We start from the raw sequence: 136,079 nt of genomic DNA on the forward strand, positions 1-136,079 counted from the left end.
GGATGTGATGAAAAATTTGAAAATTTGGTGGGAACTAAACACACCCCCATAGCGTACTGATCACTACCGAGCAGGCTGCTGGCAGCGGCAGCGGCAGCGGCAGCGGCGGCAGCAGCAGCCACCATGAATGTGCGCTTTCGACTGCCACAGGAAAGCCGCAGCCACCTTGATTGCATGTCTTGGGGTGCGGGAACCCATTTAAGCGCCTGCCGGGACGGACGGTGTGTTTCACGAAAAAGTTGTTGCAGCACGTTTTGATTTTATTTGATAATTATTGTCTAATTATAGAATAATTAATTTTAAAAGATTCGCCTCGTCATTTACAATCAAATTGTGCAATTAGCTATATTTTTCAAGTACATTTAATACTTCATACATGTATCGTAAGATTCGAACTTTTTGCGGAACTAAAAACAGTCGGAGCAAAAGCGCGCAGTTCGTTGCAGTCGGTGCTCAGCAGCAGGCCAGCGTATCGTCATCAAAGAGGTGAATAAGAGCAAGGACAATAAGGTGCTTTAAGTCTCTACCATGTGATTAAGAGACATCTTTTAGAGATATATACTACAATAACCTGTCTTTTAGATTGTTTCTACAATAACCTGTCTTTTAGATTGTTTTTTAGGGTATAGAAACATTAAACTTGTACATACAAAAACAATAAAAACTTATGAAATACATGCACAAGAGATAGGTTGGGCTTCAAAATTGACTCAAATGTTTTGTTTCTCGTGCTGGAGGCGTCTCCTAGGTAAGAGCCCATAACACTCTCTTACCTCATTTCTCTCTCATCCACATAGGATTGTTGCTGACATGAACGGACTAATAAACTTTTATTGTACCTACTCTAAAGAAAAGGCTGAAGAAGAGTGAGGACCCGCCTCCGTTCGTTCAGAAAAAGATAAATGACTCAACAATAGGATTTCTTGCATTGGTCACGCCGAGTTACTCTAGAAGACACGAACCTGAACTCTCCCGTATTCGAACGCGCTTGTTGGCCCGGTTATCCACTGACCCCAGTGATCGAGTACTACTGAGAGCAGCGATGATCAAGTTTGTTATACTGAGGCATTGTTTAGTTCATTTTGCATTTTGCATTTTTGGAAGGAAATCTTTAACATTTAAAGTATTAAATATAGACTAATCACAAAACTAATTACAGATCTCGTCTGTGAACTACGAGACGAATCTAATGAGACTAATTAATCCATCATTAGAGCATGTTACTGTAGCATTACTGTAGTAATTTAATGTCTAATCACATCCTAATTAGACTCATTAGATTCGTCTCGCGATTTACAATCCATTTGTGTAATACGATTTATTTTTCGACTCCATTTAGTACACTATGCAAGCGATTTACAAAAATTTTGCATTTTGCGTTTTGGATCTAAACAGGGCCTGAAGAAACATGAGTTCAGGAAGGCCGAAGTGCTTGAGCCGTCAGGGTGTCGTTAGTGCTCGAAACTGAAACCCAAACTGATCAACCCGTACAAAATGAACTGCTCAGGCAAAAACGCGGTAACTTGTTGACATCCAAAATTGGCAAATACCGAGTTTGCTGGATAATCTGGACGAACCGGTCAGAACGGTCCGTTAAACCGGTCAGACCGGTATGGGTAACATTGCCAAAATGCCAATTGGACTGCACCATTGCGTAGATCTCGTGACGATTGAAATACATATATAGATCGTCCAATTCGGAGTCCGGATGAGGGAGTTATGCCTCCCGGAAAGACCTGCACCCCGGTCTGACCGGTCAGACCGGTCCAGAGCGGTCAGACTGGTCCGGAGACCGGCCAGACCGGTCCGAAACAGCCAATCCGAGTTAGGAGTTATATTTTGACATGGGATTTGTTAGGGTTACGACTCCTAACGGGTACATACCTCCCCACCCTATTTATATGAAGGACCACGGCCGATTGAGGTAATCCCAATCGAATCAACACATTTACCCTTTACTTTTTATCTCCAAACCCTAGTTTTTCCAACCCCTTGCTTTTCTTCGCTTGTCTCTACGGCATTCGAGGGCGTTCTGGGTGGCCTGCCGACTCCAGGACAACCCTAGATCTGCGAGCTCCGACGAGGTCCCTCCTGAGTTCGTGGTTTTAGGTTTTCGCAGCGTCTCTGCCTCAAGCGGTCTGACCGGTCTGAAGAATCGGTCTGACCGGTCTACACAGGACCTCGCTGGTGAGGGTCGTTTGCGATCCGCGTGTGCTAGCGCTTTCGTGTGTTGACCAGAATTGCGTCAACATATTTTGGCGATTCCGCTGGGGACGAAGAAATCTTCATCGGCAGCCATGGCCGATGATATGATAGATGCATCTAAGATCGACCCCGAGGACATCATCGATGTTGAGTACAACGACATACTTGAGGAGCGCCACAAGCAATTCGAGGCCCAGCTCAAGAAGGAGCAAGAGGAGGCCACGGGGAGATTGCTTGCATGTTACGGGAGGACTTGACAAGGCGTGATCAAGAAGGAAGAATTCATCATGCCGACGTTCCCATCTACAGCGACAAGCGAAGTAAGCACTCTGTCTCCTGATTTGGTTGAACAATTTATGTCCATCATAGGAGATAGGATTGTTGATTCATGCGACCGTACAAATGATCTATTGCGCAATCTTGTCGATCAAGTGCGAGGTTTGGGTGAGGGAGAAGTCTTGGATCATAGTTATTCTACTGAGACCCTTAACCCTAGTTCATCGGCAGCATTTGCATTTATATCACAACCGTTAAATAGTATGCCGCCGAATTATTTCGCTGGGCAGTCACCGCCACCACGTTCGGCCCAACCAAACATGGCCGAACTGGTCAGACCGGTCCTACCGACCGGTCAGACCGGTGTGATGGTGGCCAGCCCGACAACACCAACACCGTTTGCATCAATTCATTGTTCGACTGCCCCTATCCGAACGAACGAATTGGCAAATTTTGATTCCTCATATACTATTGTAGCATGCAGTGTGTCGTCTATTTTTCCACGAGGATCGGGTGTCCATCATGGGCCGATTCCGAACGATGTGCATAATGATTTGTTAAGGCGTGCACCCGTTAGTTCTGTACAGACGATGTCACAAATTGATTCTATCACACATTGTCTGACTTCTAACGCACAAGCATCTACAAGTAGAAATTACAAAGATGATCTTGCAGAAGATCTAGCTAATACACAAGTTGCAGCTTTAGGCCAAGAGTGCAGATCTAAATGGGCCAAAGAAACTTATTATTCTCATCAGTCCAATACACATGTTGATTGTGAATCCGATAATTCGGACGATGAGAAAAAGGGAGTTTATGTTGCTGAGTTTGTATGGCCTTCAGAAGCTATACCATATTCTTGTTCATCACTTAAGCCGATTCAAAAGAATCGGCAAGAAAAAGCTCGTTTTACCTTTGATGTTTCTAAGTGTGATCGCATATTTGATGAATTGCATAGAAACGGAAACATCAAATTGTCTCATGTCATACCGCTGCTTGAGGAGTTAAAGCGACGTGCATATTGCAAGTGGCATGATTCTTCTTCTCATGCAACCAATGATTGCAATATTTTCCATCGACAGATACAATCAGCCATTAATGAAGGACGATTGGTTTTGCATGAGATGCAAGTTGGCGAGGCGTCGTTCCCTCTTCACACCATTGATCTGAACAATGCCAAGGTACTCATTCGGCCAGAACAAGCCGAAGGAGCTAAAGGAAAGAATGTGATCATTGGTGAAGAAAGGCCGAAGAATATCAATGACAAGATTCTGGCCAGGGAAGTGGTGCTAGAAAAGACTCCAGATGACAAGGAGTCATTGAAAATTACTTTGAGAGCTTCAAGACCCGGGGGCAAGCTAGTTCCTCGCAGAACTCGAGTCGGCCTGTCATTCAGGTGCGACCGGTCAGACCAGCCTCTTCGATCGGTCAGACCGGTCATCCCTAGGGCCGACCCAAAATATTCAAGCCCAAGCGCTCAGAAGTGGGTACTTGGAATGTGAATGAATCAAAGGTGCAAGGAGGAGTTGTGAAACAGAAGCTCACCTTTGATCAGTTGCTCAACAAGTACACAAAAGCCGTTCCAAAAGATCGGTCGCTAAAAAAGAAACCAAGGTCACCTCTGCATCAAGGCAAACCTGCATATCCTAGAGGAGAATTCAGCAAGCGCAGAGGAGATGTCACCACCTTATTCCCTCATCAGAAGGTGTATCCTACTATGCCATGGGCGCCGTCGGCATCGGATTCTTCTTGCTCAATGTGGGAGCGCGAAGGGATTTGGATGCGATGCTATTCGATGCCGCATCCACTATCTTACAAGAGGGGAGGAAACTTCAGAAGACCTGTGTCTGATAGGTTAGCACGACCGGTGCATGACCAATCGGGATATCACCGATTAGGTCAGAAGCAACAACCTACACCGGTCAGACCGGTTACCACCGACTGGTTAGACTGGTACCACCACGGACCTGGTCAATTTTGTTCTCCAAGACAGGTGTACCATGTCAAGGAGAATAAAAAAGAGGTACAGTCCACTGCTGATTTAGAGAAGATTAAAACCGATGTTGTTGTGCAGATCGGCGATATCAAGGTGGCTGTCAATGAGGCCGGTACAAGACCGATGGTTCTTCATAAATCGGTCGATATTTCTGTCCAGAGGCCGATTGTGGTTGATGATCATGAGGCCAGCAGCGGCAACACTACAACATCGAAATACTTTCAATCAAGGTGGTGTCCATCTGGGTTGACTCGTATTCAAAAGAGGAAGCTGCAGCACCTACGATGTCAAAAAAAGAAAGGACAGGAGGCCGAAAAGATGAAGGCTGCGCAATTTAACAAATGCAGGCCCATCATCCCTTAGAGCAAGGTGTGGCGGGTCAAGTCAGCTGACCAGCCAGCAGGACCGGTCGGACCACTCTTACCGACCGGTCTGACCGGTACAGCCGACCGGTCTGACCGCTCTGATCAACCGGTCAGACCGGTCCAGCCTGTAGTTGAGCAGAAAGCCGAATTAGAAACGCCCGTTTCGGCTCCTTGCAATGAAGAAATACTATTGGCGCCTTCAGTACAAGATGATGAGGAGCTAGTGGATCATGAGGCTACACCAGAAATGCATCAACGTGGAGCTCAACGAGACTTTAGTGCTGGGGGGCAGAAAATCGGCAAATGGTAATTTATCTCATGAAGTTTCTATTCAATAAATCAGTTTGCAAAGGGTTCTTAAGACTTTGATTATGTTTTGAAGTCTTGAACTGGTTTAAAATTTTAATATTAGCAAATAAAGCCAAATTAGAAATTTTTCAATTCGAGCTAGAAAGTTTGCAAACTGTCACTGAGGACAAAGATAGTGATACTTCAAAACAATGAGCATCAGGTCATCATGTTCAAAAGATATTTTCATACTAAAGACCGATGTTCAGTAATGCAAGAAGGCACATCATGAACAAACCGGTCTAAATGCCATTGATACTAATCTGACCGGTTGGGCTGCTACTTCGGCTATTGAGGTTTCCTAACTTATTGAAGCCGAGGTTAGTAGTTAAAAAGCTTGTTGTTGGACTTTTGCATAATTCAAGACATATTGGAAGACAAGGTGAAAACAAATCAGAAAGGTTCAAGAGTAATCCGGCTATCATCCAATCAAGATATTGCGGCGACCGATTGACTTTATAGCAATTCAGTCATGTTATACATCCACGACAACTTACAAGTGTGAGAGTGATTTTAATTGGTGTTTCAAGAGTTCATAGCCGAGGTAATATGTACTCAGGCTTGGTTCACTCACACAAGATGCATTAATGGCATGGAGCAGGAATGAAATAAAGATATTGGGCAGAATCAATTGATATGGCCGATATACAATATCGTCCTTGAAAACAAGACATGATTGGCGCAGGTGCTTCTCATTGTTTCAGTGCAATTTTAGGCTTTGAGAGATGTTTTTTTGGTACGCAAGCTTTACCAAGAAACAGGGGGGCATATGTTGACATCCAAAATTGGCAAATACCGAGTTTGCTGGATAATCTGGGCGAATCGGTCAGACCGACCTGGCTAACATTGTGAAAATGCCAATTGGACTGTACCATTGCGTAGATCTCATCGAGACGATCGAAATGCATATATAGATCGTCCCATTCGGAGTCCGGATGAGGGAGTTATGCCTCCCGGAAGACCTGCACAGTCAGACCGGTCCGAAACAGCCAATCCGAGTTAGGAGTTGTATTTTGACACGAGATTTATTAGGGTTACGACTCTTAACGGATACAGATCTCCCCACCCTATATATATATAAAGGACCATGGCCGATTGGGGTAATCCCAATCGAATCAACACATTTACCCTTTACTCTTTATCTCCAAACTCTAGTTTTTCCAACCCCTTGCTGTTCTTCGCTCGTCTCTACGATGTTCGAGGGTGTTCTGGGTGACCTGCCGACTCCAGGACAACCCTAGATCTGCGAGCTCCGGGGTCCCTCCCGAGTTCGTGGTTTTAGGTTTTCGCGGTGTCTCTGCCTCAAGCGGTCTGACCGGTCTGCACAGGACCTCGCTGGTGAGGGTCGTTTGCGATCCGCGCGTGCTAACGCTTTCGTGTGTTGACCAGAATTGTGTCAACATAACTGTTGGTGATTGGGGGCTCGTAACCTGATTGCTTTTTGTGCTAACCATTTCGCCAAGACGTTAGTTGAGCTGATGGTGGAGCCTGGATGCCGGAGCTCTCCTTCACTTTTTTTAGGGGCAATGGCAGGTGCTCTACCTTTTCATCGAGGATTTGAGAAGTCTGATTTACATCCTCGAACTATTGTAAAGTCCCGAACAACATAGACCATCCAACTGTCGAAACCGGGCAAATTTATATCTTCAGATTGGTTACTGCAGCGCTGGCTGTGAGATGTGGTAGAGTGGTCAGCTGGGAGACGTCGTTCCATACCGTTTTGGAGTAGGAACAATTGGCGACCATGTAGATTCATTCCGCGTCCTGCACAATTGGCAGATTCTCGTTCACTTTGGGCCCCGCCCCGGTAGATGAGAGCATGTCCTCCGGAGTACTAGTATGCCATGAGTCGAGTTCTTTCCTGAACAATGCTTCGGAGTTTGGGCTTTTCTTGGCATGGATTTTGTGGACATCCGTGCGGTTGCCATTGGATCAGAGCAACGACGTGCGGATGTGTAAATTTCAGGGCTGATTCAGGGATGGGTTTCAGCGCAGCGACATTCATGGAAGGGTTTCAGTGCAGTGACATTCCGGAACGAAGATGAAACTCATCGCAACATAAACCACAGATCAGTCAAGTGATAAATTGCAGCTAACGTTAATTTTGATTCCTTACCATGTGCGGACGCAAGAACTTGTATCCTACTGTGCCGTTCGCTTAAAAAAATAAATTTTATATTTTTTTGAGGACACCTTGGAGCAGAACAACGATGTACTTGCGCAAATTTCGGAGGCGATTCAGGGATGCATTGAACAAAATTCCACGGACGTTAGAAGACATGAATATGATTCGAGCGTAACGATCCCGCCGGACCATGACTCGACCCCAGTGTCCAGCAAGGGGAAGCAGGGAGATCACAGGCCAATTCCTTCATGATGCACGAATTTGGTCCAAGTGACCTAGCCTATCGGGCCCATGAAACAACAATGCCCAGGGCAGTTTCAGTGTGAACTAAGAACTAGACAACCTGAACTAAGAACTAGACAACCTGAAGAACATCAGAGAAGAATGCAGCAATTATTTTGAAAGGGTTACTCTGACATTCGTCCTAATCTTCCAGCGCACAAAAAAAAAAGATGATCCTACTGAATACTACTAGTGATCAGATCATAGAACAAGAACCTCCTACTGCAAGGTCAGACAGATTGCAACCCTGAAACCGACATCTAGTGGTTTTAACACGGAGATTTTATTTGTAGGAGGTTCACATTTTGATCCTGTTCTTTCTAGCATTCTTCAAATCATACTTGTGACCAAATTCCAGAGTTGACTCAGGTTCAGGATACATTCAACAAAATTCCACAGACCGGTCAAAAAATATCATAGCGTTGATTTATCCAGGACCGACCATGCGTCAACTCAAGAACTCGGTCCAAGTCCCGCAAGTGGAAGCAAGCAGAGAATCACAGGCCAATTTGTTCCTGATGCTCGAATTTGGGGTCCAACGGACCAAGCCTAATCGGCCTAACAAACAACAATACCAAGGGAATTTTCTATGTGAACCTTACTCTCACAGAAATGGTACTTCAAATGGTGCTCAAGCAAGAACTAGACAACCTGAAGAACATCAGAAAAGAACGGACCAAATTGTTTGATAAGGCCTGTTCTTATATATATTCTTTCGAATCATCCAATTGCATTAAAAAATTCAGACGATCCTCCTGATAAGTAGCGTCCAGATCATATAGTATAATAAACCTCCTACTGCAAGATCAGACAAAGATTGCAACCAAGAATCCGACATTAAACTAGTACTCAAATTGAGGGTGTGTTTAGATTATTTTGCATTTTTATGTTTTTGGAAGAGAATCTTTAATATTTGAAGTATTAAATGTAGACTAATCATAAAATTAATTACAGATCTCGTCTGCAAACCACGAGACAAATCTAATGAGCCTAATTAATCCATCATTAAAGCATGTTTACTGTAGCATTACTGTAGTAATTTAGTGTCTAATCACGTCATAATTATGCTCATTAGATTCGTTTCGCGATTTACAGTCTATTTGTATAATGCGATTTATTTTTTGACTACATTTAATACATCATGCAAGTGATTTACAAAAATTTTGTGTTTTGTGTTTTAGGATCTAGACATGGCCTAAGTAGTTTTCACCTATATACACAGAGATAGACGTTGGCATTATGACCCTGGCATTCCGTACGTTCTTCGATCATCTACCTAAGCAAAATTCAAACGTAAAAAGCTCAAGAACATCCAGACTGCAAGATCAGACAGGCCAATTGCAACCCAGAAGCCAGCATTAGTAGCCCTGATCTGTACACAGCGTCGCAGCGCTAGATGTTGCACGCACAGTCGCCTAGCACCCGACGGGGTACCCCATCACCGCACCAGCGGGAGCCGCCGGCTTCCCCAGGCCCGCTGCGGCGGCAGAGCAGGAAACGCCACTCCCGCTCGGGCCGGCGGCGTCCACGGCCTTCCCGGCCGCCGGCGCCGGTGCCGGAGCCTTCCCCTGGGCCGGCGGCGCGCCGTCGAGCCTCCTGACGGTGATGTTGACGATGCCGTTGCGTCCGCGCACCCCGCAGCGCCCGGAGTCGAACAGGCGGTAGCTGAGGCAGTGCAGGTGCCCCGGCGGGCCGACGGTGAAGTCCTCGACGGGGACGCGCGCCGCCGCCACGGGCTCAGCCGCCGGGCGCCCGCCGCTGGCGCGCGCGCGGCAGATCTCGACGTCCAGCGCGGGCGCCCCCGCGGGGAGCGCCACGCTCACGGCCTCGGCCCAGTACGGGAAGCCGTGGCAGTCGGCGTCGGTGTCGACGCGGGTGGACGCGGAGGACGAGGCGGTGTGGACCACGGCGTAGGCGCCGCGGCACAGCGGGCGGCCCGAGGCCACACGGACGCCCTCCGCGGACACCACGGTCACCTCGAGCGCCATCGCCGGCGTCGGCATTGCTGCCCCGGACCCCTTCCGCGCCATGTGCGCTGCTGCTGCGGGCTAGGTCGGCGGGGAGCGCGTTTGACTCGATCGATGGAAGGACACGGCGGGCGCGTCTGATTATATGGTGGAGGAGAAGGGACGGAGGCTTCGGTGGAGTCGGACACGCTGATTTCTTGCAGCGCGTTCCGGATCGAGTTGCCGCTGCGATGCACGGCGCCGCGCGAGCACGGAACCTTCGGTCCACGCGGCGTCGTTGGTGCGCGCGCGCCAACACGATCGAATGCCCCAAACGGAACGACGAGTGGGATTCCTTCCTGATCGGTCGCAGAATTGCAGCTGCGATGCTCCGATCAATGCACGGTCGCGGAAGCTTCTGCAGCGGCTCGTTTGGTGTAGCATCCTATTCGTCCGTCACACCGTAGTTCGGCAGAATTTATATCGAAGCTATCCAATCAAGTGCGCGCAATTGCCTGGAGCCAGTGGAGCGTGCATGTTTCAGATAGGGAAAGTAATAAAATAAGACCGGTGTATGGCTAGGCACATTTTTTTGAGGTGATATTGCTAGGCATAATGTTTGTCACGCGAGAAAGGTTTGTCACGCGGAGTCTAAAGAAAATGAGGTTTTGCTTACGGGTCCACTACTGAAAAAAAACTCGATGATGCTCAGCCTGGGCAGCCCATAAGACACCTTTTGGCTTTGTACTTGCTTGTCCGATCCAAAGCATACAGCAGCATCCAATACCATGATGCATGATATGATGACAGCAACATCCAGCTACAAGATTCCACAGAGCCCGCACTGGTGTAGAAACCAACATTTAATCTGCAATTATATCTTCGTCTATTTCAAAATTTCTGGACTTGTCTTGTTAGGATAAGCCTTTATATTTATATACAATTTTATTGATACAAAATTGATGTCATTGTTTTCATATTCAAACTTATCAGCATATATATAAATAAAAAAGTGAATGAAGTGATCATAAGTCAAAATCTTTATCTTCATGTGTCGACAACGAGGGGCCTGTGATGCCTGTTGATACAAACTCGTTAATAGTAAAATTGGCACCGGAGACGGATTCTTCTGCAATGGCTCCAACAAGAGGAATAGTATATGGCACCAAATGTCTTATGATCATGTCATTTAGCCCTTGTGTGATAAGTTTTTGTCCTAGAGATTGTAACAAGAGTCTTATAATAAGGTGACGCACCCTTTGGCGGCTCAGGGTTGCCGATCTTTCCTAGGAAGCCATCCCCGAGGGCGTCGAGAATCTTGTGGCCAGTGATATCATTGAGCCTTTGAGTTAATGGAATGCGAGTTTCTTGAAAAAAAAATGCATCGCTCAATATCTTGGAGATCCTCATAGGGGTAGGATTGTGTCACACCCGGTTTATGAAGGAAATTGAATGCATTCTCATATGTGCGCCAGGATCAGTTTACACACATATGATAGACAATAAAGCGAATATCATAACAATGTCAAAATGAAACAGAGTACTAATGACTTTATTACATAACCGAATGTCTTAATCTTAAGCGAATAAATAGCGTCTCAGAGTAACAGCGGAATCTTCAAGCACAGGCAGTCGACTGGGAGACATACGCCTAGAAATCTTCGAAGTCTTCTGAATACTCCGGGCAATTGTGATCTTGGTCTGAATAATGTTATGCAAGGATGAGTACACATATGGTTGGTACACAAAAAGTGGCAGTGAAAACAACTATATAATATATGCAAGGCTGAATCAAGGAATAGCTGACATGGTTTAACTGCGATAAGCACTTTTAATTGATCAAGTTTTATTTAGCAAGCATTAACTACATGTAAGTTTATACCATTAACCCACAAATAAGTATATGAAGTAACCATCATCAACATCATAAATAAAGCATCGATTTAGATCATCTTCAAGTTCAATTATCATGTGAGGGTCCAAGCCGCTCTTGACCGTGAGCACGGCTAATCGGTAAGTTTTAACTCTGCAGAGGTTGTACACTTTTCCTACAATTCGCGTAAGTCCCGAAGAACTTTGAACCCAACCACGCATGTGTTGATCAGACACAATACCATACTTCCGAGGTATGGTTGCATAGGGACGCTACGAGGCCTTTACAAAGATTTCCTAACAAATGACAGCCCACTAAGGTTTCAAGCCAAAGCAGAGCATAACCCTCCCTAATGGTCAGCTCCTTAACAAAGGCCGCTGCCCCAAGAGGACCGGGCTATACCCCATCGATGCATCACCTCTTGGCCTTTCGGTAAGACTGGCACAAGCTAGAGTTTCTAATTAATCAGTCAAGACCAGAGCCATGTAGTATTGTGGTTGTACTATTTTCCTAGTTGGTTCTCCATGTTCCGATTAAAACATATGATCTTGCTTAACAACATTAACCATAGAATATGAAGTAACATGTGTAGCATATGTATCAAGTATCTCTAACCATGATCTATGTATAAGCAACTAGCAATACTACACATCATAAATAAAGTACCCAGGTTGATCAAGGCATGGATAAACAAACTAGGCATATCTTTAATTGGGTTCCCATCATATTATAGACACATGCATGCAATAAAGTAAATGTGAATAAATTGTGAATTATTTGGGACAAAAAGTATGATCAAGGGGCCACTTGCCTTCCTCGAACTGGTGCTGCTGATCAGCGTCTTCAAAGTCTTGCTCTTGTTGACCCTCGAACGGCGCGTCGTCTACGCATCACACGAGCACATGCAACAAATAAGAAACAGTACACCAAATAATATAAACAGCACAAAACGAGGATATAAAACTATTCTACACATTGCAAGGATCGCGTGAGCGCAAGATTCGTCGAAAACGGATTTAAAACGATGAAGTTATGACTAAAACAAGGTTCTAAGGGCTTATTTGTGAAAAATAGAAAGAAACCGAGGGCTAAAATGTAAAGAAAAGGACTATTTTGTAAACATCTCCCTACAGGCTTGGACGGCGGGTTGATTTTAGAAAACCAGAGGGGTTCTTTTGCAAAATTGCCATGCTTGACCGGTAAGGGTGGGTTTGACTTGGGTTTAAGTCTGATCTTGGCCGTAGGATCCTGATCGGACGGTTTTGACGCGATGCGGCAGTGCAAGTGGCGGCGCAGAGTGCCGGCGGCGAGGTTAGGCGGCGGCGGCTCGCTGGCGTAAGCCAAAAATTGGCCGCCCGGAGTTGGTTTGGCTCGGCTTTTGGATGGAGATCACGAGCGCGAGCTCGATTAGGAGGTTTGGGAGGGGCACAGAGGCGGCAGAAGGCGAGCGCGGCAGCGGAGCGGCGGAACAGAGCTCCGGCGAGCTTTTGCATGTGCACGAGGCCGAAGAAGTAAGGGAAAAGGGGTCGGCGAGCTTCTCTACCTCGACGCGAAGATCCTGGAAGGCCTGAAGTCGTCGAGGAAGCAGCGGAACGGCAGCGTGGTGCGGAGCTCCGTGCTCCCCAACAATGGTGGCGGCACGAGCTAGGGTTTGCGAAGGAGGCAGCTGCGGCTTCGGATAGGGGTTCAAGGGGGGCAAGGCGACACTATTTATAGGGGCGGCACGGGCCCTCGGCGTGCGGGCCCAGGCGTGCGCGAGCTCCGCTCGGACTCGGGGAGCCTGAGTCCCGGTCGGTCCCGAGGTCGGGGACGGACCCGACGGGCGGGGCCCGCCTGACGGTGAGAGAGGTGAGGGGGCGCGCGCGAGATGGGCTGGGCCGGGAAAATGGGCCGCAAGCGCGAGCTGGGCCTGAAGAACGAGTTGGGCTGCGCGGGAGGAAAAGAAGGAAAAAGAGAAAAGGTAGAGTGGGCCGGTCTAGAAACCAGGAAGGAGAAAGAGAAAGACTTTGCCATTTTCTAAAAGAGTCAAACACATTCAAATCAAATTTGAAACCAAAGAACTTAATTTCAATTTGAACTACAAAAAAATAAAATGATGCAAAGCAGCATGAATGCTCACAACCTATTTTTCTTTATATTTATTTTATGGCTAACTAAATTATTTAATTCTCGATGAATGCTCTAAACATGCTAGATAAATAAATAAAACCTTATCGGCCTATAACAAAACCGGTTAAATTCATTGGGGTTCCTAATCTGAAAATTAGGGTGTTACAGATTGCTGACGTGTATTTATAGGAGTGAGTGTGCGTGCATGTACGTGGTCTTCTGCATTTGTACCATGTTCCATAAAAAACTTATCTTGATGTCGTCCTATGAAAAGTATAATCCTGTTTTTGGAAAAAAAATATCCACAAAGAGTGCAATTTAGAGATTGGATCTCAACTACCTACCAAATTAAGTGGTCAGATTTGAATTGCATAACGAGATGTGGCAAAAAAAAAGAGTATGAGATTCTTTTCATGCCACCACTATTCTATCTAAAAAATATAGAATTGTATTTTTCATAGGACGAAGGAGGCATGCCTTATCAAAAATTAGAGGGGATACCTTTCACACTCTAACCTGGTTAGCACACATACTCCTCTCTTACTAAAATGTACACGGTATATTATTAAAAAAATGTACACGGTAACATTTAGTTTAGTCGTATGATGTATCCATCTTATTAAAAAATTTAGTGCAATCTTAAGTAACTTATTAATTGATAGAACAAGTAAAAAAAATCAAACATCATGTCTTTAAGTCAATGGTGGCGCTCCGATTAACTTCATATTTTGAACGACGCGATGAACTTCGTGTGAAAAGACTGAGGGCTGTTTGGTTTCCTCAGCTTTTTTTAAACATCTCTCACATCAAAAGGAATCTTTCATTTAGGAGTATCAGATAATATACGATTTGTTATGGTGGTGCTACAGTAACCATCCATTCATTATGGATTAGTATATCTCATTAGATTCGTCTCATAGTTTAGTCGCAGAGTTCTGCAGTTAGTTTTATATTTAGACTTTATTTAATACTTCTAAATATTAAGATTCCTTTTGATATGTCATACTAACCTCCGTTTCAAAATAATTGACAACTTTGACATTTACTATTTACAATTTGACCAATAATATTTCTTTAATAATAAAACTACGTCAAGAGAAGCAAGCATCATTAGATTTGTGACAGAAAGTACTATATCGATGTAATACACTTCTATCTATACGTGCAAATATTCCTATAAAAGACGCACAGTCAAACTTTGAATATCTAAGTCAAAGTTGTCAGTTATTTTGAAACGGAAGTTTGTAGTCTAAAGTTTAGCTCTTGGAACCAAACAACCCTTGACTTCATATTATGCCCAACTCATCCACGTGGATATCGGGCTGGGCAAATTTAACCGAGAACCAAGGACTGAACCAAACTAACCGAGAACTGGAACCGAAAGAACCAAAACCGAGAATTTCGGTTCTCCGTTCGGTTCCCAATTCTCAGGAACCGAAGTTTTTGGTTCGTTTCGATTCCTGGACTCGATTAACCGAGGAACCGAGCCCAGATGTAATTTACCCCACGAAGCCCAATTGAATCAAGCCGGCGACCCATCCAAAATTCTAACCCTAAACCCAACTCTTCAGCCCCCACCGCCCCCTGGATCCACACTCCCGCCGCCCCCTCCCTAAGCTCCCCACCCCGCCATGGCGCTGCCCCTGCCGACCTGCCCTCCTCTCCAGTCTCCACCTCGCGCGCCCCTACCCCGACCCCGCCCCCGCCCGCACCCGAGGTCCAGCGTCCCAGCTCCCGCCGGCCGCCGCATTGCCCGACACCGATCTCCTGCAAGCCTCTAGCCGCCACCCCAGGCCCCGTCCGCCTCTACCTGACCACGCTCGGCGCTCGCCGACCCCGCCATGCGAGGAGGCGAACCGCCGCGGCGGCGCATCCACAGGCCCTGAATCAACGGCACGTCGGCGCATCCAAGGGCCAAGGCCATGGCGAGCGCGTGCGCGGTGGAGGCCAGTGCATGCGTTGCTCGGTGGTGGCGCCTTCCGCCCTGGGCGAGAGCAACGGCGAGGCGAACGGTGGCGCCGGATGGGATCTAGTTTTTTTATTTGGATTTTATGAACCTGTGGTATGAACCTGTGGTGAGATGGATCGGTTCTTTCGGATATAACCAGAACCGAACCGAAATCGAATTTCTTCGGTTCCCACTCTTGAAAAGAACAGATCGGTTCCTATTTTTTGAGAACCGAACTTAGGCAGAAATCGAAGAACTGAACCGATCGGTTTGGTTAGAATCGAATGCCCAGGCGTACGTGGATGGACCCAGACTTCAATTCAATACCTCCAAGATTGACTTTGACCTATCAGTTGGAGATTGACTTCAACTTTCAAGACCATTCTTTTAGCTCTATAACCACGCCTTGTACAGGGCGGGGGACAGTCACCCAAAATTGAGCGAAATTTGTTGACAATTTCAACGAGGACTTGATGGATCCAGAGGTGTTTAGTTGGTGGAAAATTTTGATGAAATTTTTTTGCAAAGAGAATTACCATTTAGTAGTGGTAAATGCGAAGTAATTATAAAACTAATAACAGATCTCGCCTAGAAATTGCGAGACGAATCTAACAAGGATAATTAATCTATAATTAGCAAATAATTACTGTAGCACCACTGTTGCAAATCATGAATCAAGTAGATTCATTAAATTCGTCTCACTATTTACGGTCCATCCGTGTAATAGATTATTTTTTCCATCTACATTTAATATTTCATGCATATAAAATTCTTTTGATGTGATGCATGAAAATTTTGGATGGGGAAGGCTTGATGGCCATGCAAATGCCACCGTTCGATACTCCGATGGCATTCAAGAAAAAAAAAGGGCAACAAGACAACAAGGAACAACTGAGAAAAGGCCAAATCATTTCGCCTGACCCTAGAACGATTGGGCGAGGCGTCCCGATCTAATCCCCCGCAGCATTCACGCCCTCATCGCTTCAAGAAATCAGAACAAAGCGCGCGCGCCTTCTAGTTGGCAATGACGTCCGCATGTTCACCGGCGGGGCCTCTCTGAATAGACTCATATCCTTATCTGACCGGTATGGTTTGGCATCGACAGACATGTCGTTTGACTTGTACCACAAATCTGGTGATCACGCGGTTCCGGGAACACCCAGGCAAACCCACCAAAACGAGGGACGAACAGTTGAAATGAGCATGGATCATATCATCTGATCATCGAAACAACATCCAGGAAATGCTCTTCTCATTTCCGCGATCATCAGGCACAAATACAGCAGGCCACCCGCACCCTGACTCCCTGAAAGTTCATGGATTCTGAGTTTCTGACCGCTGATTTTATACACAAAAAGCATCCGGGAAATGGAGTACAGATTACTACAACAAAGGGAGAGGAGTTTCCCGATTCCCCAACTAGCAGAGTATAAATAAAAGCACAAAAAGGACCTAGTATTATTGTGTCTCTAAAATGACAATTAGTTGCCCATATATAATAGGGCAATTGATTAATCGGTGGTGCTAGAAGCTTCTACATGCTGGGGCGGGCCCACTCACCTGGAGTTGGACCCGTCTTGGTCGGACCCGGCGCCCTGGTCCGGCCCGTTGCAGGGCCGCATCGAGTGGTACACGGGCGTGGGCCGGTATATGGGCCACGGGTGCTGGTCCGGCGACGCCTCCTTGCTGCTGCCTGACGGAAGCTGATGCGGATCCGACGCCTCCGTCTTCACCTCCGCGCCGGAGCCGCCGTGGTCTGCCGCCGGCTCCTCGCCGGTGTCGTCGTCCTCCCGCGTCCGCTTCTGCCCGATGGAGACGCCGAACAGCCTCGCGGCCTGGTCGGGGTCCGCGTCGGCGACGAGGCCCGCGGCCGCGGTGGCCAGGCCCGGGCACGAGGGCATTAGATCGAGGATCGCCGGGGGGAGGGGCGGCGGCGGCGGCAGGGCCTCCGATGACTCGCCGGAGCAGTTGACGACGGAGGACAGCGCCGCGGAGGCGTCGAGCTGCTGGGAGGAGGCGTACTTGGTCATGAGGACCAGGATGTTGTTGCAGAGCTTCTTCATCTGCGCGAGCTCGCGGGTCAGCCGCGCGTTCTCGCGGCGGAGGCGCTCGTTCTCCTCTCCCGTGTCGCCCGATGCGGACGCGCCCCCGGAGCCGGACGGCACCGCCTGCGGGTGGTCCGAGCCGGAGTTGGAGGAGAGCACCTGCTCGTCGGAGGATAGCGCCGGCGAGCCCGGCAGCGTCACCGGCAGGGCCATGGGGATCGGCGCCGCGGCGACGGTCACCGCCCCGGACGCCGCCGCAGCCGCGGCGGTCGCCAGAGCCGCTGCCGGCGCGGCCGGAGCCGGTGGTACCTTCCGGCGGTGTATGTCGCAGAGCAGGCGCTTCTCCCCACGCCGGAAGCAGTCGTTGGCGAACTCCCATCGGTCGGGCACGATCTTCCTAAATCCCTACGTCACAGCCAAGCAAATCCGAACACATCATCACTCACAAGACATGGCGCTCCGCGGGGAGCCAAAATCCTAGCCCCAACCCAATTGAAGAAACGAGCTAGGCGAGCACACGTATCCTACATAGGTGTTGAGCTGCCGCACGAAGCTGGAGAAGTTGTTGTGCTTGAAGTACTTGGGGAGGAGGTCGCGCGCGAACTCCGCCGGCCGCCACACCACGAACGTGGAGCCGTCCTCGCTCCACGAGATCACGTCGTCCACCGCCGGCTCGTCCACCAGCTGGTACGTCTTGGTCAGGAACGGCGTCGGCAGCGACCTCTGCCCCGCGGCCTCCGCAGCCGGCGGTGGCGCCGGGGCAGGCGCGGGCGCAGGGGGCTCGCTGCCGCCGGCCTCCCCAGTGGCGCCGCCCTGCTCGGCCATCCGCAGCCCAGCCGGATCTGAGCGGGGGAGACCGTAGCTTCCAGATGCGGGAAGGAGCGACCCCTCGCGTTGGGTGGAAGGTACGGAAGAAGAAGCCTTCTGGAAGCTTCGGTTGCGGAATAGGAAATTTTTTAGTATACTCCGACGGGAGGAGCACGGAAATGAGAGGGGGAGGAGAGAGAGAGAGAGAGACGGTGGGAAAGTCAGCAGCTGCACGAGGAGAACCCGAACCCCCCCCCCCCCCCCCCGCTCGTACTGCGACAAAAACCACTCGTACCGAAGGAAAGCTAGCCTGGTGGGTGGGTCCAGGCGCCTAGATATCTCGTTGCGGCGCTGTGCTGGGCCGTCTGATGCGGCTCTGGCGTGGCACCGACGGCCGGGATCGGAGATAGCGCAGCATTATTCTCGGCGCTCGGCGGAGTAGGGGGCGGGAGGGCGAAGCAGGCTAGCAGAGTGGTGGGCCGAGGAAAGTGCGCGAAGGCCGCAAGGTTCCTTGGCTGTTTCACGCCCATTCCTTCTGGAAGCTGCAGGTAGGCGCGGAGGTGGGCCAAGGTGGACGGGACACGTGTCGACCGTCGGGCCACGGATGCTGGATGGGATAAGATTTTTTTTCTTTAGTTTTATTCTTTCGATGTCGTGCACCCAACCATTTCAGAATAGAAGACCTCTGGTAAGGAAACACGGTATCCGTAGGTAGAGAACCGTCAAGTTTTGGTACGAAGTAGGTACTGTATATGAGCACAGTGACTTATATTTTAGAAAAGAAGAATTTATCATGAGTCGCTGAAGGTATTTTGAGATCATGAAAGCTAGCAATAACTCGAATGTAGGAAAGAATGGATGAGTAATTGTGAATTTTTATGTACCTTGTGTAAAACCGAAGGAATCATTTATTAGGATTAAAAAGCTTAGGAGGAGTATTCATTATCTTTTTCTATAAAAGTGCATGATACCGATCCTATTTAGAATTAAACGTTAGGAAACGTCTCATGAGACGGGTGAAGGCAATCCCAACCCACGATGTCATGCATGATGTTTGTGTTGCCACGTAAGCAAGATATGTCAGAAACTAAACTTTGTAACTCATGATGTCTTAATGTGGACCTCTAATAAATTTGTTCTCGAATCAGTGCCAAATGCATGGCAATCATACTACATTCTCCCGACGCAAACATAATCACCGTGTTCGGCTGGTATACAGCCCTCCAGTGCTACAGTATTTCTCTCTCACACCACTCCAGCTCCAGCCACCAGCTACCAGTCAGGTAACTGTATTTTTCTCTCACACCACTCCAGCTCCAGCCTTCAGCTCCAGCCAGTCTAGTGTATAGGACTTCGTGTTTAAATTGAATCTTAGAGCAAGTATTATAAATAGCAGGGAGCTGACTGAATTCGACGTGGGAGTGAGAAAAACTAGGAGAGAGAAGGAAACGGGGGAGTTGCGAGACGCTGATTGACAACGGGAAATACTCTTTTTTAGACTGAGTCCAACAACAAATGCTATTCTCGCGAGGCAAATCCATCTTTGCCTCGCGTGAACAGCACTTTTCGTTTCCTCCTCAAAGTTGTGCCTCCAACAGCCGTTGCATTTGCGTGTTCATCCTCCGCACGCCCACCCGACACCGCGCCACCGCCGCTCTGCCCCCGACGCTGCAGCAACTCCGCCGGAGAGGAGGAAGACCCGGCCTCCCCGCTCGCCGTCGCTCGGGAGGCGGTCCCTGCGCCAGGCCGCCGGGCCTCCCTTGCCCGCCACCGCCGCTCCGCGCAGGCCAAGCGCCGTGCTCGCGCACGCCGTCCGCCGAGCTCGCCGGGCCGCCGCACTCGCCGAGGTCCACCGCGCGCTCGTCGAGGCACCGTCGCGGCGGTGGAGCCCGGCGGAGGAGGCCTCTCCGGCCGCATCCGCGCGGGATTTCACCGCGCGTCCTCGCCGCGCCCCCAGATCCGATGGCTCCACGTTCCATTGCCCCTCGAGCTCCTGCCGCCGCTGCCGGTGCCGCCGGTCCCCCGAGAAGCTGCGGTGGTCGCGGTGGCCGGGGAGGCGGTGAGGCCGACGAGAACGCTGAGGAGCCTGCGCTCGATGGCGGGGCCGGTGTTGCTGATGAGGTGGAGCACGCCCTCCGACAGCAGCCCGCATGGCGCTGAGCTCCCACGCGCGCCCGCCATGGCCGAAGGGAGCCAAAGTGTGCTTGCAACCTGCATATTAGCTCAAAAATACAACTTGCATATTCTAGAAGGTAAATTGTTATTTAGGGACTTTATTGAATATAAGTACGTGTAAGAAATGCAAACTCTCATGATTTTTTGATCAAGTTGACGCCTAGAAATGATCGTTAATGAGCGTCAACAGTCCTGTCGAAGCCTCAGCACCAGATCCCCTTTGTTGAGGTCTCAACATTGGATCCTCTACGCTTGATATCTTCGCAGGGATTGCTGATAACGTGCTGAGTGTAGGAGCGCCACGTCTGGAGCCTCATCCACTTGGTCTAGCGATTCCTCGCAGACTTGCTGGTTTTGCTGCTCCTGGTAGGCCTTGAGCCTTGGCGACCCATATTCCAGATCCGTGGGGAGGACGGCCTCGGCGCCATAGACGAGGAAGAACGGGGTGAAGCCCGTGGCTCTGCTCGGGGTTGTTCTCAGGCTCCAAATAAACGAGGGTAGCTCTGCGAGCCACCTTCGACCAAACTTGTTCAACTTGTTGAAGATCCTTGGCTTGAGGCCTTGCAGGATCATGCCATTGGCACGCTCCACCTGGCCATTTGTCTGTGGGTGTGCCACAGCTAGCCAGTTGTCGTAGAACGCCAAGAATTTCTTGCCCGTGAACTGGGTGCCGTTGTCGGAGATGATCGAGTTCGGAACCGCGAACCTGAAGACTATGTCGGTGAAGAACAGCACAGCCTATTCGGATTTGATCTTGCCGATGAGTCGAGTCTCGATCCATTCGGAGAACTTGTCGATTGCTACCAACAAGTGAGTGAAGCCCCCGGGCGCCTTCTGCAGTGGCCCAACGAGGTCCAGTCCCCATACGGCGAATGACCACGTGATGAGGATGGTCTGCAGAGCGTGGGCCGGGAGGTGTGTCTTCCGGGCGTAGAATTGGCAGCCCTCGCAGGTCCGCACGACATCGGTGGCGTCGGCGACCGCGGTGGGCCAGTAAAAGCCCTGCCGAAACGCGTTGCCCACGAGGGTGCGCGGCACAGCGTGGTGACCTCAGATCCCAGCATGGATGTCCCGGATCAGCTCCTTGCCCTCGGGTGGGGATGCATCATTGCAGAACGCCCGAGGGACTGCGCTTGTACAGTTCATCGTCGATTAAGACAAAGGACTTGGCCCGCCTGGCGACGCGCTGCGCCTGAGCGCGGTCCGAGGGTAGGACCCCCCAGATCATCCAGTCAAGGTACTGGGTGTGCCAGTCTCGCGAAGGTGGGGCCTCGTCGAGCTCCATTGCCTCAGCCTCGTCCACTAAGAAGGTCTCGATGTCAGTGTCCATGGCCTCGGGCCCCTCCGCCGAGGGGTCTTCGGCTGATGGCTCGACGGTCGCAGCCCCCGAGGGTTCGGGTGCTGCTCTGATGGCTTCCGCAGGGTTCCTGAAGTCGACGGATGGCTTGGCGAGGTCGCGGGCGAAGACGTTCGGGGGAACGGTGGTCCGCCCGGATGCGATCTTGGCCAGTTCATCCGCTTCCTCATTGTACTTGAGCGCGATGTGATTGAGCTCGAGCCCGTCGAACTTGTCCTCGAGGCGACGCACTGCATTGCAGTACGCCTCCATCTTCTCGTTGTGGCAGCTGGCTTCCTTCATCACCTGATCGATGTTGAGTTGGGAGTCTCCTCGGACGTCGAGGCGCTTGATGTCGAGCTCGATGGCGATGCGGAGGCCGCTGAGGAGGGCCTCGTACTCCGCCATGTTGTTCGATGCCGGGAAGTGCAAGCGCACCACGTATCACATGTGCTCTCCGAGGGGTGAGACGAATAGCAGGCCCGCGCCCGCACTGGTCTCATCACTGACCCGTTGAAGTACATGAGCCAGCATTCGTCTTGAATCTAAGGAGGGGGCAGCTGAGTGTCGGTCCACTCGGCAATGAAGTTTGCCAAGATCTGAGATTTGACCGCCTTGCGGGGTGCATAGGTGAGAGTCTCTCCCATCAGCTCCACTAACCACTTGGCTATCCTACCTGTGACCTCCCGGTTGTGGACTATCTCTCTGATGGGGAAAGACGAGACCACGGTGACAGGGTGAGCCTCAAAGTAGTGGCGCAGCTTGCGTCGAGCCAAGATCACTACATAAAGCAACTTCTGGATCTGTGAATACCGTGTCTTGGTTTCAGACAGGACTTCACTGATGAAGTACATCGGCCTCTAGACCAGCTGTAAGGATCACCGGGGTGTCCGACCCTAGAGGGGGAGGGGGTGAATAGGGTCGCTAATCGCTTTCTATCCTAGGGCTTAATCTATTTAAACCTAACACGTCCTACACATGCTAGTTATGACTAAGGTTTATCTATACTACTCTCTACTTACCCCTAAAATACTTGCAACCAATTGCCAATTCTAATCAAACTAACTAGGAAAGTAAAGGCACGCAAGATAGAGTAAATGCAGAAAAGTAATACGGTAAGTAAAGAGGTAAGAGAGAGAATATGCAAACTCCCGTGAAGACACCAAGACACACGATTTAACGTGGTTCGGTTAGGACACCAAGTCCCTCCCTACGTCCACGGCCACTTGTCCAACACGAACAAGTGTGATGCTGAGTCTCTCCGCTTGATCACCGTCTTGCGTTCGCCACCAAGACTCCCGGCAAGCAAAGGCTAAGTGACCCCAAGTCACCAAGACAAGGCCACCGCCACCGTCTCTCTCGAAGTGTCACCCACGGCATCGTCTTCACTAATGGAGCTTCTCACCAAGAGGGGTCTCCATCCCCGCACAAAGTGTCGTTGCCTCTCCACACCAAGTCAGAGGGTCACACGACGAGTACACAAGATGCTTTCCGCAGCAAGGCTTTCACTCAAGCTAGTTCTCTCAAGAACTAAGCCTAATCAAGCACTAAGCACTCTCACAAGTGTGCTTAAGCCTATATGATGTACAATGAAGCTCTAAGGTGGTTGGAGGTGTTCTTCAAGTGTAGCAGGCTTCAGCAACTCCAGCACACACAAATGACCCGGCCTTGGGGGTATATATAGGCAGCACAAGCAAATATAGTTGTTGGGCCAGAAAAATACTTAACGCCGGTTAATCCGACGCACCTCCAATAGCCATCGTCGGTTCAACCGGTGATACAAATTGCCCGCCTCAAAAACTAGCCGTTACGTGTACGGGCAATCAACCGATGTTGTGTCGGTTTAACCGGTGAGTGTAGTTGTCCTGTGAACTCTGAAAATCAACTCTCTGGACAACTGCACCGGCGTTCACCAAAACCCTATCGTCGGTTCATCCGGTGTATAAACCTTGCCTCAGCTTCTGGATCCATTGCACCGACGTATTCAACTTCCCTAACGTCGGTTCAACCGGTGAAACCAAAATTCCTGGTGTGCTCCAAGTCAATGCACCGACGTATATGATTTTCTCAGCGTCGGTTTAACCGGTGATACTAAAGTATCTCTGTCTTGATTTCTTTGACTTGGATTTCTCCACGGTCTCTTCAATTCTTGTCCTTTGGGCCGAAGAGCTTTTAGGGCGCTGCCCTGAGACCCGCGAGGGGTGGAACCACCGTAGGTGCGGCCCTTCGGGCCTAGCTACGCCTATCTTCTCTTTGTCATCACTTGAACCTAAAAGCCTGAGAATGGTCATCTTAACAATCATATTAGTCCAAGTGTTGTGTGTGTCATCAATCGCCAAAACATTATATTGAAATATGGCATGAGAGGCCATTTTCGCTACACCGGCAGAGCATGTCCCTCCTCTTGTCGTTCCACAATGATGGCTGCACTGACAACCTGAGTCGTGGCTGCCACATATAGGTAGAGGGGCTCGCCGTCCATTGGTGGTGTTAGGATTGGAACGCTCGTGAGCGACGCCTTGAGTTTGTCGAGGGCCTCTTGGGCCTCGGGTGTCCAGGAGAAACGTTCGGACTTCCTCAGGAGCCGATACAAAGGCAAGCCTTTCTCACCAAGGCATGAGATGAAACGGCTGAGAGCTGCTAGGCAACCCATGACCTTCTGTACCCCCCTTAGGTCTCGGATCGGTCCCATCAGAGTGATGGCCGAGACTTTCTCAGGGTTGGGTTCGATGCCCCGCTGGGAGACGATGAAGCCCAAGAGCATCCCTCGAGGGACTCCGAACACGCACTTCTCGGGGTTGAGTTTTACCCCTTTGGCCCTAAGATAGTCGAACACGATCTTGAGATCGGCTACCAGATCGTCCGCCTTCCTAGATTTTACAGCGATGTCGTCGACATATGCCTCTACACTTCGCCCTATATGATCCTTAAACACGTGGAGCATACATCGCTGGTACGTAGCTCCGGCGTTTCTAAGGCCAAAGGGCATCGTGACGTAGCAGTACATGCCGAAAAGGGTGATAAAAGAAGTCGCGAGCTGGTCGGACTCTTTCATTTTGATTTGATGATAACCGGAATATGCATCAAGAAAGGATAAGAGTTCGCATCTCGCAGTTGAACAACGATTTGATCAATTCGTGGCAAAAGAAAGGGAACTTTAGGACAAGATTAGCTAGCCACTCGGGATGGGATACCTCCTTGATGAATCCGGCCTCCAAAAGCTTGTGCACCTCCTCGCCGATCGCCCATCGCTTGAGCTCGTCGAAGCGCCGCAGGCGTTACTTGACCTGCTTAGAGTTCGGCAGGATATCAAGGGAGTGCTCGGCGACCTCCCTCGGGATGCCAGGCATGTCCGAGGGGCTCCACGCGAAGATGTCAGCGTTGGCGCGGAGAAAGTCGACGAGCACCACTTCCTATTTACTATCGAGGGTAGCACTGATCTTCAGCGCCTTGCCGTCGGGGGTCTTTGGGTCGAGGGTGACGTCCTTGGTACCCTCGGCAGGCTCGAAGTTACCAGCATGCCGCCGCTTGGAGCCTCGGCGTGCTCGACGCACTCGACGTCACACTCGTAGGCGTGTTCGAACGAGGAGCCGATAGTGATGACACCCTTCGGTCCCGGCATCTTCATCTTGAGGTAGGTGTAGTTGGGGATCGCCATGAATTTGGCGAAGCATGGACGCCCAAGGATGGTGTGGTATGCCCCCCGAAACCCCACTACCTCGAAGGTAAGCACCTCCTTGTGGAAGTTGGCCGCCGTGCCAAAGCAGACGGGCAGGTCAATCTGGCCGAGGGGTTGGACTCGCTTCGCCGGCGCAACGCCGTGGAACGGCGACTTGCTGGGGCGGAGCTTGTCCAAGCCGATCCCCATGAGCTCCAAGGTGTGGGCGTACATGATGTTGAGGTTGTCGCCTCCGTCCATGAGCACCTTGGAGAAGCGAGTGTTGCCGATGATGGGATCCACAATGAGTGGATTCTGTCCTAGGTTCGGTACGTAGTCGGGGTGGTCCTCGCGGCCGAAGAAGATGGTGTCCTCTGACCAGTCGAGGTAGTATGGCGTGGCCTTGGTGACGGAGAAGACTTCCCGGCGCTCGCGCTTGCGCTGCCGGGAGGTCATGTTCGCCATCGACCCTCCGAAGATGAAGAAGGTGTTCTCCACCAATGGGAACTCGTCATCGCCACCCTTGTCGCCCGCATCCTTCTTCTTGTCCTCATCGCGATGCGCGCCGCGATTATAGTACTTGCGGAGCATGTCATACTGCTCGAGGGTGTGATTGACCGAGCCCTTGTGGTAAGGACATGGCTTCTTGAGCATGTCGTCGAACAGGCCGCCACCGCCTCGAGGGGGGCCTCGAGGGCCCTTGCGTTCCGGGGAAGCGATGAAGGCCTCGTCGGAGTCCTCCGCTTGCCCCTGTCCGCGCTGGTTTAGTGGGACCGGCTTCTTTCCTTTCTTCCCCCACTTATGTTTCTTGGCGGGGGTCTTGGTCTTGCTGTTGCTGCCCTCCGTGGGCGCATCCTCCTTGTGCTTGCTCGTCTTGCCGTCGAAAATGGCACCAACTGCCTCCTTGCCGGAAGCGAATTTGGTGGCGGCATCGAACAGCTCGTTGGTGCTGGTGGGACGGCTTCGCGCAAGCTCGTGCACCAGGTTCTTGCATGTCGTGCTTTCGAGGAAGGCATTGATAACCTCAACATTGGTGACGCTGGGAAGCTCAGTGCACTGCTTGGAGAAGCGTTGAACGTAGTCGCGCAGGGATTCGTTGGGCTTCTGGCAACACCCTCGGAGATCCCAGGAGTTCCCAGGGCGCACGTAAGTGCCCTGGAAAATGCCCACGACGATCTTGACCAGGTCGGCCCAGTCATGGATTTGATTCGCGGGCAAATGTTCGAGCCACGCCCGTGTGGAGTCGGCGAGGTGAAGAGGAAGGTTGCGGATGATCACAGCGTCGTCCGTCGCACCGCCCAGCTGGCATGCCAGGCAGTAGTCGTTGAGCTAGACTGCGGGGTCGGTCGCTCCCGAGTATTTGACGAGGGTGGTGGGTTGTCGAAAGCGTAGGGGAAAGGGAGCAGTGCGAATCTTCTGGCTGAACACACGGGTGCCCGGGGGCTCTGCTGTCATGCTCGGGATCAATCCGCCCACCCCGTCAGGGGGCATACTTCTTTCCGTTGATGATGTTGCGGGCGTCGCCGTCTTCGGTGTGCCCGCGCGTGTCTTGGAGGCGCTCCTTCGCAGGAGGCCTTTTGATGCGGTTGTGCACTGAGGGTGCTTTCGCATCGTCGGCCGCGGCCGCTTTGCCCTTTCCTCCCGATGAGATGTACACCGAGGCCTCGTGGTCCTGCCGCGCAGTGCCTCCGGCCTTAGCCGAGGCCACCGAACGCATACGAGACGCGGAGCTCTCAGCCTGCTGCACGGCAGTCTGCTCGATGAGCACCCGCGCTTCGTCGCGCAGGTTACGACCCTCGGGCATAGAGGGCTCGGGCATTGCTTGGTGTAGGTAAGCCGCAGCGACGAGCTTTTGGCTGGCCCTTTTCAGGTCCAGCGGTTTGCCGATGTTGTCGTCGTTCAGGATCCACTCTTGGGCGACACGCCCCGCCACTCGGGCACGCGCACTACGTGCGGTGCGCTCTTGCTCAAGCGGTACGTAGAAGTCGGGTCTGCCGATGCTCCTCATCGAGCCTGGTCTCGAGCTCATTGAGTTGCGCCAGCTGTGCCTGTCACGCCGCCGAGCCTGCCGATGCAGCTGGGTTCGCGGCAGGCACCGCCGCTTGGTTTGCTGGTGGGGGCTCCTCGTTGTTTCCATCGTCGCTCGGCGCTTCATCGACCACTCCATCCGCCAGCTCGACCATGAAGCACTCCCGAGTGGGATCGTAGTCCCCCTCGCTAGAGTCTTCGGAGCAGGTGAGGCAGTAGTTTGCCATGAGCTGGAACAACCGGAAAGCGTCGAGGTCACGGACCCCAGAGTAGTCCCACTCCGAGGCCGTGAAGTTGTTCATGAAGAAGTTGATGTCGTCGGCCGTGTCGGGGTAGGAATCGTCAGGTGACGACGCGATGAGGTTGTGGATCGTGATGAGGTGATGACCCGGCAGATCCTTGTACGCGCTCATGTTGGTGCTGATCGAAGAGGCGTAGGTCGTGGCGGCGTTGCGCATCCCGAAGGGGAAGGGCGACGGTGCAGTCGCGCCCTCCTTGGGAAGCACAGAGGCTGCATTTGGTGGTGGTGAAGAAGTGGTGACGTCCTCTGCCGCAACGCTAGGCTGCGACACGCCTGTCTCGACCCACGCGGGGGAGCTGAGGCGAGCCGCTTTGCGCCGCTCCATGCACACCTGCCGCGCGCGCTGGCCCGAGCGCCTTCTACGCTGGGGCGGTGGAGTCGGAGTGTCAGTGTTGGCCTCGGCCGGGAGAAGCTCCATGTCGTATCCATTGCCGGTCGCGACGAAGTCGAGGCTCCCGAACCGAAGCACCGTGCCCGCCGGGAGCGGGCGTGGCTCGTCTGCCATCCAAGGAACAAGAGAGAACGAAGACAAAAAGTCACGTAGTGCGATCCCCTACCTGGTGCGCCAACTGTCGGTGTTCTGACCCGGCGGTACGGCACCAACTAGTGAAGATGTTGTGTGATCCCTCATCCTAGATGGTTGATGCAAGAGATAACACAGGAACGCACGGGTTTATCCTGGTTCTGGCCGCGGGGCCGTACGTCCAGCAAAGGTATGCGAGCGCACTGTACTATCTTGCACCGGGGGTGCCTATATAGGGGGTACAAGCGAGGCAAGAGAGGGAGGGAAGCTCCCATGTCTCTGCTAGATGATTGAGGCAAGTGCCAATATCAGGAGAACGAGCGGGCGAAGCTAAGGAGTTGGTCGTATGAGAGCATGGAGGCGAGAGAGAATGAAGAAGATAGAGCCCGCCTCCCCCTTTTATAGACACAAGGAGGGGCGGTGTACATGTACGGGAGGGGGAAGAAGTCGCCATTTTCTCTCTGAATCGGGGGCGCACAGTGAACAACTACAGTAGAAAGTACACTGTGGGGCCCTGGAGATCATGGCGCCAGGCGTGCGGTTGTCCTGAGCGTCGTCCTTAGCCTTGCGGAGATCGCGTCGGCGTCCTTGCGGCTCCAGCGGGCGTCGTGGTGATTGCTGTGGAGGGTACCGTCCTCCGTGCTCGACGTGGCGGGGCGCCGAGGATCCTGCAGGCGGGGGTCTTGCTCTGGTCAAGGCCCGGGCCACGTTCGAGGGTCGCGCCCATGCCGATTGAGGGTTCCGCAGCAGGAAAAGTACACGGGGTAGTACGGGGAGTTGGCAGCACAGTGGCGGGAGCAGTGCTGGGCACGTTCACACAGGGCGTCGCAGGTTCCCACTGTGGCGCCACAGTGCCGAGAATGGCTGAGCAGTGATCGGAGTTGGCGGATGAGATTCCGGTCACAGCCGCTGTGCGGCGTGGTGGCCTAACGCCGCCTGACTTCCTATTCCGCGGTGGAGTTGTTGGCATTTATTGCTTCTGTCAGGCGGACGGTGAGCCGGTGGATCGCTAACTCCGTCTGCCGAGGGGTAGCCTCGAGCGAGGCGGAGTTGGCCTGCTCTCCCGAGGGTAGGTCCGCTACCCTCGAGTGAAGCGGAGCTGCGGTGCGCTGTCGAGGGTCTCGGCGGGGAAGCCTCGAGCGAAGCGGAGATCGCTCCGCGGGTTCGAGGGGGCCCGTATGGGCCGTATTGTGGAGGTGGGCTGCGTATTGGGTCTTTTTGAGTCCTTTCCTTTCCTTTGGATTGGAAGGAGACTGTAGGCCTTCATGGGTCCGATCGCTCAACACGTGTTTTGCATTTTGAGGGTGTTTTAGTCCCCTGATTAGGGTGCCCCTAATCATGGTACCCGACAAGCTGTTCAGCTTCTTGTGGGATTGTTGGGTTGCAACTACTGCTGCACGTCAGCCTAACCTTTTTATAGCCTAGGCAAACAGTTTGAATGCTATGGGCATCATCTTATATAGAGGGTCGTGAAAACCCTGATATGCCCTTCTATCCCATTTATGGTGTAGGTGGCCTATAAGCGCAGTCAAAGCCCTTTAGGGCTGATGTGACAACAGTTTTTAATTTAGATGAGAGAAAATTATTTAAATAAGGAAAAAAACTGAAATACCTTAAAAAATTTATAAAAAACATGAAATATTTTGGGGCTTGATGAATAAAAAATATAACCCATGAAACAAGTTTTATAGTCTTCAAATGAAATATTCTAGATTGTAACATTTGTTTCACAAGGCTCTGAGTTATTCTTGTGAGGTTTTCGCATGTCCCCTATTTATCTCTAGAATTATTTGTAAATTAAAGGATGATTTGTAAATATAACAGGGGTGAAGCCTTAGGTGTTGGGGTTTCACCCCGGTGATTTTTTTGTAAAATCAGTGGTAAATCACTGTTTTCCATTGTTCCATGTGAAGTTTACCCTGCCGTGCAATGAAGCCGATCCCGGCGGCGTTCTCGGATGGCTTCGCCTCTCACCTCTAAAATATAATATCTTTGTGTAACAAATTAATTATGTGGGCATGTACGTAACTGAGAAGTGAGAACAGATTAAAAAGGACAAAAGGTTTATAGTTTTGTTAGCAGAAGGCATGTAGAAAAGACCGAGGGAGGTTGTCGATGTCTGAAATGGAGGAGATGTTATCATACATTAAGTGTAGCACCGCAAATACTAGAGCCAAAAGCGATGTTTAGGAGCTACCATTTGTTTTCTTAATGCCTTGGCAAATTTTCTATTCATGACGTTTAGCAACAGGCACACACTTAACATAAACACGTCGCCAGACTCAGAAAAATTGCAGGTATATACTCGGTACGGCACTGATTCTCCTAAGCAGTAAGCTGTCAGGGCCAACGGTGTGAAGGATCAAAAGCAAATGCAAGGGAAACTAGTCAGGCGCAGCTTGTGGGACGAGAAAAAGAACAAACCCAACCCCGCGTTCCAACCATCTGAAGTTGCTCGGTAGCCAGCCATATGACATAACATCACACATCAGCGCCGGCCGGCGCGTCACTATCGGTGATAGATCTTCAAGAAGAGAGCCATGGTATGGAACTTTTGTAGACATATTTGAGTGGTCTATTTACTTATTACATCTTCCACTGATAGGTTTCAGACAACTATGGACAATTCAGCCCGGAGTTCCGATGAACTGACTCTACTTCTTTTCGGCACTGCCGCAGTAGCCAAACGGGTTCTTCATAGCCCAGTTCCACTGGTCCCTGCACATCTCATCGATCCCGTACTGGGCTCTGCAACAAGAACAGCAGCTCTCAGCTTGCATGTTTTGACCAAGAAGTTAGAGCACAAGTTATCAATATCGTTAATAAGCATCGAAAAATATGCGGATAAGCTAGATGCTAAGATGCACGTGTCACTGTACACAGCAATTACCTCCATCCAAGCTCCCTTGCAGCCTTCTCAGTGGACGCGTAAACCTCCGTCGCGTCACCCGGCCTCCTGGGGCAGAACTTGGTGGGAATCTCCTGCAGTTTTGCAGCCAGAAACGTCAGTTTCGGGTTCCTTTCTACGGATTAGAGGTGCACGATCCGTGCAGGGATAAACCTTGCCGGACGCCTTCTTGAACGCCGCCACCATCTCGAGAACGGATGTCCCGCGCCCCGTGCCCAGATTGTAGGCCACACAACCTACCAAGAAAAACGTACGTAACCAAGAGACGAACACGAGATACAACTGTGGTCAGGTCTCAAGTGGATGCGGTTGCTGAAAGTGTGCTTCCCAAAATGGTTACCGATGTCAGGAGTGTCGAAGAGCTTGTTCAGCGCAGCGATGTGCCCGTCGGCCAGGTCGACGACGTGTATGTAGTCCCTGATCTGCGAAACATCAACCAACCAATCATAAGAAATGAAATTAGAGCCGAGCCAATTTGTTCCACTCTAGAAATGGTATACAAACAAATGCCGCTGCGATAATCTGTCAGTGTCAGTTACTGTTCTGTGGCGAATTTATTTGCAGGCAAGGATCCGTAGCAAGGGCGGCGCACGCACCGCGGTGCCGTCCCGGGTGGGGTAATCGTGGCCGTAGACGTTGAGCTCGGGCAGCCTGCCGACGGCGACCTGCTGGATGTAGGGCAGCAGGTTGTTCGGGATCCCCTTGGGGTCCTCGCCGATCTCGCCGGAGCTGTGCGCGCCGATGGGGTTGAAGTAGCGCAGCAGGACGATGCTCCACTCCGGGTCCGCGCGGTGGTAGTCCCGCGCCATATCCTCCAGGATAAGCTGCAGCAGATATGCCGTGAGGGGCTGCGGCGGCTTGGCAATCGACGCGCGCGAGCGTCGCGGCCGTTACGCGTCGCTGTCAACGAGAACGCGAGCCACAGCATGGTTGGCGGTTTCGATTCAGCGTGGAGATTTTTACCTTGGTCCTGCCGTAGGGGTTCGCGGCCTGCAGCTTGGCGTCCTCGACGCACGGGATCTCCTCCGGCCAGCCGTACACGGTCGCCGACGACGAGAACACCATCTGCGCGCGCGCGGCTGGGGTCAGAGACCGTGGCGGCGGCGGCGGCGGCGGCGTAATGTGACGCTGGCAGGCGAGAGGCGGACTGGCGGAAGCGAGTGGCACGTACCTTCATGCAGCCGTGCTTCTTCATGGTCTTGTAGAGGTTGATGGTGCCGACGAGGTTGTTGTCGTAGTACATCTCCGGGTGCGCGACGCTCTCCCCCACGGCCTTCAGCCCGGCGAAGTGGACGACGGCGTCGTACCTGGTGGACACGGCACAGCAACGCGTGGGTGGCGGCGGCACGCACTTTTTGCGCTTGGCGAGCGCTCGAAATGAAATGAGGAATTGAGAAGAGGAGAGGCACGCATGCATGCTCTTGGATGGATCGATCGGTGGTCTCGCACCTCTTGGCCGCGAACACCTTCTCCAGGTCGTCGATGCTCCTCAGATCCCCCTGCAAAATCCACGCGGCACGCCGATCGGGGAATGAATCAGGCAGGCGCATATGGTGGCAAGAGGGAAAGCGTCACGATTCACGAACGCGAGGGCAGCTTGCTCGAGCGAAACGGCGGCGGGGGGCGGGCAGCAGTGGGCATACGCACGAGGACGAAGTCAAGGCGGGCGGAGAGCGCGGGGCCGGCGATGAGGCGGACGCGGTCGAGCGCCTCGGGGACGGAGTTGTGGAAGTTGTCGACGACGGTGACGCCGTAGCCCCGCTCTAGGAGGCGCAGCACCGTGTGCGTGCCGATGAACCCCGCGCCGCCCGTCACAAGCACGCTCCTCGCCCGGGCCCCCGCCGCGCCCCCTCCCCCGGCGCCGTTCCCGGCCTCCGCCCCGATCGCCATGGCCTGCGGCCGATCGATCGGCCGATCTGTGCTCTGCGCTCTGTGTGCGCGCGCGGCGGCGCTGCCCGCGTGGCGTGCGGTTCGGCGCTGCACTTTGCTCTGGCGGCGGCGCTTGCCAGCTGGGCCCCGGGCGGGGATATATACCGGGCCCGCCGCCGTTGGGGCGCGTGCCGCCCAGAAAGAGGCCTGCGCAGCGTGACGGGCTCGCGCGCACGTGGACGCGGTGGTGCGTGCGGCGCGGGTCGGATGCCGATCGGGCTCGACCGGTGCGCCCGTTGCTGCGCACCACGGGCACGGCTGACGGCTGGCTCGCTTGCCCGCTGGAGCCCGCTGGCCGAGTCGCGGCTGGTTCTTTTTTTTTCCCCCGTTTCCTGCGAGAAGGGGTCTTCGCGTTCTCCGCCGGTAGCAACGAAGCGAGCCCGACGGCGGCGGCCGCCACGCCTTCGGCTTCGCGTCCGCTGGCGACAGAAGGGTCGGGCCGGCCGTGTCGCCCTCGCCCGGCTCGGCAGGCTTCTCGTAATCTCGTTACCCCCGCGCGCCTATCGGCGTCGCCATCTCACTCATCCCAAACGATGCGGAGGATAAGCGAGAATCCGGCGGCGCGTTTTTTGCTTTTCTTTTTCCCTTTTTCCTTTTTCCGGCAAGCAACCGCCACGCGCGGGGGCGGGGCGCTCTCGTCGTCTTCTACTTGCGAGTCAAGCCGAGTACAGAGGTTGGCACCACCGCACCATACTGCATGAAGCATGATGCTGCACGCAGCTTTCTCTGAAGTTTGAACATCGCTGAGATAAGTAGATAACCTGAGCGGCTCGGCAGAAAAAAAAAGTGCATGAATATTATTTATCCATTCCAAATTGCAGACCATTTTGACAAACCTAGCTATATTACATAGATTTTATTATGCATGTTGATGGTGCTTTGCCAAAATGACGTATATTTTGAAACAAGGGAGCATGTAACAAAACACAAAGCACAAAAGTTATGCCCCTCTTGTCCTCTTGACGTCAGCATCGATCGAATCTGGATTAGAGAAGTTAGCAGCACTAACCGCAGCTGTAGCGCAAAGAATGTGGGCTTGCAACCGGTACGTCTTCTGATCAAATGGACTATTTTGTTCATCTTAAAAGGATTTGGAAAAACAAAACTAATGGAACCCCAGAGCCCCATAAAGCTCGAAGCAGAAGGCAATCCAGCCACGTACCCATGGAGATGCAGAGTAGTGGAGGAAACATCCATGGCGTTAGTATTCGGCATGGCATTCCCTGCTCCTATATATTCTTCTTTTTGCCAAAGGCCTGCTATCGTAGTGGTAGCATCGCTGGAGGCACTCCCCAGAGGTCCTGGGTTCGATCCCCTCGGGGGCGAATTTCAGCTCTGGGGTTAAAAAAACTCCCTCGCTTGTCCCACGTCCAAAGCATTGTGGAGCCCGGCCTAACTCACAAGGCAACGGGTCCTGTGTACGGGTGGGGCAAGGGTTCGGGGGTTTTCTTGGCCTGCTGTGAGAATGTCATTCTACCTCTCAAACAATGCCGTGGGGCGGTCTCACCCCCCACAGGTCAAGTTTTTTTTTATATATTCTTCTTTTTTTGTCTTGCACGCTAGATATAGTTGGATGTTCATGTAACGGACAGGACAGAACGGAGTTGCAACTTGCAAAATGTTATGTGCCTCTTGTCATCAGCGCTCATCAACTTTTAACTTTAAAAGAACCTGCACCGATCCACGCTGTAGCGCACAAAAAATGTTTATTTTAGAGGAAGCGCAAAGAATGCCGGATCGGTCCTGCCACAGGTAGATTTTGATTATCGCATTCCTCTAAGAAAAATCCAAGTATACTTTTCATCTTGAAAATATTCAGAGAGAAAAAAAAAGGAAGCATCAGGGCTCTTGGGGGCCTGGAACAAGAAGCCGGCCATGCAGATGCAGACTGCAGAGGAGTGCAGGAAACAGACACGGCAGGCACACTCTTGTCCAACCTCTCTTCCTTTCTTGCACGGTTGAACTACGGCTAACCTAGAGTTGTAAATTGATGATCCTTAGTTGCGACTCCAATTCTTTTTAGTTTAATTATTTGTATTGAACTGGCTGATCTAGAGGTGTAAATTGATAATCCTTAGTTGCGCCTCCAAACCTTTTTAATTTAAATATTTGTATTACTTTTTCAAAGTGAGATCCTATTTTAAAAAAGTAGTTCAAGTATTTAAACTAAATAGAGTTAGAGATGCACAAAGATCACCGATTTGCACATCTAGACTTTCCTGTGCATAAAGGTGGAAAATGGTGCAAGATGCCAATCGCCCAGTCCCTTACAATAAAATTGAAGTTCCCAAAAGTACACATATCTCATTGTGTGAATAAGCAAGAAGAATGCAGTCCTCCAAATAAAAAACGAAAAGAGATTCTTCCGTCCCTACCTAAAATATTTAAGCAATCCACAATCTTCGATGATAAAAATAAGAAGCTAGATACTACTCCATGCATATGCCACTTTGCACTTTGCAGGGATTGACAAAAATCATTTTGGGCCGATTCAAGCAGTAACAGACGGGTGCTCAGAAGGCCTGTTGTTGATATGCTGCTAGTGAGCACCATAGGCCGCGATCTGAATTCATACAGGACATTAGGCTACAGTATGATTTGGGCTTGGAGGAAAAATGAAGAAGAGTCTGTCCGCTAGGGACCTGCAAAATTTCACACCATCTGCCACTCCAAAAAATTTTCATGCTGAAAATGTTGCGCTAAAAGCCTAAAACACAACCGCCAACACCACGTGCTACGCAGGAAACTGTGATTCCATTCTAAATTTCTAATTGTTTCTTACGAGTAATGCTAGCTTGTACCGGTAACTTTCACCGATCTGAATTACAAGAAAAATATAGAAGTAATGAGGGGGGAAAAGGCATGATCTTCTAGGGAATGACTAATCTTATTCTCAGTCATATGAAATGTACAATGCTCCTCACGTGCTTTTTGGAAGCATACTCCACACTTTCAGAGTACAGCACAAGTCAACCAGATCAACTGACAAGGGGAAGCACACCACAATTGCAGAAAGTAAATTTTCAAACACCATTACTCTGTACTCTGAAACAGTCTAGACAGTGAGGCAGGCCCCGGCACTTTTATCTGGCTCAAATCCATGCCCAGATCTCAGGGCACAATGTCGCCAGCCTTTTTGATCCAGATCAGTGAGAAAATAAAGGAAAAACAGGGGGTAGGTAGAGGGTCTACCGGACCAATGATTAAAGATAGAGCACAAAGAGAAAAGCAGTAGTAAAAAGGGAGGCTACGGATGCAGGTGTTTTCCGAAGGAAACAATGAGCATCTTTGCCCTGTTGTCACAGAGCTTCTTCCACATGCAGAAAAGGTAAGTTTCCGCTGAGACTTGCATCTGGTACAATCTGAACAAGCAGTCATTCAGCAATCATCAGGTATGGACGAAAGATCTACTCATAGTCTCATACAGGATACCTGTTGAAAACAACATTGCCGACAGCTTGACCCTTCGAGTAACTCCAGAAATTGTGGCCTCCCAAAGTCTGGAAACCATCTCTCTTTATTTTAAACATCTTTTCCTGAGACCAGGAAAGAGTCGCAGCAGAAGACAGCAAAATAGATGAAAATCTAGATGATATAATGATTCAGTAATTTATAAAGCAGTTCAATTGGTCATGTGAGGTGTGCACCTAATCAAATTAGGATTAGGGCACATTCTGAAGGTACATATCTATAACGGTTTTATTACAGTGGAGCATATACTATATATCCCACATTATCCACAATTCAGCGCCAATTGAAGGGCAGACAAGTTCATCCTCCCAAGCTGCACTTTGCGGTCATCTTTCACGTTTCCTCTTCATAGGGAGCAAGGTCTTCGGTTTTTCTGATTGCTTGTTCACCGATTCTTCATCTTCAACAAGGCGGAAACCAGGGTGTGACGTCAATTTCTCCACTTCAACTTTTGCCACATCCTTCCTTACTCCAATGTCAGTAATGTATCTGCCAGCACAGTACATCCCAGCTGTGACAGTGGCCATTCCAAGCGGGCCGGCAGCCAAAAGCTTAAATGGAGTGGACAGAAGAGCTGCCAATGGCACACCAATTGCAGAAGAAGCTTGCCCACTAGTCCCAATGCCAGGTTCCTCAACTGGTAGAAGCCCAGTCTTGCAGTAGAGTGCAAAGTCCTCGCAGTTCTTCTCAAACATGTCATAATGTCCAAACCCATTTTGAAGCAAGTACATTGCTCGATGGACAACAACCTCCGGAGGGTCTGATTCGGCAATGGTGCAGGTTCCTCCACGAAGTTTTGCAAGGAAAACTGCAGATGGCACTCCATACTCAAAGCAGTAGAGGGTACCATTGCGGAGGAAACAGTCCAAGCAAGTGAGGACGACGCCACTATTGGGCAGCTGAAATCCACAATCAGGGAATGTTTGGCACTCTGATGGAACTTCTGAGATCAGGCTGGAGGCGGAGTCTGACGAATCTGAACTTTCAATTTCTTTCTTTCTTGTAAAATGGACCACTTTGCTTCCTCCAACATAAATTCCTGAACATGACACAAGAAAATTTCTTGAGAAGCAATGGAAGTGGATTTCAAAACGGACGTTAGTTAATGATATTCAATTGCTTGAGATATTGCCCTGCTGTGAATAACAAGTTGGATTCTCTAAAAAATGAATAACTTGCTGAAACATGAAAAAAAAAACTATTCGTTGACAAACTAATCCAAAATCAGAGAGGATATATGATGCACGAAAAGGAGCCAAGTAGCCTTTTTTTTCTGTAGAGACTGCAGCTTTTTCATACGGGCAGCACAGAACCCAGATATTCTCCTCCCAAGATATAGGCCTGACCAACTGACCGTGAAGAGACACTTTACTAGATAGAACACTAATAAGCACTGATTGATTGTGGAGACACACTGTCCCAACAGCACATTGTGACACTGTGTAGAAGAGTCGTCTATGCTTCCTAGTGAAGATCAATGACATCTGTTTTATGAAAGTAAAGCGATGCAAAGTAAAAGAACAGCGGTAAATAATAAATACAGCCAGAGCCTGGTAAAGGATCAAAGTAAAAGGAGGTTACAGGGGTCTCAGCAGCACCTGAACTAGTGAAAGTGACTGTATATCTCAACAGCTAACATAGGATACTTTGTAGATAACAGTTTACAGTAACTAAACCTAAATTAGTCACTTGTCAGGTAGTACAGTATGGGTCAACCTTACAGTGCTTCCTTCCTGCAAGCAACCTCGAGTTAACTATAAGAAGTCTACTCTTCAGTGCGCTCTAAAGCCAACAAAGAGCACAGATACAGACAGAAATGTTGGTTAGCGGTAGGTGAGCAGCAACAAGTGCCATTTGTTCTACATGGAAAGCAAAGGACAAAGCATGCGGCATCCTAGCCATCTGGAAGGTTTTGTGGACAGGGTATGGGAGCTTCAGCTGAAGCCTCATTTCCATGCCTATCCAGCTGCGGTGAGATGAGATGGAGTAGAAACATGGCATGCCGCATGCCTGTCCCCCAACTTTTCTTAGGGTTGTCCCCACAATTTAAGTACTATCAGTTACAGTCATTCGCTGCCACCAAACTGGTACATGAAATTCTCAAAGATTAAATGGACGAGAGCATGATAATTGGGATGGCTGGCAACTTGGCGTACATCTCGTGCCAAGCAAGCGGTCGTTGCTTGAAGCAGGGGATTTTGCAGAGAATTTCTGCACAGAAAAGCAGAGCGAAACAGAAGAGTTCCCCCTTCCCTTCACACGCAGCCCAGACCCACGATTAGACGTGCCGCCGGAGAAAGCAAGCACAACCGTGACAGAAAACCCACCGGCGGCGAAAAGAAGCCCGCATTGAGCTGGAGCTGGTGGCGTGGCGTAATTCTGGTCAAGGCAACAACTTGCCTGCACGCTGGGCGACTCGATTCGCCGAGCCGGTGGGGGCGATCGGATCTGCGCCACCGGCGGCAATTCGCCACCGGGACGGAGTGAAGCCAGGAAATTTACCGCATCGCCATCGGTGGGGGGTCGAGGGGCGTACCGTGGTGGGAGTAGGCGTAGACGGCCCGCCAGGTGTAGATGTGGTCGCCGGGCCGGATGTCCGACCGCTCGACCCGGTTCGACAGCAGCCCCATCCCCGCCGCCGCCGCCGCCGCCGCGCACTCCGCTCCGCTGGCAACCACGCCGCCACTACAGCCCCTCTACTCTACTGCCCCGTTCATGGCAGAGGGCAAGCGAGTGGTCGCGGGTGGGCGAGGGGGCTCTATATAAGGAAGCCGAGGCCGCAGGGGCCGGGCCGGGGGCGGGGGGCGAGGGCGAGGGCGAGGGCGTCGGCGTGGTGCTTGGGGACACGGTCAGGTAAAGAAAAGAATGTCGCTGTCACGGCGTACAAGGCAGGCACCAGCAGCACCGCATCACCGGGAGCCGATCCGCGTCGCTCCTCGGCCGCTGGGCGGCGGCTGCCTCGTTCGCCCGGCTCCGGCTCGAGGCGAAAACAAAACGACGAAAAAGGAAGGGGGTGGGTGGTGCCGAGAGGTATTTTTCCCGTCCAAATCGCGGTCACATGCGGTGGGTGGTTCGGCGAAAGGGTCTGTTTGCTTGGCGCTAGTTTTTGTAACGTGCTTGTGATATTTTAACTACTAATTACGGTGTTAAACAAAGTCAGTTTATAAAATCAACTACAGAGCCCCTACGCTAGTGACCCTGAAGAATCCAATGAGATCTTTGACCACACGATTTAGAGGATGGTTACTGTAGTATCACTGTAGCAAATTATTGATTAATTTCCGTCATTAGATTCGTCGCGAAAAATTACACACATTCCTAAAAGAATTTTGTAAATAAACTTTATTTAGTACACTATACATACGAGATTCAATTTTCGTAAACACATACGCGCTAGAATTCTTGCCGATCCAAACAGGGTCAAGGTGAGGAGGCGCGGGGGGAATCGCGGAATCGGGATCGGCACGTCGCGGCGGGGGACGACGGCCTCGGATCGTGTGTCGCCGCCGTGGACCGTTGGTTCTTCCTGCCGTGCCCACCCAGTTCGTCTCTGGCAGCGCATCCAAGTTGCTGCTTTGTACCGAGCGCGAGGGCAAATGGGGGCCGTGACCTGTGAGAATTGAGAAGACACGGCGGTGAGGGGTGAGCCGGGTCTTGGTGCAGGTAGGACGGGCATAGAGGACTACAGGACCGGGCACCCACTGCGGTCGCGCACCTAACCGGGGCCGCCGTGGCACGAGCTCCCGGCTCCCGCCGTGCCGGTCCACTGATCAGGGACGGATGCTGACGCGACTGCTCGCATCTGCTACACCTCATTTGCTTGTTCGGTCCCCTAGTCCAAAACGTCACGGATGGCGACGTCTGTCGCCAACAGGCGATGACATTTTCAAGGGAAGGTGTGAGGTGCCGCGGCCAATGATGAGAGCATTGCGGCTCGACGGATGCCGCCCTCACTGACGAGCAACCTGACGTTTTTAGCGGCAGTTTACGATTGAATAAATTCCCTAAATGTCATTGAAAATTTAACTCCTCCTCTGAATGCCATTCGGTGGCATTGAGAGAATTATTTTTGTGTCTATGACATTTAGGAAATGAGTTAAATTTCGATGGCATTGAGAAAATTTGCTCAATACGATTTGACTGCGCATCGCCGTCTCTCGGGATTCCAAGGCAAGAAAAGAAAAATGGTCCCTTATTGTGGGCTGGACCGACATTTGAACTCGTGACGGGCTACCCAAATCTATGGAAACTCTCCATGGCCCGTCAGCCAGCCTCATCCAAAGCGAAACCCAACTAGCGCGCAGACAATGAATGAGCCCACATGACTCGTTTGACAATTGTCAATCAAGGTTCTTAAGCCCACTAAGCAAAACCCCACTTCCCCGTCCCTCCTCCCTCGCTCACGCGCGGCATCACGCCGGCTGGCTGGGCGGCGACTCCTCCCGTTCGCACCTCCTTTCCTTCCACGGCGAGAGCCAAAACTGGCAACGGCATTCCGCGTTCCTATAATAATGCGCCCCTGCTCCGGCCGGCGCCCCCTCCCCCCGATTCCCCGCTCCGCCATACCCTAGCCGTCCCCGACTCCGGTGCGTAGATCCATCGGACACGGCGCTCGCCGGCCCCGAGGGGAGATGGCCTCCTCCCTGAACTCCAACGCAGCGCAGCAGCAGGCCCCCGGGTTCGCCGCGGCGGCGGAGAAGCAGGGCGCCGCAATGGCGGCGCCGCCGTCCCCGCGAGGCGCTCCCGGGTTCGCGGTGGTGCCTCAGGGGGGCGCGCCCGCGTCCCCGCAGGGCCCTCCAGGGTTTTGGGTGGCGCCTCAGCAGAGCGCGCCGGCGCCATCGCAAGTTGCTCACGTGGTGGCGCCGCCGCAGGGCGCGACCGTGATGGCTTCGCAGCAGCAGCATTTCGCCCATGTGATGGTGCCCGGCTCCCAGCAATGTATGCAGATGGCCGTTCAGCCGGCGTCCATGGCCATGATGATGGCCTCGATGTCCCAGCAAGCCCAAGCACAGGCCATGGCTGCACACCAGCCAGCGCAAGGCATGGCGCCATCACAGTCTCTGCCCACGTACCTTCTGTCCATGATGCAGATGCAGCAAGCTCAAGCAGGGCACATGATGGAAACTCCACCTCTGCCGCTTGGCCCTCCGCCATTGGTGCAGCAGCAGCAGCAGCAGCCGCCGCCGCCGCCGCCTTCTTCACATGCCGATCCAACGATGACGGCTCAACCCCCTCTGCCGCTCGGACCCCCACCCGTGATGCTGCAACAACAGCCTGCACAAGGGGCCCCGGTGATGATGGCACAACCGCCTTTGCCATTCAGCTCTCCATCAGTGATGCTGCAGCAAAATCCGCAGGTCAATCAGATGATGATGGGACAGGCACAATTGTCTTCTCTACCATGCAAGCGCCAACGTGTTGACCAATATGGTTCGTGATCAACATTCCAGTTATTCCTGATTATTGTTTTGTTTTGAGTGGTAACAATGCCACTAATAGGTGTGCTACTATAGCATGTGGTTCAAGTTTGTGCACACTAGATGTTTATGTTTATTATGTACATGAGGACTAGAACAGAAGTCATAAGGTACCTAACTTAAAGCCTATGTTTCCTGCTAAAGCTTCTAAATAATCCTGCGAAAATTAGTTGCAAGGAGATTTCTGAGATCTCAGTGCTGCTTTGTCTTGTACCTTCTTAAGCATAGAGATTACCTTAAGCATATCTTTTGGATTTGTTGGAGAAGGTTAGGAGATACGTGTGGGGTAGCACATCTGCATTTTCAGTTCAGATTTAAATTTTAAGGTTCTCATTCTACTAATATTTGGTTGAGAGGAACTTTTTAATGCCTTTTTGATGACCAACAAGATTAAGTCACGAATTTAGATCCAGTGAATATTGTTTATGTATTGCTGGATGGTTTGGCTTAAGGTTTGCACTCTCCTGTTCGCACTTACTTTGTGCGATATTAAAAAAGTACTTATGTGGATCTAGTTGGTTTGGCTTAGGCATTGCACTCCCCTACATTGTTTTGCGCAATTACTTTCTGCAGCTATTGAACATGACAATAAAGTTTGTCCATTTTCCTCTTTGTATTGAGACTGCCAAATTCTTGGGACTTTTTACAACCCCTACACACATCAGCATTATGATCGTTTTCTTGATTATGGTCGGATGTTTTTGTTCTTGGCAAAGACTTTTGTTTCTGTTGCCTTGACCCCCCCCCCCCCCCCCCCCCCCACAAACACACACACACTACTTTCTTTCGGCTTGCCTCTTGAATGGATGCAAGAGAAACAACTCGAGACTAGTGGCAAAGCTTGGGCCGAATCACAGCTGGAGCCAGTGAACCCAATTGGACTGCAGCAGGGAGCAAAACCAGAGAAAAATAACACAGCGGGCTTTAGTTCTAGTGGAGTTTTCTTGGGCCAGGGGGTTGGTCTATTTTGGCCTCAACAATCACTCCTGCTTGAGGCTATCATATTTTATATGGTTATGAATGACTTAATGAAATCTATGCATTGTGGTTTGTGCATGCAGCTAATTTAGTGTCTTGTATAAACTTCTTGTAGGCAACCCTTATGGACAGCATATGACGGGCCATCAGCAGGAAACAATATTCAATGCAGCAATGGGACAATCTTTTGGGCCTAACTTACAACATGAGGTAACATAGGGTATATTTGTTTTTTTTAAATATAAAATCAGAGTAACAGCTCTTTGCTAGATGTTAAAGTGTTGTATCTAAACATTTCCCTGGTCAATTGTTACAGTTTCCTTCTTTTGGTGCATCTATGCCCTCCTCTCTTCCTAAAGATGCAACAAGCACCGTTTATGTTGACGGTCTCCCTACCAACTGTACTAGACGGGAAGTTGCACGTATCCTTGTGTTGATGATTTCTCTTTCTAATATTTTTCTGAGTTTTCATTCTTTTTCCCACTGGTGAACTATACTATACATTCATGTGCTTTCAATCCATGTGTTCTATTCTGTGTTTCATCCTTCATTATTAAGGTGATTGGCCCCATTGACTATTTTTCTTAGATATCTTTCGCCAATATATGGGGTTCCGCGAAGTTCGACTGGTCAACAAAGGGTCTAATAGGCATGCAATATGCTTTGTTGATTTTGCCACTCCTACGCATGCTTTTCTTGCTATGAGAACTCTTCAAGGTGAACATAACACTTTTTGTATATACATTGTTCCATCTTTAGCTGTACCTATGAGAAATCTAACTTAGTACAATTGGAAAAACAGTATAAACTAAGAAAGATCACTCCGTGTTACATGACATGTTGTGTCATGGGCCACATTTAGTGATACTTTTGCAAGTTATTTTTCAACTCAGTGATGCTTGTGAATGGCATTAAGCAGTATTTCTACTTAAGTACTTACTGTATCTACTGTTGTTATCTTTTAGTTCACACACCTTCACTGCTCTTGTTGAGCAATAGTTCCCACTACTACATGTTCTTTATTGCCAGCAGCTCCTAAGACGATGTAGAAAGATTTTCCTTGATTGGTTTGTGCAGTAGAGAGCATTCTTAGCCACTCTAATTTTAGTGCAGTTGGTCATTCTGAATATCTTGCTGCATCTTGCATGTTTATGGTTTGATAGAGCAAGGATCTATCAGTTGTTCATACCTTTTTTTTTTCTTGTTAGCTTTGGGGGCCATATGTATGCAATCTGCACATCGACAAATAAGATATAAAGCAGCGCTTGCTATATCTGACAATTGTTATGTATGCTTGGAGCACAAAGTAAAAAAGAATTGATTAATTAGATTTGATTACATAGTTAGATTCCATAGCTTAAGGACAATCCCAATGGATGGTTTCATATTATTGTTTCCAAGAATGGTTAACAAAATAGCAAAGAAATCATGGTTTAACTCCTTCAAGGTATTATTTCACTTTTTTTATTTCATGGGCTCACATGGGACTTCATTCTGACTCGTCAATAGTTGGAAACTTTTTTGAGGTGATCTCATCTATATGAATCTGCTTCATTTTCTCTCATCTTTACCTCTTTGCCACATTGTAAAAAAATTGATGAGTGGCTTGCAATTAAATGAGAATGAAACAAGTGGCCTAAGAAAATTAGAGTCATTCTTTGTCAAGACATTTATGTACACTGGCTGGTAGCTACTTGTGATACCTGATAGCACTTACACTGTTACACATCAATATTTATGGCGTAATGTTCAAATCTGGTTAATTAATCAGTTTAAGGCTATGACTGCATAATTTACTGTGGGTTTTGCATACATTGCTATAGTTTCTCCTTTTAGCACTTGCATCGTCTACTGTCTGCAAATATGCCAGTTTTGTAGCATGAGGTCAACGCTTGCTGGGGTGCATCTTTGAACCAATTTTCTTATTGCAGGTTATAAGTTCGACGAACAGGATCCTAATTCACGCATTTTGAACCTGCAGTTCTCTCACTCTCCTCGCATGAACTCACATGGTGGGTGCTAGTCACTAAATTGTTCTACACCATCCTGTTATTTTGACCTGGCAAGCAGCAGCCGATCTTGCTTCTGTGAGTCATTAGCATGAAAGAACAACTCGGCTGTGATTCAGGCTTTGCCTTATAACACTCTGACGAGCCTACCTATGTTACAACTGACACCAGTACTTAACTGCTGAAGGTTGTTACTATATGATATACTATAGTTGTGGCGCATTGTAACAGCAAGTATGTTCCAGTGAATTTCAAACTCTCTGAGCACCTGCTAGTATTGATGCTTTGTTTTTCTGATGTTCTTCAGTTGTCCACTGTTTACTTGGTTTCGCCAAGCTAGTAGATTGAGGTTTCCCCATTTTTTGTCAGGAAAATGTGACTAAATTGAATTATCTGGCAGGATGCTAGATGTATTTTGCATGGCTTGGTGGTTCCCGCCAGTTTCCCTAACACACTACAGTAATTAGGGTGATTGCCAGGCTCATTTAGTTGTAAATGAATTCCTGATAGTTGGATGCAGGCGACCCTTTTTTACATAGCCTGCACCTTGTCAGCTTTGTACTTCAGAACATTTTAATCCAACTAGTGCTGAATTGGATGGTGGCAGATGGCACCACTCTTTTACATGGACTGCACATTGTCATGCTTTGTACTTCAGAACATATTTTTACTTTGTTGCAGGATGATGGTAGTTTTCTCAGCTGAGTGTTGAGTTCAGTTTGCTGTCGGTTAAGTATTGGATATTGTATAATTATTAGTAGTGGCAATGCTAAGTTTTTTTTTTAAAGAAACTTCATCGATTCAGTTGTCCTGAACGTATTTTATCACCAAATTCTCCTAATTTACCCATTACATAAACTACAGTTATCCATTTTATATTCAGAAATAATAGTACTAAGTTTTAGATCCCAATGTATTATACGGTGTTAGCGCTTATGACCATGAGAACAAGTTTGGAGGAAGAAATAGAGCATAGGAGGTTAAGAAAATGAAAAAAAAAGGTCTGTTCGCTCCATGAACCCATGGCGCGGATCGCTACTACTCCCATCATCCATCATAACGGGCCATCTCGGCTGTTTGGGGCCGTGGATCCAATTCCGACTTCCGATCGGTCAATGGATCCAATTCCGAGTTTCCGACCTCCAACCGGTCAATCCGCCGCCGGCGCAGCGGCGCCATTGCCTCCGGCCGGTTCCTTTCCGCCTTTGAACGATGCGACCAAGTGACCAACCGCCAGCTGCACTTGCCGTCCACGGGAACTCCAGAAGCGAAGAGTACATGGCCGATGGCTCTACGGACCACACCGGTTGCTGTCGAACGTCGATTGACAGTTTGCTCGCAGGCATCGTCGTCATACAGACGGTTGGCTGGCGCCCATGCGCAGGCCTTTGCTGGGTACACGCGCTTGCTTTGCTGTTGACTGTTGTTGATCAGAACAGAAGAGGGCGTGCAGTCGTCTCCAAGCACGTACCCGGACGACAGTGACCAGGCATGAGGAGCTTTTTTTTTTGTGACTACCAGGCATGAGGAGCTGATGAATCTTCACTCCACACCCACTGCGGCATTGTCCTCGCAGCTATTGTAGAAGCGCTCTGAAGCGTCGCGCTGGGGTACTTAACTCCTGCCTGCAAATCAGTGGACTGTATTTTCCGTAATGCTGAGCTATCACTCGTTCAAGCTGTTCTTGAATTTCCTCTCTTTTTTTCCTTCTTGAAACTACGTTCTTGAAATTCTGAAGCTCCTTTTCCTCATGATGAGGAATACGCCTCCGAGGCAGATGTCGCGGTTGCTTAGCACGCGACGCCAAATAAATCCACGTACAGCACCACATGCCCATGGATGGATGGGTTGCAATCGCCTAATCGGGGGAGTGATAACGTGCGAGCCCTGATGCGTGACGCGATCGCGCACCGCCACCGTGATCCCGACGCGCTCCCGACGCGCTCCGGGAACGAGCGAGCGCGGTGTCTGGACTCTGGAGTTGGACTGGGGCCTGATGATATTTCTTGGCTTCCCCTGCAGGACCACCGCCGGTTGGCCCGGTCCGCCGAACAACGGCCGGGACTCGACAACTCCGATCGCTCGTGGCCGCGTGATCGAATCGCAGCCGCGATATTTTAGCGAGTGCCTGGAGACTCGTCAAGCTCTCGCTGCCATCGCATCTCTCTGAATTCTCTCTGGTCGCGGTCGGGCCGTGCGATGCCAAGGCTGATGGGAATGGGATGAGCTGGTCCTGGTCGATTAAAATCCTCGACCACCGGCTTTCGGGGGAAAAAAAAGATGTAATACTGGCCCAACAGCTGAAGTCTCAGTCGAACGCGACGGATGGAAGGTCAGTTTGTATCGCTACAGATCAAAAGGGAGTAAATTCCTGTATGTCATTGAGAAACGTCCCTGCAGGCCGCCGCGACCTCGATGCCCAGGCTCCGAGCGGGCCGCCGCGCCTCTCGCTCTCCGCCGGTCGCCGCAGCCCTCGACTCCCTGGCTCCCAGCCGGCCGGCCGCCACTGCTCTCGCTCCCCGCCGGCCGCCGCGGCCCTCGGTCTCCACCGGCCGCCGCGGCCCTCGGTCTCCGCTGCCCATCGTGACCCTCGACGCCTGGGCTCCCAGCCAGCCACCGCGGCTCTCACTCCCCGCCGGCCGCCGCGGCCCTCGACGCCCTCGGTCCCCGCAGGCCACCCTTCTGCTCGTCCGACGCCGCGCCGCATGGGATGCAGGGGCGGCCGCGAGAGGAGCAAGGTGGAGGGTCACGGGATGGAAGGGGCACGCGTGTTTTTTTTTATCAGTCTAGTGAGCATCTGAGCGTTGCTTCTGTTTGGAAGGAGGGTAAAAACGTCCAAAAGGAAAAAATTGACGCCGTTAGTATGTGAATTTGGCGGTAATGGCATATAGGGGGCGTGAAATTATAAACGGTGGCATTGAAGGGATAGACTAATTTCTAATGTCACATAAATGATGAGTTATATTTCTCAATGACATATAAGGAATTTACTCATCAAAAGAAAGTACTCCTACAAGACTAGTACACAGCTGCAGGATTCCCGGGCTTGCCTTTCGCCACGAGCAACGCGGTTCTGACCTCTAATGCATGCGCACGCCTTATGGTGTGTTTGACCCTCTGTTTTTTCTTTTTTTTTTTGTTGCAAGAGAAAGGGCAAAGGGTCTGTCATGCACTAACAATGTTCAGAGATAGGGGAGAGTACTTTTCCTCGAGCTGAAAGCAACGTCGCCCATCTACTCGTGCTCCGCGTCGGATCGATGCGTTCCAATCCCTGCAAGAAAGGCTAAAGAAGAAAAGACGGCTACGCATACAGACATCCCTGGCTAAAGCCAGACCGAATAAAAGGATGACCGGGACACCGTGAACACGGCGCAGGATACTGGCTGCCAGTGCCGGCCTGCCCTTTGCGCAGCATCCATCCCGGCCGAAAAAGCGCGACACGCGGGCGGTGGCGGACGGGACACGAGCTGCTGACCAGCAGAACTCACGGTGTGTTTAGTTCGGTAGGTGTAAACGCAAAAAAAATTTGCGTTTCGAATCTTCCCAATTTGAAACACTAAATGAAGTCTATTTATAAAACTTTTTACACAGATAGGTTGTAAATTGCGAGATGAATCTAATGATGCTAATTAATTCATAATTAATCAATAATTAGCGGATGGGTATTGTAGCATTACTATTGCAAATCATGGATTAAGTAGGCTCATTAGATTCGTCTCGCGATTTACAGCCCATCCATGCAAAAAGTTTTATAAATAGACTTCATTTAGTACTTCAAATTAGTAAGATTTTTTTCACTTTAATGTGTTTACGGCTTTTTTGTATTTACTGGGTGTAACTAAACACACCCTCACCGTCAAAAGCGCTGCCCCTGCGCTCTGCCTCTGCTCTCCCACCTCTTGCATGCCACACAAGTAACCGCCAGAGCCTAGCCGACCCAGCTCTCTTCTCGCCGTCTCTTCTCGTGGCCGCGGGCCCGAAGCATGGTCGGTGTCGGTTGCGACAACCAAGAAGCGGAGCTCGATAGATAAGCAGGGTGCGCCAAGAGGACCAGGAGGTGATCGAAGAGATGGTAGCGCGGGGGGACGAGGCGGAGGAGGAGGCGCGGTGGGAGGGGGAGGCGGAGATCGACTACGTGTTCAAGGTGGTGGTGGTGGGGGACTCGGCGGTGGGGAAGACGCAGCTGCTGGCGCGCTTCACGCGGGACGAGTTCGCGCTCGACTCCAAGTCCACCATCGGGGTGGAGTTCCAGGCGCGCACCCTCACGCTCCACCGCAAGCGCGTCAAGGCGCAGATCTGGGATACCGCCGGCCAGGAGAGGTACGTGCACCAGTGCACCACACCTGCTTGCTGCCTTCTTGCTACCTGCCCCCCGTCCGGCATCCGGCGACCATGCTCCGCCGCCTGCTCCGCCGTGTGCGGTGTGCCTCGACCGTCGTCCACCGGTGGGCGGTGGCGACGTGGACACGTCGTCCTCGTGCGCAAGAACAGAGTAGATAGGCATCGTAACCGCGGTGCGTCGTTTGGATTGCACTCTAAGGAATTTTTGGTTCCGGTACGTGTGTGCGCCTGAAGCTTTAGCTTTTGGAGCTTTTCCGAGCTTTTTTTTCCCCACCTGATTAGGCTGTGCCTGTGACAGGTGTACGCTGCCTAACTTCGGAATTCCGTCTAGTAAGTACGTATTTGTTTAACATCTGAAGAGGGATTCGGTAACCTATGGTTTAGTTGCTTCGGAAGGTGGTGAAGTCGTGAAGGGTGATGACATGATGTCAGCTAGTATTTCTCTACAAGAAGCCGGCCGGCAGCTAAAATTATTAAGAAAATGGGATTGCGTTCTTAATCCAGACGCGACGGTGAGCTGATTCTGAAGGAGATGGTGTCTTCTACCTGTCCATCCCTATCCGGAAATTAGGTTTTAAGAGGAACTTTGTGAAAAGATAAGCATGCACATTGGTGGGCGGAGTTCAATAATGCAAGAATTAAAAGCAACCGAAAGCTATGTTTGCAATTTGAGGAGGCCAGGTATTAAGCATGCTACGGAAAGATCTTCAGACCACCAGTAACCATATCAATAGCATCACCGGCCACGCTGAAAGTGATCCCTCGATGGACCGCCATTTCATTTGGAGATAAAGACTACACAGGCCATCGTTTGAATTTCGAAATAGTCTTATCTTACCTTGATTTCGAATTAGGCATTTGCCACCTCAACGTTTCTCCCAACCCTGTCCTCTGTTCAATCTCTTGTAACCAGAGCATGCTCACGAGTCATGAGCATTTTTTTATTTTTATGCGGAAGCAAGAGCGTATGGATTTTTTTGCAGGAATTTAATCAAGTTCCAAATTTTTAGTACTGTGTGCTAAACAGAACAAAAGGAAATTCTTCACAAGTCTGGGCACATGGCAATACGTGTTAAATTGATGATGCGCTGCAGGTACAGGGCGGTGACGAGCGCCTACTACCGCGGCGCGCTGGGCGCCATGGTGGTGTACGACGTGACCCGGCGCGCCACGTTCGAGCACGTCCCGCGGTGGGTGGAGGAGCTCCGCGCGCACGCCGACGGCTCCACCGTCGTGGCGCTCATCGGGAACAAGGCCGACATGCCCGCGGCGCGGCGCGAGGTGGCGGCCGACGAGGCCGCGCGCCTCGCCGAGGAGCAGGGGCTCTTCTTCTCCGAGGCGTCCGCGCTCTCGGGGGACAACGTGGAGCGCGCCTTCCTCACGCTCCTCGAGGAGGTCTTCGCCGTCGTCTCGCGCAGGGCGCTGGAGCTCGACGAGGCACGCCGGATGCGCGGCGACCAGGGCGATGGCGGCGCCGGCGGCGAGGTGCTGTCGCTCAAGGGGACCACGGTGGACCTGGGCTCCATCATGGAGACCAGCGCCATGAAGAGGCCGAGCTCGCAGTGCGCCTGCTCGTGATGGCGTTTTCACTTCAGATGTAGGAGTTATTTCAAAAGTACTGTGTTTTTTTTAAGAGCTTCACATTTCCAAATCACAGATCATTACACTATTGGTCTTTTAGGCATGTTATTACCTTGTAAAGCCTGTAAGTATGAGACGTTCTATCGTATCTGATCAATTGATTTGTTTTCGAAGTTCCCAAGCAAACAGGCAGATTTATGCCATCAAACACTTTTTTTCACAAGTATGTTCACTGGTTTAACCATCACCCTTTATGTTACTTCACTGCAACTTCCAAGCTTCTAAACACATCCAATGAAAACCATGATACAGATTCTCCAATATAGCAAATAAACAAAGCTACTGCACACTTGGCATGAAACTACATCCTATAACCAGACTACTAAGATATTGAAAGAAGATTCAACAAACAAACTAGAAAAACGAGCGACAAATAGAACCCAAAGAAAGTATCTTTCAGCAGCCTTTATCAACTGAAGAAAATAGGTTGACCTCGAGATCCAAAAGGAACTATGCTTCTGCTCACTTTTATTGGTTAAAGCTAATAGTCATCATACTGTCATGCCCAAGCAACATACACCGACACGTTGGGCAACCAAGGCGATATGAGACATCTCAATGGGGAGAAACGATCTGAGATCCTGTGAAGCGCATGATTACAACTCACAACTCCAGCATGTGAACAACAATGTCGTAACAAGAAATAGGTCTCTCTTGCTTATTCTTCTCCTTCAACAGCTGGTAGGCCTTCCTTGAACCATGTGTAAAGCCCTCCTTCCAGATGGTACACATTTTTGTAGCCATTTAGGACCAGCAGGTAAGCCGCTATCAGAGATCTGCCAAGGTCAACCACAACAGAGGATAAGCTCCAACGCAGATATATGCTTTCTCTTGAGAAAATAGCAAAATATTTTGAACGAGTCACTTTCAGAAGAAACAAGATGGATGGTAAAATGAATGGGTGTAACGGCATGGTTATGGACATACTTGATCTTGCTTAAAAGTAAACTCAACAGCCTCCAAATTGAAATTGGTAGTGTGGACCAAGTTGCCCATACTACTTTTCTTTCCTTCAGGATTAAATTACCAAACTACTAAGTCTTGTCTGAAAAGGTAGGATCGCACTAAGAGTATTTGGGATTTAGTTCAATTTTGAAGTAAATATTAATAAGTTGGATACCTGCTAAATCTAAGCAGGCGAAGAAGGTGTGGTGTACCATTGCTTGCAGTCAGTGAAAAAACAAATGCTAAAAGCCCAGCAGCATTACTTCAAAAAAAAAAACAGCAGCTGAAAGCACCGTTAATGAACTACCCATAACTGGGAAACAGATAAATTTGGCTCCTTGGATTCTAAAGCTGAAGCCTATACACTATGACACTTGCCCAAGCACCCCTATGTGCTCATGTGCAAAATGGTATATATAGCTTGTAAATTGTTTGCATGACCTTCAGCTGACCAAATATGTTCACTGCCTTCACATGCATGCTATCGATGCTTGATCCACTCTTACCATGCATTTACGGAGGAAATAATGCTGTGAGTATCCATACGTCAATAGTATTTTCCAATAGCCTCTTAATTTCATTGTCTCTTGGAGAGTAATCAATTTTATTGGGAGGACATACACATGAGAATAATTGATTACACATGCTAAGAAACTGTCAAACTTGCAGTGCTAATTACACAACATACCGAGATTGCTTTCCATCAGGAAAATTTTGTGTAGGCTTTAGTGTCCCTCCTGTAGAACATGCCACAATTATCTTCGCATCTTTACCAATTTTCGTGTCAACACCTGCACAGCATAACATTAGCTGCTGATTTCCATACCATTTACGAGTAATCAAACTGCAGCAACAGCACTTGCTATCATACTTTGTATGAACTCAGGATTCTCTTCTGTTCCAGCAAATATGCCAAAGAACGCAAATGCTGCACGCCTTGCAATATCCCATGCCGTCCATTCCTTTATTAATCTGTATATTTGTACATTGATGGCGCCAGGTGGATGAGCCTGCATAAGAATAAAATGCATAAAATGTATCCACTGCTTCAAATTTATTGATCCTTAGGCAATGAACTTCGAGCTCTATGCCTTGAAGCAGCACGAAGTATACAGGAACAAACTTCACATTGGCAGAACCTATATTCAGTTAGCAGGTAGTACTATCTATCCAGTATGTGACCTCTGATACAAATCAATTTCCCTAAAGATCACATTTTGGCCTAAGAAAATGGTAGAAGTGGCTGTACTATGTGGCAATGCAATGATGTTATAGCCCTAAACCTCAGAGCTGAAATTGTGGCATAAGAACTAGAAATACTGACTACAGGATACCTCTTTAAACTCTGCTTCTGGTCTGACATCAAGAATCACAAAGTTATTCTCCTTTTGAAGGCGCAATGCTTCCTTCACATCAACACTGCGTACCTGCAAAAATAAGCAACACCACCACCAGTATAAATGTGAAGTGCTAAGCATAGAAGACTCACCACGAGCCAACAGTGAACTAACAAATGAATCAACAGATGAACAGAACAAGGTAGATAAGTTCCAATAAATTACAAAACAGCGCCTATTTCATATATAATCTATTTCTTTTAAAACATAGGTTAAGTATTTCATAACAAACTTAAAGATAATAACATGGTAAAGTGATGCAAGTTACCCGCTTTTCTGCTAGGAGTTGCCGCTTAACTTTCCACTCTACTTCAGCTATAAGGAAAACAGGCAAGGTATGGATCAAAGAAAATCATGAAGATCTGGACAACTAACAGTTTGTATCAACCAAAAAAATGTAGAGAATTACCAGGAGTCTTTGCAGGCTTAGTAGCAGCACAGCTTATATGAATCGAGCTCACAGAACATGTCCGGTGGAGTTTTGCAGCCTCTATGGGACGCCAGGAATTGCCAGATGTGAATTCTGAACAGGATGATAACCTTGATGAGCAAGCAAGATTCCGTAAAGAGATGGCTGCCAGCATTGTGGGCATGAGAGAAAGGAGGAAAAACAGCTTTGGAGGACCCGAGAGAATTAAAAGACGGCTTAGCTTCTTCTAAGTCTAGGCTGCATCCCGTTACTGGAAAGAGATTCTTTTTGGAAGCAGAAATGTCCAAAGGACCCAGTGGTTTTGGATCGGCGCATATCTGAACTAGTGGTGGAGGTTGAGCAAGAGGTGAGATTGACAATCTGGATTCTGGGCGTGTGGCTTGCCCTGGCCCCACCACACCAACAATCTAGAAAATACTTACCTCTGCGGTTCTCATCCCTTGATACAATTTCAAACGTTCGGCTAAAAAGATCCAGCCTTCTCTGGATGTGCAGAAAATGGAAGAACAAAAAAAAAAGGCAACAGCAAATCTGCAAAATTCAGCTGTTTATTGGTAGCCATCAGTTCCAAGTTCCATCCTACAAATGGGAAGACTAGGATGCCCAAACAGACTGTTCGCCTGAAATTCAAATGAAGAACTAAAGAAAACTACATCTAAATCCGGAGATGCCGAGGCTCCCTAAGATCGCTTAAACCCTGAATTCAGAACAGAGATAACATCACCAGATAGAAACACCATAACGAGTTTCCTGCAATGCTTTCAGCTCAGCTTTGTTCTGCTCTGCTCACTCACTCCAGTACCCATCATTTTCCTTCTCTTCGTTCTCTTCCTCCTCATCACCCTCCTCGCCGATCTCCATCACTGCCTCCCGGAACCGCTTGACATCATCCAATGCCGCCTTCCGGAACATCCCAATGTCCGCAGCGCCAGCCACCATATGGTAACCCCTGAGCTTGAGCTGCTCGGGCGGGTCATTCTGCATTGCAAACCCACCCAAGTAAGCAGCATTGCCATCCGTGGCGACTGCCACCTTCTTCTTCCTGGCCTCTAGCACCTTCCTCTCGGCCTCCCTCAGCGCCGCCCGCACCTTCCTGTTCCCGGGGTCCCAGAGATAGCCCATGCTGGCCGACAGGTCGAGCGGGCCCATCTGCACGACGTCCACGCCGTCGACGGCGGCGATGGCGTCGACCTCCGCGATCCCGGCGGCGGTCTCGACCTGGCAGATGATGAGCGTGTCATCCTCGCAGCGGGAGAGGTAGGAGTCATCCAGGCCGTAGGCGGAGGCGCGGACGATGGGGTGCGCGGCGCCGCAGACGCCGCGCGGCGGGTAGCGGCAGTGTGAGACGGCCTCGGCGGCGGCGGCGGGGGACTCGACGGCGGGAAGCATGAGGCCCGCGGGGCCGAGGTCGAGCGCCTTCTTGGCCCAGACGGCGCTGGCCTCCGGGAGGCGGAGAACGGCGGGGGTCCGCGCGGCGTCGAGCGCGCGGAGGCAGGCGAGGGCCTCGGGGATCCCGCCCGGCCCGTGCTCCATGTCGACGACGACGTAGTCGTAGCCGGCGAGGGCGGCGAGCTCGGCGAGGGTGGGCGAGAAGGAGAGGAGGAAGAGGCCGTAGAGGGTGTCCCCGGTGGCGAGGCGGGACTTGAGGGAGGGCGCGGGGGAGAGGAGGTCGGATGCGGCGGCCGAGATCGCGGGGGCGGGGCGCCTGCGGCGGGGCAGCGCGGTGGTGATGGGGCGGGAGGGATGATGCGAGGGGTTTGGATGCGCTCTGCGTCTGGGCGTTAGGAGGAGGTGGGAGAGGGAGGCGGATGCGGCGGCCATCGCGAGCGAGGCCGGCCGGCGGCCGGCGGGCGGCGGTGGAGCCCGGTGGTGGGCTTCGGCCTTCGGGGGATCTGCGAGACTGCGACTGCCGAGTGCCGCGTGAGACTGTGAGAGTGTGTCATGTGCTGTCTGTTGTGTGAGACTGAGTCTGGCCCTGTTTAGGGGTTATAAACTGAATCTTTTAGTATTTAGAAGTACTAAATAAATATTAATTATAAAACTAACTGTAGAACTCTGGGGCTAAACTGCGAGACGAATCTAATGAGGTATGTTAATCTACTGATTAGCGAATGGTTACTGTAGCATCACTGTAGCCAATCATCGATTAATTAGGCTCATTAGATTCGTCTCGCGAAAAAAGCACTCAGCTGTCAAAAAATATTTATAAACAGATTTATTTAATACTAATAAAATAGTAAAATTCCTTTTGATGTGATAGGGACTTTTGAAAAAAAAGTTCTGGAGCCAAACAAGGCCTAAGCTCTCCCTCTATAAACTCTGTAAACATAAAAAAAACCGTCACATCGAATGTTTTCATACATATATTGTATGGAGTACTAAATAAAATCTATTTACAATTTTTTTACATCGATAGTCTTTAAATCGTGAGACGAATCTAATAAGCCTATTTAATTCATAATTCATCATCCGCTAATTATTGATTAATCATAAATTAATTAGCATCATTAGATTCGCCTCGCGATTTACAACCCATATATGAAAAAAATTGTAAATAGATTTCATTTAGTACTTCAAATTAGTAAAATTTCAAAAAAAATTGCGCTGGAACTAAATAGGGCCTCTGTTGCTTTGGCTTGACGACGCTAGAGCCCTACGCCCCTACGGCCCGTGGTTAGGTAGAGATTTTGATATTAAATTTGTGAGTCTTTCGAAATATAACATTAGATGTGCGGATTCTTTCTTAACAGACGATTTCGACTCTTTTTCTCAGTTTCGCGAATTTCACTTATGTTTTTCTTTTATTAGGAACTGGAACTACCTGTTCTGCCCCTAACCCTATCATCAGCTGCAATCGATTGGATCTAATCCATCCGTGTTCATCTCTTTCTCACTCGGTCTCTCCTCTCCCTCTTAGTACCTGGCGCAAGAACTGTTGCGGCCCAGGCCGGAGCAGGAGCGCCGCCGCCCGCCGCTGCTCCAGGCTGCGGCAGCGCCGCCGCTCGCCGCTGCTCCGGGGCTGCAGGAGCGCCGCCGGCCGTGTTCCTCGCCAAGCTGCGCGGCGGGACCTGCACCACGGAGGCGACGATGATGGCATCAAGCGCAATGGCCAGGCGGCCTCCGCCGTCGCCGTGCCACTCGCGGCGCTGCTCTCCACCCCGTTCAAGCTAAAGGAGGCTCTCTAGCTGCCGGACGCCAACTTTTAGATGACGCCGCGTCCTGGTGTACTGTCGTTGCTGCGCATGCCAGCCGCGGACAGCAGCAGCTGACGCTGGAGAAGAAGGCCAACAGCAGGCTGCTCCCTCACGAAATGGAAGATTGGATAGTTGCAGTTTTATGATTTGCATTGTGTACTAGTCAATTGCTACACTTGCTCTAGTCTCTGTATCTGATATAGCTCAAGAGTTCAGTAAATGGTTTGTCATGCTGGGTATATAATTTCTCCAGCCTACTGCTACGGGTCGAGAGCAGCACCGCGAGCAGCACGGCGACGGTAGAGGCCGCCTGGCTACTGTGCCTGCCTGTGCCTGTGCCTGATGCTATGTCGTCGCCTCCGTGGTGCGCCGCGGAGCTTGACGAGGAACACGGCCGCCGGCGCTCCCGCAACCTTGGAGCAGCAGCGGGCGGTGGCGCTGCTGCAGCCGGGAGCAGCAGCGGGCGGCGGCGCTCCCTCTCCGGCCTGGGGCCGCGGCAGTTCTTGCGCCAGGCACTGAGTGAGAGAAGAGAGACCGAGAGAGAAAAAGATGAACACGCATGGATTGGATCCAATTGATTGTAGTTGATGGGTCAGGGGCAGAATGGGTAATTCAAGTACCTAATAAAAGGAAAACATAAGAGAAATTCACGAAATTGAAAAAAAGAGCCGAAATCCTATGTTTAGAAAGAATTCGCATGTCTAGTGTTATATTTCGAAAGGTTTGCGAATTTAATGGCAAATCGTGTGAGGCGTGCGTATCTGATGTCAAATATCGAAATCTCTCGTGATTAGGGGTGGTAAAGTGTTTAAAATCTAACTTAGGTGATTTTATATTATTTCAAATTTACAGGGGTCAAGTGGTCCAAGTTGGATTGCGAAGACACTACTAGAGTTATGATCTTGTCACCTTTAGTTGAGATTGCCGTTTCACCATTTTCGCTTCTTTCGCATGGATGGAAAGCAAGGGATGATTGATGCTTTCTTAGGAGAAGCTCGAAGGAAGAAAAAGAAAAGAAACATAAAGGAGAATTTACTATAATGTAGGTGAGTCCATATGTGCCGATGATCAACAAGGTAATTTGAATGTTGCTCTAAAAAAAGGTAATTTGAATGTTTGGCATATCATTACAAAAAATTGTAGCTGCTACTGAAAGCTGTTTATAAGATGGATCAGCCACTGAGTAAACATTTTCGATGTTAGATTGTGGAGTCCTTCCTGTGTAAGAAATTGTAGGGACAGCTTGTGTTGTTGACGTTGGATCTGTCTGCGTTGGATTGTGACTTGTGAGAGGAAGTATATTTTTGTAATCGGAGCACATCTCTGCAATTTGGTTATGAGACTGCACCGTGGTTGCTCCATTTTTCCAGTTGTTTCAAGTTAAAAATCTGGGACCAAGATAACGCTGAGTCCTTTGGTACTAGCACTTTTAGTAGATCCCTGTGGTTCTAGTCCATTAGAGTTATGTTGGCTTCTTTCCTGACAAGATACCAAAATATGATCCTGCCGTCATTACGAAAAGGATCTGATCAAGAAGGTGCATGCGCGATCGAAGTGAACATTGCGAGGAGATTTTTAGCTCACAGGATAGTTTCTCTGATCAAATGTAGGGTTAGAATTGTGTGCAAAATGGTGTGATGTGTTCAGTCAGCTACAGTGAAATAAACTATTTAATTTTAGAAAATCTATTCGGAAAATCCAGACCGACCATTTGCTCAATCACTAATGCCCCGTTTGGCATGGTCAACTTTTCTAAAACGGTGTGAAGCAGCTTCTCTGGTGAATTTGAAATGGTTTTAAAAAAACATTTGACAAAGCATTTGTTTCCTATTCTCTATGAGCGGATAGAAGAGGTGAAGCTGATGAAGCTTTTTTTTTACTTGTCCTACATAGTGTAAGTCATTTTCAGCCTCACGAGTGCTTCATGCCATTTGCAAAATATCCATTTGGCACATCTACAAATAAATCTCCATTCAAAAATCTGTGCCAAATGGAACCTAATTTATCATCAAGAAACTTTGCCGAGTGGAAAGGGATTAAGCTGGAGATCAGTTGTCTGCAACAGCGATGTGTTGCTGAAATGCTTCATTGGTTTGGGAAGCCGCTTTGGTGAGAATCACCAATACAATGAGTCTTTAACTTGTATGCCTAGATCCTAAGTTTTCTTTATTTTTTTGTCCATGTTCTGTTTGTTGTTAACGGTGGAGGAGTTCTGACAAGTGGGATCGAGGATAAAAAAAGAGGTTAATTGGAGGCATGCCATTACAATTTATCGAGTTCACTGATCTGTCATTACAATTCATCATATTGGAACCGTACCACTGTAATTTTTACAACTCTCCGCAATATGCCACTATGTACCTCTTCAATGTGTTTCTTAAAATTTGTGGACCAGACTACCCTCGGCCTTCTTCTTCCTCTCGTCCCCTCTCTCCCATGGCAGATCCCCCCTCGGGCCACGAGAGCAGAGCATGCTGGCAATGGAGGCCGGAGCGCGCTGCTCTCGCTGCTCGCCTCCTCGTCGTACTCCTGCCATTGGCCCTACTCATGCTCTTGCCCTTCCGGTGCTGCGCGCGCTTGGGGACCGCCGCCACCGCGTCCAACCCCGCGCCGTCCTTATCAGGCGCCACCAGGGAGAAGGGGAAGGCGTTGGGCGCTGTGGTGCTGCGGGTGCCGGCTAGCTCGCCCATGGTCACCACGCATAGGTAGGCATCCGCACGGAGGGAGATGCTGCGGGTGCCGGCCGGCTCGCCCATGGTGGACGGCGTAGGCAGGCGTCAGCGTGGAGGGGAGATAGCCATCTGCCGGGGCGTAGGAGGGCGGACCGGAGCCTTGCGGCGGCGCGTGGCAGAGGGGCACGGGGGGATCTGCCATGGAGAGAGAGGAAGGTGAGAAGGGACGAAAGGAAGAAGAAGGCCGAGGGTATTCTGGTCTATAAATTTTAATAAACATGTTGAAAGGGTACGTAGTGGTATATTTCGGAGAATTATAAAATTGCAGTGGTACGGTTTCAATATGATGAATTGTAATGGTAGATCAGTGAACTCGGAAAATTGTAAATAGTATAGATCTAATTAACCCCAAAAAGGACCACATTGCCCCTCACCCATCCCAATCCTTCCTCCCCCTCACGGCCTCACCCGTTCCTTCTCCCCCCGATTCGGCCCCCTGGCCTTCTTCCTCCTCCGCCCCAAACCCTACTGCGCCGCCGACAGCCGGCGCCGGCCACCGCCGCCGCCGCCGTGCACCGGATCCGGCAACCCGCGCGCCGCGGCCGCAGGGGCAGGGGCAGGCGCGGCCACCGCCGGGCCACCCGCAGAGGCGAGAAGGAAGTCGCACCGCCCGCCGCGCCCAAGCAGCCAGGTGGGTACCTCAGTGATCGCTGCTTGATAATACTCCGGTGAAATTGCCTGTTTGATTCACATCGAAGCGTATAGTTCGGTAGTTTAAGCCCAGATATTTTTTCCCCACATCTGACCATGCTTATAGTAGGTCGAAATGCCACTAAGCTAGGTAGGCGATTTCACTGTTCTAAGTGTATAGGTTATGCTCTTTGCCATGCCCATGAATTAGACATTTGAAGCTTGAAGGTGCTTTGCTGCAGAGGCAGTGTGCAGTGTTTAGCATCATCAGTTAGCCCAGGCTTGTTGAAGGCGATAATGTTTTGTTAGATAATCATGAATGATCGTTGCACTGAGTTGCAAATAAGTTTTCATCGACCTAGTAACATAAGGAACAGTGTTGTCTCGTGTTGCTTTCCAAAGCCATACGTGTGATCCGGCATGATATAAGTAACAATGTTGTATTATGTGCTGCTTTTCTTGCGGGAAATTATGTGAGGTGTTCTTTTAATGCTAATATGAAGAGTGAGCTGAAGGTTCTGTGCATTTCATGCAGTTCGAACGTTGTCCTTTCACCTGCAAAGACTTTTTTTATTGGACATGCAAAGATTCATCACTTATTAGAATGCTCCCATTCCCACCTACTCCCAATAAACAACGCTACTTAAAATCACAGAATACTCTCATGTATGCTTGGGCTGTTTTGTATGATAGGACAGGTAAGTATCAATATATAAAAATGCCCTCCATTTTTAAATATATGATGTTTAGAACGAGCTTATTAGTTTCAAAATGATCTAATAAGACTGTCCTAAACGCCATTGAGATGGAGGGAGTACTGAAATCTCCCTTGCTCTCCCTCTCTGTCCACCACCCCCTCCACGTAAGGGTATGGAGGTCAACAACAAATTTCATAAGGGTATAGAGGTTAAAGACTCAAGAGTCCAGCACCTCCTCCACATAAGGGCAAAATTGTCTTTTCCCAACTCCGTTAGCTACCGTTACAGCTCATTCCGTCCAAAAGGGCACTGGGGTAAAGAAAACTTGGCGCCGGGTCATACAGGTGCGTAGGATTTTTTTTAGGGGTATGGAGGTCAATAGCAATTTACATGAGGGCATACGGGTTTAAGACTCACAAGTGAAGCCCTATTTCCTCCAACGCTATCCCGCTCCCCCAGCCTCTCCGCCCCACCCTCTCTCCCTGCGCCCCTCCCCAGGCCCCACCACCCCTCTCCCTGTGCCGCCTCCATCTCGTGCTCCGGCGGCTCTACCCTCCAGGCCTCCACCCGCCTCTGTCGGACCTCCCCCTGCACCTGCCTCCCCTCCCCTATCCCTGCTGTGCCCCCCCTCTGAATCGGGCCGTCCCTACCGTCGCCCCCTGCAGCGAGGCCATGCCACGCTCATCGGGTCGCACCTGTGAGAAGGAGGCACGAAGGTGGATTGGAGGCTGCTTTCGCCGATCACCTGACACAGTAAAGGAGCCGCACCTCTCCACCAAAGCATCAGTGGCTCCAGGGCACCGCAAGGTAAAAAAAAAACTAATTGCCGCTGTACCGGATCTGCTTTGTGGATGCGATTCTGAGTTCTTGGACTAGAGCATTCAGTTCTTTGTTTCAGTGCTTGGTTCATACAAAGAGAATACTTTTTCAGTGTCGTTGAGAACTAGAGTAGCTTCTTTTTGTGTTAGCACATGGTCTGGACTAATCTGATGAAACAAATTAAATAGGCTATTGCCATAGGATAATGCGTGTTTTGGTGAATTGAGTTAGTGAATGGTTGGCTACTGAATTGCATGTTTTACTGAATATGATATTATTGTAATATAACTATGTATTCAAGATACTAAATAAACATAAGGATTATTAAGTCCTGCACATATTCAGTTAAAAAATGAGATAGCATCAGCCTCAGGGCACTTTAGAAATTTTACCACTCAACTTAGAGAATCGACTCAAAATAATCAAGATTTCCAAACAAATCGAATCAAAATGATCAAGATTGCCAAACACTTTATCTAGACAGCCGATTCTCCAGACAACTGGCTTATCACAAATCTTGCTTTTCAGAAAAGCGAGATCTAGATAAGCGGAAACAAACAGGGCCTTAGACAGACAGATAGGAGTCCCTGCTCGACCGGCCTCCCACTCCCCTCGACACTGCCGGTGCCGGGCCTTTCCGCTCTCCGACGGATCCCACACCAGTATCCCTTGCTCCAACATCGCCGCTCCTACCCGTTGTAGTGGAGTGGAGATCTATCCAGCTGTGTGCTGTTTAATCTTTTTGATTCTGCTCGATTTGATGGATTGTTATCGATTATTCCAATGCTTAATTCATTCTGTTCCATGGTGCTCTTTTTTCGCTGCTTATCCAATCTAATCCATCAATCCATGGACTGATTAGGTTCTTCAGCGCGAGAGGTCAATACATCCTAGGTGTGGGTGCAATTCAGTTTTCAAAAATTTTGTGGTCCAAACTGAGCCCGTTTGAGCAAGTAAATCACGCCACCGGAAAGCATGAGAAGGCGGCCGGGGATCGCTGGCTTGCAGAATGCAGCGGCTACTCGTGTATGGACTTAACATTTGACTTTCTTTTTTTTCCACCCTTTTGGAAGATGAGAATAAAGTGTTGCTGCGAACTTCCAGGACCAATTCCGGCTGGTGGGGGAGAATGTGGCCAAGGTCAGGACCGATGTGATGAAGGAGCAACTTGCGACATTCAGGTCACAGCTCGAGGAATTTGCTCGAAAGCATAAGGTAATTAACTGTTCCTGTACTTTACTTGAATGTCGAAGGAGGAGAAAGAAAACTGTATCACACAAAGTATGCAAACTATATAGATCGTGTTTGCATGTGCTATCTGTTGAACTCTTATGTACATTAAAGCTGTCGATTGGACATTGGAAGAGGGAGGGAGGGACCTAACTATAGTCATACCAAGAAAGATCCACCATATTCGGAACGGAAAATACAGAATTCGGTAACAGGTCATGGGGAAACTCATTCATATTTTTTGTGCAGTCCATTAAGTCCCAGTGTAAGGAGATATGTCAGTGGAAAGAAAATTTAGACATGGCATTATTGAGTCACCATACCACCATAAATTTTAAATGGAAAAGTATATTCTTATTCTCTCTGGTAATGTTATATATACATATTGTGCTAGTGCAGAGCGACATTCGTAAAAATCCGATATTTAGACAGCAGTTCCATGAGATGTGTGCAAAAGTTGGAGTAGATCCGCTGGCATCTAATAAAGGAGTTTGGGCAGAACTTCTAGGGATTGGTGACTTCTACTATGAACTTGGTTGGTATAGTCACTTTAAGCTTTCTTGTGGGTTCTTCTGGTCGTGGAAGTGAAATTTGATATTGCTATCTTTTTGTGTTTACTATCCATTTTCATTCTTGCAGGAGTTCAGATAGTTGACATATGCATTGCAACTAGATCGCATAATGGTGGCCTGATTGACTTGCTAGATCTCCGCAAACTTCTCTGTCAGAAGAGAAAAGCTACTCTTGAATCATTATCTGAAGATGACTGTTTACGTGCTATAAGTAAGCTAAAAGTAAGACTTTAAAGCTTCAGTGATCCATCTATGTTTTATATTTTGAAACTTTGGAATTGGATGTACATTGTTTCTACAAGTTTGGACTTTAGTTAACAGATGATAGTTAATACAAAGGAAGTTGTTGTACGCGGTAAGATTTTTAGCTCATATGGTGCTTCTTTATTGAATTAACAGGTCCTTGGTAGTGGCTTTGAAGTAATTTCTGTTGGGAGGAGAAAGCTTGTGCGGTCAGTTCCTACTGAATTAAATAAAGACCACAGTGGGATACTAGGGCTAGCACAGGTTTGTGCCTTTCAATACTGTAATATTTAACACCACACTACTAGAAGATTTTAAAGTACTAATATGCACTATACTATACTGTATAGGAAAATGCAACATTCCACTGGTAATAACATCATTGGCAATTTGACATGCAGGCTGAAGGCTATGTCACAGTAGAACAAGTTGAAAAGGAATTCTCATGGTCTACTGGACGGGCAATTGATGCCCTTGAAACTTTACTTAAGGTAATACTTGTTTCCTCAGTTTTTCCTCTGACTAGCATTTAGTATGGATCTTTTCATGTGGCAAAAGGTAATTTATAGATCTTTTCAATGCATGCAGTTGACTTATTGATGAATCCTTGCATAATCAATATTGCAGCTTGCTGCTGCCATCCATTTAAATATGTAGTTTCATTAACACATGCCTGGGGGCACTGCTTGGAACAGATTGAATCAAACATTAAATTCCTTGGTACCTACATGCCTATGTGTATTGCTATGAATCAAACATGAAAATCTTTGGTATCTACATGGCAATATGTGTATTTCTGATTTTAAACCTGGAACTGTTACTACTATCAGGAGGGACTTGCTATGATCGACGATGGCCACAGGGATGGCAAGCGTAGATATTGGTTCCCATGCGTCACTGTCAGTTCCGACACAACCAGCGGTGAAGCCAAGTAATAACCTGTACTATGTCAATTTTGCAAACACTGTTTTTTATTCTTTTCCATGTGTCCATTTCTCTGTGAGGTGTGGAACAACCAGAGCAGCTGTGTGTAAGATGGATAGAATAACATCATACTTCTAAATATGAAAAGTGTGAATTCAGGTTTGTTATTGTACAATATTCAGAATTCTGATGGTTCTGGCCTTCTGGGATGGGATGTTGTAGCCAGTTTGCGGCTTCTACTGTTTGATTGCCCAGTTATTAGCAACTTTTATTGAGAGGAGATACCATTATTAGCATTTTCTTTTGAGAGGAGACCATTATTAGCGTAGCAAACATTCTTATACTGAGATGAGAGAACATTATTAGCAACTTATTTTAGAGGAGATCATTCTCAGCTTAGCAACTAAGAGCATCTCCAGCAGTTTGGCAAATCGAGTTGTCATATTTGATTTTTGGTAAAAACGTTAAAAATACTCCTCCAACAGTTTGGCAAAAGACTTGGTAATTTTTGGCAACTTGGGAAAAATCAGCCTCCAGCGCGTAAATATACGCGCGCGGTGCGTAGTTGGCATCGTGGTTTCTAGTCAGGTGGGAGGGTGAAAAAAGAAATAAATAACAGAGAAGGGTTCCTGATTTAAGTTTTCAAGAGGTGGAAGGGACATAAATATAATTTTGTTTCTCTCTCAGGGTTCCTGATGTAAGTTAGATTTGGATTTGGCAAGTGAATTATGCCAAACTGTTGGAGATAAGCTCTTTTTTTACTTGGCATATCTTTTTAGAAGTTGACAAAACACAAGATATGCCAAGTAAAATATGGCAAACTTTTGAAGATGCTCTAAGTAGTACCTAGAATAACAAGTGCACTAGGTTAGGGCCCATTGGTCAATGATGGCTTGTGCGGGCCATTCTATTACCGTTGACCACGAATAGCCCATGGGCCGTCAATCATCGCATTCTGTTCGGCGCGACCCGTTGACTAGCCTTTGCCATTGCCGCCGCCGCCTTAGACGAGCGGTTTTTCGCTTGAAATAACCACGGAAAAGAAAAGAGAAAAAGAAGGATCAGAGGAGGGGAAAATGGCGACGGAGAAGCGCCACCGCCGGCACTCGCCGCCGGCCGCCACGCCCGGTGCCTCGCCCACGTCCTCCTCGAATCCAGAATCCGCCGTATTCCGCTCGCCTTCCCCTCCGCCGGACGTCCTCCCAGACATCGCCTCCCGCCTGACCTCCCTCGAGGACTTCTTCGCCCTGCGCGCCTACCGCGCCCTCCTCCCGCCGTCCCGTGGGGTTCTCGCCTCCCAGTCCCCGCTCCTCCTAGTCGCGCTATTCCCCTCATTCTCCGAGGCGCTCTTTCACCTCTCGCTCCGCCGCCTCCACCGCTTCCGCCACCACCTGCCCCTCTCCCGCCACACCCTCCTCTACGCGCACGGCTACCTCGTCACGGCCACCACCGCGGGGTCCTCCCACTACCCTCCGAGGCTCCTGCTCCTCCACCTCTTCTCCGGGGTGCAGATCCGCCTCCCTAAGGTCCCGGCGCCGTTCACCCGCGTCATCCTCTCCGAGGACCTCGCCGTGGTCCTCTTTCTGCCTGGCAGGCCAACCGTCCAGCACTGCCGCCTGGGGGACACACTCTGGCGCGTGGTCCGCGCCGATGCGCCGGACGTGGTCGACGACATGCTCTTCGTCGATGGCACCCTCTACGCCTTGGTTGGCCTCCGACTTGCCATAGTCGAGCTGTCTGAAAATTCGCTCGAGCTGTCGTATCTTGGAGGGGACTTGGATGACAAGAGCAGGCCAGCGGGAGGGCTGTTCAGGCTTGGACTTGGAGAGTGCGGGGGCGATGTGTTGCTGCTCATCAGTGAGGATCATGAGGGTATGATGGTTTACCGTGTTTTTCGGTGGGTGTCCGATGAGGGAAAGTGGGCTTCAGTCACGAGCTTGGGCGGGAGGACACTGTTTCTTGGTTATGATGGATTTGCATCCTGCCTTGGTCCTGATTACCCAGGAATTCGAGGGGATTGCTTATATGCAGCTGGGCTACGCTTGGGTGAATGGCACGAGTACTCATTGGCTGATGGAACTTGCGATGTTCGATATGGGGTGTGTTTAGTTCCCACAAAATTTCCAAACTTTCCAAACTTTCCATCACATCCCCTATCACATCGAAACATTAAATATAGCAAATGACCCATGCATGGAGTACTAAATGTAGTTAAATAAAAAAACTAATTGCATAGTTTTGATGTACGTTGCGAGACGAATCTTTTGAGCCTAGTTAGGTCATGGTAGGACAATATTTACCACAAATAAACGAAAAGTGCTACAGTGTGCTACATTGACCGATGTGACTTTTTCTCCCACCTTTTCACCCCATCTAAACACAGCCATGCTGAGTATCCAGGTGCACCACCGCTGGATGCTGTCTGCGAGGCCACCAGTTTGGGTCTTCCCTAGCTTGTGTTGATGCTGTCTGCGAATTCTTTACGAGCATGTAGAACATCTGATGCCGACTTGGAATAAATCATGGTATGATGGTTTCTGTAAACTCTGTTGTTGTAGCAATGAGTATTGAAAAATACATTACCAGTTATTTGTTATGTTGATTGACATAGAGAATGCACTCGTTGAATTTAACCATAAGAACAGATAATGTCGGATCATGCCCATAAATAAATGGATGGTTTATCTATGCAATATGCATCTTTTGAGACCTTGGTTTAGCTAATTTTGCTTCTTTCTTGGTACATGTATATTACCATGCACTGCAACAAATAATGAGTACTCTGCTGTGTAAAGAATTATAAATTAAATTTTTCATTACTTGATCTGATAATACTGGTAATTTGATATGTTCACTGCTGGTGAGCATGTCTTCAATCATTTTGTTATCCATAAAATTTCTCTTTGGTAACATGGTATTCCAAACCAATTTTGGACTACTAATATCTTGATATGTTGGGGTATTCCCCCAGGCACAAATGGTTAGATTCATCTTGTTATTGCACCTGGTTTTGGTAGCGATAGATAGTTCAGCAGGTACTATGATAGAAAAGGATGAAGGTCCTAATGCCCTAACCATATTTTCTAGGAAAGGGTAGCAGAAGTTGGAAGTGTAACCATATCACTCCAAGGTTCCACCATTCTTTCAATGAAGGAACAAAATATAGCTGAACCAAACCTGGGAAAAGCAGAAGATTTTTATCTTAGTACCTGCTATTCATTGCATATACCTATTTGCTCAATCATCTATATGAGCATCTGGCTGCATATAAGGACCGTTTGCTTACCTTTTCCATCTAGATTCTTAGACAGTCCTGACTAAACAAATGTTACCGCCACACTGAACTTGACAGCAATTTATTAGTATTGAACTTGCACCTGTTTTTTTCCTCATTTCAAGTATGTTAGAATGTCCAGTTTCCAGTTCATGAAAAAGATCCCTGGAGAGTCAATTGGGAGATTTCGGACCAAAAATGGTGAAGGCTTTAATTTAAGGTATAGTTTATCGATAGATCAAAGATCATATGCTGTTAATGAAACATGGAAACACTATTTTAATCAGGAAGGCCAGGGTAAAAGTTTACACAATTTTCTGATAGTGTGTGGTTAAAAATCTTTCCCATTTTTTTCTGCACAAGAAGAGAGGTGCTTGCTTATTTGATTTTAAATTCCTCATTTGTTGAAGTTTTAAGAATCGGGAAATTTGCATAATTGCATGCTGCGTTTGATAACTAGAGAAGTCAGTATTAGCTTGCAGAAAATCTGTCATATGTACTTTTTGATTTTTGTATTAGGCTGGTAGTTAGTCCCTTCCTTGTTGACTTATAGGCGTGAATAATTCTGCAGCCCTAGATTCTGTTGTTGCTGCAGTTGTTCAGATTTCCTGTCTTTTTGCTTGGAATGTCCTGACCCGCGCATGGACGACGAGCATGGTATTATCTGGCTCGTGTTGGATGTGCATGGTATTATCTGGCTTGTGTTGGATGTAATACTCGGAAACTGAAATTCAGTGCACTTCATCTCTGTTTCATTGCCATGTCAAGCAAGTTTTTGAGAATTTTCATCTCTTGCCATCCTTGGATCGATTTACTCATTTGGAGTCTGCAGAAAAATACACAAATCGGTAATTTTGGTTGCAAAGCTGCTAAACCTGAACAAGTCATGTACATCCCACAAGTTGACCTTGCTCGAATCATTGACTTCAAGGCGTCTGATCTTAACATGCTGGGGGATACAAATGGGTCGATGAATGCCAACCCGGCTAATGCCACACTGTATTTTCTGAAGCGCTTGTGTTGATTGCGATTTGTTCAGAAACTTCAGATGTGCAAATGATTTCTTTGCTACAAGAAGTTGCGCCTCTTGTGTAGCGTAACACTTATTTTTACTATGTAATTCTGCTTGTCGAGTGTATTATACCTTGTTAAGCTGAGCTCTGACACCACCTGAAGGTATATCTACATGTGCCCGATTATTTTCATCCTCGCACAGACTATGCGTCTGTCTTTTTTTTTTTTGAGAGGGACTATGCGTCTGTCTTGAGAGCTTCTGTTTGCTTGCTGTCTCCCTGGCGCATCCATGACCGCGGCCCAGCGGGTTTGCCGTCTGCGAGGCCGGTGTGGGGTCCACGTGCAGCGAGTCAAACTCCACTAGCCGCCCTGCCCCGAGTTCTCTCCCCAGTCGTCCCCACCGTCCTCTTCCAATCCAAAACCATCCTCCGTCCGAGCAAGCGGAAGCGCGGCCCCTGCTAGTGCTAGCACACAAGCACGCTCGCAGTTTGGCGGCGATGCAACGCGCCGCGCTCCTCCGCCCGCTCGTCGGGTCCCCTCTCCTCCCCGTGGGTCCCCTCGCCGCGCGGCGCCGCTGCCGCTTCCGTGGAGGCGTTCGCGTGAGGTCCGCAACCGGGGAGGGCGGGAGCGGGCCCGGTGGTGGAGGTGGAGGCGGAGTCGGCGAGGGAGACGTCGCCGCAGCTTCTTGGCTGAGCTCGGCGGTGGGGGAAAAGGTGGACGAGCTGCTGCGGCGCGAGGAGAACCGGGCCCTGCTCGAGGGCGTCGAGGACGCCGAGCGCCGCGTGGAGCGCGCCCGCGCCGCGCTCGCCGACATCGAGCGCCAGGAGGCCGAAGCGCGCTTGGCCCGCGAGGAGGTCCGCCGCCTTGAGAAGCGGCGCGACGAGGTATGCTGCTATCCACGTCCACTGTGAGTCTGTGACGCGCTTGCTATCCAGCCTGCTCGATGTTTTGCCAGTTCAGCTGTTCGACGTTTTGCCTGCTCTGCGAACAAATCCCATGCCGTGATGGCTCGCTCACAGTAGAGCAACATTTCCGGATCCTGTCATACTGCTGGACAGACCCCACAGCCAAGTGTTGTAGCTCTGGTCATATAGACGCTACTAAAGATATGATTGTATCATTCTCCGCTGAACTGTCCCATCTTGAGTCCATGTGCTCAGCATGTCCTTTGGGCATTTCCGTGTATATTCATAAATTGGATTTTACATCGTCCGGTCTGTTAAATTAATACGATATAAATGATGCCTTACCATGTTTTTTTAGCAAACATATTACCAGCAGCATTTGCCATGCGACCCCATGATATTGAAGGCAGGATGATTATTGGTTGTGATGTCAACTTTATAGAGCATTATTATTGTCTATGATTTCAACTTTAAATGATAATAAAGTTCTACAATCATCGAAATCTTCATGCTGGGAAAGGCATTGATAATTTGTTGCTTGATGCTTGGTCTCTTATTTTTTAATAATTTGCTTACTGTGTTGCATTGAATAAACAAGATTGCAGAGTCCCAGCGGGAATTACTTCAAGCAAGAGAAATGATTGATGAAGCTCAGCGTTCTTTGACTTCTAGTCTTGAGGAAGGAAGCTTTGGAGATGTGCCAAATGGTGATATTGATGAAGATAGCGAGAGACTAGAATCTGTAAAAGCTGCTGCAGTTTCCTCTATAGTTGGTGTTCTGGCTAGTTTGCCCATATCTTTCTATGAAGTTCAAGATCTGCCACAACTATTTCTTCGGTCATCAATTGTTTTCATGAGTTGTGCTTTGTTTGGAGTCACATTCCGGTACGCTGTTAGAAGAGATCTGGATAATATCCAACTAAAAACAGGGGCTCCTGCTGCGTTTGCTTTTGTTAGAGGTAAAACCTGGCAACATGGTTTCTGAAAGCTTTTCCGGGCACATTCTTGAGAATGTTCATTTATTTACTGGAACTAAACTCGCTGCAGGTCTTGCTCTGCTGGAATCTGGTAGAACCATCGAGCTGAGTACCGATAGCTTGATATCAGTTGCTCTTGATGGTGCATTTAGTGTGGTTGAGAACATTTTCATATTTCTGCCTGTTGCTGTTGCACTGGACTATTGTTTTAAGATGAGTTTTTTGAGTCCTTTTCCTAGAAGAAAACAATAGCTTCTGTGAAGAATATGTAATTATAATATTGATTGCTCCGATTGTCATATGTAATACAAATGACATCATAGATTCATCAAGTCTATCAAATAATATTTTTACATAATCTTCTTCCTAATATCTTATGCAACATAGAGTAGCTCACTAACTCATATCTTTCTCGTCAACATGAATTTTACTTCTTGAGTGTCCTGCTCTTTATAATGACTGACATAGATGACATATGCTGGAATGCATCTTTATAATACCTCCTTCACATGGGGTACGATCCAGGGGCGGAGCTTCCTTGTGCCATCAGGGTCGCCGGACCCCGATGAATTTTGCAAAAGTCAGTGTAAAACACTGTTCACTGCTGTATTTGACCTTGTTGTGCTAATAGAGCCGACCCCGGTGACTTGATCGGCTGGCATCGCCCCTGCGATCGCAGTTTTAGATGAAATTCTGTAAATCCTGTGGTTTGTCCTTCATCCAGCCTTCATCCTGGTGTAAAACAAAATTCCTACACCCTGGGATCATCTACTGTCTCTATATTCTGATGTGGTCATGTAGAAAAAGTATTGCATGATATCTATGTTCAGTTTATGTTCTGTCTGCCATCTACATTAATTAATGCTTGATCTAATGTGCTTGTCTGTTAGTACTTTTCCATTCATCTCACAGATCACAATTGCTTTGAAGCAACTCGTTGCTGAAATGTTTGTAATCTGATAAAGTATTTTTCTGGTCTTCCATAAAGTGCCCATCCAGATGGATCAGAGTGATATATCATTGCATCGCATAGGTCCTCAGACAGTCAGCATCGGCAGCATGCACCTAGGGTGCTTATTCTTCAACCATCAATGGTGGTGTACTTGCTGACTTCGTGAAGAAGACACACAGGTGTCATCTCCATGCTTAATACTAGTGGTGGGATAGTGCAGAAAAAATGCCTCATGAAGCATAACCAAAAGAACGTGTGCAATTTCTTTATAGAGTTGGTGCTGCAGTACATCTATTTGGAATGCTGCAATTCAAGACGCATAGCATGCTGAAAATGGGGGGGGGGGGGGGGGGGGGCACTCAGCAATCAGCATATGTGGTAAGACCTGATCCCTTGGGCTGGTTCTTGATTTGGTTTGGTGCTTGTGGTAGGGTTTCCTGTCGTGATTCCTGTGGATGCAAGTTCACCCCTGTGGTGGTGAAGATTGGGAGTAATCACTGTGGATTGTTAATTATTTGATGTGATTTGGTTGCGGATCCTTTAATTGGGTTCTGTATTCTGTACCCCCCCCCCACCCACCACCACCCCCCACCCCACCCCGCCAATTGAAATCGCATTGGAAAAGGGCCTTAGTCAATTGAGTCAAGGTGGTGTGTTGCAAATTTGGGTTTGTAATTTCATCTGCTGTTAGCTCGGTATATATCTACTTTTGTGCTGTGGGTTCTACTTCTCTGTGGAATACTGAAACTCTAGCTTGGACCTTATCTATTCACAAAATTCCAAGTATGGACTTTCTTACCTTGATAAAAATTCTTAGCTTGCTGATATTCAATGTTAATTTAGTGGATGCTGTAATGCATTTTTAAATAACAGATTGCCAAGATCACTATTGAAGGATCACCCATCTGACTGCCATACTCCCTGAAGAATTAGGACTTTCTCACTTTGAAAACCCAGTCCAGGGAGCTGTAGGGTCATGGTAGTTAAGCTTCTGAGCATGCTACTGAAGGAACTAAACGTTCACATTTGTTCTGAACACCACCAAAACTCCACATTTGCTTTATACCGCGCTTCTGATTAATCAGGCTTAATGCCTACATCGGTCACTCTATAGACTCTGTCCTGGAAGATTTTAACAGCATTGGCTACCGATTGAGCACTACTTGTCTTGTGCTATTTTTACCGTAGTGTGTAGCTATTAATTCATTTGGTGGTACTCAAGCAATTAATGTCATCGTGATTACTCAGTTTGGTTTACCTGTGTTATCTGTCATACATCAGCTGTTGGACATTATTGCCAATCTAATCCTGATAGACCTGCGTGTTCCATGCCATGATTATGAGATTACTAGTTTATTGGCTGTTTGCATGGTAACATGCTAACAGTCACCAAACTGGCATGTTTCAGCCAATTATATTTTTCAGATGGTTTGAAGCGATCTCCAGCATGTTTTCCAAACAAGAATAGAGTTGTTTGCTTGGTTGTATGCTGTTTGCTGGGAATTCTCAGAAGCTGGATTGGATGCTGTAGACATGCATGTAGGTGATTGAAAGAGAGATGGTCATGACTACCTATTGATTTTTTTTCGCACACCTATATATACTAGGTGTCTGAAATTGCCGATCGTTTTAGGCGACAATATTCCATGTTGCAGACGTTTTCCAACGTTGTAGATATTGCTCTTTGATGATGTAACTTCATGTTAACGTTGCAGACGACGCTTTCAATTCAAATGTTGGATTCCGCTGTCGCAACCCTTCACCTGAAAATTTGTAAAATTATCTGCATCTGAAATTTAAGCAACTCCCAATGTCCTGTGGTTTTCTTGTTTGTTTCTTATATACTGAATGATCCTGCATGTTATGAAGTTATCACGGTTTATTCAGACTCGCTGACATTTTGTGCTTGGAATACTCTGATATGTTCATAGGTGTGCATTCCAGAAGCTCGACCCTTGCTTGCATCATTGACTTCCAGGCGTTTAAGAGCATGGCTAATAGCTGCGCTCACGGCCGGTTGGGATGCATGTCATGATGGTGGTGGGTTCCGGTGGCTCAGCCAGTAGTAGCGGACGGAGGAGCTCTCAGCCGGCTTGAGCAGGCGGATGACAAGACGCCCACCTCCTCTCTCTGTTCATGTAGACTTTCAGCCGGCTTTCCACCACCTATAATACTTGCTCTAATCTTATCCTGCTGGGTGCAGACGGCGGATCGCTCGAACTGAACGCCGGCACCGCGATTGATCGCCGCCTCGTCTTTGCTGAAGCTCTTCTGTTGATGTCAGATGGTTCAGAAAATTCAGATGAGCAACCGAGTGTTGATAGAAGACGGTAGCAGTGTGGGGTCCAAGATGCAGCGAGTCAATCGCCACTGGTCGGCTCGCCAATATGGAGCCTTCGCCGTCCACTTTCAAATTCCATCCCAAACAACCAAGAGCAAGCGGTCGCCGAGTGCGCAGTGCGCACACACGCACGTCGTGGGCGGCGGCAATGTAACACCCCGAACTCACCCTCACGTTGGGTCCCCCAACATTCCGGCGGATCCCCTCGCTGGTCGCCGCACGCCGCACGCCCCCGCCGCCGAGTCCATGGAACCGTTCGCGTGCGGTGTGCACCCGGGGAGGGCGGCGCATCGGAGATCGCTGCACGCCTCGCCCGCGAGGAGGTCCGCTCCGCCACCTCGAGGAGGGGCGGCGTGAACAGGTATGCCGTCATCCAACGCGATGCGCTTGCTGGCTGCCTCCAGCCTGTTCGGTGGTTTGCCAGCGAGCGATGCCACTGATGTCCGTAACGGCTGGATCGCTCACTGTAGAGCACCCTGGTCTGGTCTGGCCTGCATGTACCCCAGCGTCCAGCCTCCCACACTGATGCACAGACGCCAGGCGTCGCGGCGAGGACGTAGCATGAGCCGGCACCATGTTTTTCTGGTGCGATGGTGTTATACTAAGCTAGTGCGGCCCTTGCATGTTTGGTGGATGCGGCTGTTGCGTTTGAGCTAATGTGGTTAATGTCTTGGAGGAAGTTTAAATAGCCAGACAATAGAATCATGCTCAGGCCAGTTGTATCCACGCATTTGGTTTAGGTCTGTCATGAGCCGAGCCCATCTAATATTGAGAAAAAAGATATCCATGCTAATGCTGGTAGCTCTGGCAATGCATACACCACCAAAGAAATAGTATTAAAAAACAAAAAATCCACGTGGAGGTAGATGTTGTATCCTTCCACTGAACTGTCATCTTGAGTCCATGTGCTTAACATGTGGATGACTTGCACTTGCTATGATTTGAATCACTTGTTTTGGATGGTCTCGCTATGATTTGGATTTCTTCCGTGGGATCTGAAAAGTCTACATATATTCACTTAACAAACTCGTTAGTCCTAGTAATTATGTTATCATTCAATCACTAAAGTCACAATTAATAACTTAATGAGGCCATTTTCCTTACAATTGACATCGCCTGCTTGCTTCGTCATCATATGTCGAGCATATCAAGTTTTAAATTCATTCTGAAAATTTTATTAAAAAGTTTGTTTCAATCGTGTGGTTCGGTCTGGTAAATTAATTTCTCATAAATGGTTGCCTTATCTTGTGAGCAAACATACAGTACCAGTAGCAAACTAATTTTCAGAAATGGTTACCTTATGTTGTGAGCAAACATACAGTACCAGTAGCAAATTAATTTTCAGAAATGGTTACCTTATCTTGTGAGCAAACATACAGTACCAGTAACACTTGTCATCTGGGCCCATGATATTGAAGGAAGAATGATTATTGGTTCTGGCCTCAACTCTATATGGCAATAAAGTTTTGCCATCATCAAAATATCTTCCTGACATGCTGGGAAGTCTCTTATTTTTGAGGTTACAGTGTTGCATTGCATAACAAAAATGAGACTGTATTGCTCCGTCCCACCAGGAATTGATGAAATTAATTGTTCCTTGTCATCTAGTCTTATGGAAGGAAGCCTTGGAGATGTGTCAAGTGGTGTATTCAGAATAAGAAACTAGAAACTGTAAAAGCTAAAGCAGTTTACTCTGCAGTTACTGTTCTTTCATGTTTGCTCATTTTTATGGAGTCCAAAATTTCCACAACTATTTCCTCAGTCATCAGTTATTTTCACTAGTTGTGCTTTGTTTGAAATCACATGCTGATATGCTGTTAGAATAAATCTGGATAGTATAAAACTAAAAACTGGGGCTCCTGCTGTGTTTGCTTTTGATTGATGTGAACTTAAAACTGGGAAATGTGGTTGGGATTTGCCTTTTCTTTCAAAATGAATTTATGTTCCCAAAAAAATTTATCATATTCCTGAGAATATTCATTTATTTACCGGAACTATACTTTCTGGAGGCTTTGCTCTGCTACTGCTAGAATCTGGTAGAACCCTCGAGCTAAGCAATGGTACATTAATATATCTTGCTCTTGATGGTGCAGTTAGTGTGATTGAGAACATTTTCACATTTCTTCCTTCTGCTTCTGCATCGGACTACTGTTTTAAGATGATCCTACCCACAAAAAAGGCTTCTGTGAAGAATATATTGGTTCCTCTGGAGTTACATGAACTACAGGTAGCACCTTAAATTCATCACAACAAACATTTCCCTGCGCACTCATTCATCAAGTTAGCCAAATAACCTTTTTACTTATTATCTGGATTCTACACAGATCTTGTGAGGGATACATAACTTCTAACTTCACTGTGAGCATGAAATTCAATTCCTTTGTGTTTGCCTATACCATTGGTAATCATCCAAATTTTGGAAATTCACCTGGATCAATTTTTTAGAATGTTCATTTCACATGGGTTAAGAAGCAGTTTTTGAAGAAGTGCTGCACAACCTGATACAGTGATTTCCAAGTACTACTTCTCCATTGGTTTTGACGTTTGCTGTGAAGAAAATAGTTTCTGAACTGGGTTGTGACCTGATGCAGTACTATTCTGGTCTTTCATAAATAGCCAATCGGATGCTGGGTGACATATCATTCATAGCAACATGGGTCCTCAGAATGGTTGCTACTGTAGTCCGAAGGATGCAGAACAGATATTTTCACTATTATGAGCCTTGGAAACATGCACCTAGGGTTCTTATTCTTCATCCATCAATGGTGATGGACACACCTGGCCTGTAGAATCTTGCTGGCTTTGTGAAGAAGACACAGGTCTCATCCCCATGCTTAATAGTTGTGGTGGGGATGGTGCTGGAAAGCGCCTTATGAACCATCACCTGAACATGGTTAACTTATCACTATTGCGATCATTTCGTGATTAACAATAATATTTTTTTTCTCATCCCCACTATTTTTTCTTGAATGTTCATCCCCACTGTATTTGCTTAGTTTTTGTAGGAAGCAGTCAGATGAGATCTATCATAACTACATCTTTGACTGCATTATATATTTGTATGTGGGAAGCTATTCGGAGATTAGGGAATTTATAAAAACTACTTGCACGTTTTCTGCTTGTTATTTAAGATCCAAGGCTAATCCCTGAATTTTTGGGAGCTGCTTTACTAATGAGAACTGTTGCCTTTACGAGCCTAAAGACTACAAAATGCATACCACTACTGCTGCCAGCCTTTACTAATGAATCATGTGCAGCTGTAGTCGCCATTATTTGTGCTATTAGATGCCACAGTAGCATGATGTCAAGTGCTAACTTACAGGCTGCTGCCAAGCAGCTACGTATGTCATAAGTGGCTAGTGTATCAAACATACCATATATGAAAAGCAAATGAAATTGTGTGCAGTTTACTGTTGAATGATAGAGTCGGTGCTGCAGTACATCTATTTGAAAGCTGGAAATATGAACATATGTGCACGTGTCAAGTATCTGATGAACTATCAACTTTGATTTAACTCTTGACTATTTATGACTGCTTAATTCTGAATCCGTCAGCTGTTAAAGACTATTCTCAATCTTATCCTGATAGGTTGATAAGCCTGCTCATTCTCTGTCATGATTCTGAGACGACTACTTTGTTTAGTTTGTTAGCAGTTTGCATGGGATAGTCACCAAGTAGGCCTCTAATCCGTTACTTTAATGGGGCCACAACATGCACATGCAGTGTGCCACATTACAGTGGATTACTGAGTCGGCTGGAGGCTTTCTGAATCATTCTTCTCTTGCTATGACTAGTGAATCTCTGTCCTTTTCTGGCTGTGAATAGAATATAGCTGGGAATCTCGCATTTGCTTCCTCAGTGAAAGAATTTACTTGTGTTGAATGAGGCCAAGCCAGTTGCAACCAAAACTCCATTCTTTTGTCTCCTGGACCATTCAATTATGGGGCTAGTATCTTCATATAAAACCATGATATGCCTTTGAGGCTCGTCTAAGCTACCGTCTGCCTTTCTCTTGTGTTTTCAGATTGGTTCCGAAGAGATGGGCCTAAAGGTATTCCGTTTTGCTCATGGTACAGCCTCTGTCAGTGTTTGATGTGTGCTGTCTTTGAAGTTTCTATCCCTTGCACTGACTCATGAGTTTCAAGTCGCTATTCTTGTATTAAGTGCTCATGTTGTTAATGATCTACATGTTCTCGTGACACTGCCAGGTGTTCCATTGGCTGAATCGGAGGATGCATCCTAACACTGAGTACTGCACCATCCATGAGAACAAGGGTGAGCATGTTCCTGGGATACCTTACGTGATCATATATACATTTCTCTGTTCTTATTTTCTAAAATTAATTTTTTGGAATAATGCAGCAGCCATGGAGGATAAGGAAGACTCTGTGCGTCAGAGTGTTGCTGAGAAAGACACTGAAGCTCTGCTGCTCCGTGATGTTCTTCTTAACGGTATACTTGCAATCGGCACACTTGGACATCATGTTGACTCCCTTTGTCCTGAGGCCTGCATTGAAGAAGATGATTTCCTCGTCATGGATGAGGAGGTAGTAGTTGAGGAAGAGAAAAATGAAGAGGAACCCAGGAATGAGAAGGTCAAAGAAGATGCTGCACTGGCAATAGCACTAAGTGAACCAGTAGTTCCTGTTGTTGAGCCTGCCAAGATGCATTCATCGTCGATGAAAGAAGACAATTTCTCATGTTTCGTGACGGAAGAAATCCTAATGCATGAGGTTGAAGATGGGGGTGCCGCTAATATCCAGGAACGACCACTTCTGATGGTAGAGAAGGTGGAGAAAGTAAGAACTACACTTGCTGATTTATTTGCAGCAGAAGCATTCTCATCTAGTGCTCCAGGGGAGAAGAATTGCCAGGATATCGTCATTGTTGCTGGGGCATCCACTTCGAAGCCTGCATTGTGCACTGAAAAGGCGCATAAAAAGAAACCAACGAAGCCAACACCAAAGCCACTGAAAGCCACAAGAAAATTAAGTCGGGTATGGCTTGCTTTCTTCGCTCATGTCTTATGTTTGTTTCAATTATCCGAATTTCCTATAAACATCGACAAGAATCTTTTGTGCTCCGATCAATGGCCAACTTAATCAACATATGATAGCAACTTGAAGTACTACAAACTCATCAGACATGATAACCCTCATATGATTACATCTTAAAGTCATACTCGTTGTCCAAAAAGAACAGAAGCTCATGAGAAGAATATGTTATAGCTTTATAAGTTGTGCCATATGTCCTAAACTGGAAAAGTTACATTGCGCTTCATATTTAGCAATCTCTTGCAACACTGGAAGTGGTCCAAGTTTATTATTTCATACCACATAGCTTCTTTATTCACACCAAGTGTATTTTACTGGATGGCTATCTAAGTATGCCTGATGTGTGTAGCCTATCTTGAGACTGAACCACTAATCTGCAATGCATCTGTTGGCTTTTGGTCGTCTTGTGAAACTAAGTAGGTCATGAGGAAGATGTTGGGGAAGAAAATCCACCCAGAGCAGCTCAATGGGCGTAGCAATGCAGAGGGCCCTCTTACTGCATGATGTACCTAGTCTTGCCGACAAGTTTGCTTCCCTATCTGGTAATATGCTTCCTGGAGTTTTCCTTTCAACCATGCTTTCAATTTCATATATTGGTGAGTCCTAAACAAGGATCAGCTGGCTATCAAATCAGCATGCTAGGTGTTTTGTGGACCATTGTGTACTGTTTCAATTTGTTCTTGGCTCTCGTTTCTTGGTTCCTAACAAAGTTATAATATTTTGGAAAAAGTCTATATTACCCCCTCATCTATGGGGGTGGACTAAATAACCCCCAACCTATAAAACGGTCTATATCACCCCCTGAACTTTCCAAAACCGGTCAAATTACCCCCTAAAACAGTTTTGAAAAATCATAGTAAATCACAGAAAAATCATAAAATAAAAAATTCAATTGTGTTGGACTCCAAATGAGTAGATCTACTAGTGAATATATAATATGGTATGCTTTAGTTTTTTTCTGTGATTTACTATGATTTTTCCAAACTGCTTTAGGGGATAATTTGACCGATTTTGGAAAGTTTAGGGGGTGATATAGACCGTTTCATAGATTGGGGGGTTATGTAGTCCACCCCCATAGGTGAGGGGGTGATCCAGACTTTTTCCTAATATTTTCAGCATTAAATTTTAGAGTACATTGCCAAATCTAGATTTGTCAATCGATCATACAAATAGATATATGTTGAATCACAGCTGCAATTTAGAAACGAACATGCACTATGTGGCGACATTTCACTGGGACAGGAATATGTAAAATTTGTCAGCTCCCTTAAGGTGCATACAAAAGAAATGAAGAGTGCAGAAAAGTCGTTGGCTATATCAAGCTGTTCTTAGTGTCCGTAAAACGAAGTGATAATCTGAAAAGGAAATTTTTTATCACCTACTGCCTCCATTTATTTGGAGCTCACAAGACAGTCTAGCGGCTGCTTTCACCAAATATGACAGCACCCAAGAAAAATGTATCAATGCCTCCATTTATTGGGAGTTCACAGCTCAGTTAACTGATGCTTGCGCCACACACTATGACTCAAAATCTGACATGTCCCCTTGTCCTTTTGTTTTCGTATAAAGTTGTAACACCCTATCTTGATCCATTTCACAATAATTACCCTTTGGTCTCATGATGGCTTTAAAAAAAGGTCAACATAATGTAAATTTGATTGCTTAGGGATCATTGACCGGTTCCAAAAAAAAAAGATTGCTTAGGGATTTGTATCTCTAATCCTATCATGGAACTGCCAGTAGTTGGAGGAATGACACAAGATGAACCCGTACTGAGTAGCTAGAATAGAAAGCATGGGGTCCGACTAGAAGGTATTCCCCTCTGCCATGTCGCAGGGCTTCTTAGAAGCAAAATAAGGGCACGGTATTGTACCATTGCCTGCACCTAGTATTATAGCTGCACAACGACAAGCATGTCCTGGAAAAAGCTAGCAGACAGGCAACTAATCATGTTCATATAGTCTGTCCTGAGACCATTCCTTACTTGAGATATCAACCAAGCCAGTTGATGGATTGAGTCCAACAATGGCAAGGTTCCACTTCTCCCCCTGTATTGTGGGCCAACTCTCCTTGGATCTTTCGCTGCACCGATCTCATGATATATCATTACCGTATAGGCTCTAGAATATGTGGTTTACAATAGGTTCTGCATTTCATTTCAGAAAAAAAAACATTGGGTTAACATTAGATAAATTGCCGTCAAGTAAATGCTTGATTCTAGAGTGCATAGTAGTTTTTACTTTTTCTGAAGGAGAATTACTTGGATCTTATGGCACTCAGACAATAAGGATCATACTTAAGATTTTGCAGTGAATGAATTCGCATTTCACAACAAAGTCGTGATGCTTTTTTCATGGACTTGTGCAACTGATATTTTCTGAGTTAACGGTTGCTGTGTGGCAATTTTAGCTAACAAAAGCATTCTCTGCTGTTGCATTTCGCAGGTTTCATTGGATCCCTACGACTGAGATTCCTTGCCCGAGAGAAGCGTCCATGCATATGTTGACAGTGTTGAAGTACCTTTTTTTTTGTTGCCGTGTTTCGTCGCCGGTGAAGCATGAATAGCATTCTGCTTTCCCTATACATATATTCTCGTCGTGCCTATCTGCATGTAAAAATCAACTGCTGAGGTGTGTATGATCTTGTAAGGTGTCATTCTCCGGCGCGCTGTCGGCGCCGCACTGTCCCGTCGTCGCGGTATGTGTCGTAAAAAAAAAGTTAATAAACCTCCTCTGTTTATCCGTTGGCATGATCACTGGTTCGCCCTGTAACGCATGGAGGCCATGCCGATCTTGTGGCCGTCCGGTCCGCGCTGTGCGCCTGATGACGCTGCCGGCAGCTGCCGCGACACGGCACACGCCCCAGGTACGCCTCCCTCGCCCCGCCCCACGATGGCGCCCCGCGACGGGCGGAAGCGGACGAGCCCGCGGGGCGGCATCGGAGCGGAGCGGCAGACAGCAGGTCGCCGGTTCAACGCTGTCGCGGGGGAACAGTACGTGCCGCGCCCACTGATCCATCAGCATCAGTGCGCTGTCGTCGCGCGACGCGCGCGCCTTGGCGTACGGCCGTCCCAGGCCCCACAATGGGGGGCCTGAATCCGATCTAGCTTTTGGGCAAAGCGGTTTGATGCGATGCGCCGCTGGTGCTTGTGCCCTCCGTCTCCGTCGGTGGCGAGGGGCGACGCTTGCTTTGCGTCAGTGGCTACGGTGCCGTTCCGTCTATCTGTCCAGACTCGCAGAACGGATGAAGCTTGAATTGTTCGCTCCAAATTTCGCCGGGTGCAGTGGCTCTGGAACACGGTCAGACCTATATCTTTATCGTATGCCGAGTAAGGAGTGCACGGCAAACCCCCTCTGCCGCGTGGGCCCCCACGCCTCCTTTACCGTGTGCCTAGGCCTTTGACACATGGTGAAATCAAAATCTTCGCCGTGTGCCTAGCCCTCGACACACGACGAATTATTACCAACGGCATCAGTGCGATGCCGCCGCCGTCAATTGGATGCCGCGCCATCTGCACGTCTTTTTGCCGTCGGGTCTTCGCCATCGGTCACGCTCGGCGACGTTTTCACCATGTGCTAGGCTTATTTCGTCGCATGCTTTGACACACGGCGAACACTCGAAATCCGGTAGTGGTAGTGGTTGGACAGGGCGGAGCCAGGATTTGATCATTGGGGGGCTAAGCAGTTATTTGGGGGGCCAACAGTCTTACCGCAGGCTGCTGCTGGAGTAAATTCCACTTTTGATAATGATGCTAAGGGAGCATTAGGGGGATCAGCCCCCTGCCCGCCCCACCTTGTCTCCGCCCCCTGGGTTTACAGCTCATTATTGTACGTAGCCAGCACCGAACTTGGATCTTGACCCGATCGCGCAGACGATGATCTTGACCCTCGCACGGCACGATCCAACACTGGGCCGTGGCACCAATGCAAGTTTGACGCGTGATGGCTCTCTGTCAGTACATCTACTATAACTTCAAGCATCGGAATCTACAGCGACTTAGTGCTGTCTAGGATAAGATTTCGACACTAGCTAGCTAGTGTTATAGACGCACTTATAGGACCATCCTTCCTCATTCCACTATAATATAATGGCTTGTGCTATCAAGTGAAGAATCATCGGATTGTACTAGCTAATGTGTGAACACTTGCTAAAGATTGGATGGTACAAATGACATGGATATAAGTTTAACTAGATTTCTCACGCGTTGTTGCGGGATTTGAGAGCGTTTTTTAATAAACTATCATAAAAAATATAATAATTCTTTAAATAAAATGCTATAGAGAGCATGTAGTAAAACAAATAAGCACTTCGATCGAGTTTACTAAAAAACAAAAAAGAATAGATTTTTTAGTAAAGAAAAGCTCGTATAAATGGTGTATTTGTAGAGATTACGTTGAAAGCCATACGAGAAATCTCTTGGATGAAAAATAATAGATTTTTGAGTTATTCTTTAGTTAGAGAAGAAATAAACGAATAAGACATGCATTTCATGGATATAAGACGTGCACTAAGTTGATTGGATGGTTACAATAATAATAAAGGTGGTGTGGCTGATTCTTGAAAATAGAGAAATAATAATAAATCCTTATGGATCCCAATAGTGATGCATATGTTGAAGTAGCTGGATGAAGTAATTATATATATTCTAAATATTTTTATTAATGAATAAATTATTATAAATTAATGCTAGTGGATTGCATGATATGTTGCACATGAATAACAAAATGCTACTGTAATGTGTTTTAATTGTATGTGATAGTGCATTGCTGAGGTGGGCAGCTTGTATGTTGAGAGAAATCTCTAGTGGAGACCAACTATATAGGTTTTATGTTTTATAGATTAGGCCGCTAGGGTAGTAGGGGTGGGCACAATTTCCCGAACCCGAACTACCCGAACCCGAACCCAAATTACCCGAACCCGAATTACCCGATCACTATTTCGGGTAGGAACTTGAGAAACTCCTTTAAAACCTAATAGATTATGGTCTAATCCACTCACTTGACCCCAACAACGCAATAAGAAATTTAGTTGTTATATTTATTGATTGCTTGTTTGTTTGATTTGTGCAATAATAGTGATATGTTGATCTTACTTTTGTATTTAATCCCTCTTTTTTACTTATTGCCTAATGGGAGAGACAATGATTTGGCAATTGATCGGGTATTTCGGAAAAACCCGAACCCGTATTGCTTTTTTCGGGTTAATTTCGGGTAGCTTTTTTAGATACCCGAATTTTCCATTACCCGAACGCCCAGGGCTATAGGGTAGTGCTCAACATTGTATTCAACTGTTATACATAGCTTTGCTGGCTTTCAGCTGATTATAAGTAGTTACCACCGAATTTGGTCCGAGTGCTTGGATCTTGATTGGGCCGACGACGAAAGCAGATCTCTGATGGGAGCAAGGAGCATACATGCCTGAATACTTTCATTATTGCGATTGATGTGCTTCAATTCCCTGCATTACCAGTAGAGGCTGCCAATGGTGGGCCTGCCACTAGGGCCACGCCCGGGCCATGGCTCTAGTCGTGGTCCAAAAAATTTGAAGCCCAATCCACAGTACACATAGGGCACACCTCGTTCCACTCGTCCGTGAAAAGCTGGATCTGCCAGGCCAGTGAGAGGCAGTGACCCATCACCCCCCCTCGCACGAATACTAGCAGCTATGCAGCCGAAGCACACGCGTGATGGCTTTCTTTCAAAGGATGTCACTACAACTTTAAGCATTAGATCTTGATTGAGTGCTGTCTGGGATAAGATTTCGACACTAGCTAGTGTTCGCATATAGTACCATGCTTCCACTGTAGTTTCTTTTTCTGAAGATTCTTTCACTGTGATGGTTGTCAAGAGGTGCTATTTTAAGCGTGTGCTGTCAAGTGAAGAATCATCGGATTGCACTCATGTGGGAACATTTACTGAAGATAGAAAAGACATGGATAGAGGCCTATAACTAAGTTTAGACCAGTAGGTAGAGCTGATCATTGTGTCAAATATTTTTACGAGCAAGGCCTTGTATTTGATAATTATTGTCCCGCCATGGGTTAACTAGGCTCAAAAGATTTGTCTCGAAAATTATAGAAAATTATGTAATTAATTATTTTATTTAGCTACATTTAATACTTCATGCATGCGTTCAAAGATTCGATGTATGTGGCACTTTTGACTTATAATCTTTATGAAAATTTAATATCAAAAGTTATATATCCTGTAAATATTTTCTTCATAAATTTATAACAACAACCATGTGATGTCATTCTATATAACTTTTTATATATTGACAGGCCAAGTTAAAAGAAATTCGATCAACTAGAATCCTAAAATTTCCCTTCAAAAAATTCCTAAAATGGACCATGCATGTTTTGAGTGGGAGTATTAGCGCAGCAAGTTTTATAGAGCTTGGTGTGCTGAACTTTTGTAACCCAACCTCTCTACTCAAGCTGGTAATGGTTTGGGTCACAACCGGCTCTGACAGTTTGGTTCTTACTGTGGGTCACTATTGTCCAGTGAGAAATGGTTTACATTGTAAAGTGGTCTGGCTTGGTTTGGTTTTGCTTGGAAAACAGATTGGCTGGTTTGGTCTTGGGCTTCGTCGCACTGCTTCATTTCCTTTTACCTCGCGAAATAAATTGAGTTCTGTGGAAGGCTTGCAGCTAATATGTTGAAGCATTAATTTTAGGCAACACGCAAGTAAGATAGCACAGCATATATGGTTTGATAATGGAGCGGAAACCATAAAAAACAATGGGAACAATGGGTGCAGTTCGGTTTTGGTTTGAAAGCACTGGAAAATTAGTTTGGTTCGGTTTTTGAGGTACGTGGTTTGGTGTGGTGGGGTTTGTTTCGCATTTAGCTTGGTGCGGATTTGGTCTGGATGTCGGGCCATTAGCAGCTTGACTCTCTACAAAGAAAATGGTTTCAACACAATTGTGGTATACACTCTGTTTGTTTGGCTTGTCAGCCAACCAGCCAGCAGTACTGTTCTCTCATATTAAATCAGCACCAACCACCAGCTACCAGCCAATCAGCAGTACTGTTCTCTTATAACAAACCAGCACCAACCACCAGTCACAGCCAAGCGAACACAGCGATAGGCTTCCAAGGGAATAGAGTCAGGGGCTTTTGCAGGATCTGGATGAGTGGTATTGTGGTATTGCGAAGGAGTATACCCGCAATCATACCCTATAGTCCTAGAGATGTGGGCTTCTGTTGACCCGCTAATAACAATTCTTGTGTCCATACTCCATAGTGTGGGTTGTGATCGCTCATGAGCATCGCATCGGCAGAATCTAGCAATTGGTTCTGTTGTGTACGTGCTCGTATGGCAACATCCAGTCATCAACATGCTCCAAACATAGAATTATATGGTGAGAACATGGCGTGACAAAAGGAGGGAAGACTGGTTTCTGATGGTAGGGTTCAAATTTCAATAATTTTTCACAATTTCCAACATGAAAGTATATAAGATTTGTATTTTCGTTGACTCAAATCGAAACCTCAATATTCATGTTAGACGACAATAGGCAACAACACATAAGGGAAACTTTAATTTCCAGCTTCTATTCTTCTAATGGTGTGGTAGTAGAACATTAAGAAAGTGTGACACTTCTAATGGAGACAAATATTTTGCAACATAATTAGTACGATTTACTTCAAGAATATGGAAAATCGAGCTATACTATCAACTCAGTTTGAGCAGTTTTGGTTTTGGTGTTGTTATGTAATGGAATATTTTTAGAAGTTGTAGTGCATTGGCACCTTGTTCGGGGGATATGGTGTGGTGTACACGAGCACTTATTACCGTCCTCTTAGAAAGAAAAAAAATCTAATTCAATATAAATGGTACTTTCTTTTTCATGAGCACATGTTTCATTAAGAGATAAACGAAATGCAAGATTTTTTTTGTTATAACTCAATCTTAGTATAATTCGATAGTGCAAGATTTTTTTGTTATAACTCAATCTTAGTATAATTCGATAGAACAACTTAGAATCTCTTGTATTTTAGAATAGAGGATGCAAATTAGCACGGTAAAACCGTATAAACACTATTCAACCTACCCCGTTGCACACCAGTAGTAGGAACTGAAAATACGGAACAAAGGGCCGGCAGAGGGGGAAATGACCACGGATTTTTTTTATTAAAAAATGAAATAACCACCCGAGTATAGCCGATTAGCCGTCCATCTTGATCTGGACGGTCGAAACACTGCACGCCTCTCCCATCCACCTGTCACTTTTACGACCAACCCCCCCACATCACACACACCCCTGTTATAACAACAAACTACCACCACCACCGTGTCGGGTCCAACTTCACTGACGTGAAGAAGCGAATGCACGAAGGTGAACAGTGATCTGAGTCTGGATGAATAGTGATACCTACCGTAAATCACTGTAGTTGGCACTGTTCACGGAACACTGTTCAAAAAGAGACTGTTTTGTACTGTAGCAGGGTGCTGTAGCAATCAATCCTGCCCATCCATCTCAGATCGGACGGCCCTTCAGCAAGTCAGGGAATCCCGATTGCACCATGTCCACCTCCGTCTCCGCTGCCGCCGCTGACGCCCTCGTACCAAGACTCGCCGCTCGCCGCTCGCCGCCAGCATCTCGCGTCCCGACAATCTGCCGCAGAAGAATCGGCCCCAGTCCCCGTCTCTTCTCCTCCTCCTCCCCCTCCTTCCCCATTCTACCAGCCGCGGCCATGGCCACCGACAGCGCCGCCCCCGCCGGGTCCAAGAGTAAGCTGCTCGTCTTCGATTCCGTGGAAGATCTCGCGGTGTCTCTGGCGAAGTACACCGCTGAGCTGTCTCAGAAGTTCGCCACCGAGAGGGGCGCCTTCACCGTCGTGCTCTCCGGCGGATCCCTCATCGACTCGCTCAGGTTCTTTGACGTCTCTCCCACCCCCACACAGATTGCGCCTTTTTTGGTTTCTCCGGGCTTCACCTTCACGGATCACGTAGAGATCTGTTGGTTTCACAGCAAGCTGACGGAGCCGCCGTACCTGGAATCGGTGGACTGGAGCAAGTGGCACGTCTTCTGGGTGGATGAGAGAGTCGTGCCCAAGGATCATGAGGATAGCAACTACAAGCTCGCCTTCGATGGGTTTCTCTCCAAGGTATTCTTTGCAATTTATTGTGTTTTTTTCAAGGCAATTCCTGTTCTCTGATTGGGTAATTGGGAGACGGGATCTTGTTGTGTAGGGTGATGGGGAGTGCAGAGTGAAGCGAATAACTCTTGTGTAAATCCAACGAATGCGAATTGTGTTGAGAACCTCTATTTCTGGAGATTGAACTAGTTGTGGTTACTAGGGGTGCAAATTGATGACCTTTAGGTGCACCATTTGTTCAAAATTTTGTACTACTTCTCCAAAATGAGATCTCAAATTTTGTACTACAAAATGTTGAACTAAAGAGGGTTGGAGTGGCACCTAAGAATCACCAATTGACACCCCTAGTGGTTACTCACCATTTTAGGAGCATAATGACAGTCAGAAGTCAGAACACTTGGAGATGGGTTATTTAGCTTTTTCTGTGATACGTATTGAGTAAAGTTAGAGCCTTAGAGGTGTCTAAACGCCTCAGTGGCGGACCTAGGATTGAAACTTAGGGTATGCCATGTCAAAATTTTAACATACAATTTGGTATTCGGTATTAGTAAATCTAAAAAAATTCAGTGCACAACAAAACAATTCCATGAGCAATTCGGTATGCAATAGCAATTAGGTTCAATACTTGCATAGATTACAATATAAATAGTAAAAGCACATTAAGTCTTAGAAATGCATAAAATAACCTTACACACCTACAATAGTTCAAAGAAATTACCTTATTTTTCTTATCAAAGAAATTAACCAAAGCCTGCAGGTGCTAGCTGGGAAGATTTGCTACTTGCGAAAAGGAAAAAAGGCAGGGTTAGATACGTAAAAGGATAAGGCTAGAGCTAGTTGTAGGCATCTAATTACTTCAGGGGGTTATCGGTGAAAAGCACAAGGCACTGAATCTACATAAACCATTATCGAGTCCTGCAAGGATCTTTTTGCAAAAAGCTTCAAGATCTGAGGCATGGCCGCTGATGGCACTGGCCTGTCTGCTCGCCGGCACTATGGTGATCAGGGACCAACGAAAAGAGGAGTAGAGGGAGGATTGTGAGGGGATTCCACGGAGGGGGCTCATCGGCGGTGGAGGACCATGGAGTCGGCCGGAATTTTGCGGCAACGGCCAGCGCTGCTGTACGGCAAAACCAGCGAGGGAACAGCGATGGCACAGGCGGCGGGGAAGAAGCAGCTTGTCAGGGTGGATGCTGTGGTGCCGTAGGCTTGGAGCGGTGCGCCCTTACCACGGCAAGTCGCGAGGCAGTGTTCCCGTGAGGAGTCGAGGAGCCGAGGGCGTTAGCTATGCCTTCCGCCGTTCCGCGCAGGCCGATTCCGAGGTGCGCCAGGTGGTCCTTATCTTAGGGTATGCCATGACATACCCGGACAACCCCGTAGGTTCGCCCCTGAAACGCCTTATCAAAGATTTTCACAAAAAAGCACCCTAGATTAAGATGCTATTCAATATATGTGCAACAACTGTGCTTAAATTATAGAAATGTGCACTTATGCTCTTTTAAATATTTGAAACTAGCAAGGTGACCCACGCTAATAGCGCGGGTAGCTAGTATTTCTTTAACTTTTTTTTTAAAATTAACTGAAGAGATGTATTTGGCATTTTATTTATCTTTGGTTCGCTCTCATAGAGTACTACCTGCAGTTTCCATGTATAGGCGTTCATATCAATCATCAATTTTTAAGTTGCTTTGTTTCATATAATGTTGACATATTTTAATACTTTAACTTGCAATATCTAAATTTGAGGATTGAATTGAATATTAGGTCACCATAAGTATAGGTGCATATTGTACCACGTAATACTAAGTTTGATGATTAATAGTAATATAGGGTCACCTTGAATACATGTTTGTATTTTTCTAATTTTTATGTAGTTATTAGATACATTTATATATGTGTGCGTGTCCGTGTTATTTTCAAAGCCTACAACTTGTAACTTAGATGGTGGACTTTGATTTGTGCCTTGCAATAATTTGATTTTTACTAAGCAAAAAGTCAAGCCTAGTTGGTCTAGTTTTTAGAGCATATGGATAGCATCGAACAAATCTAGATTTCACTCCTCATTACAGTAATTAAAACAGGCATAGATTAAATAAAAAGTTATATTAAAAAATAGGTTGGGGTCCTCAAAAATATTATATTTATTTATTTTCACCTATCGTAGAAAAATTATATATAACATGTATTCTACATTAATATATATACATATATATAAGTTTTTTATTCGGTCTAACCTATTTGTATTTTTCACACTTTGGTTTATGTACATTTTTCGTCTTTCGCCCACCTAACTACAGAAATTGGCTCACTTCAGAGTTGTGTCATATCGACAATGGATAGTTTCAAACATGTCTTTGTTGTTATCTCTAACTCTTTTCTTGACTTTCATTTTCTCTAGCTATTTTTACCAATTTCACTCTGTCATTTTCTTCTTCCACACATTTGAAATCGATTAGTGTGTTTCGTGTCTGATACACCTAAAAGAAAAGTTTCCTGTGGAGTTCGATTCAGTTGGTGAGTTTAGATTGTGTGTCAGAGCTTTTTTTCTAAGCTCTTTATTATATTTTATGGTATATTTTTGGATAATAATTTAGGAGAAAATTAAATATTTTTATGTAAACACTGGAAGTACTAAATATTTATATATTTATTTACTATAATATTATTTTTTTAGAAAATACTTGCGATGTACATTTTTTTCTTGATTGTTCTAGTTACCATACGTGATAAACAAATCACCCTTAGACTTGAAGAATTATATTTAGTTAATTGGTTCAATACATATACCACACCAGAAGTATAATTTACTTTATTTTTATTATCCTCCAACCACTCATTGATATAGCCATGTGATGCATATTCTCATATTGTCTTAGTTATAGTTATCTCCCGCCATTATGCTCCCAAATTCTTTGCACGCTATACCACGATAATCAAAGATGCGTCATTGATAGTGCACGACTGCACGTCACTATATTTTGTTGAACACTACCTGTGGCATGTAATGGATGAGTGTGCATGTCATATCGATTTTCAAGTTGATTTGTTCTAGATCTCGCACAACACTCCACAATGGTTGTCATCTATCATTTTCTCACTTGTAAAATTTTTTAACTCTCTATCATCAACTTATGATAATGCTATATGGTTGTTTCATGTAAGTTGTTGCTATTAAATTGTTCTTCTCCAGTTATGCCCTAACAATGTTGTCATACCTCCAAAAATGTTTTCATAACACACTTTGCCCAACTTGGCAAATGTTCTTTTACATTGCGCATCCACAATACAATGAGCTTACTAAATTATTTTAAAATTTTTAATTTAAAGTTATGGTAATAAATAAAATTTTACAATGTTTAATCCTTAATTCTAAAATTTAGCTGCCCTTAATGAGGTGTGCTCCCTCTAAATTTTACCCTAGGTCAGTCGAGACTTACTAATGTGTGAGGATGAAGAAGTCTGCAATTAAATCTTCTTTATCATTGGAATATATATGCTTATTAGCTTATATCATTATTTAGGGTTAGAACTCGAGTATGTGACCATCATTACACAACGGTGATCCGCATTGTAGCTGTCTATATAATAAGTTAGTTTGTACACTGCACACTGGTAAGTAGGACTTGTGGGTGGTAAGAGATTATAGCCCTATTGGTCTCTTCACAATCTAATATGGTCCTTATATTTTGAGCTCAAATTATATAAGATAAGAGCTCGGCCCTTTTTGAGCATGACACCTAGATTATCTAGATTAAATTTTGAGGCTATCCACCACCCTTACTTGTGTTACCTTCCATGAGAATATGCTCTATGGCAAAAATGGCTGGAGGTCATCTTAGAGACAGGTTTTCTCTCAACCAATGGAAGTTTGGTTGAGGATAGCTTTGTATGTCAGTATTGCCGGCCAAGTCCTGCAAATGCATTCTAGTACCATATTGTTGCTAGCCTAACAAAATTATTATGGTAAATCATTAGTTGATAATCCAGTAAATTATTATAGATTCTTCTCTCCTCTTGCAATTTTCGATTAGTGCAGTGGATGCTGGCCACCATACAAATCACAGTTTACTTGTCATAGTTTCATTTTTCTGCTATGCTCCAATATTTCTTTAGCACATAGTTTTATTCGGACGGAGCACATGATAGCATGATATTTTTTTCCATTCAACAGTTTTCTGTCATGATTCACCGTTTCCGGTTAGTGGCAGCGGCGTGTTAAATAGCGCACCCCTATATATTTTATTCAGCGGAGTCTATTGGTATTTTTCTCTTTGGTTATTGTACTTTTCTTATTTATATTTATCCCATTTAATTATCTGCATAAATTGGTCCACTTCAGACTTTTGTCCTCTCATCGATGTATAGTTCCGGGGATATCTTTGCTGTTGTTTCTAACTCTTTTCTTTGACTTCATTTTCTCGAGCTATTTCGGCTGATTTTTCCATCTTCAATTTTTTTCCTCTATACATTTAAAACTGATTAGTCTGTTTCACGTCTGATGCACCTAATGGAGTTCACTATTTAGTTCAACTCAGTTGCTGAGTTTATATTGTGCCTTAGAGCTTGCTATTTTTTCTGAGCAAAGAGGAAGAACGGCACTGATGTGAATAATTTGTTATGTATCGCAGATTCGTAGGCTATCGACTTAGGGCTATTTTTTCACTTTGGTTACTGTACATTTCTTATTTATTTTTAGCCCATTTGATTGACTGTATAAATTGGTCCACTTCAGACTTTTGTTCTATCATCGATTTATAGTTCCATGCATATTTTTGCTGTTGTTTCTAACTCTTTTCTTTGACTTCATTTTCTCAAGCTATTTCGGTTAATTTCTCCATCTTCAATTTTTTCCTCCATACATTAAGAATCGATTAGTGTGTTTCATGTCCGATGCACCTAATGGAGAAGTTCCCTATTTAGTTCAACTCAATTACTGAGTTTAGATTGTGCCTCAGAGCTTCTTATTTTTTCTGAGCAAAGAGGAACAATTGCAGCGACTGATTTGAATAATTTGTTATGTATCGTAGATTCGTAGGCTATCGAGTTAGAGCTAGTTAGGCAGGGCTCCAGCTGCAGCTGAAACAACTTTGGTTATATATAATTTCGTATGAAATAATAAAGTAATGAATATAGTTATAGAGTAAACATTTATTTATTGATGAGGGTGAGCATATTTATGTCCAGCGTTGGTCAGGGGTCAGAACTGATCGACCTGACCTTTATTTGCTTAAAAAACAGGAATGTCCTTTTTTAATGTTTCCTCTTTTATTTGTGCCGAATTAGAAATGGATCAGACATGTTTTATGATGTCAACTTTCCTTTTTTTTCTTTAAACCTGAACGGAGACATGACTACGGAAAGATGGAGTCCGAGTCCTTTTCACATTAGAAAAGCTAATAAAGTCTAATTCTAATAGGAAATACCAAATTAATATGGACATACTCTTTGGTGTAATATCCCTCTCCTTTTTAGATTAACGTGGAAGTCAATTAGTGTGCGAGTCAATTGCTCAAAACTTGACGTGCTATCAGCTGATTGATGCTCTCTAAATACTTGTGATTCAGTTGTGGAATCCCTGGGCCAGTTGTTTGAGAGATCTAGTTGAGAAAGGATTGAGAAATTCTTTCGGCTCGAAAAAGCTGTGCAAGACAAAGTTAAATGTACCATTTGTTTTAGTGTTCTTATTATATATACGTGACAGAGTCGGTCTTGGACCTGAGCCAAAGCTTTGATGAACGTGAGAATATACGTGATAGAAACGGATATATTTATGAGAATATTAAAAAAATAAAAAATATACGTCTTGCCATAAACCAAGCATGATAGAGTCCTAGTACATGTTTATGATGTGACATTTTCTTATTTTTTTAATCCTAGCTGTATCGAAGCATGATAGAGTTCTAATCCAATGTGGATTTTTTGTGTGATATGAATTTTTTAATACGAAATGAATTCTTAGAATAATATAGACCGTTGGATCTTCATAAAATCCAACGGTGTAAATCCTTCTCTTTTTTAAATTAACGTGGGAATTTCTAAACCCTCTCGGCGAACGTGGAGGCTTCTTTTGGCTTCTTTTAACACTCCTTTAATAATATAATAGATCTGAGACTGACAACAGGGACAAACGCACAGATCTAGTCATTTGCACCATGTAAACATTCATCAAATTAACTAGTGATTATAAATTTATAATGATACTCAAAATCATTCATGTACCTCAGCTTCTTGTTGCAGTAAAGTTCAGGTTTGTAATCATCTACAAATGTATCATGGGTAAGCTGGGACTCAATTTGGACTTACTTTACTGCATGATACAAATGCCTGGTACTCTGACATAGTGGCAAATTGAGCTTTGCATAAGAAACACATGGCTGGTTCGTCAACTTCTATGTTCTTAGGTAGCCTTTTAGATCCATCCATCCAATTTTTTAATCAAATTTTGTTGTTATTATTTTGCATACAGTGCAGTATGATGCTTGAAACTACTGTGATTTTTTGCGAAATGATATTTGAAATATAGGTTCATATTTTCGTTCTTATAGATAGTGAGTTCAAGAATCTTTTGTGTGTGTTCTGAATAATTTGGATGAGTCATTGATAACAAAATGATTAGGTTTCTGGTTTAAATTGTATTCAATGATTGGATTTTCCACCTGCTTAAATTAGTTCATGCTCAAATATATCTTGAGCTCAATATGATATCGTTTACCACTTGATGTTTGTGGAGGCTCGGATGGATCCATGACAGCATCAAGTGTATGGAGGTTATTTGAAAGATGTGTTCTATGTGTAGCCATTACAGTCTGGTAAGTTTTCAGGTTTTCTGAAATTTGTATGTAACATTAACTGGGTGCTATCTTTCAACATTGTAGGTGCCGATTCCTCCTGGGCAAGTTTATGCTATAAATGATGCCTTGTCAGCTGAGGGAGCAGCGGATGACTACGAAGCTTGCTTGAAGCAGCTTGTTAAGAATGGTGTGATTGCCATGTCAACAGCAACTGGGTTTCCCAGGTTTGATCTCCAGCTTCTTGGAATGGGACCTGATGGCCACATTGCCTCTCTCTTCCCTGGTCACCCTCTTGTTAATGAGAAAGAGAGGTGGGTCACCTACATCAAGGATTCTCCAAAGCCGCCACCAGAGAGGATCACATTTACATTTCCAGTAATCAACTCATCTGCATATATCGCGATGGTGGTCACTGGAGCTGGGAAAGCTGGTCCAGTGCAGAAAGCGCTTTCAGACAAGCAAACTTCTTCCGATCTGCTGCCTGTTGAGATGGCTGTGCTTCAAGATGGAGAATTCACTTGGTTCACTGACAAGCCAGCAGTGTCCCTGTTGCAGAACAAGTGAAGGCCAACCATGGTGATCTTAGTTCGAAGCCGTTTATCTTAAATAAAAGATCCAAGGGCCTGCATAGTGCATAGTTGCATTCATCCTCCTTGGATTTCATGTAAGGGAGACTTGAGCCCTTTATGTAGTATGTTTTCTAGAGTAATGTGTTTCAGATACTCCGTTGATTCTAGTTCAGTGAATAACAGTCTCTGAAACATTGCTCAACAAATGCTGTTTTAGTACCTGTAACCTTGTTCAATTTGCTCGGCCCAACAAGTATTTGTTGGGCAATCTGGCGGCATCTCCTTCCAAGCATATGCTGTTAGCCTGTTACTGGCATGTCCCAGATTCCAGTTATGCTTTTCAATGCTCGTGCGAGTTTGTATTCGAACAGTGATCTGTGTTCCCAGTGAGAGATTCTTGGCCATTGCAGTTCCCTTACGTGCACTTTTTATACCAAAGAAAAAGAAAGGTACAACATGTACCATGTGGTGGAGTGCCCTGTATCATTCCTTTTTCAGAGCGTAGGAGTTTCAGACACTCCGGTTATCAGTTGAGTAATAAAGAAACTCTTAGGAGCGTCGCGCTGAAAATATTTGCATAAGCTATTCAGCTGTAAGGAGTCGGAACCTGCAGCTGTTAGTATTTAGTTTCTGCTATCATATATACCTGTCCAACCAATGCTTCCACAGCAAAGGTTGTATTTTGCTGCATTTGAGTGCTGCTCATCTTGGCTTCTCTTTCAGTTGCTTGACAGGCACCCTACCATGAGACACGTGCTGCAAGAACACGTTTTTTTTCTCTCAAGCAGCAACTCAAGAACAGATGCGAGGGCATTGATTAGTATTTCCCCTTGTACCTAACATAAGCCATGCATTAGTTGTGCTGTCAGATCTCATGCACTTCTTCTGCACTGAGCCTCTGACGACGGTCGCCAGTAGGATTCAGAGCAGAGGGCGTCTGTATCGTGCGTTTTGGGTCCAAGTCAGGTTCCGGCCCCGGTTATGTGGATCTTTTTAATCCCGAGGGTCCAACGTGGTACGGTCCGATCAAGACCATATGTCTTGCAAGCCCACGAAGATTTTTGTACAGGCCCACGGTTACTTCTTTGTCTCCTTGAAGATAAGGCCCATAACTAGGGAGTCCCCAGAGATCTCCCTCTGAAAAAAAAGGAATCCAGAGATTAGGAGAACTGCAGGACTTGCTGCTCTGCTAGGATCGAGCACAGTCGAGTCGTGTACTCGTGTTGGCATTGCTGGCTTTGCTGCACGAACACGGATTTTCTCAGGCAGCGACGCAAGAACATAACGCTACGTGAGTTATAAAAACGAGAGAGGCATCTCAGGCTATGCGTTAGTTTGGTCTGTTGTCTGATCCGAGGCACTTGACCGTTTCGTGCTGTGCTGCTCGCCCAGCGCGTGTTTAGTTGGTGAAATTTTTTTAGATTCGGCTATTATAGTGTTTTCGTTTTTATTGGTAATTAATGTCCAGTTATGGATTAATTAGACTCAAAAGATTCATCTCAATATTTTCCAGCTAAACTGTGCAATTGATTATTTTTTAAATTATATTTAATGTTCCATATATATATCAAAAAATTTGATGTGACAAGAATCTTGAAAATTTTTAACTAAACATGGCCTATCTCTCAAGAACCGCGTGCCCATCACCATCCATCCACCAGAAACACCAACTCTCGCTGCGCGCGTCGTGGCACCTACCAACACAAACGCACCCATTGAGTCTGTTCGGCTGACCAAATCTCGACTTATCTCGACTTATTTTTCTCTCATATAATACTATTTATTCTACCAGCCGAGCACTATTTATTTCATCAGACGAAGAGCCTCGTTCTTTTTTTTCTTCCCGAGACGAGCCGCGAATCCGCGCATCACCCGGCGGTCCAACCAAGGTGCGCGCCCAGTCCAGGATCCAATGCGTGGACGCCGACTGGCCACGGACGCGCTCGTGCCGCCACGCGCCGGCCTGTTCGGCCGCTGCTGCATTTGCAGCCATGGTCCTCCACTCCTCGTGCGTCGGCGGCGCGTTTGCCATCCGCCGACGCAGCCGCGGCGAGCGGGGCAAAATCTCTGAACTCCGGAGCACGAACGCCCGAGGCCCCAACCAACCGCCGCCCAACCAAACCGAACGGCCTGCAGGAACCTGCCCGCCCAGATCACCTAACCTTCCCGGGTTCATGTGACCCCTGTCCAGGCCTCACATGAGCAGGGACCAGACGAACATGGCCCTAGCAGAATGCAGGGCGCTCGCCCTAAGACCTAACCGTTTCAGCAGCAGCATCGTCGAGATCGGCATTTCTTTACTTTTCTTTTCAGAGGCAGGAAGGAAATACAGTAGCAGCTGCTATCTGTGCTGCATCATGGTGTTGCCCGGGGATTCTTCTGCTTGTTCATAATAAAAACCGCCCGGTCGTCAGGGGAGGAGACACGTCGCTCGTTGCGCGTCGTTGCTGCTGTTGGGATCTCTGAAATTTTGCCGGCTTCATCTGCAGCAGATGACGCTAAGCGCTTGGGTTTGGGAGGAGATTAGCAGCCTTAACATGGCAGGGATTCTAGGCGATTTTCTTGGGTTCTATTCCTCCGAAGATGGCGAGAAAAGAGAAGGGCGCGACCGAAGGTGCTGGCGAAAGAGGCGACCACGGCAGAAAATGGAGTCGTTATGATCGCCAAAAAGGCATGACACATTTGCTTTCTCATCATAAGGTCTTGTGCTTCTTTACTTTTATTTTAAATGAGGGTCTTGTGCTTTTGGCGCCTGCTTTGGTGCTCAAGGGAATCCAAGTAGTACATTCCAGTTTATCAGGTGATTATTGCGTCTCAACTGAAAGTCTGAACCAAACTGATGCAAAAGGAAAAAATTGAAACAAAACAATCACACAATGCGCTGCGCGAATAACAAGAAATGATTCCTACCCAGTGTGTTTTTTTACAGAGGCTCTTGTGTGTCTGTTTTTTTGGTCGTTTTGGTTCCTGCCTAGTGTGTTCAAGGGGATTCATGTACTGTAGGTAGTTCCAGTTTTTGCAGTGAACATTTCACATTGGTCTCCTTGTCTGAAACAACTCAACCGCTTATACAAGGGATGATTCCAGGTCTTCTCCTACGGAATTGACCACTTAAGTAAACTTCATGGAAATTCTGCAGCACTTTCTATCAACATTTGAATGTCACTCTACTAATTATTTTCTGAATGCATTATATGCCTTTGTGGACTTTTCTTTGCCCATTTGAGTGCATCACTAATCCGTGTTGCCTCAAGAACCGGTCGACCGGTTCAAAAGCGCCGGTCCACGGCAAGTAGGAGCCTTGCCAATTTTTTCAAAAGCAAAATATTTCGGACTTTGTGTGGAGCACAACTGAGGCACTGGCAAGTTGCGATTTTCCACGAGCTAAACGTGTCGGCTAGGAAGTCAATCCGTCTCGGTTACGTCCATACCTTTTGGTAACCTCACACTTCGTCTTGTACCCATAATACTAGCGTGTAAGAAGTGTAAGAAGTGGCCAAATGTGTCTTTTTAAAGATAACGAGTCAAGACATGGTTGATGAATGGATGAGGGGTTACATAAATCATCCTGGTGTTTTTTTTCCACAAGGAAATTCCTGGAATGAATCGTGTGGATTTGGTCGCCTGAAATTAAATACTACTAGTATCAGTTACAGATTCTAAAGACAAATAAATTGCCAAAACAAAATCTGCTGCAACCCAACCCAATTAATTTCCTTCCAAAAGTAAAAGAAATCAACCCAACCGGATAAACTTCACCAAAAGTTGACCTCAAAAGCACTCTAAAAATTGAGGAAGACTGGTCTTAAATGCTGGATCGTTGAGTGTCCTACAGTACAAAGGCCCTAGGGCGAGAGGGTACTCCCTCCATCCCAAAATAAATATAATTCTAAAGTTCAAAATTTATTCCACAAAAAATATTAATTTTGATTCACCTATCACAAAAGACAAAGCCAGTTTTCGGAAGATTCTCACAAAAGACAACTAACACCTCATTCACTCACCACAAAAAGAAAAAAAAAGTATTTTGGTAATTTTACACCTATCATTAGTTTGCGTGACTGGTCCTAGAATTGTATTTATTTTGAGACGAAAGAAGTAGATCTATCATCTATTGCCCCCATCACTGACTAGTGGGCCCCGCAGCGCCACGCCCCGAGGAAGCCCCCACATGGCAGGTCCGAACAGGACCCGTTTAAACGCGCACGGTACCCACCCCCATTCTCTCCCTTCCTTTGGCTCGGCTCGGGTCTATTGGCGTCACATGCTTCCCCCCTACTCTTTCTCCCTTGTGTCCCTTTGCTAAAAGCTTAAAGAGAAAAAACCAAATCGGACAGTACTGTGGCCACGCAGCGCGCGGAGGGGCGGACGCCGGCGGCGAGATCCTGCGGTGGCGGGGGATGGCGCCGGGGAGGCGGGGGCCGGCGGAGTGGTGGCGCTAGTGGCGGGCAGACGTTGGGTGGGCGTGGGGTTCCGGGGACGCGGGGTAGGTGGGTGAGGGGGACATGAAGGCGCTCCGGCGATCCAGCACCTCGTCCTCGCCGTCGTCGTCGTCCTCGCCGACGGCCGCGTCCTCCCCGCCGTCCTCGTCGTGGATCCACATCCGGTCGCTCCTCGCCGCCGCCGCTTCCTCGTCCTCCTCCTCGGCGGCCGCGGCGGGGAGCGCGGTGGCCGTGGTGTCGTCTGCGGCGGCCGCCACGTCTTCGTCCTCGCCGGCATCGTCCTCGCCACACTCGGATCGGTGGGTTCCTCTCTCCGGATATGGCGAAAGGCGGCGTCTTTAGGAGTAAAAATGTCCCATTTTCAGTTCGTATTACATGAGGTTCGTTGGGGTGCTTCTGCTTCTGATCTGGTTCTGTGGACTCTGCCCGAGCTTGCTCTGATAGTAATTAATGGTCTGAAAGTGGCTTAGCTACTCAAATTAGGGTGCTTCATGTGTTTTGATCTACTCCCTCCGTTTCAAATTATAAGTCATTCCAAAAATCTTGAAGAGTCAAAGTTTTTCAAGTTTTACCAAATTTATATATCAAGATAATAATATTTACGATACCAATTAAGTATCATTAGATTCTTTGTTAGCTATATTTTCATAGTATACCTATTTGATGTCATAAATCTTCGTGTTTCTCCCTATAATTTTGGTCAAACTTTGAGATGGTTTGACTCTCCAAGATTTTTGGAATGACTTATAATTTGGAACGGAGGGAGTAGTAAACATTTAGATTGCAGCTTAGAGTAGAGGTGTCCACGGATCGTGCTAGGCACATTTTCTTGCATGTGCGAAATCTGTTTTGCCATTAATGGCTTGCCACTTCCATGAACTAGGAATCTCAGTATGTTATTTTGTGTTGCAGTTGTGTGCTGAGTAGCAAGATGCTTCCCATAGTTGCTTCAGAATATAATCGAAGCCTTTGTGGCTTTACTTCTAGATTAGTGACACTTTGAGGGTCAAATTACGGCTTATGCGACTGCCTCATGTGTTAGTTCATAATGTTAGTCTTGCATGTTTTATCAGGTTGTGTGTGGCTAACCTGTTTCAAGTCAGTTTGTTCCATGGTCAATCTGATCACCACAGGCACTCCCCACCTTTTTAATAAGCAACCAGAGGAAGTTGTTTCCATAATCCATACTAAGTTTATTTTATAAACAAATTATCTCATTTTATTGACTCTCTCTTGTTTTGCATTTTGATCTATTCCTTATACATGTTGGTATTAACGAGGACTTGTTTAAATAGACCAGTGGATGCAGTATGTGCATCATGACACTGAAGCACGATACTGCAGATTTAGCTTCTCAGTTGCTATGGTGATACTGTTTTAGCTGTCTATGTCTGTCTGATTATACCATTTTCTGAAATGCTCTATATGACTATGTGTTTGCAGAGGTGGCATTAAATCTCCATGGTCCCGAAGGAAAAGAAAAAGAGCACTTTCTCGTGAACAGTGGGACAGTCTATTTTCAGCAAATGGGAAACTTCGTGATGGTGGGAAGAAGTTTCTCAAGAAAGTTCGCAGTGGGGTAAGTACAGTACTTATTCATTTTCCATCCATATTATTAGACATGTATAGTCTTGTATACGAGTATTTGTGTACGTCTTGTACTCCAAGCCATATTGGCACTATATAATGAAAGGTAGGGCGTGCGGTGTTTCCCATCCCCCTCTTCCTTTCTACACATACTCCCTCCGTACCTATAAAACTTGACGTTTTGGACAAGGTTTGGGGTCAAACATTGGGAATATAAATCATCAATAACTTTTAAGTTGTTGAGTTTGCAAATGTGAAAATTATATGAATAGATTTGTCTTGAAAAATACTTTCATAGAAATATACATATACCACTTTTTCATAAATATTTTTATAATAACAAGTGGTCAAAGTTGTGTTTTGGAGACCGTGTCGTTGTCCTAAACGTCAAGTTTTATGGGTATGGAGGGAGTATTATCCAGATATATGTTGCACTTGCATCATAGTTGTCAATTGATTGTCCAGTTAAAAATATAGTTATATAGATATCTCTGCTATTTACAAAATGTTCTTTTGCTTAGGCTAACTAAATTACTGACATAAATGCCCCTCTTTTATTGTACCAGGGTATTGAACCAGGCCTGCGGGCAGAAGTTTGGCCTTTCCTGTTAGGGGTGTAAGTCACTTGATTTTTTTTATCCATCGAGTAAATTTATTACTGCTCATTCTTTGTAGTCTAATATTATAACTATGCAAGGCATTTGAGATAGTGCTGCATGAATTTGCTCTGGCAGTATACATTGCTGATTAATAAGTGTACAGTACCAAACAACTTATTTGAGTGGTAGGTATCTATTAGTTTTTTAGCAAGATCAATCTTGAAATTGGAATTATATATAATAAATTGAAGGTTATGAGTACTTGTTTTTAGCTAGTGTACTCTGGTGGCCTTACCTGGAATTAGTAGTATCTCAGGTGGCCTTACCTGGAATTAGTAGTATATCTTGTAACTTTTAAGAACACGAGCTTGCACGACAGCCCCAATTTTTGGCTTTGTAAATGCTATCAATATCAGCATATCACTCACTGAGTATTTTCAGTGCAGTTTGGTGTCAAGCCTGTTCGGATTTTTGTTCTTTTTTATATCTTGGTGACTTCATATCCTTGGAAACTGACCTTGTTGGATCTTGTCTGCAGCTATGATTTGAATAGCTCGGAAGAAGAAAGGACCACTGTCAAGATCAAGAAAAGGTAAGATATTCATATCTGTAAAGGCTTTTCTTTGTTTTTTTTAACTGGCTCCTGCTTTATGGAGCTATATGAATGGCTGGTTTGCATTAAAATATTCATTTGGCTTAATATACAATTTCCATGAAGCAAGACTGAAAAACAAATATCACGTTGCACAGCACTTTTGAGTTATTTGAGAAAAGGATTCCATAATAATTTTGAAAGGGAATGGCACTAGGATATCCTATTGTCATTCATGTCCTGCCTATACGTCAGTTTTTTTTCCTTTTTATATTATCTGTTAGTAATCATGAATTGGCATGGCTTTGGTACAGGAAAGAGTATGAAAAGCTGAGGCGGCAGTGCCAACAAATTCTGACTGGCTCCAAGGGAAATGGGTTGAAGGCAATAACTGAAGTTAATAATGAGGAGTGTTCTAATGTAGAGGGTACTGCTGAAGGATCTGAATCACCTTGTTTTGAAGATGCCCATGCTGTATGTACTCCTGTTTCACTCGAGGAGCTGAAACCTGAACATAATGAAGCTGAGCAACTAGAGAACATTGTAGAATGCATGGAAGAAGACACAGATGAGTTAAATTATGCATATCCATGCATAGCGGAGTCAGAATCATCTGATTCTGAATCATCCGATGAGGATGACCCTGGAAGGATTTCTGTGTCTGGTGAAGAGAATTGTGATCCAGATCCTAAATTTACCCGGAGCACTTCGTTCAAGGCGGATTTTTTTAGGTCTAGCAGAACCTCAGAGGACTTTGCCACATGGCAGCGCATCATAAGGTTGGATGCTATCAGGTCAAACAGTGAATGGATTTTGTTCTCCTGCAACCAGGCTGAAGTTTCCAAAGAGAGAGCAATGCAGTCTGCAGCATCTGTTGGGTTGAAAGATTATGATCACTTAGAACCCAGTATGATTTATCATGCTGCCCGATTAGTCGGACTACTTGAAGCATATGCAGTCTATGATCCAGAGATTGGCTACTGCCAAGGTATGAGTGATCTGTTATCACCTATAATTGCAGTGATGGAGGAGGATGACGAAGCATTTTGGTGCTTCGTGGGTTTCATGAGGAAAGCAAGGCACAACTTCAGGCTTGATGAGGTTGGAATAAGAAGGCAGTTGAAGATTGTCTCTCAGATTATCAAGCGCAAAGACTCGCACCTGTATAGGCATCTGCAGAAGTTGCAGGCCGAGGACTGTTTCTTTGTATACAGAATGGTAGTGGTTCTCTTCAGGAGAGAGCTCACTTTTGAGCAGACTGTATGCCTGTGGGAAGTTATGTGGGCTGATCAGGCAGCCATACGGGCTGGGATTGGGAGGTCTACCTGGGCAAGAATAAGGCTGCGTGCTCCACCAACCGATGACCTGTTACTTTACGCTATCGCTGCATGTGTCCTGCAGAGGAGGAAGCTAATAATTGAGAAGTATAGCAGTATGGACGAGATACTGCGAGAGTGCAACAGCATGGCTGGGCAGCTAGATGTCTGGAGGCTGCTAGATGATGCACATGACCTTGTTGTTAACCTCCATGATAAAATCTGATCTGGTGGTGAAGTGCTGTTTTCCGCCCTTGCGGTATAACAGATGTAGGCCTCAACAAAAAAAATTGAGGTACCTTCACCACCTGATGAAAGTATTCTATAATCTACTATTCGTTCCCGGCACAGAACCCACTTCTAGGTATAGAGAATGTTGTAACTTAGAGCGAGGACTTGAGTGTCCTTGCAAAGAAAAGGCTGAAATACTGTTTGGTGTTACTGAGGCACTGTAAACTATTCATTGTTTAACCTGTTATAGGTAAAAAGAGTTTCCTGGGATGGCACTCCCATCCATTTTATGCATCCATGCTAAAGTTGACCAGTAGAAATGTGCACTGCTGTATGGTTTCTCAATGCAAGAATTTGCTTTCTCATGTGTAGGCTGTTGATGAAATTTGACTCCACCAGAGGACCCTGCCAAATTTTGCCACCAATTTGGTTGTGCAGATGGCAGGAAAGCCTTTCCGAATTTGCGAGTAAAAGTGAAACAAACTTCTTTGAGCTGAGCAGCTGTTCAGAACCAATCATCCTTTCAGACATAGAGATCTAACAGCCTAGATGCATTTTGGCCTTGTTCGGCTGGCTGGCTGGCTGGATGGCTGGCTGATTTCGCGTGAGAGGAAAATACTGTTGGCTGGCTGGCTGGCTGGTGGCTGGGCTGATTTTGCGTGAGAGAAAAATACTGTTGTGGCTGGCTAAATCCGCCAGCCGAACAAGGCTTTTGTTCCTAGTCTAGCAGTACTGCCAAGAGGTGACAAGGCAAGCAACATGTCCAACGAATGGCACGTATGATGAAGCAAAACTCTGATGTGATCGATCAATCTTGCCTGGGACGGCTCGGCAGGCGGCACAATGGGGCCGGCGTCCACAAGTTGCCATTAAGATATTCTAGCCTCTGTTGTCGGATCCGTGCTTGCTGGAAAGCTTTGGATTCTTCTCCCATCAGCTCGCCAAGAGATCACTCTATTTCGATGAATCATAGTACAAGTTTGATCACAAATTCAGCTGCCCAAAGCTAAACCTGAGCATTTTTGGCCGTTTCAGGAGAAAACCGTGCGGTCCTAAGCTGCACGAATGCGCCTTTGCAAATGGATGCAATTTAACCCTCATCAGATTCCCCTTGAACACACGCCACTTCACTGGAACTGGAAGCAAGTCCATCCCTCTCATGTGAATCGGCAACAAAATTTCATTTTTTGAAATCACGCAACAAAATTTCCTGCCACCAAACCGGAGCTAGTCTGCTACTGCCCTCCTTTTGTCAGTGGATGGTTGCGCCTTCCAGAATCCAGCATCTCATCACCTCTCATCCCGTCCCAATCGGCCAAAAAAAAAAGTTGCTGCAGCGCAGCACAAGTGCACGGCAAGGAGCGACGCGACAGGATCCACGATTTTTCCAAAGCGCGGAGATCCGGGTGCCAGCCACCACGCCTGCAGTCCAGCACACCAGCCAGGCCAGGTTTCTGCTGCCCGCGTCGCCCGAAGTCCTGAACCCAAAGACTCCAGGGCATTGGAGGGGACGGCGGCGACGGCGACGGCGACGGCGACGGCGACCCGAGACAACCAGCCGACAAGTCGCCGTGCGGCGTGCCCGGACGCCCTGCAGGTGGACTGTACGACAGAGAGGCCTGTGCAGTGAGCCAGATGTGACGATTGGTCTGCTCATGGAAACCTCGGTGGGATGATCTCACTCACGTATCTTCTTCCCCTAGGCAAGTTGGTCCCATTCGTGGTACAAAAATGGTCAAGCGAGATTTGGTGCGAGATCTCTTGGTCGTTCTATGTGTGGTTCCTCAAATCAAACACCTCTTTAAGAATAGATATTCGGCATCACTTTCTTAGTAGAAATCTATCACCGATGGGGCAAAAGTTTGAAGGCATATGTGCCATTTTCCGCATTCCAACCATGTCCCGAGACATTATGCAACAAAGATAAAATCATTTCAAAAATAAGAGAACCATTCATACTTACATCGACACCCATTTTAGTGTTTATGGCAATGTAACAATAATGTATATCTGAATTGTAGGAGAAATACCAACTAAAGGTTGTTAGTGGAGCAGCATTACATCTCACTGTCACCGTTGATCCATTTGCGAAAGTAATTTGGTCTTATCTTGAGATGGAGTTGGTAGGGAATCCTTTTCACAACCCTAGTCACGCATGTCACTTGCACATAGCCCTATTGCCTCATGGTAAGAGATATGATTTTATCTTCTGTGGTGCACATTGGCCGTGGCTGCGACGACGATGGAGAAGTTGACCTCTCTCACTGTTTACCTCAGCTCAGCACACGTGTGGATCGAGCACTAGCTAACCCTAGCAGTGGACAGACGTCCACACACTTTGACACTTCACTAAAATAGCAGCACCAGCAGTAGTAATGCGTCACCCAAAATAATGCTAAGCAGCATCTGGCAGGATAGGATATGCAGTAGAACTCGATAATACTGCTGCTGAGATACGCCCAAGAGAGCATATTCGCCCCGCATAGCACCGTGCGAGAGAGCATTTCTCCTGGCCACGGTGTGCTCAGCTTGGACACGAGACCTTTGACAATTTTACGATGCTCAATACAACCATATACTACCATCTAGAACTCATATGTAATTATCGGATGGTTGAGATTTATTCTATACTACTGAAACATTGATCAGTAGTATGCGATAGTATAGGTAGTATAAAGGTAATATGAGAAAATAATTATTAATGTGACCCCTTTTATTTTTATTATTTTCCTTTCTCTTTCTTTTCGTTTTTGTTTTCATTATTATTTCTTCTATATCCGTTCCGGTGTTCCCCATTCTCACGAGCAGGAATGCTCGTCTCAAAAGCCCCTAGCAGGAATGTTGTTCTCAAAAGAATCTAAAAATTCTTCTCAATTTATATTAAGTTACTAATAACAATTTACATATTCTAATAGATGGTTAGATCTTTTCTATACTACTATTATCAAGTGGTAGTATTGTGCGTCGTAAAAGACCTCAGACCTTAATACTGGGCATGTAGGCATACTAACATCTGAAACCCTTGTGCGTTGGATACCCCTGCAGGGCGTCATCCAATCCTTTTGCGATGAGGAGATGGTAGCAAGTGGCAGCTGGAAGACGATGGATCCTTCTCCCTACGCATGATGCATAGGGAGAAGTGCAGTGAATGAGCGTCGCCACTCGCCATCAGCTCGAGCAAGCAGTGTGCTCGGCGAGAACCTCGGACGTACGGGATGCAGAGAAAAGGCGCCAAACATTTGAGTGGGTTGGATGCGTTGTTATGAGTCCCTGTGCAACGTTTGTGCTTGTTGGGGGTGGATCATCGTACAATCTTGCCGAAGTTGTTGAGGCGGTGGTGTTCCATCAGTCTAGTCATTCCTCATCAACCGCCTTATCCAATCCAAATGTTTTCTGGTGATTCGTTTTGTGGGAACATTCAGAGTACCTGACTGCTGAGACACCATTGTTTCAGGTCTCATTGCCCGTATCCAGAATGTTGATGATAGGTAGCAGATAAGATCCCTGCGGATAATCTTTCTAACCTTTATCATTTCGTGATGAGATGGTTGCAACTGGCACTTGGATGATGATCAGTCCTTGTTGCTAGTATGGAGATTGGAGAGACGTGCTTGCACAGTCAGTGACTGAAGTGCACTGAATACTGAGGTTGAACTCTCACAATCTATTTTAAAAAGTTGCTGACTGTAGGGGTTATCAGTGGCTATGAGGTTCCCTCAACATCCCCCCCCCCCCCCCCTCTGATATTTGAGCAATCCAACTTCCCTTCCCTTCTTAGAACGCGACCTTGCTTCATAGACGATTTTCTTCCTAGGAAAGTATGCGATAAAATGAAATGCTGTCGTTTCGATAAATGCCAGTTGAAGCTATCTCGAAGCAGAAGACTCAGGTCGCAGTGCGAAAGCAAAGCGAGTTGAAACGCAGAACTGGACTGCAGAGACCGGTCAGACCGGTCGGCCTGGGAATTCAAACTGCAGACCGGTCAGACCGGTTGCACAGACAGGTCAGACCGGTTGCACAGACAGGTCAAACCGGTCGCTCCCAGACAGCCCGCCAACAAAGCTCCAAATGTCAAATCTCGAGCAAACGAAGTCCAAATCGAACGAAACTTGGAGGAAGGCTTCGCATCTACCCCATGAACATATTCCCAAAAGATCTTTCCCAAAATATTAACAGATCGTGAGAAATTGAGGGAAGATCAAAGAGAATTGGGGGTTTCTCAAGAACCTAAAAATCTCAATCCGTGAGAACTCGCGATTCCTGCAGGTTTGGCACTAGACTAGATAGATTAGAATCGTCACAACGAGTCCATCAAACCACGAATCGAAGAACTTGACTCCTCCAAACACAAAACACCTCAAAGGAGGAAAAATCAAGTCCAAAAACACAAAGAGAAGGGGAGGACGAAAAGCTCAGCACACACGGGTGAATCTCAACACAATTTCATTCATAATTCACGGAGGAATTCACCTATACAAAAGCTAGAGCCGACCAAACCATCATCCACCCTCTAAATCGAAGAGATTAGCTATAATCTAACCTCCCTTTGCGTTGGAGACCTTGACCCTAACCTAGAGCAGGGGCAGGGAGAAGAAAAAACGAAGAGAAAACAAAAAGCTCAAGAGACTCAACTAGCCACGGGCTGGTGGGGGGTATTTATACCTGGCTGCTGCGGCCAGACCGGTCAGACCGGTCGGGTCAGCAGCACCCTGTACAGCCTCGATCGACGGCGGAGCTTCTTTCTTCGACTCGAAGTCTTTGCTGCGATGCCGCCACGTCGACGAAGATCCGGTCCGCGGTTTTGGAGGGTCTGCGAAACCCGGGTAGGTGGCCGGTTTTGAGAAAACCGCCAAAACCTCACGCGCGGGAAGATTCCCGCCTCCACGCCGTGGCCCTAGACGCCGTTCCCGCCTCGGCCTCCTGACAGCCCTAGACGCCGCCCGACGTCTGTCACCTCCTCGCCCGCAGCGAGGCCCTAGACGCCGTCGACGCCCGTCGCCTCCATCAGTCCTGAGACCGACGCCCGTGCCTCCACGACTTGGCGTCTTCAACCGCCGTCCACCTCCTTGGTTTTGTGGCGCAAACCAAGAAACCCGCCTTCCGTCGCCGCTTGCGCCCTCGATCCAGGAGTGGACGCCACAGCTTCCGCCCGGTCCGAGCTCCGGTCCCGGCTGCCCTTCACCGCCGTCCATCGCACGGTCTATCGGCCACAGCACCTCCACGGCAGCTCCCCGTCGACACTCGACGCCCGTGTACCTGCAATCCAAAGATCAAGCGCACGATCACACCGCACGGTTGACAATTCACTCATCACAGACAGGATAGAGTACTCACATTCCTCATATCAGTAACACCACGCGACCACGTCACCACCCCTGGTAAATATCGGGTTCTCCACCACAGAACATTGCTCGCTGCACAGTAGGTCTTGTTTAGATGCACTCAAAATTCTAAAATTTTACAAGATTCCTCATCATATTGAATCTTTGAACACATGTATGAATATTAAATGTAGCTAAATAAAATAACTAATTACACAGTTTGACTATAATTTGCGAGACGAATTTTTTAAGACTAATTAACCCATGGCGGGACAATATTACCTAATACAAACGAAAGTGCTATAGTACTTTACAACCAAACTTTTCACATATAAACAAGGCCTAAATAGAAGACAACACATTCAGTGGCTGCAGAAAAGTCGGCTACTGAACACCACATTTTTTTACCGAAATAAACCGAACGCAAGCATTTTCGCAGGCAGCACTTGCAGGCAGTCACAGGATATTCCGAGGAGCTACTCACCAAAACATCAGCCCTCAGGTTTCACCATGGAACAGCAACCTCTCTGTGCGCGAGTGCAAATCATCCATGGGCAGAGGCGCAGAGCTGCCAGATCGATCCGGGCGTTGTAGCGTAGCGGGCAACTTGAGCTTCGAAGTGGCCACATCACAAGCTCGACAACTTTTCGCGGTGTGGGCGGGCGATAAGAAAGGCACGCGCCTGGGCAGGATCGCGCGCGCGGTTGCTGTCCGCTTTGCACGCTGGGTGGAGCGACTGTACGCGCCAAGCTGACGGCCTCCGCATAAAAAAGGAAATGCAGGTAGAGGAAGCAACGCAAATGCGGCGCAATTCCGCTGATCCATGAGGACTTGTTCGATTTGTTTTTTGACGGGGATTGAAAAGGATGAGAGGGGTTGAAGAGTGCTGCTAGCGCCTTGGCGTTGAAAGCGTTGGGCTTGTAGAGTTCCTCGTAGGCCTTCACTACCGAGGTGCTTGGCGTTACCCCACGGTGGCCAAACCCAAACGCTGCATAGCTAGGATGATCAAATAGTGGATGATCAAATACCTCATATGATCAAAGGTTCAAGTGTTGAGCTCTTTTGTGAACACAGAACTTTGTGAGTACAGGATATATAGCTTGTAGGATTTGAGTCCCCCCTTGTTGATGCCCTCAGAAGAAGGAAATGTAGGTTGATGAAGCAGCACGAATGTGGGACAGTGATGCTTTTGGAATGGACACCTTGGAGCTAACTTCAGGAATGAAACATTGCGCTCTGGATATGCTTTGTAGACTGGTCAAGTACAATTCTTCTGTCGTTTCACCTTTTGAAACACAACCATTTCGTTAAGTGTGTCGTTGTACATACATATAACTCATCATTGTACAATTTATTTACAGCCAAGAGATCAAATGGCTCCTATCATTTGGGTGGCCAAGTTGTGCTTAAATTTGGGGGCAGGAACAGCTGCTCCTTTGTCGGCATAAGAAGGATTCAGCTTATAGCATACTCATAGTTAGGCGTTGAACAAAGGGAGATGCTCCTTTCCATTTGCCTGACATAAGACTTGGTTTCCTGCTCCATTTTGGTGCTAGCCCGCCTAAACGATGGCACAACTATGTTCAACTACTTTACAACTTGCAAAATCTTACTATTACTAATTGGAGGTTTCTTTGAAGTCTTCACATGAAGCCACCTAGGATCCTAGGTGGACACTCTAAAAAAATAAAGAAATCCTATAAATTCTCACAAATATTAGAAATATCTAGCCATCAATTAACAACTCTAATTATAATAGTCATCGGATCTGTTATCTTTTCTTATAAATTACCCACATCTGACATTATGAAAATAGACTAAAGTAACCCCCTAAACGTGTATCTAAATTACCCACCTATGCCATTATAAAAAAAGTCTAAAGTAACCCCCTAATCTTCGTGTAAATTACCCACTTATACCATTATAATACTAATAGCCCACTAAATTTACATATAAATTATCCAATTATATCATTATTAGAAGTTAAATTACTCCTAAATCTGAATTTAAATTATATAATTATAATAAAATATTGAAGTATCAATATAAAAATCTAAATTACTATTTCTATCATTACTAATATTATTGTTTATATAAAAATACTACCCACAATATGTCACCATGTATTTATGTATGATGGAAGATATAAGACTACCGATTCATAAATAAATAGTTCAACTAATCGAATACATGTGGAGGTGGGATGCAAAATGAAATCTATTGTAACTAAATAATAATAAATATATATTTTAGAGTATGTGTTAGAATATTTAATTGATGAAAAAGAGCTTGAGATACAAAATTATAATTATTAATTTCATTCTTATATTAATTTTAATTAGCCCGTGCGGGAGCACGAGTTGATAGGCTAGTATAGCCCAATTTCGAAACATACAAAGGTGTGCTGTGATTATTATTCAAAAAGAAGAAGAAAGGTGTGCTGTCCTCCCTTCTATCCTAAGCCCAGACTGTTAAAAGGTCACTAGGGACTAGGCACATACAAGACAAAAACCCTCATTCCCTGACATTTCCCGAGCTTCATACCGGCACCAATGGCTGACCAATATCTATGTTTGAAATTTAGGAGGTGATAAACAAATGACTTAATACAGGAGTATACACAGGACAGTACTAGCAAGTAAACTACAATAATCCATAATCATGCAAACCAGCATATACATTTTACTACTATCTTCTCCCACACACGCACCAGAAAAAGGAGTGAAAGAACAAGAGAGTAGCTAATGGTACAAGCCAAAATATCACATTCAGCACCTGGTCCATGCATCCATCCGAGATGGTAACATGGAAAGCATATACCCATGTCGATCGAGTGGTAGCAGCAACTTGCCAGCTGATCATCACCGGTAGGTAGCAACGCCTCCCCAAAAGCAGCGGCACGGCGCTTTACTTGTTACCACTTACCACTAGTAGCGCCTGCACCAAGCACGCGTAGCCTAGAGCGAGACCCCCACTGAGTGACTCCGACTGATGACGAGATATGGCCGGTACGTCCGCCGTCGCACGCGCGTCATCACACCGCTCGCCGGGGCCTCGCCGTCACCGCCAGCGGGGCGGCCATCTCGCACGACAGCCTGAGCACCTCCGACAGGTCGACGCCGCGGGCCGGGTCGGGCGACGGCAGCAGCTCGAACTCGTGCAGCAGCGCGGCGAGCCAGAACGCCACCGTGGCCATGGCGAGGCTCTTCCCGGGGCAGCTGCGCCGCCCGGCCCCGAACGGCGCGAGCCGGAGATCCGACCCCATCACCGAGAGCGAGGCCTCCGCTGCTCCGGCAGCGAACCTCTCCGGCCGGAACTCCGCCGGCTCGGCCCACACGTCGGGGTCGTGCGTGATGGCCCACATGTTCACCATGGCGGTGGTGCCGGCGGGGACGAGGTGCCCGTCCACGTGCACGTCCGACGTGGCGAGCCGCGCCCACGACAGTAGCGGGCCCGGCGGGTGCAGCCTGAGCACCTCCTTGATCACGGCGTGCAGGTACACCAGCGACGCCGAGTCGGACTCGGTCACGGCGCGGTCGCGGCCGACCACGCGGTCCAGCTCGCCGTGCACGCGGGCCTGCGCGTCAGGGTGCAGCACCAGCCGGGCCAGCACCCATTCCATCAGCACGGCGACGGTGTCAGTTCCACGGAACACCATTTCCTGCAGAAAAGCAAAAAAAAGAGAGATGCAACGCTCGCGTGTCAGAAACTGAAAACGTGCGAAGATGCCGGAGGAGGTTACGGTCGGAGGAGTGCCGGTTCGGTTACGCACCCAGAGGACGGCGACCATGTCAGGCTCGGCCAGCCTGTCGTCGCCCTGCAGGGAGAGGAGGACGTCGGTGAAGTCCACGACGGCGGGTGGGGCGGCGTTCCGGGCGCGGTGCTCGTCGACGATGCCGCCGACGAAGCGGTTCACGCGCGGGACGAGGCGCTCGCACCTGGCCCGGGTGCCCTGCAGGTCGAACCGCGCGAGCCAGGGGAGGTGGTCGGACCAGTTGAGCACGCCCAGCAGGTCGTAGCCTTCGTCCACGAGGCTCCTCAGCTCCCGCGTCTCGGGGCTCTCCCTGGCGGGGTCCAGCTCCAGGTTGTACCGCCGGCCGAACACCGACCACATCACGTTGTGCAGGGACGCGCGCCGGAGGACGCGGCGGACCTCGACGTCGCGCCCGGCGGCCGACATGTCCCTGACGGCGGCGGCCATCTGCCGCGCGATCACCGCGCGCTGCGCGCCCGAGGCAGCGACCTGCCACGGGGAGAAGAGGTGCGTGGACGCCACGCGCCGGAGCGCGCGCCAGTAGGCGCCGTGGGGCGCGAACCCGATGGCGCGGTGGAACAGGAGCCCGTACGCGGACTCCTTGATGGGCCGGTCCGCGAACGCCGGGCTGTTGAGGATCTCCCGGGCCACGCCCGGGTGCGCGGCCACCACCACCCGGGTCTCGCCGAGGGAGAACGCCATCAGCCGCCTGGCGCGCAGGCGCTCCGCCGCCGCCGCGAGCTTGCGGTGCGCGAGCCCCGTCATGAGCCACATGCTCCCGATCACCGGCAGGCCCCTCGGCCCCGGCACGGCCGCCGCGCCGCCGACCCGCCGTGCCCACCACCACCGCCCCCACGCCGGGCCTCCAGGGAAGCACCAGTGGAGGAGGCACGTGACGACGCAGGCGGCGGCGCAGACCGCCAGGAAGCCGGCGAGGCGGTAAGGCTGGTCGCCGCCGCATTTGGCGGCAAGGGATAGGTACAGCAGCCAGGTGCCACAGTCATCGGGGGTCGCCATGGCTTTAGCTAGCGCGCTTCTCTCGTGTTCCACTCTCTTCCTCACTCCCCTCGCTCGCTGAGGCTTTGAACTGGCGCTCGGCTTGAGGGGCAGGGGCCAGCCAGCGCGCCGTTTTATAGGCGCGGGAAAGGCGGCAAGCCGGTAACGGCAGCGCAGCGCACGCGAGGGGAGCGGGAGCGGGAGCGGTATGCGTTGCGGGTTCTGATGGCGGCATTGACGGCGCGGTTAATGTCAATGGCCGGGTCGAGATATTTGAAGTGGTCCGGCGGCCGTACGCTCCCCAATAATGAAGCCGCGCGGGGACGCGGGCGCCGCCGCCGGCACGCGCAACGGAACGGGGAGGGCTACGGCCGAGCAAGCGAGGTGCGGGGACACGTACGGCTACGGCGGCGGCGAGGGGGCGTGGTGGGCACGTGATGGCCATGCACACGGACGCGCCGGCGGCGGGTAGCGGTAGATAGTAGTACTACTATGCGAGCCGTGCGGCGGCGTGGCGGGAGCGCACACCGGTCGTGTGACCGCGCGAGGCGCGGGCGGCCGGCGGAGGGGGGCAACGCACGCGGGCGCCTCGCGCCTCGCGAGGGCGGCGCTACGACTGACTGCGCTAGGCAGCTAGTAGCGTCTCATCAGGGTCTGCCTCTACCTGGGGCTACGACGATGTTGCCCGCCAGCTATTGATCCGATCGTCGGCTCCTCTTCCTGCTGTGGACCTTCTTCTTCTACGAATTCTAGCTTCAAGGTGGTCGAGAACTCGACCTGTGTTAACTGTAAACTCGACTACTCGAAGCAGGCGACGGCCGGAGAATTTGCAGGCGAAACTCCTGCGTTCCACACGATCGAGCACTCACAAAAAAAAATCGCAAACAATTCTGGAAGCTGCCTACGAACAAGAAAACTTCTCCCATCTTTGGGGGGCAATCGGAAACCCTACGCATTCGGGCCGAAATTTCGTCCGTGTGCATAGAAGCAAGCACAACCCTCGGCGCGCGCGGATCAGGTGCCGTGCGTGCGACGGCCGTGACGTCCGTCCTGACGACAGGGAGGGGCCCCCTCGGTGCGTAATCTACTCCCAAACCTCTCCAACATGCACCAGTTAAACGTAAACAGCGGTGCCAATTTGGAGTAGAGACCTGTGGCTTCCATATTCCAAGGGAGGAGCTTCAGGTGTGCGGTGCCATGACGGGCCAGAACAAACCCCCCTGTCAACTGTCAGGAGGTCACTGTATGTCGGTAGTCTCTCCACACGCAAAACGCCGAGCTCGCCTGGTATAAAATACCCCGGGGGTGAAGCGAGCACCTATCGTACTTGCAGTCAGTCCTCGTCGGGATTTGCTTCCCCAGGTAGAATAATTCCGGAGAGCTTCCTCCAACCAAACCCGGCCTCCTCCTGCACGTCATTCTGTGGCTCGAGCATGCGAGCATCTCGGTTCTGTTTCGAGATAGAGATCTCTTCGGGATACGGATACGGTATGGTAGTAGCTAGCCCTCCGGGCGGGTGTGCCCGTCGCCTCAGCTGGTGCTCGCTGGAGATCAGTAGAAGTAGATCGATCACACGATCGCGTAAGGGTGATGGGTCTCTGAGGTAATCAGGTGCTACGCACTGGTCAGGTGCCGAGGATCAACACTACTGCTCGCGCTCCATGATGGATGGATAGATGGCGACTCGGGTTGTGGTTTTTATCAGTTCAGGCATCTACTACTCGGCAGACTCTGTTTTTTCTATTCCTGACATGACATGATATGATGCTGCATCCAGCAAGCGTGGTGGTGTGTGGTGGGTCAGAGCTCCGGGCGTCCACAAGCTTTCCTAGCATTCTGCGTCACCGAACCTGTGGCAATAATAGGGCGATGATAACTGAACGATTGCCCTGTCCCGTCACAGCCGCACAAAACTACTACTCGAAGAGTTCAGGTAGAAGCTTCAACGCCACGCTCCTCATAGATAAAGGCTCTGTTTAGTTGGTGAAATTTTTTGAATTTGACTAGTATTTTTATTATTATTTGACAATTAATATCCAGTCATGGACTAACTAGGCTTAAAAGTTTCTTCTCGTCATTTACAGTTGAACTGTGTAATTAGTTATTTTTTCAACTGCATTTAATATTCCATGTATGTGTTCCAAAATTCGATGTGATGGATACTGTAGAATTTTTTTTGGAACTAAACAGGGCAGCCTGAAAAAACACTAGCTGCTCGGATTGTCTATGAAAGTATCTATATATATATGAGCAGCCGTTGCAGCAGCACATGTGGTAAGATTAATTCCAGCAATTTTAGCCAGCCCAAGCCATGCATGAATCAAACCCAAGCCAAGTCTGTTCTTCCCAGTTGTGCGGAAAAGGGGTCGGCGAGAGGTCGGCCGTCTTGCGTCGGTGTTCCGGCTCCCGGTCGCTGGGAGACTGGAAAAACGGCTGCCGGCCGCCGGCTACCCGGAAAAGGTTTGGATTTTGGAAGGCGATCCGGGGCGGCGAGATCGGCGGCTGCCGTTTGGTGGCTTGCGCCTTGCAGGGAGTAGGGACGGCTTTGACGATTCCATCTTCTGCTCAAAACGTCAGAAGATCATTTGCTGCTACTAGCACTCTTGCGGCAGGTCACACGACTGCTCCGAATTTTTAGAAATATATAGTCTGTCACCATCGTTCCAGTTGCCACTGCCCGATAAGTGGTCCATTTACTTGCATCGTAGACTTGTATACCGTTTTAATCCGTTCCTTGCAACTTGCAACTAGGGCTAAAAAAGTTTTAAATTTTGATTTAGATAATCTAAGAGTCAGACTCTAATCTAATATATTTTTTGAGTTAAAAATATATAAAAATCAAATTGGATTGTGAAGAGACTACTAGGGCCATAAACCTTTACCACCCCACCAGACCACTTGAAGCTGCTATATGCATTGCGTGTCTTCGGCTCTTCGATCGTATGGTATATCCGATCATGATACTGATCTTGAAGGTACCCCAACGTATCCTTCAAATGGACAGTTGGTGATTAATCATTGTAATTTTAATTTTTGGATTTGTCACTAGAAATAATACAGGTACAGATCGATGTTCATAGTGGAGTTTTCTTATAATATTCACTACTAGAAAATAGGCTTAAGGCAAATATTCACTACTAGAAAATAGGCTTAAGGCACTGGTTGCAAGGAGCTTTTGGTACCCGGTAAAACAACCGGTGCCTAAGCTTTCAAAATTCACGCAAAATATTTTTTTTGGTTGGGACTTGAACTCGCAACCTCTAACATCGCACGTTGCTCCTTTACCATCTCAGCCACACAATTGTTCTGATCAAGAAAGATATATTTTCCTTTTAAAGTAACCAATGGATGAGCCTAAGGTACCGGTTGGTGGTACCACCCGGTACTAATATAAAAGTTACCACCCGGTACCTATGGAGAGCCTTAGATACCGGTTGATAATACCAACTGGTACCTAAGGCTCATTCATAAATTCCATCCACCCCAAAAGTACCGGTACCTGTTCATCTCCATACCGATACTTTTGGGGTGGACCTAAGGCTTGTTTTCTAGTAGTGATTACAATCTAACATCTTCAAAAATGTTGTAAATCCACAATAAAAAAATCAGATAGAGTTATGTATTGTTCATGGTATCGATGCACAGGTGTCTGTAGAAGGTTCTTGGACTTGGGACGTTGTCCATCAGATCTAGAGCCTGAGGCAGCGGTGGAGGACCCAGTGGCGGTCGAGGAAGAGCCGCCGGTAGACGAAATAGAGTGGCCGGCGACGAGCGCGAGTCCGGCCTCCATCTTGGAGTCGTGGTCGTCGCTGACCTCTTCAAGGAGAAGGTACGAGTAGGCGCTGGCGAATGTATGGGGAGGGGATTTGGACTTGATTACCGGCTTTACGTGGCGGTATTTGGGATGGAGACCACGAAGAAGATTGAGAACTTGGCTAGGCTCAGAGACGGGGTGGTCGATGTCGCGCAGATTGTCAGCGAGGCGTTTGAGCTTGGTGCAGTACTCGCGGATGGACATGTCGCCCTACTGGACGCCGCGGAATTCAGCCTCAAGGATCACAACGCGCTCGAGCTCGTTGTCGCGGAACTGGCCCTCGACGGCGGACCAGAGGGAGTAGGCGGTGATGTGGGGCTTGTGGATAATGTCGAAGACGGGCTTGGAGACGGTGGTGTAGATCCAGTTGACGAGGCAGTGATCAACCATGCGCCAGTCGGCGGTGCGCTGCGCCATCGGCGTCGGCGCCCGAACGTGGTGCTCCAGCCCAAATTTGCCGAGAACAGAGTCGAAGAAGGAGTGACATTGGGTATAGTTGGATTCCTCAAAGTCGAGGACGACGGAGACGTGGGAGCGGATGTTCACCGTCTGGAGGACGGCGGCTGATGCAGGCTGAGGAAGCTCGACGTCGGAGAGATCGTCGGAAGAAGCAGAGGAGTGGGCAGGGGAGTGCGCCATTGGTGCGGAAGCAGATGTGGTGCCGAACGGGTTTTCCAGGGAGGAAACGCCGGTCACTGATACCATGTAGAAGAGGAAATGATCAAGCCATGTTTTGTATTGATCTCTTCATCACATATAAATACATGTACAGATGATTGCCGGCGCAGCGAGTCAACCAGGAGCGAGCGCAGCGAGCGGACGGGCGGCGAACGCGCGCGCGGTGAGCGTGGCGAGCACGGCGGGTGCGCATGAACGCGCGTGGCGCGCAAGACGCGCATCTGCGGCCGTTACGCGAGGCCGTTGGCCTATGCCGACTAAGGCTACTCAGCAGTTCGTTATCAGTGTCATTATTTGCCCATGGAGAAAATAGAAATTCCTATATGCTGATGCTTAGATGAGGTACTTCAATTTTAATTGTAGGATGCAGATAACTTCGTCCATTAGGATACCTCTGTCAGCTCTTGTAGACGCCAAAGGCTGCTTCGTCCTTTAATTGATTTTTTTGGATGATTATTAGTTAACATCTGGATCCCATCTTTCTTAAACCACCAGTTTGAAAATGACTTAATTAAACTAGTGTGAAAATGATTTAATAAACTAGTTTGAAAATGACATAATAGCTATATATAGTTTGAAAACGACTGCCACAGGTCAACTTGGTGACCATTCCTACTTAAAAAAATACGTTGTTGAAGGGATTATTTAATAATGAAGTAAGAAACGGCCATAAGTAGATGGTAAGAAAACTTCCAAGACTTGGATATGGATCAGAACGGATCTACTTCATCAGTATATAAAGGGTAGTGACCAACTTAAGATTCTGCCCTAGATATGCTCTTTCTATTCTTGTACTTTTGTTGGATGAACACACCATGCTAGCATTACTGATTGCTTCTATTGTTGGAAAACTTCTCTATTAGACTATTACTCTTCTAATATATGGATTGCTATCGATTATTGAACTAATGAGCTGTGAGAGGTTATGCTCTACATATACGTAACAAGTTTCGGGCTAATACTTCTACAGTTGTGCACTCTTATGTCACCAACAAGTTTTATGTTCAGGATCATCAAATTAAGCATGATATAGAATTTGGAATTGGCTTATTTTTCAAGGAAGCTGAAACGGTTCAGCTGTCTCTTGGCCTCTGAACGTTTGATTCTTAGTGCCCCAGACGTGCATCAAGATTCATGCCCCAGGTATACATATGAGGTAAGAAAAATTCGTGTATTTTTTTATCATCCAATATATACCTAGATTTATCTGCACCTTAGTTATGGTCAGTTTAATTTAAGTTGTTGCTAGTTTATGTTGAAGTCACAACAGCTTTGTTTTGTAACTAAAGGCATTGCTGGTATGAATTGAAATACAAAAGTGAAAGAGTTTCCAATATATTTATATGTAACACTAGATTTTTTGTTAGTGCAAAACTGGAACATGTTTTAGCTTCACAAACCATATGAGAAGGCTATTTTTAAAAAAAAACCTAGTGAGGTGACCCACGCATTTGCGCGGCTAGTATTGATATTCTAAATATATCTTGCATTTTTATCTAATTATTATTCATAAACTTAAATCTTTCTCATTACATGCTACTTGCTTCAGTAATCAAGAGTGTTTATCTGCTGCTAGTGCAGTGGTGCCTCCTTTTGCCCTCTTTCTTTGTCAGTGATGTGGTCGCATGGCAAGCGCACAACCTTAGTTCTGTCATAACTGTCTATCTTCTCGATCTTAGCTACTACCATTCATTGTAGTAGTAGTAACATGTTTCTTATCTGCCAGCTCTTGCAGTAATGCTGCTCACTGCTCAGTTCAACTGACTCAGTTGTTCTTTTACTACCTTCCCTACTTTATAATCCTCTTGGTCGGCTATTGCTACTATGTTTAATTCTGCCGTCTATTACATGACACCATATGCCTCCATGGCCTAGTTTCTGTTGGGGAATAATCGATCCAAGTTTTTTGCTTTTTGGAAGCCAACAAATCTCCATAGTGCAGAGCACAAGATTCCGTTCAGAATTTCAGCAACCTATGTTCATGTTCAAGCCTGATAAGCTTACTATACCAATCATGGCCTGATCGATATTGTCCTGGTTCCTGATCTGCTTGTGGTGTTAATTTTTTTGAGCTTGTGGTGTTAATTGTGAGGTGCGGTAGTATCTTGTAGCAATGTTGGCAACAAACCTTTGGAGGGTGGTAGTCTAATATAGTACAAAGTCTAGAATTATCTTGTTTATTTTGACTAATAATAATATAATCGCGAGGGTGCATTTGAGATTTTGGTAATATAATAAGATATACTGTGGTAAATATGTTAATTGTTTGTGTAGCTAGTATCCTATAGGTATGCACGATATATTGCTTGATATGCAAAATGATGGATATATTTATATTTATAAATAGAAATATATTTTAATGGCACTGGTGGGTAATTTATAAACATGTATATATGTATTTTAGGCTATTTTTTCATATTGGCAGTGGTGGGTAATTATTTTTTTCTTTTTTCTCTAATTAATGTGGGAATTTCTAGATCTTAAAAGCGAACGTGGAGGCTCCATTTGTTAGCCAAATAATAAGATAATAGATAGTCCTATCCCACTTTCCCGTAAATAGATATAAATTCTCCCAATTTCCCATAAATAGATATAAATTCTCCCAAATAGTTGCAGTTAGACGAGAGTATCTTTCTCCTTGAAGAGATAATGAGTGTGTTGTATAATGAATGATATAATAAAGTCAGTTATTAAACCGCATGATATGTACTTCATCTGTCCTATAACGTAGATTGTTTTAGGTTCATAGATTTTACTATGGACCTAGACATACACTATATAGTAACATAGCAATAGTATGAATTAAAAAAAGCTAAAATAACATATATTTTTGAACGGTGGAGTATATTTGTTTATTTAGGAAGACATCTATGTCTCATATCTGATTCATATCAAAGAAAACAATTGGTAGTACAATGGAAGGACAATTTGACACAAGACGACAAAAAGAAAATAAAATTACACCGATGAGATCTCTGATCGTCTTTTTCATCTGATTGATCGTCGTCCACCGGAGTTTGAAAAATACACTGAAACGACAGTAAGGGAAAGGGACACATGCAAACGCCATCGCCACATAAGGCGATATTTGTTTTTCTATACAACCTATATGGCGTGTGAATGGCATGTATATTTCTTTTTCAATATAAACAGGATGGCATTCAAGATATTGACGTGCTACTTATATTCCTTACTAATAATGTGGTCAAGGCTAACAAACAAGAGCAGAATGGCTAGGATATAATTAAGAAAGTCATCGTACAAAACCTATATGATTCTATACTACTCCTATAAGAGCCTGGTTCCAAAGGGTGGGATATATAGGCTGGAGGGTATAGGAAATAAAAGCCAGCATGACAGGATAGAAATAGGACGAGAACCAGAGTTAAGCCCGACGTCAGACCGGTGCTTGCGCCGGAGACAGCCGCTAAGCGAGTGGTCTAGCATCAGCTGACAGCACGGCGGACAGGTGGCCACAGACCCACAGTGCTCGCGTCACGTCCGTTCCGTTGATGGCTTAGTTTAGCTATACCGGCCTCGTTGGTTTGCAGCGTGTTAGTGAATAATGATAGTTTGACCGTTAATTACGGTGTCAAATAAAGTCAGTTTACAAAACCAACTTCAGAACCCCGCGCTAGTAACTCTGAAGAATCTAATGAGGCCTTTGACCGCGTAATTAGAGAATGATTACTGTAGTATAACTGTAGCAAATCAACAATTAATTAACGTCATTAGATTCGTCACGAAAAGTTACACTCATCCCTAAATTTTTTTTGCAAATAGACTTTATTAAGTCCTTGCGGAAAAAATTCTAAACTAGCGCTAGAATTGTAGCGCCAAACCAAACAAGGCCACTAGTAATCTATCGCTGGGGCCCTAACCCGCCATCAACTTCACGGCCGTCGACGTCGCCGGGGACAAGCTTGCTCCGGGCCTCTCTCGCTGCGCGGCGCGCGTCGCGACACGGCGGGCGATTCGCCGGACCCAGCGGAACGGCGACGCTAGGGCGGGGAGACCTTTCGCTCCGATCGAGCGAGCTCGCCGCCGTGCAACTTGCGAGCGCGCGCACGCTCGCAGATCACTGCGGCTCCCGGACTCTTGCGGTAACTTCATCGGATCGATGCCAGGATCATCTCCACCGCCGACGTCGTTCGCCCGCCGCCACTCAGCCATTCGTGCTATCCTCTTCTCTTTTTTTTTTCTTTTAACCCGCAGCCCATTTCGAGCGGGGCACGAGGCGAGGGGTAGAAGTGATCTGTCGTCGGAGCATCATCGGGATCGCTATCCTGATCTGTTCGACCCCGTCGCGTCCGCCGTGGTCAAGCTAGTTGCGCACCTGACGTTGCCTCCCGATCTATCGGCGACGCTCGCCTGACCCTTGACCCTTTTGTCCTCTCCCGCGCCGGCAAGCGCTCCGACCTCTCGTTCTCCATCGCGCACAGTATGACTTGTCATGCATCATCAGGACATCAGTAGCTGTGACGTCCACAGGCGCGGCAGCGCGCGAGAATCACGCAAGCACTACCCGGCCGATCGCGGCGTCGTGCGCCCAAGTGGCCGAGGCCGACGGCGACGCGGCCGCTGTTAAACGATCGCCGCCGATCGCGCGCCGCGGACCTCCAGCAGCCGGCCGGCCGGCCGGTCAGCCCTCTGTTCGATCGGCTCTAGCAGATATCTAAAGATTCTCCCATATCCGGGTGGCTGTGGAGACGGACGTGACCGCGGCACCGATCGGTAATAAAAATTATTGAACGAACGAACCCACCCGCGGCCGGGCGCGCCGCGCATCCGGGAGACGATTGGGCCGCGGGTCGACGCCGGGGGAATCGCCTCGGTGCGCCGCCCGGCGACCGGGGCATCGTCCCGGCGTTAAAAGTAGTGGCGCCGCGCGCGCGCTCGGAGACGGCGGCGACGACGATCTCCGCTGCCCTCCTGGCCAGACGACGAGATGCCATGTCGTCGCGCGATCGCACTATCATCGCCTTTATTTGCGTCGTTATTTTCCTCGGGGGTTCGCTTATCTGATCTCCTTGGAGCTAGCTACCCTCGCGAATCGGCCGGGCTTGCCGCCGTCGTCGTCGCCGCCGCCGCCGCCGCCGGGACCGTTAGGTGCGCGCAACACGCCAGGCAGGGGGCTCGTCGGTCGATCAGTGCATGCGGCGCCGGTACGGTGCACGGTCGCCGGACTGCCTGTCGTCACGGACTCACGGGCCGGTAGGGGGCCTCCCAGCATGGCCGGCACCAAGCTGCCCATGCCACGGCGGACCACGCTAACGAGTAGGGGCGTCCTGCTGCACCGCACTGTTTCGTCGGTACGCACGCACTACCAGCACACCAATCACGCCGCGTAGCGGCCGGCGGCTGTGCATGCCGTCGGTCGACACGACACGGGCGTGCATGGTGGCGACACATAGGGGTTGGGAGCTGAGTCCGCGTCCGATGGACGACGCCTCATTTGGGCCGGTTCGCCGATGACGCGACGCGACGCGGCGGCCCCGGCCCCGGCCCCCTGTTGTGGTACAGCTTGTACGACTGTACGAAGTGGCATGGCGGTCGGGTACGTGACCAGTGACCTGATCGCTCCCGCTGGTGACGGCCATCAACACAGGGGATGGGGAGTGATGGACGGGGGCCTCTTGAAGTTGAGGGGGGTGACGAGAGGCTCCGACCGGCCGGCACACTGATTAGGCCGCACCCGGTGAGATTATGGGCGCTCGTTATCCGCCCGGTGCTGGCGGATAGCTCCAAGGGGACGTGCACACTGTGGGCGCTTGCCGGGTGCGGTGTAGCGCGCGCATGGGCTTCACCTGGGTTTGTTGATCTCAGAATCTCGGATCGGCGAGCACTGTCGAGTCTCTACTCCTGTTCTCCACTGTTCCTCACTTCCTTGTGTCTGTGGTAGCCAAAATAATGTGGTATGATGATGATCGTACTATTTTTTCCGCTTTTGTTTTATTTATTATTATTATTTTAATTACACAATGCAACTCAGACACTCACAATACACGGATACCACTTCTATAAAAGAACAATACATAGATACCACTTCTATGAACGAATGTATGCAGTCTCTATCCCGATGAGCATTTTCAAATACGAAGCTGGCGAATTCTCAAAATTGGTGAAGTTATCATATACGTCTTACTGTTGACAGAAACATCATCTACCATTGAAACACAATGCTATCAATATTCACTTCTTCAAGAAATCGAACCCAAGATGTGCTGCCGAGCCGTGGTCGTCTACCAGCCCTTTCGCACTTTTGTTCTTTAGAGGGTGGTGGCGTGTGTGTGTTTTCTAGACAACAGGAGGAACCGAGGAAGGAAGAGAACGTCGAATGTTGACCTTTATATAGATATAGAAGGTCGGCCCCGATGAGCCCAAAATGAAACGTTGGGCCCAAACTTCGCAAGGCTAGGCCGGAGGAGAGAGAGAGGAGCGTCTTTTTTATTTTTGCATTTTTTTTAAAAAAAATTTACAGAAATATATTTTTGGTTTTAGGTTTTACAGTTTTATACCCCTACCGCCCGGCAGGGGGGCGGCAGGGGGCCTACCACCCGGCAGGTGGGCGGTAGGGACCTATATGTAAATAAAAAAAATTGCGCAGAGGTCCGTGGAGGGAGCCTGCCGCCCCACTGCAGGGCGGCAGGCCCCCTGCCGCCCCACCAGTTGGCGGCAGGGGGCCTGCCGCCCGGCAGGAGGGCGGCAGACTCCCTCCACTAATATAAAACTCCGCCTCTTCCCCCTGCGCCCTCATTTTCTGCCCACGAGATCCAGAGAGGGGAGAGGAAGGGTGAGTGAGGTAATTCCACCGGCGAAGCCCTGCCGGATTTTGGATCCAAACCGTAGGTAACCAATATTTCTCAACTTTGTCATTCCAGATATTTTTTATATTTAATTTTATGATTAGTATTTTTTATTATTGTAAGCACTTAGGGTTCGGATTAGTGGTTATAATTGAAGGCATAGTATATTTGTAGATATTAGATTAATTAAAATTAAGTCTTTGCATGGCCAGATATGTCGAGCAAAGTGGCATTTCAAGTTTATTACGGTGACTTCTATAGAATTACTCATGATTCCTATGGAGTAAATTTATCAGCATTGGAAAGAAAACAGTACAGTCTAGACAAATCCCTAGAGAGGAGTTTTGAGTCCATACGGAAATGTCTTCACAAGATGTTCAATATGAATTCAAATACTCATTTGCTTACGGTTCATACCTTGACTTCCTGGGAAGCTAATGGGGATTTCTGGGAGTTGACGCATATAAGTAGTACGGAAGAATGACAACATTACATGCACGCAGCTCTTGAAAGTGGGTGGCCTCTCGCAATGGTAATTCAGATTCACTAGAAGACCGGTGATTTAGGTGAAGGGTCAACACACACAACATCTGACTGCAATGAAGAGATGGAAGAGGATAAAGAAGAAGAGAACGTGCAAGCTCCAGAACCAGAACCACAACCACAAGGTTTAGCAGATGAAGGCGAGCGGATACCTGGAATTGTGGAGGACATGGAGAAAGAAGACCAGGATGCACAAATAATAGAGCAATGTGGGGACTCATCGTACGATGAGGACGATGAGCGCTTCCCAGTGCTAGGTGAATGGCGTAAAGAGGGTTTTGGTAATCCAGTGGTACAAGATATTAGATGTCCGGAGTTTGAATACAGAGTGAATGAGGTCATACAGGGGGCAAAGTATCGTACCATTGAGGATGTGAAGGATGCTGTGAAGCTCTGGGCTGTATCTCTGAGGAAGGAATTCAGAGTACTGAAGTCTAGCAGCAAAGAATACGAGGTGAGGTGTGCAGATAGAGACTGTACATGGCGAGTGCATGCATACAAGGGAAAGTTCAAGACACACTGGGAATGTTCAATTGTTACACCACATACTTGTAGATTGACAGGTGTAGTGGGACATCATCGTAATATCACATCAACTTTCGTGGCTAAGAAGATGTATGGGGTGATTCTTGACAAAATGGATTATGAGCCTGCATTGATAATTAGGGACATTGAACAAAATTTCCAGTATGTGATCAGCTATGCAAAGGCTTGGCGGGCTAAACAAAAAGTATTTGAGATGAGGTTTGGCACTTATGAAGCATCATATGACAACCTACATCGTATGCTTGAAGCAATTGTGCAAAGAAATCCTGGAAGTGCTTTTGATACATACAGTGTACCGAGCTTGTCAGGGGGGCCAAGCATTCTGCTGCGAGCTTTCTTCTGCATTGGAGCATATGTGAGGGCATTCATTTACTGCCTTCCTGTTCTGTGTATTGACGGTACTTTCCTGACTGGGAAATATAAGGGAACAATATTGACGGCAATCGGAATTTGATTGTAACGAGTAGATAGTTCCCATCGGCTTTGCCTTTGTTGAGAATGAGAACACAGAAAGCTGGTACTGGTTTCTTGAACGTCTGAAGATTCACGTTGTTGCTGGAAGGCCTAATGTTTGTCTTATCAGTGATAGGCATGCAGGTCTACTTGCAGCTATAAGACAACTCCAAGAAGGTAGTCAATTTTCACCTCCTATATGGCCAGATATTGTCAATAGGTGGTGTGTGAGGCATATGGCTGCTAACTTTTATGAGCGGTTCAAGAATAAGGATCTGATGAATTTGTTCAAGCGATTGTGCACTCAGAATCAGCAGAGGAAGTTTGATGCTTTGTGGGGTATAATTGATGACATGAGTGCTGAATTACTTAAGAGCCATACCTCATCATCCAGCAGGAGACGTTCTACAGATTCATTAGTTGGACATGCTAAGCTATTTTCACAGTGGATTGATGGTGCGGCTAAAGAGAAGTGGTCACTTCTGTATGACACAGATGAGAGACGTTATGGGATCGAGACGACCAACCATGCTGAATGTTACAATATGGTAATGCGTCGTGTTCGTGGATTTTCTCTTGTTGGCATTGTTGAGTTCATCATGTATGGATGCATAAGGTATTTTCGGGAGCGATACGCATCAGCCGCTCCCTTACTTAATGATCCAGGAGTGCATTTTTGCAGAAGGGTCAATGAGTACATGGAGAAAAAAATTGAAAAGGCTAGATTTCACTCAGTCATATCGATGGGCACAAAGGAGCAAAGATTTGAGGTATCATGCAGGGACAGGACCGGACAGGGTGTCCGCAGACAAAGGGTAATTCAAGAAGTTTTGATAACCATTGACGGGAGGGTGTCCTGCCGATGTCAGAAGCCAAAGGTGCATCACTTACCATGCTCCCATGTCATCGCGGCTTGTTCTGTATCTGGGTTAGATGCTGCGTCATATGTTTCTCAATATTTCACAAAAGAAGCCGCAGCACAGACTTGGTGTCATGAGATATACGGCATCAGTATTCTAGGCCCATTCACTCAAAAAAATCCCCATCCAATTCTCATCCCTGATGCAGCTACGAAGCGGGGCATAGGCCGACGGCAGACACATCGTATCCGGAACGGGATGGACGAGGCCGAGGCTGGAAAGAAGAAAAAACATTGCAACTTGTGTGGAGCGGACGGTCACACTTACAAGAAGTGCCCACAGCTTTCAGTACCCAAAGCTGCTGCCGAGGCTGGACCTTCCGGGAATCCGACGGATGGATCGGCTCCACCTACAAGAATTCGCCGCATCTAGTTGTGCATTTATTTATGTGTACGAAATTAAGTATATTGTGTATGTACTATGCCTAAATGTCTTGTTTAACTAGTTGGCAGTGCGTATTTCTATAGCATTTGGTTGTAATGAATGTAACATTTAATGTAATATCTTATGTGGTATCTTGTTTAACATTATATTTATATTTTGTTCATTGTATCAAATTGGTTAGCCCCAAATGCTTGGACACATGGTTTGTCGCCACCTATAGCACAAGCCACCACATAATGTGACACATAGAAGATAGCTAAATGAGTACACATCCATGATACTGAAGAATCCAAATTATTTCAATACAATTTGCTTCACAATCTAGACCGATGAACAATATATGTTACACATTATTTCATGAAATCATCTAGGTATTCACGCACAGGGGGAGGAACATCATCTCTTGGAGGCCATGGTTTGGGGGGCATGAAGTCATCTAAGTCGTGATCCCAGTTAACAGAACTTGGTGCTGGAGGTGGTGCAGTTTGACTTGACGAACCTCTTGACTTTCCCTTTCTCTCTTTTATGGTTCTACTTTCATGTACAGGGGGAGGAACATCAGGTGTTCGAGGCCATGATTTGGGGGGCATGAAGTCATCCATATCGTCATCCCAGTTAACACAACTAGGTGCTCGAGGTGGTGCAGCACGACTTGACGAACCTCCGGTCACGTGTTCTTGCGGAGGCCGAGAACTATGACCCGAAGATCTTTTCCACCTCCTTCGTCTAGTTTGCGGCATAACTCCACCGAAGATACATACCAATTTTTTGAAATTTGGTATCGATTTGTTAATCAACTCCGTGTCCTCGGGGTAATCCTAGCATATAATTACACAATAATTTTACTATTTCGTAAATATGGATTACAAATAACGGACGTGATTAGAACTGAATAAGAGTTACCTTAATGTGCATCTCATACACCTCTGGCCGCATCCATATCTTACAAGTAGTTTGTAAGAATCCAATAACATGTTGATGATTCGCTAGTTCACATACCCTCATGTATATCTTCCTACGTTCTAGCAGGTATTCCTTTAAATCTTGCATTGTAATACCTCGAAACAATGTCAAATATTTAAACTCAACTAATTTGGACAACACCATCTCTATCGTACCATCCGCTAATGGATCCAACTTCTTACTAATTACAAGACGTGTCATGATCTCAAGAAATATACTGGATTTTTCTTTGGTCCATGAAAATCCAACAGAATTGGAGGCAGACATTGCCTTATGCTACAATAACAGTAAGGTACTGCCATTCTAAGTTTACTATTCTATATTTCACTATCCAAAAACTAAATCTATTCTAATTCATGATTATTTTAGAAACAAGTCTATAATAGTTGAGAAATATTGTTTACCTGCGGTTCGGATCCAAAATCCGGCAGGGTTTCGCCGGTGGAATTACCTCACTCACCCTCCCTCTTCCCTCTCTGGATCTCGTGGGCAGAAAATGAGGGCGCAGGGGGAATAGGCGGAGTTTTATATTAGTGGAGGGAGCCTGCCGCCCTTCTGCCGGGCGGCAGGGGGCGGCAGGCTCCCTCCACGGACCTCTGCGCAATTTTTTTTATTTACATATAGGTCCCTGCCGCCCACCTGCCGGGCGGTAGGGGTATAGAACTGTAAAACCTAAAACCAAAAATATATTTCTGTAAATTTTTTTTTTGAAAAATGCAAAAATAAAAAAGACGCGAGAGAGGACTCGGCGTGCTTAATGGCCCATGTGAGGCTGTACCTGTAACGGGCTGAATTCAGAAAACCAATGCAAAACTTACTAGCAAGCCCACGCAGGACCTCGTCATGGGCTTCTTTTCAGAAAGAAAGAAAAAGTCGTCGTGGGCAGTTCGGCCCGTCCTTCTCGCCCAGAACTTTCGACGGTGAGCCGCCGCCTTCTCTCCTCCGTCGTCCTCCCCGGCCGCCTCCCAGCCCCTCCCCTTCCTCCGACTACGTCATGGAGAGCGCCGCCCCGAACCCTTCCGCCGCGGCCGCCGCCGCGGCGGGGAACGGCGTCCAAGCGTCGGGGGCCGGCGGGGAGCGGCCCGAGGACGCGTCCAAGCAGAACCTGGCGCAGGTGACCAGCTCGATCCAGAAGACGTTGGGCCTGCTCCACCAGCTCAACCTCACCGTCTCCTCCTTCAACTCCGCCTCCCAGCTCCCCCTCCTCCAGCGCCTGTGAGTCCTCCGAGGTCGCCCTATCCGGTTCCGCTTCGTCCTCTGCCTCTTTTTGGCGCGCACTTCTGTGTGGGATGTGGTTGTTAGGGTTTGCGTTGCCGTTGACCGCTGCGTGCGCCGTGCCTCAGGAACGCGCTCGTGGCTGAGCTCGACACGATGCAGAAGCTCGCCGAGGGGTGCGACATCCAGGTGCCCATGGAGGTCGTCAAGTGAGCTCCATGATTTCTTATCTTCACCCACCCTCCGACCCGATTTCGTTCTTGACTTGCACTATGGTTCTGACTTGTACTGTGATTATGAATCTTTTGTGTTCTGTTAGTTTGATCGACGACGGGAAGAACCCCGACGAGTTTACAAGGGATGTGCTCAACAGCTGCATCGCCAAGAACCAGATCACCAAGGGCAAGACTGACGCTTTCAAGGTATGGTTGCATTGCATCGCTTCAATCATTGCAGAGATTGGTTAGCACGGGCATATATGATAGCTTCTCAGCTGCTATGTAGAACTAATTATGACTGGTTAACACGGACAAACATGCGAGTTTTTCAACTGCTCTGTAAAATAATTTGAATGAGTACACATTGACATGTGACATATATAACTATGTACTAGGAATTATAGACGGGCGGAGCCACGTTGTGAGTTCTGGGTGTGGCCGCACCTAGAAAAAATCGATAATCCCTTATCATTTTTAAATTTTCACCATATTTTGTTGAATATTATAGATATGTTATGAAGTGGCACACACCCTCTGTTCTTCTCTAGCTCCGCCCCTGATTATAGATACACACTGGCTGGTCTTGTCATCTGGCTTTCTCAACAAATGATGATTCTGCACCTTGGTGTTGTTTTGCACAAGTTATAACTTTGTTTGAGACGATCCCATACCATGGTTTCTTGTGATATACATCACTAGAATTGCCAAAGTATTTTTTCCCTGTCCTTGGAATCTAGTTTATGTTTCATACTTGCATTTGTATAAGAAGATACAAAGTGTGAATTGAAGGGAATGTGGATATGTGTATCTTTGTCTTAGATTTAAGCAGCACACGGGCTATATTGTTCATAGATTGACATTAGAACTACTGATTTTTGCACTGCTGAAATTTGTTATGTTTACAGTCTGTCATCTGCCTTCCCTAAAAAAGAAGAAGAAACCTGGTCAAGCCATTATCATTTTTTACAACTTTTCCCAGCCCTTTTCATTACTTTCTATAATCTTTTATAATTAAAATTAGGTGAAACAGCACCAAACTCTTCTGTAGTACTTTTCATACAGATAACTAGCACTGTGTTATCTTGTTTATTCAGTTGGTGATTCAGATTTCTGAGTGGCTATTTTGAAGTTGGAATAGTAGATAGGAAATTCTTTATGTGACGCTTGTATATCATCTGTGCAAGGGATGTATGGCGGCAAGGTCCTGGTTTTTTTATCCATATGGTTATCAGTGTTACACACAGTTAGAAATTGATCATAAAATTTCTCATTCTCAGTGATCAAATGGGAGCCATTTTATGTGAACGCTGCATTATCTATAATTAATTTGCAATTCATACTGCATTTTATTTTAAAAAAATATGAACTTACTTCATTGAAAGTTGGTATGTTTCAGAGCCTACGGAAGCATCTTCTTGAGGAGCTTGAACAAGCTTTCCCTGAGGACATAGAACAATACAGGGAGATACGTGCTTCTTCTGCTGCTGTAAGTGGAAACACAATTGTCCTTATCTGATACCCATATGGCATCGAAGCTAATATGAACTTTGCTATTTGTGAACCTGATAAGATTGGCCTATCCTTAACAAATGACATTTATAGTTTGGTTTAGGGACGAGATTAACCAATATATACACCTTTAACTATAAGCTGCTTATTTAAAATCTATTATTGCTATTAAAGTGTTTATTTAATCTAACTTACACCAAAATTTATTCTCTATATTCATCTTCCATTTTGTAAATTTACATGTTCTGGCTTTTTCCTTATCAGTTCAAATATTCAATATTATCCTAAACACTAAACGGTAAACAGTCGGTCACCTGCCGTTTAGCCCATTGTTCGAGCAAAACGGGTGTTTCAACAGGCAAAACAGCCATTTAAACGGTCAAAACAACCGATTAAACGAAAACGGTGTACTACTGTGTAACGTTTAAACAGTGTTGAAACGTGCTAAACGACCGTTTAGGCGAACAGTGCAAATATTTGATTGCATATCTTTGTTGTAGGCTAGGCAATACCTAGCTCTTATTCAGGGTTAGTTGTTTGCTTAGGCAGGCTAGGCGGGGGTGGTTGGCTCCTAGTGCCTAGCCACACCAACTAGGACTAGGAGGCCACCTTTTAGAATAGTGCTGTTAGAGATTCAAGGGACAATTAAATGGCATAATTACTTTGGAACTGTACAACTTTAAGATTAGATCATCTAGTGTCACTATCAACTGGCCTTGATTTTCTCTGCATCCTGCCTGTGGCAGGTTCTGGCAAGTACTGCACCGATCCTGCCCAGGCAGACCTTTTTCTTTATCCTAAATGTTCATAAACCCATAACTCAGACGGACCAGGTGGTCTAGAGCTGTTTCATGAAACAGCAGGAACTGAGAGTTACATTTGCCCCTATTCGTTTTCAACTATTTAGCAACTGGTAACAAAGAAAGGTGAAAAGTAATTGGTTTCTGTGAGAAATATGTAGGTTTCACAAAATCCCGCTCCTTGTTAGGTTTCCAGTAACCAAGTTTTCGACAGAGTTTTTTCAGTGACTACGCATGCCTAGGCGAGGCAGCACCCCTCTAGGCGAGCGCGGAATGCCGCCTTGTTGAACACTAATTTTCACACATTGCTAGTGGTATGAATAAGCCAACATTTGTATCTTGTTGCATTAATTTTGTAATTTTTCAATTTTTATGCAGGAGGCGAAGCGGTTGGCTCAGTCCCAGAGCACTTTGCCCAACGGAGATGTCAAAGTGAAAGCTGAACACTGAGAGAAGGATACACCTGCAGAAGGGCGAGTTTATTACCTGTTTTTAGTTTGGAGATGGCTTTGTTAACCAGAAACATGCATGTCTTTCTAAGCAATCGCCCTTCATTTGATTGATCAGTGAATCTGTACATATTGTAATAACATGTGTGGCCCAATATATTCAATTTAACCAATAACTGACATCAATTACTTGATGCTGCATTGTCATAGCTTGCTCATTAGGTGTTTCTCTAGGCACGATATCTCAAGAAAAATGTGAAGCAGGACAGTGGGGCAAGTAGCTACCTATGTTTTGGTTTATAAGTAGCTAGCTATGTTTTGGTTTATCTGAAGGTTTTTAAGCACTACCTACCTACCATCTGATCTAGGGTTGCAGGTGTGCCGCATACTTCATTACTGTCACGATATAATGCATGTGATTGACAATAAAATAATGTATTGAATTCATTAACTATTCATGGGCCTGTGGATACTTCTTTGTACTCCATTCACTTGCTAATCCAGTTGGTGGCTGCCCCTAGATTCATTCCATCAGTCTATGCCCTAATACTACACTAGAGTTAAATTTATCTTAGCGATGAGCTTGCTTTGGCGTGTGTAGGGGGCTAGGGGCCCTTGTCTTGTTGCCACGTTTCGGAGTCGTCGCAGTGTTAGCGCATGCGATTGGCCGTCGGCGTGTCCATATATGAACACGTACGGCTGTGATGCGAAAAAAAAAGTATAGGCACACTTGGGCTAAGGATATGTACCAGAGACGAACACATGATTAACCAATCGATCCACCTCATGGATGGCAGAATGGGTAGTTGCAGCTGTGGAGATTGGGACTGGGACTGGGACGGGGGGGGGGGGGGGGGGTTATTCATCGTGTGCGCGGCTGCCAGTCGACGCGTCGTAGAAGAATAGCTCCGCCCTGTTCATCTTCCTCCCCGAGCCAGGGGAGGGTGAAGTGGCCGGCGAGCCAGATGAGAGGGAGGTGTGGGGGAGTGGCCGGCGAGGGGTGGGAGGTGGGCGGGGCGGCCGCCGGCGAGGTTGCCGGCTGCCGGGGTGGCGGCGGGAGGCGGCGTAGCTTATTATTTTGGGTTGTCGGGGGGCTCGGCGGCGGCGGAGGCGGTTCGGCCGTCGGAGGGCGCGGCGGCGCGGGAGCGCCGCCGGCCGGCCGGGGCCGGACCTCCGGTGGGCGGTGCCGGCGGCGGGGGCGAAGAGAAGACGGCGCGGCGGCGGGCTCGGTTAGCGTGGCGGCGGTGGAGGGCGGCGGAGGCCGCCGGAGCCGGGGGCGGCGGCGGGGGCGTAGCTCGCTTATGCGATTGGATGGGTTCCAATCACAGAAAGCGATAAATAGACGCCCCCGGGTGTGTGTGTGTGTGGGGGGAGCGATATGTGCCCTGGTTAATACAACAAATTGATTAGGAGGTCCGGTGGGGAAAATATATTTATGTAGGTGCCGCCGATCTGAATCCGTTGCTGCAGGTGGGTCCGCACAACTGTTCTTCTTCCTCCGACTCACGATGGTGATGGCCACTAGAGTTTTTGTGTGTGTGTGTCGGGGGGGGGGGTAGACGAGGGAAAGGGGTTGGTATGGAAAACCGTTAGTGGTGGTGGGTTGCAGGAAACGGCGGTCGGCGGCGAGGATGCCACCAACCAGGTGGCAGCTTGATAATTGGTGGGTCAGAAATTGAACGGGAAACTCGGGTCGGAGGTGATTACCGACAGAGGCGCCGTAGCTAGTGCCGGCGGTCCCTCTCAGCCGCACCCAACCACCCACCTCACCCTCTCTCTCGCGCACGACTCCCCCCTCTCTAGGGGTGTTAATTGGTGATGCACTTCCAATCCTTTTTAGTTCAAAATTTTTGATCTTAATTTAAAAAATTAGTACAAAATTTTGAACTAAAAAGAGTTGGAAGTGCACATAAAAATCACCAATTAACACCCCTACCCCTCTCCAACCCTATTGGTCCATTCACGGCGCCCCCGCTCCCTTCCCTTCCTCTCCCTCCCTCCTCACTCTTCCAGCCTTCACCGTGGCGTGGCGCTGCTCACTCCAGCT

The 136,079-nt window shown here is 47.4% G+C and overlaps 18 protein-coding genes across 29 annotated transcripts; 9 read left to right on the top strand and 9 right to left on the bottom strand.

The window, feature by feature from the left end:
- Positions 1-8,689: 8,689 nt before the first annotated feature.
- LOC120658929 (BON1-associated protein 2-like) lies at positions 8,690-9,688 on the bottom strand. Its single transcript, XM_039937043.1, has one exon. The coding sequence runs from the start codon at positions 9,625-9,627 to the stop codon at positions 9,013-9,015; it is 615 nt and encodes a 204-aa protein (XP_039792977.1). The 5' UTR covers positions 9,628-9,688; the 3' UTR covers positions 8,690-9,012.
- A 2,510-nt stretch (positions 9,689-12,198) lies between these two features.
- Positions 12,199-18,550, bottom strand: LOC120661313 (heat stress transcription factor B-2c-like). Of its 2 annotated transcripts, none has more exons than XM_039940129.1 (3): positions 18,047-18,550; positions 17,034-17,923; positions 12,199-12,299 (listed from the first exon to the last, which is right to left on the bottom strand). In XM_039940129.1, the coding sequence occupies exons 1-3, from the start codon at positions 18,341-18,343 to the stop codon at positions 12,260-12,262; spliced, it is 1,227 nt and encodes a 408-aa protein (XP_039796063.1). In that variant the 5' UTR covers positions 18,344-18,550; the 3' UTR covers positions 12,199-12,259. The 2 variants fall into 2 exon arrangements, with proteins under 2 accessions (XP_039796063.1, XP_039796062.1); XM_039940128.1 differs by lacking the exon at positions 12,199-12,299 and adding an exon at positions 16,656-16,779.
- Positions 18,551-21,550: 3,000 nt separating this feature from the next.
- On the bottom strand, positions 21,551-22,109 carry LOC120662774. The gene is made up of 2 exons (XM_039941852.1): positions 21,742-22,109; positions 21,551-21,632 (listed from the first exon to the last, which is right to left on the bottom strand). The coding sequence occupies exons 1-2, from the start codon at positions 22,107-22,109 to the stop codon at positions 21,551-21,553; spliced, it is 450 nt and encodes a 149-aa protein (XP_039797786.1).
- Positions 22,110-30,762: 8,653 nt separating this feature from the next.
- On the bottom strand, positions 30,763-33,260 carry LOC120661314 (bifunctional UDP-glucose 4-epimerase and UDP-xylose 4-epimerase 1-like). The gene is made up of 9 exons (XM_039940130.1): positions 32,902-33,260; positions 32,704-32,753; positions 32,426-32,561; positions 32,218-32,319; positions 31,851-32,078; positions 31,595-31,676; positions 31,408-31,490; positions 31,237-31,328; positions 30,763-31,094 (listed from the first exon to the last, which is right to left on the bottom strand). The coding sequence occupies exons 1-9, from the start codon at positions 33,142-33,144 to the stop codon at positions 31,001-31,003; spliced, it is 1,110 nt and encodes a 369-aa protein (XP_039796064.1). The 5' UTR covers positions 33,145-33,260; the 3' UTR covers positions 30,763-31,000.
- Positions 33,261-36,757: 3,497 nt separating this feature from the next.
- LOC120661315 (protein LEAD-SENSITIVE 1-like) lies at positions 36,758-39,530 on the bottom strand. Its single transcript, XM_039940131.1, has 2 exons — positions 39,191-39,530; positions 36,758-37,693 (listed from the first exon to the last, which is right to left on the bottom strand). The coding sequence occupies exons 1-2, from the start codon at positions 39,282-39,284 to the stop codon at positions 36,981-36,983; spliced, it is 807 nt and encodes a 268-aa protein (XP_039796065.1). The 5' UTR covers positions 39,285-39,530; the 3' UTR covers positions 36,758-36,980.
- A 1,495-nt stretch (positions 39,531-41,025) lies between these two features.
- Positions 41,026-45,742, top strand: LOC120661316 (bromodomain-containing protein 4-like). Of its 4 annotated transcripts, none has more exons than XR_005669864.1 (5): positions 41,026-42,084; positions 43,225-43,319; positions 43,426-43,531; positions 43,668-43,826; positions 45,091-45,742. XR_005669864.1 is itself a non-coding variant. In XM_039940133.1 (5 exons), exons 1-5 carry the CDS (start codon positions 41,286-41,288, stop codon positions 45,165-45,167), a joined length of 1,206 nt encoding a protein of 401 aa, XP_039796067.1. In that variant the 5' UTR covers positions 41,026-41,285; the 3' UTR covers positions 45,168-45,742. The 4 variants fall into 4 exon arrangements, 2 of the variants coding, with proteins under 2 accessions (XP_039796067.1, XP_039796066.1); XR_005669865.1 differs by lacking the exon at positions 45,091-45,742 and adding an exon at positions 45,041-45,065; XM_039940133.1 differs by having other exon boundaries at positions 43,698-43,826.
- A 3,230-nt stretch (positions 45,743-48,972) lies between these two features.
- On the top strand, positions 48,973-51,259 carry LOC120661317 (ras-related protein RABA3-like). Its single transcript, XM_039940134.1, has 2 exons — positions 48,973-49,438; positions 50,554-51,259. Exons 1-2 carry the CDS (start codon positions 49,188-49,190, stop codon positions 51,035-51,037), a joined length of 735 nt encoding a protein of 244 aa, XP_039796068.1. The 5' UTR covers positions 48,973-49,187; the 3' UTR covers positions 51,038-51,259.
- A 271-nt stretch (positions 51,260-51,530) lies between these two features.
- Positions 51,531-54,159, bottom strand: LOC120661319 (rhodanese-like domain-containing protein 14, chloroplastic). The gene is made up of 6 exons (XM_039940135.1): positions 53,852-54,159; positions 53,711-53,757; positions 53,380-53,472; positions 52,917-53,055; positions 52,734-52,836; positions 51,531-51,876 (listed from the first exon to the last, which is right to left on the bottom strand). Exons 1-6 carry the CDS (start codon positions 54,033-54,035, stop codon positions 51,759-51,761), a joined length of 684 nt encoding a protein of 227 aa, XP_039796069.1. The 5' UTR covers positions 54,036-54,159; the 3' UTR covers positions 51,531-51,758.
- Positions 51,534-55,827, bottom strand: LOC120661320 (2-keto-3-deoxy-L-rhamnonate aldolase-like). Its single transcript, XM_039940136.1, has 4 exons — positions 53,852-55,827; positions 52,917-53,757; positions 52,734-52,836; positions 51,534-51,876 (listed from the first exon to the last, which is right to left on the bottom strand). Exon 1 carries the CDS (start codon positions 55,691-55,693, stop codon positions 54,659-54,661), a length of 1,035 nt encoding a protein of 344 aa, XP_039796070.1. The 5' UTR covers positions 55,694-55,827; the 3' UTR covers positions 51,534-51,876; positions 52,734-52,836; positions 52,917-53,757; positions 53,852-54,658.
- Positions 55,828-60,217: 4,390 nt separating this feature from the next.
- On the top strand, positions 60,218-65,095 carry LOC120661321 (vacuolar protein sorting-associated protein 22 homolog 1-like). 2 transcript variants are annotated; one of them, XM_039940137.1, is made up of 8 exons: positions 60,218-60,429; positions 62,808-62,971; positions 63,050-63,160; positions 63,575-63,710; positions 63,815-63,969; positions 64,147-64,254; positions 64,392-64,481; positions 64,821-65,095. In XM_039940137.1, exons 2-8 carry the CDS (start codon positions 62,921-62,923, stop codon positions 64,923-64,925), a joined length of 756 nt encoding a protein of 251 aa, XP_039796071.1. In that variant the 5' UTR covers positions 60,218-60,429; positions 62,808-62,920; the 3' UTR covers positions 64,926-65,095. The 2 variants fall into 2 exon arrangements, with proteins under 2 accessions (XP_039796071.1, XP_039796073.1); XM_039940139.1 differs by lacking the exon at positions 60,218-60,429 and adding an exon at positions 60,460-61,933.
- A 761-nt stretch (positions 65,096-65,856) lies between these two features.
- LOC120661322 lies at positions 65,857-69,387 on the top strand. Its single transcript, XM_039940140.1, has 2 exons — positions 65,857-67,013; positions 67,315-69,387. The coding sequence occupies exons 1-2, from the start codon at positions 65,991-65,993 to the stop codon at positions 67,375-67,377; spliced, it is 1,086 nt and encodes a 361-aa protein (XP_039796074.1). The 5' UTR covers positions 65,857-65,990; the 3' UTR covers positions 67,378-69,387.
- A 198-nt stretch (positions 69,388-69,585) lies between these two features.
- LOC120661323 lies at positions 69,586-71,454 on the top strand. Its single transcript, XM_039940141.1, has 3 exons — positions 69,586-70,086; positions 70,706-71,066; positions 71,155-71,454. Exons 1-3 carry the CDS (start codon positions 69,700-69,702, stop codon positions 71,334-71,336), a joined length of 930 nt encoding a protein of 309 aa, XP_039796075.1. The 5' UTR covers positions 69,586-69,699; the 3' UTR covers positions 71,337-71,454.
- Positions 71,455-72,377: 923 nt separating this feature from the next.
- LOC120661324 (protein TILLER ANGLE CONTROL 1-like) lies at positions 72,378-82,182 on the top strand. Of its 7 annotated transcripts, none has more exons than XM_039940143.1 (8): positions 72,378-72,414; positions 73,968-74,738; positions 76,471-76,604; positions 78,403-78,429; positions 78,587-78,653; positions 78,744-79,375; positions 79,853-79,974; positions 81,877-82,182. In XM_039940143.1, the coding sequence occupies exons 3-7, from the start codon at positions 76,536-76,538 to the stop codon at positions 79,934-79,936; spliced, it is 879 nt and encodes a 292-aa protein (XP_039796077.1). In that variant the 5' UTR covers positions 72,378-72,414; positions 73,968-74,738; positions 76,471-76,535; the 3' UTR covers positions 79,937-79,974; positions 81,877-82,182. The 7 variants fall into 7 exon arrangements, with proteins under 7 accessions (XP_039796077.1, XP_039796082.1, XP_039796076.1 ...); XM_039940142.1 differs by having other exon boundaries at positions 72,388-72,414; positions 78,741-79,375; XM_039940148.1 differs by lacking the exons at positions 79,853-79,974; positions 81,877-82,182 and having other exon boundaries at positions 78,741-79,177; positions 79,236-79,376.
- Positions 82,183-87,956: 5,774 nt separating this feature from the next.
- Positions 87,957-96,206, top strand: LOC120661326 (probable 6-phosphogluconolactonase 4, chloroplastic). Its single transcript, XM_039940149.1, has 3 exons — positions 87,957-88,310; positions 88,410-88,545; positions 95,412-96,206. The coding sequence occupies exons 1-3, from the start codon at positions 87,961-87,963 to the stop codon at positions 95,889-95,891; spliced, it is 966 nt and encodes a 321-aa protein (XP_039796083.1). The 5' UTR covers positions 87,957-87,960; the 3' UTR covers positions 95,892-96,206.
- A 3,941-nt stretch (positions 96,207-100,147) lies between these two features.
- Positions 100,148-104,961, top strand: LOC120661327 (rab GTPase-activating protein 22-like). The gene is made up of 5 exons (XM_039940150.1): positions 100,148-100,637; positions 101,782-101,917; positions 102,492-102,541; positions 103,063-103,116; positions 103,431-104,961. Exons 1-5 carry the CDS (start codon positions 100,402-100,404, stop codon positions 104,656-104,658), a joined length of 1,704 nt encoding a protein of 567 aa, XP_039796084.1. The 5' UTR covers positions 100,148-100,401; the 3' UTR covers positions 104,659-104,961.
- A 7,576-nt stretch (positions 104,962-112,537) lies between these two features.
- LOC120661328 (cytochrome P450 78A9-like) lies at positions 112,538-114,943 on the bottom strand. Its single transcript, XM_039940151.1, has 2 exons — positions 113,757-114,943; positions 112,538-113,645 (listed from the first exon to the last, which is right to left on the bottom strand). The coding sequence occupies exons 1-2, from the start codon at positions 114,753-114,755 to the stop codon at positions 113,019-113,021; spliced, it is 1,626 nt and encodes a 541-aa protein (XP_039796085.1). The 5' UTR covers positions 114,756-114,943; the 3' UTR covers positions 112,538-113,018.
- Positions 114,944-118,308: 3,365 nt separating this feature from the next.
- Positions 118,309-118,752, bottom strand: LOC120662775. Its single transcript, XM_039941853.1, has one exon. It carries the CDS (start codon positions 118,750-118,752, stop codon positions 118,309-118,311), a length of 444 nt encoding a protein of 147 aa, XP_039797787.1.
- An 11,964-nt stretch (positions 118,753-130,716) lies between these two features.
- On the top strand, positions 130,717-134,250 carry LOC120661329 (mediator of RNA polymerase II transcription subunit 10b-like). Its single transcript, XM_039940152.1, has 5 exons — positions 130,717-131,056; positions 131,185-131,265; positions 131,376-131,478; positions 132,671-132,760; positions 133,962-134,250. Exons 1-5 carry the CDS (start codon positions 130,836-130,838, stop codon positions 134,031-134,033), a joined length of 567 nt encoding a protein of 188 aa, XP_039796086.1. The 5' UTR covers positions 130,717-130,835; the 3' UTR covers positions 134,034-134,250.
- Positions 134,251-136,079: the final 1,829 nt, after the last annotated feature.

Source organism: Panicum virgatum, chromosome 2N (genome assembly GCF_016808335.1).
Source record: "Panicum virgatum strain AP13 chromosome 2N, P.virgatum_v5, whole genome shotgun sequence".
Taxonomy (NCBI): domain Eukaryota; kingdom Viridiplantae; phylum Streptophyta; class Magnoliopsida; order Poales; family Poaceae; genus Panicum; species Panicum virgatum.

Excerpts from the sequence above, each read along its gene's own strand:
- LOC120658929 (XM_039937043.1), bottom strand. The coding sequence starts at position 9,627 with ATGGCGCGGAAGGGGTCCGGGGCAGCAATGCCGACGCCGGCGATGGCG.
- LOC120661317 (XM_039940134.1), top strand. The coding sequence starts at position 49,188 with ATGGTAGCGCGGGGGGACGAGGCGGAGGAGGAGGCGCGGTGGGAGGGG. Across the intron at positions 49,439-50,553 it reads GATACCGCCGGCCAGGAGAG|GTACAGGGCGGTGACGAGCG; the intron begins GTACGTGCACCA and ends GATGCGCTGCAG.
- LOC120661320 (XM_039940136.1), bottom strand. The coding sequence starts at position 55,693 with ATGGCCGCCGCATCCGCCTCCCTCTCCCACCTCCTCCTAACGCCCAGA.
- LOC120661313 (XM_039940128.1), bottom strand. The coding sequence starts at position 18,343 with ATGGCCGAGCAGGGCGGCGCCACTGGGGAGGCCGGCGGCAGCGAGCCC. Across the intron at positions 17,924-18,046 it reads TGCGGCAGCTCAACACCTAT|GGATTTAGGAAGATCGTGCC; the intron begins GTAGGATACGTG and ends GCTGTGACGTAG. Across the intron at positions 16,780-17,033 it reads CAAGACGGGTCCAACTCCAG|GGAGTCAGGGTGCGGGTGGC; the intron begins GTGAGTGGGCCC and ends ATGAACTTTCAG.
- LOC120661329 (XM_039940152.1), top strand. The coding sequence starts at position 130,836 with ATGGAGAGCGCCGCCCCGAACCCTTCCGCCGCGGCCGCCGCCGCGGCG. Across the intron at positions 131,057-131,184 it reads CTCCCCCTCCTCCAGCGCCT|GAACGCGCTCGTGGCTGAGC; the intron begins GTGAGTCCTCCG and ends GCCGTGCCTCAG. Across the intron at positions 131,266-131,375 it reads GTGCCCATGGAGGTCGTCAA|TTTGATCGACGACGGGAAGA; the intron begins GTGAGCTCCATG and ends GTGTTCTGTTAG.
- LOC120661322 (XM_039940140.1), top strand. The coding sequence starts at position 65,991 with ATGGCGACGGAGAAGCGCCACCGCCGGCACTCGCCGCCGGCCGCCACG. Across the intron at positions 67,014-67,314 it reads CTTGCGATGTTCGATATGGG|GTGCACCACCGCTGGATGCT; the intron begins GTGTGTTTAGTT and ends CTGAGTATCCAG.
- LOC120661319 (XM_039940135.1), bottom strand. The coding sequence starts at position 54,035 with ATGCCCACAATGCTGGCAGCCATCTCTTTACGGAATCTTGCTTGCTCA. Across the intron at positions 53,758-53,851 it reads TAAGCCTGCAAAGACTCCTG|CTGAAGTAGAGTGGAAAGTT; the intron begins GTAATTCTCTAC and ends TTTTCCTTATAG. Across the intron at positions 52,837-52,916 it reads GAATCCTGAGTTCATACAAA|GTGTTGACACGAAAATTGGT; the intron begins GTATGATAGCAA and ends TATGCTGTGCAG.
- LOC120662774 (XM_039941852.1), bottom strand. The coding sequence starts at position 22,109 with ATGGAGGCGTACTGCAATGCAGTGCGTCGCCTCGAGGACAAGTTCGAC. Across the intron at positions 21,633-21,741 it reads TCGCGAGACTGGCACACCCA|CGCAGTCCCTCGGGCGTTCT; the intron begins GTACCTTGACTG and ends GAACTGTACAAG.
- LOC120661321 (XM_039940137.1), top strand. The coding sequence starts at position 62,921 with ATGAGAAGGCGGCCGGGGATCGCTGGCTTGCAGAATGCAGCGGCTACT. Across the intron at positions 63,711-63,814 it reads TGACTTCTACTATGAACTTG|GAGTTCAGATAGTTGACATA; the intron begins GTTGGTATAGTC and ends TCATTCTTGCAG. Across the intron at positions 63,970-64,146 it reads GTGCTATAAGTAAGCTAAAA|GTCCTTGGTAGTGGCTTTGA; the intron begins GTAAGACTTTAA and ends TTGAATTAACAG.
- LOC120661316 (XM_039940132.1), top strand. The coding sequence starts at position 41,286 with ATGGCCTCCTCCCTGAACTCCAACGCAGCGCAGCAGCAGGCCCCCGGG. Across the intron at positions 42,085-43,224 it reads CCAACGTGTTGACCAATATG|GCAACCCTTATGGACAGCAT; the intron begins GTTCGTGATCAA and ends AACTTCTTGTAG. Across the intron at positions 43,827-45,040 it reads TGCTATGAGAACTCTTCAAG|GTTATAAGTTCGACGAACAG; the intron begins GTGAACATAACA and ends TTCTTATTGCAG.
- LOC120662775 (XM_039941853.1), bottom strand. The coding sequence starts at position 118,752 with ATGTCCATCCGCGAGTACTGCACCAAGCTCAAACGCCTCGCTGACAAT.
- LOC120661323 (XM_039940141.1), top strand. The coding sequence starts at position 69,700 with ATGCAACGCGCCGCGCTCCTCCGCCCGCTCGTCGGGTCCCCTCTCCTC. Across the intron at positions 70,087-70,705 it reads TTGAGAAGCGGCGCGACGAG|ATTGCAGAGTCCCAGCGGGA; the intron begins GTATGCTGCTAT and ends TGAATAAACAAG. Across the intron at positions 71,067-71,154 it reads TGCGTTTGCTTTTGTTAGAG|GTCTTGCTCTGCTGGAATCT; the intron begins GTAAAACCTGGC and ends AACTCGCTGCAG.
- LOC120661324 (XM_039940142.1), top strand. The coding sequence starts at position 76,536 with ATGATCCTACCCACAAAAAAGGCTTCTGTGAAGAATATATTGGTTCCT. Across the intron at positions 76,605-78,402 it reads TGGAGTTACATGAACTACAG|ATTGGTTCCGAAGAGATGGG; the intron begins GTAGCACCTTAA and ends TTGTGTTTTCAG. Across the intron at positions 79,376-79,852 it reads CCACAAGAAAATTAAGTCGG|GTCATGAGGAAGATGTTGGG; the intron begins GTATGGCTTGCT and ends GAAACTAAGTAG.
- LOC120661314 (XM_039940130.1), bottom strand. The coding sequence starts at position 33,144 with ATGGCGATCGGGGCGGAGGCCGGGAACGGCGCCGGGGGAGGGGGCGCG. Across the intron at positions 32,320-32,425 it reads AGAAGCACGGCTGCATGAAG|ATGGTGTTCTCGTCGTCGGC; the intron begins GTACGTGCCACT and ends GCGCGCGCGCAG. Across the intron at positions 31,095-31,236 it reads GCAAGGGAGCTTGGATGGAG|AGCCCAGTACGGGATCGATG; the intron begins GTAATTGCTGTG and ends TTCTTGTTGCAG.
- LOC120661326 (XM_039940149.1), top strand. The coding sequence starts at position 87,961 with ATGTCCACCTCCGTCTCCGCTGCCGCCGCTGACGCCCTCGTACCAAGA. Across the intron at positions 88,311-88,409 it reads TCCCTCATCGACTCGCTCAG|CAAGCTGACGGAGCCGCCGT; the intron begins GTTCTTTGACGT and ends TTGGTTTCACAG. Across the intron at positions 88,546-95,411 it reads TCGATGGGTTTCTCTCCAAG|GTGCCGATTCCTCCTGGGCA; the intron begins GTATTCTTTGCA and ends TCAACATTGTAG.
- LOC120661315 (XM_039940131.1), bottom strand. The coding sequence starts at position 39,284 with ATGGGGCTGCTGTCGAACCGGGTCGAGCGGTCGGACATCCGGCCCGGC. Across the intron at positions 37,694-39,190 it reads CTACGCCTACTCCCACCACG|GAATTTATGTTGGAGGAAGC; the intron begins GTACGCCCCTCG and ends TGTCATGTTCAG.
- LOC120661328 (XM_039940151.1), bottom strand. The coding sequence starts at position 114,755 with ATGGCGACCCCCGATGACTGTGGCACCTGGCTGCTGTACCTATCCCTT. Across the intron at positions 113,646-113,756 it reads ACATGGTCGCCGTCCTCTGG|GAAATGGTGTTCCGTGGAAC; the intron begins GTGCGTAACCGA and ends GCTTTTCTGCAG.
- LOC120661327 (XM_039940150.1), top strand. The coding sequence starts at position 100,402 with ATGAAGGCGCTCCGGCGATCCAGCACCTCGTCCTCGCCGTCGTCGTCG. Across the intron at positions 101,918-102,491 it reads TCAAGAAAGTTCGCAGTGGG|GGTATTGAACCAGGCCTGCG; the intron begins GTAAGTACAGTA and ends TTATTGTACCAG. Across the intron at positions 103,117-103,430 it reads ACTGTCAAGATCAAGAAAAG|GAAAGAGTATGAAAAGCTGA; the intron begins GTAAGATATTCA and ends GCTTTGGTACAG.